Source organism: Perca fluviatilis, chromosome 19 (genome assembly GCF_010015445.1).
Source record: "Perca fluviatilis chromosome 19, GENO_Pfluv_1.0, whole genome shotgun sequence".
Classification (NCBI taxonomy): Eukaryota; Metazoa; Chordata; class Actinopteri; order Perciformes; family Percidae; genus Perca; species Perca fluviatilis.
The window spans coordinates 18,117,026-18,235,675 of record NC_053130.1 but is presented as its reverse complement, the minus strand read 5'-3'; the positions used below and the strand labels follow the sequence as shown (position 1 = coordinate 18,235,675).

At 40.9% G+C, this 118,650-nt stretch overlaps 6 protein-coding genes across 15 annotated transcripts in view; 3 read left to right on the top strand and 3 right to left on the bottom strand.

Moving 5' to 3' along the window:
* Positions 1–48,957, top strand: part of slit1a (slit homolog 1a (Drosophila)) — an 86,620-nt gene extending 37,663 nt beyond the window's left edge. The window contains exons 5-37 of one of the 4 annotated variants that reach the window (XM_039783210.1): positions 11,668–11,739; positions 12,666–12,737; positions 13,937–14,008; positions 14,786–14,949; positions 19,215–19,362; positions 23,503–23,574; positions 26,217–26,288; positions 26,392–26,463; positions 26,729–26,872; positions 28,554–28,717; positions 29,746–29,769; positions 32,700–32,844; positions 32,969–33,043; positions 33,139–33,282; positions 33,397–33,540; positions 33,634–33,800; positions 34,572–34,707; positions 36,575–36,643; positions 36,726–36,797; positions 36,910–36,981; positions 40,827–40,898; positions 42,042–42,205; positions 42,309–42,433; positions 42,541–42,638; positions 42,736–42,875; positions 43,238–43,331; positions 43,453–43,590; positions 43,678–43,906; positions 44,605–44,735; positions 44,852–45,045; positions 45,960–46,248; positions 46,617–46,828; positions 47,420–48,957. In XM_039783210.1, the coding sequence (XP_039639144.1) occupies positions 11,668–11,739; positions 12,666–12,737; positions 13,937–14,008; positions 14,786–14,949; positions 19,215–19,362; positions 23,503–23,574; positions 26,217–26,288; positions 26,392–26,463; positions 26,729–26,872; positions 28,554–28,717; positions 29,746–29,769; positions 32,700–32,844; positions 32,969–33,043; positions 33,139–33,282; positions 33,397–33,540; positions 33,634–33,800; positions 34,572–34,707; positions 36,575–36,643; positions 36,726–36,797; positions 36,910–36,981; positions 40,827–40,898; positions 42,042–42,205; positions 42,309–42,433; positions 42,541–42,638; positions 42,736–42,875; positions 43,238–43,331; positions 43,453–43,590; positions 43,678–43,906; positions 44,605–44,735; positions 44,852–45,045; positions 45,960–46,248; positions 46,617–46,828; positions 47,420–47,658 (4,225 nt within the window). In that variant the 3' untranslated portion in view covers positions 47,659–48,957. The remainder of the gene's footprint in view (positions 1–11,667; positions 11,740–12,665; positions 12,738–13,936; positions 14,009–14,785; positions 14,950–19,214; positions 19,363–23,502; positions 23,575–26,216; positions 26,289–26,391; positions 26,464–26,728; positions 26,873–28,553; positions 28,718–29,745; positions 29,770–32,699; positions 32,845–32,968; positions 33,044–33,138; positions 33,283–33,396; positions 33,541–33,633; positions 33,801–34,571; positions 34,708–36,574; positions 36,644–36,725; positions 36,798–36,909; positions 36,982–40,826; positions 40,899–42,041; positions 42,206–42,308; positions 42,434–42,540; positions 42,639–42,735; positions 42,876–43,237; positions 43,332–43,452; positions 43,591–43,677; positions 43,907–44,604; positions 44,736–44,851; positions 45,046–45,959; positions 46,249–46,616; positions 46,829–47,419) is intronic. The other 3 variants (XM_039783212.1, XM_039783213.1, XM_039783211.1) reach the window with 3 other exon arrangements.
* Positions 48,958–57,569: 8,612 nt separating this feature from the next.
* wu:fc17b08 (ligand-dependent corepressor) lies at positions 57,570–84,945 on the bottom strand. Of its 2 annotated transcripts, none has more exons than XM_039783609.1 (7): positions 84,825–84,945; positions 74,628–74,693; positions 73,575–73,654; positions 73,152–73,284; positions 72,488–72,808; positions 72,282–72,381; positions 57,570–64,096 (listed from the first exon to the last, which is right to left on the bottom strand). In XM_039783609.1, the coding sequence occupies exons 1-7, from the start codon at positions 84,919–84,921 to the stop codon at positions 59,410–59,412; spliced, it is 5,484 nt and encodes a 1,827-aa protein (XP_039639543.1). In that variant the 5' UTR covers positions 84,922–84,945; the 3' UTR covers positions 57,570–59,409. The 2 variants fall into 2 exon arrangements, with proteins under 2 accessions (XP_039639543.1, XP_039639544.1); XM_039783610.1 differs by lacking the exon at positions 57,570–64,096 and adding an exon at positions 64,294–69,442.
* A 2,107-nt stretch (positions 84,946–87,052) lies between these two features.
* morn4 (MORN repeat containing 4) lies at positions 87,053–92,734 on the top strand. 4 transcript variants are annotated; one of them, XM_039784654.1, is made up of 5 exons: positions 87,053–87,162; positions 87,527–87,632; positions 88,297–88,370; positions 89,836–90,141; positions 90,239–92,734. In XM_039784654.1, exons 3-5 carry the CDS (start codon positions 88,304–88,306, stop codon positions 90,385–90,387), a joined length of 522 nt encoding a protein of 173 aa, XP_039640588.1. In that variant the 5' UTR covers positions 87,053–87,162; positions 87,527–87,632; positions 88,297–88,303; the 3' UTR covers positions 90,388–92,734. The 4 variants fall into 4 exon arrangements, with proteins under 4 accessions (XP_039640588.1, XP_039640589.1, XP_039640587.1 ...); XM_039784655.1 differs by having other exon boundaries at positions 87,512–87,632; XM_039784652.1 differs by lacking the exon at positions 87,053–87,162 and having other exon boundaries at positions 87,512–87,632; positions 89,836–89,950; positions 90,032–90,141.
* LOC120548475 (ankyrin repeat domain-containing protein 2) lies at positions 92,004–98,883 on the bottom strand. The gene is given in 8 exon segments (XM_039784741.1): positions 92,004–92,016; positions 95,817–95,871; positions 95,953–96,055; positions 97,875–97,904; positions 97,907–97,975; positions 98,114–98,212; positions 98,303–98,406; positions 98,764–98,883. Coding segments are annotated over 7 exon segments (468 nt in total). The 5' UTR covers positions 98,402–98,406; positions 98,764–98,883.
* A 4,413-nt stretch (positions 98,884–103,296) lies between these two features.
* Positions 103,297–107,127, top strand: st3gal7 (ST3 beta-galactoside alpha-2,3-sialyltransferase 7). Of its 2 annotated transcripts, XM_039784260.1 has the most exons (8): positions 103,311–103,641; positions 103,875–104,040; positions 104,119–104,245; positions 104,331–104,668; positions 105,527–105,713; positions 105,848–105,988; positions 106,332–106,481; positions 106,581–107,127. In XM_039784260.1, the coding sequence occupies exons 2-8, from the start codon at positions 103,892–103,894 to the stop codon at positions 106,683–106,685; spliced, it is 1,197 nt and encodes a 398-aa protein (XP_039640194.1). In that variant the 5' UTR covers positions 103,311–103,641; positions 103,875–103,891; the 3' UTR covers positions 106,686–107,127. The 2 variants fall into 2 exon arrangements, with proteins under 2 accessions (XP_039640192.1, XP_039640194.1); XM_039784258.1 differs by having other exon boundaries at positions 103,297–103,641; positions 103,875–104,245.
* hps1 (HPS1 biogenesis of lysosomal organelles complex 3 subunit 1) lies at positions 107,057–116,975 on the bottom strand. Of its 2 annotated transcripts, XM_039784256.1 has the most exons (18): positions 116,656–116,975; positions 114,113–114,261; positions 113,873–114,007; positions 113,210–113,352; positions 113,016–113,124; positions 111,980–112,140; positions 111,742–111,844; positions 111,550–111,634; positions 111,383–111,441; positions 111,097–111,264; positions 110,734–110,913; positions 109,605–109,681; positions 109,371–109,508; positions 109,129–109,194; positions 108,839–108,983; positions 107,963–108,076; positions 107,769–107,851; positions 107,057–107,685 (listed from the first exon to the last, which is right to left on the bottom strand). In XM_039784256.1, exons 2-18 carry the CDS (start codon positions 114,227–114,229, stop codon positions 107,523–107,525), a joined length of 2,046 nt encoding a protein of 681 aa, XP_039640190.1. In that variant the 5' UTR covers positions 114,230–114,261; positions 116,656–116,975; the 3' UTR covers positions 107,057–107,522. The 2 variants fall into 2 exon arrangements, with proteins under 2 accessions (XP_039640190.1, XP_039640191.1); XM_039784257.1 differs by lacking the exons at positions 107,057–107,685; positions 107,769–107,851; positions 107,963–108,076 and having other exon boundaries at positions 108,934–108,993; positions 109,111–109,194.
* Positions 116,976–118,650: the final 1,675 nt, after the last annotated feature.

The following is a 118,650-nucleotide window of genomic DNA, read 5'->3' as shown; positions in this document are numbered from 1 at the left end:
ATTAGGCGCTGATAGAAAGAGAAAAAGTTGCAGAAAATGAAAGCCCAGGGGCTTTGATTCACTTTTACTGCATTGTTTTTTACTTAAAGTCCCAGTTTACTCAATGAAACTGTAGCTGCTATAGCCCACACAAAAGTCAGCATCAGTACAAAAGGGCATCAAAACAAAAAGTTGCATTCATTAAATAAAATGACCTGAAAGAAAACAGACCACATATGTGGATGTGTACATTATTGCAACCAAAGATTAATCATTGAAAAAGACACATTTATTCTAAGCATACTGATATAATTTAAGATAAACATCAACAAGAAAGACAGCATTAAACATAAAAATAAACCATTTAAAAAAGAAAACAAATGGATTCATTCTATATGTTTTAAAGTTTGTGTGTTGTTGGTCTGTAACCACTGACACCAGAGTGAGTATAGCCGTTTGCCTTCCTGACAGCCTCATTTAATATTCATGAGAAGATTTCCATAGTCTCAGAGACCTTGTAGTTATTTATTCATCGCTTCATGAATGTCTTTACTGACCCCTGACATGTAAACACACCTGTCACAGCCTCACAGGAAGGAAACGTTGCCTCCTCAAACCTGTTCACACATACACACACACACACACACACACACACACACACACACACACACACACACAAAGTCCCTAAATACTCATGAGCACACAGGATAAATAAAAAAATCTAAGGCCAACTCTTTAATTATCATCCAGGTTTTTTTCTATCCACTGTACATGTTCCTAGCTGAAAAAAATGTAGCAATGTTAATTTCCAAACAAAACAAGCAGTTTGAAAATGTCAGCTTAAGCTGTGAAACATGTTAAATAACATGTTTTGTAATCAATTAATCATTCATTGATAATGAAAATAGTTACTGGGGTCCCCAAAGTCACTTAAAAACTGGAAACATGGTAACATTGCTATTGATGATTACAAGGCAATAGTATCAAGGCAAACTTTCCTATCATTCTTCTATATCCCCAAGTAAATGAAAGAATGTGAAAAGTTTCTTCAGGCAGTATAAATAAAGCACAATATAGCCTGATAGTGTATGACATATTCAGACAGTGTTGCGGTAGTGCTGTCAACAGGTCGACACTTGGCTGTGAATCAATTCCTACACCAAAAGAAACCATGGCAAGGCTTCTGTATAGGCTACAGTGACACAGAAGTCTAATTCCACCTTCTGTTTGTCACAAAGTGGTGTGTGCAGCAGCTGCTCTTGTCTCCGGCTAACCAGTACTCACCTATATTGTGCAATTTGTGTAGCACTGAGTGCAGAGATACGGGGACGAGATGCCTGAATTATTGCTGATTACATTGCTATCTTGCTGCATTAAGATAACATGTGTGTGTGTGTGGGAGCGAAAGCACTATATGTATGTGCGAGCATGCCTCGGAGGGTGTGTTTGTGTGCATGTGAGTGTGTCCTGTTAAAGATAAGGTGATACATGCCCGGGATGAATTGTTGTCTTGACGTCAGCCACAATGCACCTGCCTCATACATCATGGTAAGCAGGGTAACCGAGGGAAGGGCCTGCAGCCTTTATTTCTCCATCACTTCACCTCTCTCTTCTGTGCTGTGGGACAACTAAATATCCCACTCAGTGCAATGTGACCTTATTTTACCCACAGCAAAATGATGCATATACTGTATGTACTCTGTACTGTCTATTCATGTCAATGCACATCCAGAAAATGTAAAAGGAAAACTACAGAGAAACTGGTTAAAAGTTTAGAGAAGTAATTGTATATCCAACTTTAACAAGATGAGTTAAAGGGAAATCAGACATGTTTTCCTTCCAATGAGTTCCCTGTATTTAGAGTAGATGTCCTTGACTGTGTATTTCTAGGCAGGTACCTTTGGGCTGTTTTTGCGTTTAGCTTTCAGAGGGATTTGGACAGAGAGTAGGCACGATAGAAAGGTAGCTACTCTGCTCACCTTCCCTCTGGCTTCCCTCTCCTCTCCACTGATACTTTCCATGTGTGACAGCGACTGTAAAAGCTTGAAGTAATGACCCGGAGGTTTCACTCTAGATTACAGTGAGTCTAGAGAATATAAGAGGCCGTGTACGAGTTCCTCAGAGAGAGGAAGGCAGAGGAAATAAGAGGATGATCGATGCAGGGGTGCATTTTGGTCAGCAGTCATCAAATCTCCCTATGTTTCATGTTTTTTTGTTTTTTTACTCTCTTTTTCCCTCTGTTTCTCATTGCAACTCTGCACCTCTACGAACTGCATGGACTCAATTAAGTGTCTTGAAGTGTGTTCAGTTTACATGTTGATTGAAATAGCTCCTGACTATGTGTGTCTTTGTGACAGTCCTGTGATCTGGTATCAGCCGCCTGTGGTTAGGTGTGGTGGATCTGTCATCCTAGCGGCTCAATAACACTGACCTCAGACCAGCTCTTCCAGGAAAAGCTGCCATCCGATCTTCAGGATCAGTTTTCCACTTTCTAGGTAGCCAGCCGTTCACAAAGAGGCATCTTTAACTACTTTAGTAAGACCACACAGTGTGCATGTGTGTGCTAGAGTTTGAGCAGCCACACATATTGGCTTTGTTGTCTTTCTAAATGGCTGTCTCCTTCCTTTTTACTCCTGTCCCAACTCAGTGTAAAACATCAGTCCAATCCAGCAAAATGATTTCCAGGCTATTCTCAGAGATGGAGATCATTATTTCTGGCTTGCTGTGTGCCTGCTGGCTAATGTAGGGATAGGTAATGGCAGTGATAATGGACCTGTTGAGAGGTATGTTTGCCCTCACCCTCCCTCTTTTCATCTCTGTTCTTCTCACACTTTTATTCTATTGTCCAGCAGGTAGACAGCATGATGGATGGACGGGGTTTGGCTGTGTCCCTGTGCAAATCGGCGCTATGGTACACCCCGCCGTCAGTTGATGAAGCGCCTGTAAGCGTTTGTCATGATCGATGCCACTCAGCCCTACTCCATCACTCAGCTTGACTGCCAGTGAAAGGCTTGGACACACTCAGAAACACAAGTAGACATAATGGTAGGGGGAAATTAGGGTGAATCGAGAGCTGGGAGAAAGGATAGATTTTCTCCATATTTTTTCGCCATGTTAACTCTTTCATTTGCTTCACGGGTGGCAGCAAAGCAAACAGCCGAAATGCTTGCGCTCATATGGGATTTTTAAGCCTACAAACACAGATAGACATCATGAATCACTTACAGTGAAAGAAGAGATGTGGGCAACAGTTAAACTAGCTATGTCTTGATTCTCTCTGTGTGTGTGTGTGTGTGTGTGCGTGCGTGCGTGCGTGTGTGTGTGTGTGTGTGTGTGTGTGTCAGCCCTCATGTGGGCTTGATAAGTTCCACTGACATTGTGTTTTCTCTTGGTGGTCGTTGAGTGTTCCAGTCTGGGAGCGCTGTGTGTTTCTCATTGGTTGGTGAGCTGTAGATGATTAGAGTGGAGTCCATCCATGAAATCCCCTTTAGGTCCCATAGAAAAGAGACAGCGTGGATATGTCTATAATGTGTGTGTGTGTGTGTGTGTGTGTGTGTGTGTGTGTGTGTGTGTGTGTGTGTGTGTGTGTGTGTGTGTGTGTGTGTGTGTGTGTGTGTGTGTGTTTGTATGAGAGCGAGAGAAAAGGAAGAGAGGCAGAGGGTGTTATGCTAGCTGTATTTTTCAACATCAGAATAAATCACAAACCCTCTCCATATGCGTCCACACGGCCTCCTTTTTCCTCTTTCAGCACATATAGAAGTGTAAAACATTAGAGGGTTAAATATATAAATGAGGGCTCTGCTGTGACAGTCCGTGTGGCCCGTTGGAAATGAGATAATGCTGCTCTCTGACTTATTTCCTGAAGTACATATGAATAAATAAAGAAAGCGACACAGCAGAGGAAAGAGAGACTATATTTGAGTGACATGCAGCTACTCATTCATTTTCCCTGGCTGTTTATACTAGTTTTTGTGCACTTGTGTTGACATTAGCTTTCAAAAGAAAAAAACATCTACAGAGAAGAAGATGCTATTGAATTATGCTGCATTTGGTATTAGTGCAGTGTTTGTTTTTCATTAGGATTCTTTGTAGAGCCTATATTTAGGCCTAGAAGGGATACAGAGAGACATTCTCTCTTTGGTGTTTGTGTAAGAGTATTCCTAAAGCAGCCTGTTTATTCCTCCCTTTATAAAAGCAGCAGTTTCTCCTTCCCCGCTTATCAAGTCCTCCTCCCACTGTGCTCTATCCAGCTCTCATCTCTGCCACAAAGGGACTAGAGAAACACCTTACACACTCTGCATGTCCTATATCTGTGCCTCTGTGCATGATAATTTGTGTGAACATGAATGAAGGATTTTATTTTTAAGACTGTATTTTGACCTTTGGATGATAACGGTAATCATGATGATGATGATGATAGTGGTGGTGATGGTGTCTGGCTCCCTTGTCCAGATTGCTGCATGGAGGTACAAATCATTCAGGGTAGAAAGGAGAGAGAGAAAGTGAAGGAAGACACAGCTAGGAGTCATGTTTATCATTTATTTGAGCGAGAAAGAAAAGCATAATGTGAAGGTGTGGAGAGAGAAGGATGAGAAGGGGCATGAGGGTGAGAAGGAAGGCGCAGATACTCTTGACCGCACATAGAAACACTCAGTCACTCTCTCCGGGCCACACACACACACACACACACACATACATGCCTGTGTTTTGGCAAGCACCCAAAGGCCCTGCAGCCTCAATCCATACTCCTTCTCACCTCATTCTCTTTATGTTATCCCCCACTCTTAACACCTTCCCTCTTTTTTCATCTGCCTGACACTGCGAGTTCCTTGTCTTCTACTGTTCTCTGAACCTCGACCAAAGATAGGTCTACACATAAATGCAGCCTGTTAACATAGCTAGTTTTTTTTTCCCTTTCGAGTGGGCCTTTATGACTCAAGACCTTTTTAAAGCTCAGACATGGCCTTAATCAAGGAATAACATCTAGGTTCTGACTCCTTTTTTCTGCCATGCTTTCTTATGGGTTGTTGCAGCCTCCCCTCGATTGGCTGCATCAGCTGTACCTCCTCCAGTGACAGGGCTAATGGCTCCATTTCTACTCTAGGTCCGATCATTAACTAACCACTTCCTTACCTGCTCCTACCTACTGGTATCACATCACTGAGCAGTCTTGAGTTTAGATTATAGTCAAGCCAAGTGTCTTTTAGTCAAGTCACATGTGTTAAAAGGTAACTCCAGTTTTTTTAATGACATGACATTTGAACATTTTGCTTTCAAATGTTGGTTAAAACAATGTTTGTTTGTTTTTTTTACGTAGATGAGGCCTAATTTCGTCTAATTAATTAAATATTCAAGGTTCATGAGTATGCAAAGCCTGCCTGTTGCTGTCTTCTTTATTTATTTATTTTATTGTTCTGGGATTTTATAAAGCCAAAGTCTTAAGTCAAATCAAGTCTTTTGAGAGTCCCAGTCAAAACCTATAAACTTGTTCATTTCAAGTCTGACTCGACTCCAAGTCTCAAGTCTAAACTGTTCAGTGTTTTCTCTTTCCTTAGCACATTTTAATTTCAGGAGCACTGCTGCTTACTGTACCATAAAAGAGTACTAATATGAGCCATTGCTCTGACACAGATTAAGACAAAATGTGGATGTGGACAGACACAAACAATTTGTGCATGTTTGGTTTGTTTATTTGAATGTATTGCTCCTTATGCTCCATCTGTTGATATATTTCCAGGTTCAGCCACTTCATTCTGAAAGCCCAATGTTTATGTGTGTGGTTGTTTATGTGTGTGTCTACTTGTGGGTTTAACTGTGCAGGGAGGAAGAAAGTAGTTAGCAGTTAGTGGCAGCACACTGCCATTCTTTTAACAGCCCTCACACACCTCATTAACTCTCTTAATGAGTAAGTAATCAGACACGTTCCCCTTCTGTCTTTCTGTCTTTTTCTCCGTCTTTTAATGGAAGAATGAAATTAAGAGCATTTGGCAGGAATAAACATTTTCTTATCATGCAATCGAGTCAAGGAATCAAGAAAACAAACACTGTTTTAAATACACACACTAAAATAAATGCACTTAACGCTGGTACATATACAAGCACCATACAGGCGCCTCTTTTCAGGATCAGCAGTTATTTATCAGTATGAAATCAAATCAGGCACACATGGAGCTGAGATCAAGCCTTTTTCACTGGATATGATTCTACTCTTTCAAGACATTGATAAAATGTTTTCTTAGCTTGACTGTATAATGATCTCTAAATGTGTAAACGTACAATATAATCAGAGATGGACTGAAGAGACAGAGGAATGAAATAGGGGTGAGAAGCTGTGAAAGCAGTAACAGTACAACTTGGACTACTGAGGATAAAGTGTAATTTACATGTTGAGAGATTTCTATCCAGCACTTTGAGGTAATTATCTTTGCTTTTGAAATGCAAAAACGCTATAAAATCATTCAAAAAATCATCCAAAATCATCTCTCAAAATTATCTCTCTTAAGTATTCTACATTCACCAGCAGTTGTATGCTATATCCTGCAGAAATACCATTATTTTGAAAATACTGTTTTCCCACTTCATGCAGTTTACATTTTTGAATTAACATTTATTCACTTTACTCACATGAGTATTTTGAAGAACAAATCTGCCTTAGTTTAGCTAGAGAGAGGAAAAAGTTGACTAATACCAGAGTTAGTTTACCAGAAAAGTGCAAAGAAAGACAAAGAGAAGGAGAAAGAAAGTGGTAACAGAGAACGCTAAGTGTGAAGGGGGTCCATGAAGGAGAGACTTTCACATAAATCCTTAAATGGTATTTCCCCTCAGAGAAACCTCTAAAACCAAGATGTCAGAACTTCAGAACATCCCGTCTAATTTATGATCCACTGTGTCAACCACTGTTGTCAACTAACTATGGAGGCAGAGGTTATGAAATCTTTAGGACAAGAAAGAGGCAATTGTTAGTGTTCGCATGTAGGCATGTGTGCGCCTGTGTCCATAATCGTGTTTTCATGTATTCATTAGAAGTTGTATATTACTTATCCACAGAGTACCAAACTGTGGAGCCTGAAGCCCTGAGGGTTTTAACCAGAAAAAGCTGTCTGCTCTAAAGGTGGCTGAGCCATTGCAGCATTCCTAGAAACTCCTTTTGCTGTCAGAAATAAAAGATTAAATAATTAAAAGTGTCATTATCATAGGCGTCTAAAAAACATCTCTTTACGCTGCTTTTTTGATTGGTGGGATTAACATCTCATCGTTTGGGCAGCCACAGTAGGTATTTGTGTCATTCAGAAGAGAGTTGTGTACAGTATTAGTGCAGTGTAGCCTACTGAGATAGAGATCAGAGGTTAATGATGTGAATCAGACAGGAAACAGACATTACCTTCAACATGCGGCTAATCTCCAGACCAGGCGCCTTGAGCTATGTCTGATAACATTGCTAATTATCCCAGATATAGACTGCAGGGCTTCTTGTAAATAGGCATATCAGTAGCTGAGTTTATTGTCAGAGCACTTTACACCAACTAAACGATACCATTGTTTGTACAAGTGAAACCTTAAAAATCCTGACCGCAGCGTTTTAGGGGGCTGTAGTTCACACAGCAAGTACACACCTGAAAACATGTGTGTTACCTCATCATTAGGGCTACAATGGGAATGAACTGTGAGCAACGTCACCTAAAGAGAGCCAGGCTACATTTATGAACTAACTGCCCGCTTCGAGGTATGTAGTGCATTAAGGTAAATCTATACCAGGTCTAAGCAATTTGAACACTGACTTTGCCACACTCTCGCTTACTCAGGCATTGGTTCACACACCTGTAATGAAAAAGGACTGGTGGGCATGCTGTGTGCAGGAAATAAGGAAACAAAAAAGTTGCAGGTCTGACATTATTACAGCACTCTGTGATATGCCTGGGGGCCTGGACTGGGGCTGGAGGCTGCAGCCATGCCTTGGGATAGTCTTCATAGCATTGTAATGAGTAAATGGAAAGAGTCTGAGCAGTGGAGAGTGTGGCATGGCTCTGAAGGTTTTCATGAATCCCTTTACCCTTAACAGAGCTGTGCAAGTGGAGTGGTTAGGACCTGTGCCCCTGCTTCTGATACTTCACTGTGTCTGCTCTCTGCTCCTGCAGTACTTCACAATCTGATGACCCTGAGGTTAGTTAAGCCTGAAGCAACATTCAACTCACATTTTAGAAAGTGTGTGTTGGCCTGACAATGATTTAATGGAGAAACAGAAGACAATAAGTAAGTAAAGTGTTATTTCTCAATGCCAGTTTGGTTGTTGACTATGTTTGGGCTGCTTCTCAAGTGATGCACTCTGGTGGTATTTGCTGAAGGGCTGTAACATTAGATTTACTGGCATGACTTAGTGATGGAGACCATGGTGGCCAATATCCCTCTTTGCGGTGACTGTTCTCACATAATCGTGTCTGTTTTGAAGGGTTCAGTGCTTCCCTGGAAATCTGCTTCCAAACTAATCAGAAATGTAAAATATCTCAGAGCCAACGCAGTCGGGGCTGAGCTTAGAAAATACCAGTGAGGGGCAACCACAGACTATGTAAAATACAGCATGGTCTCCCACAGAAATGTCCTGTTTGCCGTTTTAAGAATGTGTAAATGCAGAAATGTAGCGTTGCTAAATTTAATATTGCTCTGGCTCCCGTAGGAGTTGAATGCGTCGATAAATCCTTATAGGACACAGAAGACTACAGACTCCAAACCATGACCACTGTGATTATTCTGTTATATGTGACAGAGGAGAGAAAGAAGCAGGCAGAGGGAGAAAGGCAATATAAGTAAATGAGAGAAAAGCAGACTTTCTGGCACGATAGATCGCATCATTTAGGGTTGTCATGGGGCTTTTTTTGGGCACACATTGTCCCAGAACAGACCTACAGTTAGAAAGCGACCTCCCACGACCTCAGCATCTAATCCAATCAAACAGCACCATAAGTGGGAGCATATAGATCACTCCAGCCAATCGTGTTATAGCGTGCTAATTGGATTATGGGGATTTTAGTGTGCGGATTCCACCCGAAGCTTTCATTTTTACTACTTACACACATGGCATTGTATTCATATTGTCAGAGCCTTCCTGCCTCGTCTTGCTTTCCAGCTTCTCATGTCTGTTGCCATCTCTCTGTCTTTCGTCCTCTCCTTGCACTAGCCTCTGGCACTCCAACAATGCTGTCCCATCACAGCAATCTGTGATCATTTCTTATTGTAACCCGGGAGCGAACACACACATTCAGACACACACAGAAAACACATACCGCGCTCTTCTCATATGTCCAGGGGGAGAAGTCATTAACAGTGTGTCTGCAGTAGGGCACTACGACATCGCCGTGTGTTTGTTGCAGGAAGGTGAGAGAATTAATTAGCCATCAGATAGAGTGCAGGGCCAGGTAGACCAAAAGCATTCCTCTCGCAATGAGCCGCCTTGATAAGAGGCACCAATATAGCCCGGGTGCCAGACTGACTCAGCTTTCAACTCTGCACTTAGGCTGTTTTGCCAAGAGAACAACAAAGGAGCTGGAGGGAACACAACTGTTCTGGCTCCCATGCTTGCTACTTAGGAGACATGAAGGTGGTTTGATGTTTGGGACATGATTCTGCAATATATGGCAGACTGACAGAATAGATAGATTATTGTTGTGTAATTGCCTAAATTGCCTGCTAACTGTGTTACCTGAATATCTATGTGAAAGCAGATGCCTAGCAGATCTGCAGAGGAAATAAAACTCCATAAAACCACAGATGATAAAATTAGATGGAATATTTATGTTCTCTTTGAACACAAGCCAGCTACGACGTGTGTTTTTCATTTGCACATCTGTATATGCACGTCGCATTTTTTTGTAAGTTGAGAATAATAGCCGGATAAAGCTGTTGTCTGTACTGTTGAAATGTGATGCAGTAAAGATAATTAGACAGCTTCTTTGTTAGTTTATCCAAGGTATAAAGGTGATCATTTTATGGCCATTCCCATGTAGTGTCATGTCATGATAAATACACAGCCATTTCCTAATGGAGTGAAACTGTAAAGATGGGGCAAGACCCAACAAGTCACAATCAGCTGCAAACATACAGCTTGATCTTTATAGGACTTTTACTGTGCGCATGCATTCACATCCATAAGAAATATTGAACTATGCATGTTCATGCGAAATGCCTAATTTTATTTTGGTAAAAGTTCAACAGTTGCCTTGGATTTCATATATTAAAACAACAAAAAATCAAACACACAAATTCCATTCATTTATTTGGCCTGCAGAGCGCTGTTTTAATTTCTGCTGCACCATAAAGGCACAACCAGCCATTCATTAGATAGATTGCACAACACAACCACTGTGGTGTGTTTTGCTCCGCTCTTTTGTATCCCGTTTAAACAGTGTATGTGTAATATTCATTCCGTGGAAAATTCTGGAAAGGATGACCCAACGGGGACATTAGACGATGTGTTGCGGGAGTCTTGGCCACTCATTTAAGTTGTTTTATATTGTGATATGTTATAATGTTTGGATTGTGTGTGTGCGCTGTATACAAAACAAAAGAGTAGAAGTCATCAGTCTCATGCAGAACAGTTGTGCTGTGTAGTTTTATAGATTGTGGTGTTGTGCTTGAGTCTCTCTATGAGCAACCATAAGTACTCTGTTTACGTCTGTCAGAGCTATGGGAGCCCTCTGTGTGTGTGTGTGTGTGTGTGTGTGTGTGTGTGTGTGTGTGTGTGTGTGTGTGTGTGTGTGTGTGTGTGTGTGTGTGTGTGTGTGTGTGTGTGTGTGTGTGTGTGTGTGTGTGTGTGTGTGTGTGTGTTTGTTTCAAGACAGGCCTCTCTGGCAGGGCCCTACAGTTTCCCTGTGTAGTGTGTGTAAAAGAGGGGCAGAGCCTTTCTGAATGAGGTTAGCTCACCATTTAAACGACAGACAAAAGACTGCTAATTAAAACTATGGCTACTTGTGTTTCACTCACTCTCCTACCCTTCTTTCCTCTTTGACCCTCCCCTCTCTTACTTTCCACACACATGCAATTTTCAAATGCCTAATTTGTACCCACCGTTAGGAGCTGGACACACACACACACACACACACACACACACACACACACACACACATAGTCTCTACTCACAATAGTAAAAGGTAATGCTCTTTGTGCCACATCGTCCTAATGAATCCACCCCACAGGATCAGCGAGGACCCCTCATTGGTCGCTGCCCTGCTGCCTGTTTGTTCGGTCTGTGTGCCGGCAGTGAGTTGGGCACCTCACACCAGAGCGCGGTCAAGGCACAGAGAACAAATTATAGCATGAATGAACACTGAATAATACAGCCATTATAAAATAATCACTCCATTGTGAGTAGAGCTCTCCATGCAGTACCACACCTCAGGGTTTTGGCACTCATTGGATAGAAAAAAGAAATTGCCTTTAGCTTTCTGTTCTGCACCGATGAGTATGGTAAAAGAGGGAGTGACACTGAATAGAGTGTGAATTCTGCTGGTTGAAAAGCATGCTTTAAACACTGGAAGTCAAACATTTACAGAGGAAATTGTGTTAATATTGTTTCCCAAAAAAGTTGTATTGCACTTTTTTTTAAAGAGCACACACCCTGTTCAACCAAACCAACCAAACCAATTCATATTCAAGGGAAAGTTATGTGTAACTTATGCCGACTTATTGTCTCCACAGAGATCTGAGTGAGAACTTCATCCAGTCCATCCCCAGAAAAGCATTTAGAGGAGCTACAGACATCAAAAACCTGTGAGTACCTCACCCCTTCCAGCATGGATGGATGTACTTAGCGCTGCAACTAACGATTATTTTCATTATTTATTGATTGGTCTGTAGAATAAAAAAAAAAGCCCATCATAAGTTCCCAGAGCCCATGATGTCTTAAAATGTATTGTTTTGACTGACAGTCCAAAAGACAGTTTATAGAAGTCTAAGACAATCTGAAAATATTCACATTGGAAAAGCTAGAATAAGTGATTTTTAACTTAATTGATTAATTGGCTTTTAGCTTGTGATGTTCTGCTAGTTGAAATCAGCTATACTAAGTCAGTAAAGAGTGAATCAGGATTGTCCCGAGCGGAAAAAATCACACTAAAAGCTACTGTAAGTGAACAGCAGATGAGTGTGCTCCATTCAGTATAATTCCATCATGTTAACATATTTTTTTTCTTTATGTGGCTCAGTTAATGGCCCTCGCTAAGAGTAAAACATTATGTGCAAATTGGTGTGTGTGTGTGTGTGTGTGTGTGTGTGTGTGTGTGTGTGTGTGTGTGTGTGTGTGTGTGTGTGTGTGTGTGTGTGTGTGTGTGTGTGTGTGCATGTTCAGTGGATTGACTCTGATTGAGTAGACTAACTACCTCACACACACAAGCACCTCCCCAAAGATGGCTTGTAGCAACTGTGATTTACACCGTCACCAGATGACATGCACATCCACACATGGACACATAGATTTATGAGGCGTATCGACACAGATAAACAATCAGTGAAGTCCTCCTTTGCTTCACTTCTTGGGGGTTACATGAGCTGCGATGACTAAAGCATGTATTGATTTACCATAGTCCATCAGTGTACTACTTACTGTATCAATGATTACAACTACTCTACAGGGAGACAGACAGATTGTGTATGTGTCTTGTGTAACAAAGCTTCTCTTTCTCCCATGTGCTCTGCAGCCAGCTAGATAAAAACCACATCAGCTGCATTGAGGATGGAGCCTTCAGAGCTCTCAGAGGCTTGGAAGTGCTGTAAGTATTTCAAGTGATGCTGTTCATCCAGTCCCATATTGTATCATTCCAATAAAGCACTTAGTTAAATGAAGACATTATTTTGCCCTGCTGATAATCATAACCAATATATACACATTGCAGACTTTTAATTAGTCCGGCCTAGGTATGCCAAAATACCCCCAGTGGGCCTAATGAGGGGGCCTGCATCAAGCTCCATTAACTCATTGTTCCACACAGTTAACAGCAGCGTTCCCCTCCATCACATTAACACCACCCCCAACCCTGCCCCCGCCCCCTCCACCCCCACTCCCACCTACTCCTCCACCTCCATCCTCCACCCTACCCAGCCCTGGGCAGGCCATCTGACAAGGGAGTTCCAACCATCTTGATCAAAAATCCCATTCATGTGAGCATTCCACTCTGGGCGCAGTGGTGACCATGTTATGCAGTTTTTAAACATTCAATTAATCATCCCTTGTCAAAAATCATAATCACAGGCCTCTGTTAGAGCTCTCCACCTGAAACAATGTAGACTTAGAAGTGCAGGCCAGGGGACAAAGGCACATTGACAGCCTTTTTATTTTTATGGTGATAGACTGTGTTGTGCATGTGTGTTTGTGGGTTTTTTAGGGGGTGGGGAGACAAAAAAACAAACATTAAAGGCTGCTTTCATGGCGTGGATGGATTGCTGTAATGATAGGTTTGTCATAATGGTGTAAGACGGGTTGGGGGGGATTGTTTTGGTGGGGTCTGTATCTATAGGTTTTATGGGGGAGGAGGACAGGTTGTGTTAAAAGGGGGAGCAGCTTGAAATATGGTCGAGGGTTATTAGGCTGATTGAAATGACCTGATTCTCTCGCTGCAGCTGATGCCTTCACCGATGGTTCAGTGGTGTGTGCATGTGTGTGTATTGTATATTTCTCAAACTACAAGTTGGGGCGCTTGTGATCTTGCTTGTATGTGCATGCATGTGTGTATATTTGCATGCACGACTGTATGTGTGCGTGGGAGGCGTGAGGGCTTCCCATCTGCGTGGAATGAGGTGTTATATTCCCAGTGGGATGCGACAAAGAGAGACAGAGAAAAGAGACAGAGAGAGGGGTGGATTTAAAATGATGGAACGGAAGAGGACGGCCGCAACAAAACTGTTTTTGAAGTATAGATGTAAAAATTCCTCCTCTGTGCTGACGATGCGACTTTGTTCACTCTTTTCACAGAACGCTGAACAACAACAACATCAGCAGCATCCCCGTCTCCAGCTTCAACCACATGCCCAAGCTACGAACCTTGTAAGTCACACCTGTCCCACCACAATGCTCTCTACCTCCCTGGAGGTCAAATAAAACTATATTCCACATGCATGCAGTCACAGAGAAAGTGCTGAAGTCCCATATAATCTTTATGGGAGTAGATGCGTTCTGTCATTCCAGGGAGTGTTGGGGAGCAGCCATAACCACAGAGCACCACAGAAGGGTGTGTAGCAGTGCCAGGGGCCATTATCCCCTCTATCTAAACACACACAACAACTGGCCCAGATAAATGAATATAGCCCCAGAAGCCTATTGTGCATTGTATGTGATTACTAAATCTGAAATTATGTACAAATTAAAACAATTATGCCTGCTAAAACTCTCAGAGCCGTGACTCCACTGCTCTTGTGGTGGCTTTTTGGGCTTCCTCACTCCTGGTGGGGTTATATTAAATGGCTTTTCTGTTTATGTGTGCACTATGTGTCTGTGCACACGGGTTTGCAAGTTAGCATACATGCTCCACCGCACCACAGAACAGAGTTATTCTGGACAGGCACAGCATTCCAAGGAATGCCGTGTTTGGAGTATTGGGTTTAGAAAAATCCTCTTTAGTGTTCTTCCTTTTTTCGAATGTGCCATTTACAATCATCCACGTAGCGTATCATTTAGTGTGTTTTGCCACAGGGATTGGATGTGATGAGTTCTCGAAAAAAGAATACACTTTTAATGCTATTTGTGTCCTCAGCTGGTGGTATTTTAGATAGCAAATAATGTATACATATTGTAATGCATCCAATTGTTTCTCTCTTTTAACAGCCGTCTCCACTCCAACAATCTGAACTGTGACTGTCACCTGGCATGGTTGGCCCAGTGGCTCAGACAAAGGCCTACAATTGGTCTATTCACCCAGTGCACTGCCCCTTCTGAGCTCAGAGGACTAAATGTGGCAGAGGTACAGAAACACGAATTCAGCTGCTCAGGTAAGACTTGTGGAGTTACTTACACTAAACTTTAGACAAGAGATACCACAAGAACATTGCATTTTATATTGTGTATAGGGAAAGGGCGAAGCGTTTTACAGCATCTCAAAAAAAGGGAGGAAAGGGCATCTTTTTGTGGGTACTTTGATCAAATCATTTATGCCCAAAACTCCCTGTTCTACCTCCCTCCACTCACTTACTGTATTTTTGTGTCAGTTTATTCACCTGGCAGCCACCTGACAGCTCCTCTGCCCCCAGGCAACCTCACGGCTCTCCTTTGGCCCTTTCATGTGTCTCCAGCTTTCAGGAGCTGGGAGGAAAATGCCATGACATATATAAAACACACAGCTGGAGCAAAAGCTGCCCCACTGACAGTAGTATCCCTTTCCTCAGTCGTCATTATTCATGGCCTCTCACCTCCTCACACAAGGATTATTTGGCTTTTAACTTGCTTTTTCTCCCTTGCTGTGTGTGTGTGGGGGTGAGAGAGAGAGAGAGAGAGAGAGAGAGAGAGAGAGAGAGAGAGAGAGAGAGAGAGAGAGAGAGAGAGAGCAAGCATGTGCAATGTGTGATGGGGTTATCATATCAGGACAATGGAAAAACAGTATGAGAACCTCCACTCCCCACAAGGCCATCTCACTTTCAACACCAGCTGCGAGGGGTGTTCGTGTATGTTTGTGTGTGTTTGTGGGTTTGTCCCCCTCTCTTTCTCTCTCTCTTTCTCTCCATGGGATGTGATTTTTATGCAGCCATACGGCGTGACAGCACAGATCATTAACTATTCATTGCCCAGGGAAAGAGACTCAAAGCGTGGGAGTGTAACGATTCCAGATAGGTAAGGGGAGCCATGGGTGTCAGGGAAACTTTGGGGTCTGGTAGGACACAGATACAGAAAGTTGAGGTTGACCTGATATTAGCTTCCTTAACATGTAAGAGTTTGTAAAGAAAACTGAAGTAGATTGATTGGTTCGCTGTGACTCTCAATAGTGAATGGTCATTCTCTTTAGGCAAGACAAACAATAAGATGAAACAAAATCTATTGATGTGTATTTCTGCCTTTCTGTGCATAAATACACGTTCATGCATTTACACACACAAAAACATACTCCCAGTTTCTTTCGTAGAGTGGAAGAGTGACCAGAAGTTGAACTCCCAGTGAAGGACTCATTAGGGACTGGCTTGCTGGCACACACATACACACACATATACTTGTGTACGTAGTCTGTGCTGTGACCAGGCCAGGCCACCTGCCGGGGATTTGGGGCGGGGTGGCGCTCAGTTGGAAGAGAGGAAGAGGGAAAAAGAGAGGCATGTTGTTGTTGTGAGAGGCAGGAGAAGGAAAATGGGGTACAGTGCGTAGTTGTTGCAAATTATGATGATATTCTGCAGCGCTCTCAGTATTTTGACTCAACGACTATCACTCCCAGTATTTGGCAGGGACACCTCACAATATTGTAAATTTTAGAAATGAGCAGAGTAACATAGTTACTGCTTCACTTTGAGGAATAATGTATTTTTCCAGGCAGTCTTTTCTCATTGATCTAAAAAATCCAATTAAAGTTTAAGAATCCAACACCTAATCCAATCTATGGCTCATTATTTTTTTATTTTTTTTCCCATATATTTTATTAGATACAGCATTCAAACAGTACAACATAGTAAAACATAAGTCTCCATTTTGTGTTTTCAGAATGAGCAGTTCTTCAAAACAAACGTCCTTTCGTTGTTTCAGTTCATTATTTTTAAAGCAATCTTTACTTAATGATTAAAAAATAGCCAAACATATATTAATATATTACAAATATGAATCTGTGTAAAAATTGGATTTTCAAAATAACATCTGCAGAGCAAACACTTTTAATTTTTAATTTAATTTTTTATTACTTAGAGGTTTCTATAACCAGAGGCGGTTTCTGAGCTTTTCTCACAACATAATGATCCTGTTTAGTTTAAACAGGTGAACAGCAGGAAACAAACAATATTACTGCAAGAAGACTTTAAATCTGGGTGAAGATCTGTATCTCGTTGAAATAATAAGTGAAAATGATGGGCCAAAGCTTTTTTTATTCTAATTACTCATAATCCTCTGACTCTTTTTTAGATTAGAGAAACTTTAGTTTTTGTCTCAATTGCCTCCACTGTTATTTTATTGAGCAAAACATTTATACCTAAACCCTCTTTATAATTTACAGGCGAAGTAACTAAAAGTTAGAAGCAGCTTTGAGGGTTATATGACATAAAATTAATGACTATTGCTCTGAATTACTGCTTCCAGGGAATAATAAATGAAGTAAAAATATTGTGTTTGAAATGAGCAGTGAGTAATGAATTGCTTCAAGGTGTGGAATAAAATACAACTCCTCTAGTGGGAAACAGGGAAGAAATGAGTGTATAAAGAGGGACAAAAGTGAGAGAGCTGGTGAACCCAACTGTTGTGCGGCAGGGGATTTGAGGAAAGAGACAAATGGGGAGAAGCCAGTGATAACATTTTGAAATGATGAGAGAAATGAGGTGGAGTGAGGTAAAATATAAAGACTTGCGAGCAAATGGACAGGAGGTAATGGTTTGCGGTGACAGTCATTGGCAGAGGTACGGGAGTGGAGAGGCTGAAAATGAGGATGCTAAGAGGAGTGAGAGAGAGCCAAAAGAGCAGCTGGAGGAGGGGAGAGTGATAGAAAGGTGGAAGCAAATAAAACAAGGGAAATGGGATGGGAATAGAGTGGTAGAGATGGTGGATGGGAAAGAGATAATGGGGAAAACAGCAGCAGGAGGAACAGGGGACGAGCGTACATCAAACAGCTTCACCTCAAGTATACCTGTCAGAGAGCTGTCATTGTTAAGGCCGCTCCAGCTGTGCTCTGCACTCTCCCTGATCCCAGGCCTGTCAAATATGCCATGTTAGATCAGAAGGGAGTTCTTCTCTGCCCTATACCTGATCCCAGATCTGTCAAAGCTTTGCCATTCCAGATCACAGGGCCTCAGATCACGTAGGTTGAGCGACTGTGCGAGTGTTGATTCATGTTCTTGATGCTATTTGTTGTGTTTACCTGATCTGTCAAGGCATCTCGTCCCTTCAGGTAATTGATTTTGATTGGCCGGATACATGAAGTCTGACCTTAAACATTACTTATTGGTTTATGGTCCAAGAGCTAGAGCCAGTAATTTCATGGTAAAGCATAATGTTTGGCAGCGATCTTTCTTTCTGTTTTAGGGAGTGCAGTTTTGATCACTGTGCTTTCTCTTTCACTGACTTCCATCATCACTCACTCTGTCTTCCTCTCCCTGAATCTCTATCTCCACTTCACTCTCTCTCTCTCGCCAACATTTTCCACACAAGCTGAGTGATAGATAGGAAGGTAATCAAATATTCATGGTTTGAAACTCGGATTAGTAATGCTGTGTAAATGAGGCCATTTAAAAGTCTGTTTTATTCATTTTATCTGGGTTAGGCTCACACATCCACACACACACACACACACACACACACACACATACCAAACATTTCATACTGGCAGTGCAAGCGCCCGATCTTCACCATATCGTTGCGGTGCTGCAGTTATTTGAACAGGTATCTAGAGACAGCGTGATGGGTTGTGTGCTCTGTATGTAAATTTAAAAGTTGAAGTGTTTTAGAACAAATGGAAGTGAAGAGGAGGGGGGTTGTATAGCTGAATGTGCAGAATGGCATCAATTCCACCCAGAGATTGCAGACACGGGAGGAAAATTTGCAGAGAGATCAATGGTTGTTATTGGGAGGCCTTCAATCACCGCTCCAACTCTATTATTTATGTCTTTATTCTCCTCTCAATATACTGTGGCACTCCTTTGATAGATAACCTAGTTTCTCAAGGATGTACAGCTTTACAATAAAGTCAAGAGTAGGATGTTTTATTTCTTTTTCTCAATGTCACAACATCCCTGGGAATGTGTGTTCATTTGCAATTCACTTTATAAAGCACAAAGGGTTGATGACATGAACAGCTGCGGAAGAGTTTGAGCTCCACATGAGTGCAGGAGCTGCTCCATGTCAGCGCACAAATCTTCCGGCTAACAATCTCACCCTGTAATCCTGCTGAGAGTCGTGTTGCTCTCATTGAAACCAACCATATCCACATATGCTCACACCTGTATGAGCTGCATATTCCTCTTTTCTCAATCACATTTTCCTCCTGTATGAGCTGCATATTCCTCTTTTCTCAATCACATTTTCCTCCTGTTTCACTACTTATGTAGTTTTTTTTCTTCTTCTCTCTGTTTCGCTTCAGGTCACCAGGACTCTTCCAGCCCTCAGCCGTGCAGCATCGGCGGAGGCTCTTGCCCCGCCATGTGTACCTGCAGTAACAACATCGTGGATTGTAGAGGGAAAGGTCTCACCGCCATCCCAGCCAACCTGCCTGACACCATGGCTGAGATGTAAGCACAATACATGTTAACTGCAATAAGTAGTGTCACCACAGGTTAAAATATATATATATATATATATATATATATATATATATATATATATATATATATATATATATATATATAAATATAATATATATTAAAATATGTTTTTAAGGGCAATTTATTTATTTTTTTAAATGATAGATTTGCAGATAAGTTTAGATGCAAAAGTTATGCATTTTTTTCACAAATCAACATTTGCTATCAATCATGTACAGCTCAGTGTCGATCTGATACAGCAGATGACCATGAGAACTACTTGGATCTGTCAATTTGAGACAGTTTCAATGTTTCAGCACAGTCAGTGCAATCTGAGCAGCAGACCTACAGCTGCATTGTTCTTTGTAGCATGGCACTGAAGGGCATTTGTTTGTGTGTGCGCATTAAAGATGTGTATGTGTTTCCATTTGTATCTGTCTGTGTGTGCTCATGCTGGGTTCTAACAGGGCTGAGAGGATTTAAACATGCATGTTTTATGTACATATGCTGTTCTAGCTTGCTTTTCTCACCATGCATCATCTGACAGGGAGACATCCATCCATTTATGTACACTGATACACATGCAGACTTAGTGCAGACTTAAAACTGAGGCTGCATGCTCTTATCGGCTCAGATGGCTGTGAACCGCATGCGAGCGTTTTGCTATCATCCTTCCCTTAGTTTATCAGTCCTCCAACATCTGTCTGGGAATTAACTGTTTACAGCCCACATGCTATCAGTCTACCGTAATTCCCAGGAATGCACAGCTAGACTTTTCAAGGTAGTGCTTTTACTCTCTTTATCAGGGGTTTAATGCCTCCGGCAGAAGTCGGCATGAAATGGTACAGCCACACCGTGATTTATGCGCAGTGAGAAAAAGGGAGGATGAAGAGAGAAAGCCAGCGTTCGCATTGCATGTTCTTCCAAGGAGCATGTGTGTAGTTAGGAGGACACAGCAAGTTTCTAGGTCTCCTCCTCCCAATGGGGTCTGTTTATAAATACCCAGTTATATGGAAGTCACAGATCCCATGTTCCCCAACAACCCTGACCCATTTTTAGTGCAGTGGTGTGCTCAATTTCCTAATTTGGACATGAACTTCTGTGTGTTCTTATCTAATTGAATGACCACCCAAGAAATATTGAGGCATTTTAAATCATTTAAAAGTTTTCACACATGCTGCATATTGACGTTGCAGATGTAAATAATTCAGCCTCACCCTTGCCTCTCAGTTTTTGCCGTGTGGGTTAGACCTCTTCGCCATGCCCTCCAGTTGTAATGTTCCACAAGTGGAGTATCTTGTAGAGACTGATTTGATCTATGAGCCCAATAACCAGCAAGCAGCACTAATGGTAGAACAGGGACATGGCTGAAAGATAGCTCTACCATGCACAGGTTTTATAGACAGTAGATTCTCTCTGCAGAGCAGATGAGTAAAGACATTTTAAAAGTCTCCCTGCCCTTCACAACTAATTGGTGTTTAACGGCATCCTGCTAATAAACTCTACTACAGTATGTTCTGATTCATCGTTTACAAGACCAGAGTGAAACACTGCTTTACATCATGGGCATTCCTCTTGTCCTGCCCATCAGAGCCTTACCTTACAGGTTTTATTCCCACAACACTCATTCCTTTACTCTTTCTCCTTCTTTCTTAATTTTTTTCTCCACATCTCCGTCTTTCCTGGCTTACCAAAGCACCACAGACAGGCTTTAGGAGAGATCAGCGGTGTAGGAATAAAAAGGGATTGGGGGCTCCACTCAGTAATTTGGTGCAGCAGGTTTGATCTGTGCTTGAAGTTCATTATAAAACCAGTTTCAGTTACAGCAAGGCGGGCTGCTGGGTATCAAGGCCAGCCTAATGCCTTGTTAATGAGGCACTCGGAAACTCACATACACACACAAACACACACATGCTGCTCTCATTATGTTCAAATCGGAGAACTGCAACCTCCCTGCCCTGCTCTCCCCTAATGAATGCCAGTGTTGTGTTTACAGCTTTTGGGATGTGAGCTGGTTTCTGTACTCCTCTCTTGTGAGACCAGGCCCAGTTAGCCTAAACACTACCACAACAGATTATTATGCACCATGGTCTCTGTCTGCAATGACTGAACTCTGCCATAAAAATCCCCCCCGCCTTTTATCCGCTGCTGCGGTCCTGCCATCCATTTCTGAATCACGCACGCACTGGGTGAATACCCAAAGGCCTAATGTGTTTCCCCTTAATGAAAACCATGCTCAGACCCTAATGAAAAGGATGAGGACCATTGATTGGGCTGACACAAACACCACCTCACAGACACAAATGTTGTGCCTGACAAATTGGATTGGAACCATTGATTGTCCGTCCGAAGGCGACTCTGAGAGATTGTTTCTTTTTTCTCTTCTGATTGGACGAAGGAGCTCCTTTGTTGATTGGAGGGATTAAGTTGCTTGCACATATCGATCTGTGAGGAGCCACAAACGAGAGTGCTAAAAAGTTGTCAGACAGCATTGTGTGCCCTTGTCTGGCTCAGAAGGTTTTGTCATATGCTGACACACACCGGAGTACCACAGCATGTAGATGCTGAAACACATGCAAACAGCATGTAGAGTGCCAGACTGGTTTGGACCAGTCAGACAGACTGGTTGATGAGAGAAGGCGCTAAAGCCACTTGGCCCAGCACTCAGCCGCATGGTGAGGGCAAAGGAACCACAGCGCTGTCACTCTGCTGTAAATCCACGGACACATTGGGACAGGCAGACAAAAACAGACATAAAGAGCATGGACACCGCAGGAATCTGTGGTCTGGAATCACTGCTATCCTAAGAATGTCAATTACGCTCCTATATCGCTCCTACCCACTTCTTTAAAGGGAAAAGATTCCTGATTGAAAAATCTGGAAACTCAACTACTGTTAGGTGGCTGTGGCGAATGTCTAACAAAACATTTACCCCCCCATGAATAGACATAAACATAGCAGAAGGCCTAAGAGGCATGTAATAAATCTGACATGTCTCTAATAGAATAATTAAATCATGTGGAAATGGCCCTGAGTCAAGAAGTCACATACTTAAGATAGTGATGGTTAAATATATCAACAATGTTCTGTTTGCCAAGGAGTTTTGCAGATCTTTAAATATTTCTCATTTTCCTGTGGTGACAAATAGCATTTTAATGATCTTTAGATTCCGTCACAGCCACTGGACTACCACACCTTGCACAGGCCCATGCCTCCTCTTATACAGCCAGTTCCTCTGCTGGGAGGCAGTATGGTAGGACAATCAGACAGGCCCACAGCTGGCTCCCTCCGGGCCCGGCTAAGCCCTGTTAAGGACAGTTTTAAAAGCTGTGAAGTGACCTGCAGATAAACAGCCCTCTGCCAGATACACCAGGGAATTGGTCTGGGACTGAGCTGGGTCCTAAGTAGCAGTCGGCCTGAAACACACAGGCATGCATGCCCACACTAATGGGCTTTAGTGATGTCTGGTTCCCCAAGACCATCTGAGACTCATTAGAGTTTGTGACTGCTCTGTTCTAAATAACCAATTGTATGTTTGTCTGTGTGTTCACTTCATTCTTTAGTTTTAGTTATATATTTTTATAATGAGACATTTTTCTTGTCAACGTTTTTGCTTCAGCAGCTCTTAGGCTCACTGGAAAAAGTAAACTAAAAGAAGTCATATTTCACCGCACTGCAAAGGTTTCAGTGGACACTTTGCAGACGCCCAGAGGATAAAGACACATTTTACAAGAACAAGTGAGATCATTATTGATTTCAGGATCTCATATGAGAACATAAGTGCTGGAAATTGTAAATGTTATACCAAGAAGAAATATTACTTTTGGTTGAAGGCCTTAACACCCTCACACAAACCCAAAACGGAACCTTTTCCCCTCCAGTCCTTTTTCACAGCACTTTAGTATTCAGACTGTTTATTGGTTCTGAGGATGTTATGACTCCAACATGCCTGGACCTATTACAGCTGGGGTATAGATCTCCGCTAATATAATCAGGCCAATCACCATAGGTCAGAGGTAATGGGAGGATTACTCAAATATGTTGCCACGGAGAAGTCTATTGTTTAGTTAACTGATGGTATCTCCATCTCCTCTTCTCTTTTCTCCTCTGTTCTCCTCTTTTCTCCAGACGTCTGGAGCAGAATGGGATTAAGTCTGTTCCTCCTGGAGCCTTCTCTCCCTACAAGAAACTGCGTAGGATGTAAGTACAGCAGTACACTCACCTCAGGGCTAAATAATACAGATGAGAACAAGGAGTTGAGGGCTGGAAAAAGAAGCGACATTTGGCAGTCTTCTCATTCCACTCCTAAAGAGCATGAAGTATTTATTTTGTCTGTGCCTAAAGAACATATTCTTGTTCTCAGACTTGGGGTGGCATGGAAAGCAAGCACTCAGATGCTACATGAGCATAATAACAGTTCTCATCTTTCATTGCTGCACACTGGTATTCCCCTGGCTAGTGTTGTGTCCAGTCTGTGTGTGTGTGTGTGTGTGTGTGTGTGTGTGTGTGTGTGTGTGTGTGTGTGTGTGTGTGTGTGTGTGTGTGTGTGTGTGTGTGTGTGTGTGTGTGTGTGTGTGTGTGTGTGTGTGTGTTGTGCCTGCGTGGGCAAACTGTAAACTGCGGCTGGGATGAGGGCTGAGGCTTCACTCTCTCAGGGAGTGAACAGTGACTGGATGGTAGCTGAGACTGTGTGGTTTTGCTGTCCGGTCACCCAACCAGTACACACCAGTCAGCCAAACCCATAACTCCAACACCACCAGGCCTGACCGACGTAGCAGCAGAAACGAAGGAAACGGAAGGGCAGGGAGTTTCTCTGCTCTTCTTAAAGGATTCCTCACTGTTTTATCATCGAAACAGTTTAAAGTTCAAATGAGGTGAATACAGAGCAGCTGACAGACTGGAGCAACTGCTGTCTAATTGTAGCTCCAAATCTCAAGCGAAATTAATATTTATTTATACAACAATTGTGTGGATCAACTCGGTCAGGTTTCTGATCGAGTAAAGAAAACCTTTAAACTGAATGTGTTACAGTAAGTTTGAAACATTACAGAAAAAGGCTTATTTCTTTTTAATAAATATGATATACACTTCTGTTTTTATAGATTATATAGAAACCAAAAGGAAATAGATGTTTTCATATGTAATACATGTACAAACCAGATTAAATAAACTGTACTCTGCATTGGGCAGCTGCTATCTCATTGTAGAGCCCTTGACTCTAATCTCACAGGAAATAATAATTTTTTTTAACATAAATAAATTAAGTAAATGGAAACTGTCCAAGTTTAACCCCCTCCCCAAACTGAGCCAGAAACAGAAAAATAGTGGTTTGCAATATTATTATTTTCATTAGATATGATACAAACTGTTGTGGTTTTCATAAGACGTGTACAAACCAGATTAAATGGCAGTGACAATGTGTTGCTCTCTTCCATCTGGTCTTCCAAACAGACATGACCTGCTACTGTTGTTGCTGCTGCTGATTCTGCATTTAGCAACAACAATGCATGGCCGCATGTCTGTGTTGACCCTCAGTGCCTCTGTTGATTCAGCTGGCTTTGTGCCCTCACTGGCCCAGCCTGTCCAACACCCTCAATATACACTGTGTGTAGACAGCATCGATACATCATAATGAATATGTTCACTCTCCTGGGTCAGGCTCTGCAGATGTTCATATATATGTTTTATATTTAGTGGTGTGTGTTTCTGATTTACTATGTATGGAAAATTCTTTTATATAACATAGGAAAGTTAAAATAAGGTATAGGCTTCTGCGCATGTGTGTAACACGTGTGTGTATTTGTTTGTTTATTTGTAGAGGTATGTGTGCAATGCCTTTCCTGACGCTGCCTGTCCTTCTCTCCCAGTAAATGCCAACCACACACATTCTCTTTCACCTTGTCCCAGTTTGGCTGACCTACACATGAACCGCTCCTTAAGACAGGGAAGCAGTACCCGCCGTCACACACCGACACATGCATAAACACACCAGTGTCTGAGTTTACAGACACACACCAGTGCAGATGTTGGCTCCTTCGCCATGTTTTCATTTCCAGGAAACCTTAGTCCTTTGCAAGAAGACAAATGGTTACTTATTTAACTCTTACCCCCAAATGAGAAGATATCTCTCTTCTTCACCACATGATGATTTTCCTTCAAAGGTATCCAGTCGACTGGAGTTCAGTCCACATACTCCATTAACTCTCTCTCTCTCTCTCTCTCTCTCTCTCTCTCTCTCTCTCTCTCTCTTTCTCTCTCTCTCTCTCTTTCTCTGTCTCTCTCTCCATTTGTCTTTCTCTCTTTCTGCCCCACTGTTCCTCATTTACTGTTGCATTTACTTACACACACACACACCCACAGACACATAAACACATAGACACACAGGCTTAGTGGTTATCCTGTGGGGAGAGGCCTGTGGATCCTATTAACAACAGCTATGTTCAGAGGCAGTCTACTGTATTTCGCTTTGGATTTCGGCCCTGCACCCCATTTTTACTCACAAACACTCACCATGATACAACACAGTGCCTCTGGATAGGCCACAAATAATACAAGCAAATGTTTTGATTGGCTACAAGACTCTAGCCCGCTCCATTTCATCAAATCCCTTGAAGGGACGCACCATCAAATATGGGAAAGAGCTGGAACTCATCTTTATCCAGCTCACACTACATTTGCTACATTTGCAACTGCTTGCCATCAACATGCAGAGGCCCTTACATCCACCCCACCTTCCTATGAGGGTGACACCCTGGTGACAGTGGGGTCATACCTCCCACAAGAAAATGACTTTTTCCCAAAACCTAAATTTCCTAATTCTCTGGTCTTCTTCTTCAACACAGAGACCTTAGCAACAACCAGATCTCAGAGATAGCTCCTGATGCCTTCCAGGGCCTGCGCTCCCTCAACTCCCTGTAAGTGGCCCCGAGCCGAGTTTGTGCGTGTGCATGTGCATAAATATCCACCCTGTTGTCATTTCCCGTGTCTTAAGCAAGTGTCTGTTGTTGTCTTTCCTAGCGTGCTGTATGGAAATAAGATCACCGACCTGCCCAAGGGGGTGTTTGACGGCCTCTACGCCCTGCAACTGTTGTAAGCAGAACACACACACATGCACACAGCCACTCTGCTGATACACTGCAGACATATACTGAATACCAGGCATCCTTTACTCCCACTCAGTCAAGGAGTCATAACCTTCAAATTAACTTTGTACCTGTGCATATTTTTTTAGATGGAATGCATAATGAATTAATGCATAAAGAAACTCTGACAAGCTGCTTCCCTCCCTCTTTTCCTTCTTCCCTCCTTCTTCCTTCCTCCCTCTTTGTTTCCCCCTTCTTCCCCCTTCTCTCAGGTTGCTGAATGCCAATAAGATTCACTGCGTTCGTGCCAACGCCTTTCAGGACCTGCAGAATCTCTCGCTGCTATCGCTCTACGACAACAAGATCCAAACCCTTGCCAAGGGCACCTTCACTTCACTACGAGCTATACAGACCCTGTGAGTCAAACACGCACATATGAACATGCTGCTGCACACGCTCCGACACATACTGATCCGTCACCATAAAACATGAGCCAACACAGGAGTTGTTTACTCGCAGGTCTGTGTAATAACACAGGAATGGAATCATGAGGTGGAGAGAAGAGTAAATCTATCATCTTCACAAACACGCGAACACACACAGCTTCTGCGGCCAGATCGAGATCAAAAACAGCACACACCACACCCTCTCTTTCCACCACCGTTACCCAGACAGCACCAATTCGGTTAAATGAATGTCTCCTTTTTTGTTTTGTTCCGATAAACAAGGCAAACCACACACTGTTATCAATACAGACCCCACACTGTGGCGTCTATCATGTCTGAAACAAACCGCATGACATTTTCATACATGTATACAAATACAAGACATTAAGACACCTGTTGAAGATGATGGATAGCGCTGCCCCTTGGCTCACCACACACACACACACACACACACACACACACACATAGGCATCAGGGGCACATGGTTTAAGGGTCTCAGTCTTTTGCCTGCATTCTGGAAAAGGGGTAAAAATAAATGCCTTCCCCCAGTTTCTGGTCATCTAAATTGACTACATAATTTGGATGACAGCACACACTCTTTAAAATTAAGTAATGTTTTAGAAATGTTGATTCATTTTTATGGTCATTTTTGGATGCTGTAGTTTGTGGTCCTTTGTATTGCATTATACTGAGTGGTGTTTCTAATCTTATGTCAACCCCATTTATTGACCACACATTGGAAACATCTTTCTGTATGACACAATATAGACCATATCAACAACGTTTCATTTCGGGGATTGTTCAGGTGCCGTCAGAAATTCCCCCGGAGGTCCCTCATTTCGGCCAGATGTCCATCACCTTCCGTGTTCTTTGTGTTGGCATTTTAAACTCCAGTGGATTTATGAGGACTATGGTTAACTGCTCCTCAGATCTCTGCAGGGTAAATCGAGACAGCTAGCTAAACTACCTGTCCAATCTGAGTTTTCTGTTGCACGACTTAAACAACCTTTGAACGTACACCAAAACAAGTTCCTTCCCATTTGCAGAGGCACCATTGCTCTGTCCGGCGCCTAGTGCCGCCCATGACGATTGTGATTGGTTTAAAGAAATGCCAATAAACCAGAGCACGTTTTTTTCCCATCCCGGAATGCTGTGTGGACTAGCCAGATCCTCCTCCGCAGCACTGTGGAGGAAGGTCTGGCATTGCGAGACTAGACGCAATATGATTCATCAGTAGCACAAACTACTGCCTCCAAAATGTTCATGAAGTTAACTGAGTGCATCACAATGTATCAAATCTATGCAGAAATCACATAAAAAAATAATTATATGTATTAAATATTAAATATATATGATGCATTATACGGGACCAAACTTGTAGAACTTCAGTAACTATTTTTTTGGAGTACAGTTTGCCCATAATCATTAATTTGGACATTCAAACATTTTACAGCATTAAAGAAGTTACAGACAGACATGATAAGATCATGTCATTATGATTTGGTTTAACATAAAGTCAATACACTATGATTTAAATGCATTTTAAATAAAGCATTTTTATTGTTATGTTTCTAGGGTTCCAGATGAGAGTCTGTAGTAAGTCTGACCTGTTCCCCTTCTTTCCAATCCCCCCTCCCTCTCTGTTCTCCAGTCACCTGGCCCAGAACCCTTTTATTTGTGATTGTAATCTGAAGTGGCTGGCAGACTACCTGCGCTCCAACCCCATCGAGACCAGCGGCGCCCGCTGTGCCAGCCCTCGCCGACTCGCAAACAAACGTATTGGACAGATCAAGAGCAAGAAGTTCCGCTGCTCCGGTAGGCTGGTGGCTCTGTGTCACTGTTTCCCTCTTATTTCTCTCTGGGGCTTTCTATCTCTCAGGCAGGCTTTGTTGTTTTTATTCCACTTGTCTCTCACTGCTCTACTCTTACTTTCTCTCTTTCTCTCCGCTGGGAGTGGCTATCTCTGCGTTGTTCCCTCTACCTCATACCTCATTTAATGAGTGATCATTCCTGGCAAAAGGTTTTATTCGGCCTATCATTTGCTGTGCCGGGGCTCCTCAATCAATATCTCCCCAGATGAACCTGGGGCCAAGGAGAGAAGGATCATTCGCTGTTTCTCCATTTCCCCTCCATATTACCACATTGTTAGTCTAGTTTCACATTCAAACCGCAGTGAGCTGAGATCACCAGTTAAGGCTGGTATAAGGGCTAGAGTTTCTGTACGTGCCCACCATTCCTCTGCCCTCTGCCAATCTCAGCCTCCATCTCCCCTTGCCCGCTCATCACTCTCTGCCTGCCAGGCTCTGGTTTCCTTCACACCCCCTCATCCCCTCATTCCTCTGCATTGCTGTAGCTGGGACTCACCATCCCCACTCCCTCCACCCTCTGCCCACTATTGTGTTTATGCACTGTGCTACGCTGTCTGGCACTCTGCACTGCTGAGGTTTCACACTTCTTTATAGCCTCATTTGTTTGGCTAGACCTGCTGAAGAAGCGAGTCCAAGCGTTTTTTTTCTCTTTCTTTTCTCTTTTCCATTTTTTGTCTTTTTCCTTCTTTTCTTTCTTTTTTCTTTCTTTCTCACTGTCTCCCTCTTACTCTCTCAGTCACTCGTCCTTAGCAACAGCCAAATATTTACCACCTTTTAACATCATTACTAGTTCCTACACATTTGCCATACATAGAGACAGCACTAGGCTTCTCTGTTTAAGTGTCATATACGTTGAGTCATGTGTCGTCATATATAAGCTTTATATATGACTGTTCTGAGGCATAGCGACACCACAGCTATGCAGGCCAGACTGGTCTCACTGACATCCGTCCCTCTTTCTTTTCTCCATCACAGCCAAAGAGCAGTACTTCATCCCAGGTGAGTGCTTGTAAATGTTCACACCTATCATTGTCTTCCTCTTTTCTTTAATTGTCTACCTGCAGCCATGTAGCAGCACCATTTTTCCATTACGCTTCATTTAAGGAAAAATCTCCCACAGGTTAAAGGATAATTGCAGTTTATTACACCTTGGGTCTTATTTTCATAGTTTTGCCATCATTTCTTTCGGTGATAATTACATTTTATTTACCAAGTTAATTGCTGAGGGCTGGTACCATGGCACCGTTGCTAAAACATAAGTCAGACTGGGAAATAAACAGTTTATACAAACTTATGTGGAAGAGAAAACAAAAAAGAGGCAAAATTATTATCCAAACTGCCTCTTGTTTACTGCTATCACAGTATACAAACAGATTTTGTAGTTCAACTTTGACCTACCATACATGCGGTAGTAATGTCCACACAGTTTTCCTGCTCAATGAGGGATTATTACCAACAGTTACATTGCTCTCACTTTTGGTTTTACCTCCATAAGTTTTTGAAATAATGGCCAAAACTATGAAAGACCCAAGTTGTAATGAACTGGAATCAACTTTGAATGTGGATGATGGTAGGATTTACAGAGGAAATGATCTGCACAGAAGAAACTTTGGGTATGGAAAGATCAGTTGAAATGTGTGTACTGGTGGGAGTGGCTCTTTAGGTATTTATACATATGAGAGCAGCTAATTGGGCCTATGAGTGACTGGACCAATGTGTGCATCTTAATGGGATATACGCGTGAGAGCGTCTGTTTCTCCTCAGCTCTGTTTTCCTAACAGTCTCAGCAGATAGAGTCCAAAGGAAGTGGGTCTTTGCTTTGGCATGAGCACAGACAGTCACTCACCAAGAGGGGCAGAAAAGGAGGGAGGGAGAGAAGGACAGAAGGGGAAGGAAAGTGTGTCCTTTCTATCAGTAAAAGCTAAAGAAAATAAAGCCCACCAGAGGACCCAGATTCCTATCAGCGGATGTTTCCGGACCTCTTAACAAGAGCACTTCCAAGAAAATAACTAGGAGGAGCAGTGATGTGTGTCGAACTCTGTGTGTGTGTGTGTGTGTGTGTGTGTGTGTGTGTGTGTGTGTGTGTGTGTGTGTGTGTGTGTGTGTGTGTGTGTGTGTGTGTGTGTGTGTGTGTGTGTGTGCGTGTGCACACGCGTGCGTGTGTGTAAATTAATGTGTCTTTGTGTGCTGAGCTGAGATAAAGCTCTACACTGGCTTAGAGAACAAATGGGAGTACTATGTAAGCAGAAGTAAGATCAAAGCCAAATGTGATTAATGAGAATTTCTCCCTCCCTGAATGATAACAATAAAAGCCTCCACGATACGCACACATGCACTCAACACACAAAATCCCCGACAGTACGGGAATTCCATAATAAATTGATAATGAGAACCAAGCTGCAAGGAATTATGAGAACTTCAACTCCGGCGATGAGTCATTTTGCGCCTCAGAGAAGGAAAAACCTCATCCCTCTTCTATGTGTTTTCTCCAGTTTCGTTTAAATCTGCTGACAGTAAAAGTGTCCCCACCACGCGCTTGTGACGATGACGATGACTCAGGCTCACGAATCTCCCCCGGCTCCTCTACATCCTCAAGATCAAAGCACTGTGCTGTACTTTCATTGCTTCCCCTGTAGCAGGAAATGCCTTTTCCTGTTGTCTGGCCTAGCGAGGGAAAGTTCCTTAATGACCTGCATTACTGTGTCTATCTGCATTTTCCACTGAGCCACTCTAAGAAGTGACACAGCTTCAGAAAAAGTCATTGCAGGGGCAGCCAGAGGAAGTAATTTCTGTTCATGCAAATAAACTCTTCAACCGTATTCTAATAAAGTCAACGATGAGGGTTTGGGTTAAGGTTCTGGTTTCAAATGTCGCTCCATTTATTTAGACAGATTTTTGATACTCAACCGTAGGATTTTTGTCCTGGTTGTTTGAGGTTTTCCTGCTCAGGATTGTGGTCTGGTTGCCCTACGGCGTCCTGCTGACGTCATCTCCAAACCTCAGGCAGAGAGGTGCACCAATGTGAGCATGTGAAAAAGCGAGCGGGACACAAAACCATATCCTAACAGAAAACGCTGGGCTGTTCCATCTAAATGGAACATATGCACACACATAAGCTCTACACGCACATATATACACAGACACGGAGACACAATACACACACTCACAGACACACACACACACACACACACACACTGTTCTAAGTGGCTCCCAGCGCTGCTCCATTATTGAGCAGCCATGATGTAACTAGCAGCACGCTTTTTGGCACGTAATGTCTATTCATAGACAGAGGAGGTGCAGGAAAATGTCCCACACTCCCCATGCTGCCTCATTCTTGCTCTTCCTCCATCAGGACAGACGTCTCTCTGCACCTCCGCCACTCACCTTTTATTTCTCTCTCATCTGTCTCCTTTCACTTTTCTCATCCTTTTCTTCCTTGCATGCATTTATGTCTGTCATGCCCTCCTTTTTCTATTTCCACGCTCTCCTCTCCTTTTCCTTCACCTGTCTACGCACGCTTCCTGTGCTCTCTCTTGGGTGCTCTGCTTCATTAAAGCTGGCAGTCCAAATCCTCTTTGGCATCCCTATCTCAATCTACCCTTCTATAGTTCTTTTCACCCCACTGCTCCCACTCTATCACCTCTCTAAAATGACTCACCCTCCTCCCCGCCCTTCCATCCCCTCGGCCTCACCCGTTCGTCTCTCTCCTGTGAATGGTAGGAGAGCTGCAGGATGTTCTTGAACGTGCCTAAGGTTAAAGATTTGTTAGGGAAGCTGCCTTTTAGGTCACAACAGGACAAACTACTGACATTCAGTTGTGGAGGGAGAGGATGCGTGACTAAGAACATCATGGGAAAGTGAGACACATATATATTGTTATAGGGAAGCGCTGATGTCATTTTGTGTGTTTTCATTTTTCTCCTGTTCAGGCACAGAGGACACCCGTCTGAATAATGCCTGTAACAGTGATCCAGTTTGTCCTCCCAAGTGCCGCTGTGAGTCAAACGTAGTGGACTGCTCCAACCTAAAGCTCACCAAGATCCCTGAGCATATCCCTTCATCCACCTATGAACTGTAAGGAATCAGGAAAAAGTCTATTGTACACTGCTAACAGGAAAAGATATGAGACAGAATTGAGCCGAGATAGCATGAAAAGAAATGAGAATTAAGTTGTCTATTTCAACTTTTTTCTTTGTAGCCGCCTTAACAACAATGAGATCACCGCTCTGGAGGCAACTGGAGTGTTTAAAAACCTTTCCCAGCTGAAGAAAATGTAAGTAAAACTTTTATATTACTTTTTAGCTTTAACTATCAACAGTCATTCTCTAAATAGTAATTTACTTCTCTGACATGCTTTTCCGCCCACAGTAACCTCAGCAACAACAAGATCACAGAGATTGAAGATGGGTCATTTGAAGGTGCATCATCCGTCAATGAGCTTCACCTCACAGCCAATCAGATTGACTCGGTCCGAAGTGGCATGTTCCGTGGCCTTGAGGGACTGCGCATGCTGTGAGTGCTGCACAAACACATACAATTACACACTCAGGCACGTTGATATTTCTGAAATGTAAGATAATATTTCAGATTCTTTAGGCTAAGGTGTTTAATTTCTTTTCTTTATAGGATGCTGAGGAACAATAAGATTAGCTGCGTCCACAATGACAGTTTTACAGGGCTGCACAATGTCCGCCTGCTGTCTCTGTATGACAACCAGCTGACCACAATCACTCCTGGAGCCTTCGACACTCTGCAGACTCTCTCCACCCTGTGAGACCCTGGCATACACACAAGCTTAGCTTTAATTGTGCATTTTAATGTTACAATGCTTTTACAATCTCTCTTACGCTCACTTTCTCCCAGTAACCTTTTGGCCAACTCCTTCAACTGTGACTGCCGGTTGGCCTGGCTCGGCGATTGGCTGAGGAGTAGGAAGATTGTGACCGGTAATCCTCGCTGCCAGCGTCCTGCCTTTCTGAAGGAGATCCCTCTGCAGGATGTGGCTCTGCCTGACTTCCGCTGTGAGGAGGGTAGGTGGTGCCAAGACACACAACCAACTGCCTGCCATGATTTGAGTCTCATTCTGTTTGTCCTTATTTAGACCATCTCTGAACTTTTGTTGCAGCTTCTCCATTTTAAATGAAGTAATCTGGCTCTTTGAAAGAAGATACACATCTCCAATATAGCAGATGACCTCCACTATGTGTGAAACTTATCTGTCTGGGTCTGACTGATGAAGATTTTAACGTTGCACTCTGCTCCACAATACATTATGAACAAGAGCTGCTTAAAGTGTCTGAGATCATCTTAAATAATGACCGCTATTGTGCGACTCTTTTGTTTACGGAATAGATTGCTACTCAGCAGTTCCTAAGCTGCTGGTCGATGCCGGGCTGAGTGGAGCTATTGAGCTGTTTGCCTTATTGACCAGTCAGCCTATTTGCACCTGAATGAATGTTAGACTTGTCTTTTGGCTTCAGGCAGCTTCCACTCTTTGCTCTTGCTGGTCGATATTACATTAGTGAGGCTCCTCTCTCTCTGTCTTATTTTACTTTCACAATTGTCACTTCCTCTTTTTTCATTGTCTTAATGCCTCACCATCAGCTTGAATGATTGTGCTGTTTTGGCACTGTCTTGCCTTTAGGTTCCCTTTGTCTTTCTACTCTTTCTACTGTTTTTTTTGCCAGGGACGACAGCTATTCTTTTGGCTGTCCTCCATGTCTTCCCTAGCCTCTTGGTCATTACTCCTTTCTATTCCTCTCTGGTATCTGACTCCCTCTATCTCCTTGGTTTTTTCCCAGGCCAAGAAGAGGTGTCAAGCTGTGTGCCCAGACCCCAGTGTCCCAGTGAATGTACTTGCCTGGAGACTGTGGTGCGCTGCAGTAACAAGCACCTCCACACGCTGCCCAAAGGCATTCCCAGAAACGTGACTGAACTGTGAGTTCCTTGGAATTAATTATTCTAATTGCATGTGTATCTTATCAGTTTGAGTTCCAGGTATTATTCTTTCTTTGTCTGGTATTGATGGAGGCAGGTCTGGAAAGGAATCCAAAGGAGATGATATACTGTAAGGTAGAAAGGAGCTTAGGAGGTATAAAAGAGATGAGAGTTAGTGAAAACAGTGGTGGCAAAGAAAACAGATCTCATCATTTGAAGAATGGGAAAGGAGTCAATAAACCCTGCAGTTATTCTCTCAGACATTCTTCTTCAGTGTTCCCTGCAGCCCTCAGGGCTAGCACTGATGTCACTCTCACACTCAGAGCCAAGGATCAGTTTGTGTGTGTGTGTGTGTGTGTGTGTGTGTGTGTGTGTGTGTGTGTGTGTGTGTGTGTGTGTGTGTGTGTGTGTGTGTGTGTGTGTGTGTGTGTGTGTGTGTGTGTGTGTGTGTGTGTGTATGTGTGGTGTGTATGTGTGTGTGTGTGTGTGCGCATATTTGTGGGAGGGCCAAAAGCCTGTCCACAGGAGCATAGGGGAGCAAGAGGACATTTTAATGAGCAGTTTTCAATGGAAAGGGGAGGGAATGGAATAGGTCTGGAACTTTCCAATACTGCTTCAAGTGGTTCAGACTAAGACACACACACATAAACACACACACACACTCGCTGTGAAAGCCTTAAGGCCGGTCATTGTCCCAGCAGGTGTGACCAGGTGTGCCCCTCTGTTCTGGGCTTTCATCTAGTCATCTGGAGAGTTTGCTACTCCATCATTATCCTAAGTGTCCTCTGCACCGTCATTACCTATCATTACTTCTGAACCTAAGGGCCCCCCTAACTAAAAAGCAACCCCCCCCCAGCCCTTCCCGCATAGAGTACAGTCAACAACAATAGCAGGAAAAAGCCCCTGCAGCTCCACTCAGAGGGACTAGGACTCTAAATCTTTCATTTATCAGGGTGACAGCCCTCTGGTAGTACTTTGTGTTGGCAGTCAACAGGGTGGTTGCATCCCTGTAGGCATGATGTCAACTGTGGTGGAGTATGTTAACACACACTCAAGCGTTTGTACCTCTGTCACTTCAAAAAGTGGTGTGCTGCTGGGTCACATTCAGGAAATACTGCTAAATAGAAAATTCACAAAAACGTCACTGAATGTAATAAGTCTGCCGTCTTTCCCAGCTATTCTGTCCCAGTATTAAATATAACCCAATATGTGTCTGGAATCAGAATACTTATACAGGAGGCTTAGCCTTACTTCCAGACATGAGACACAATGTTAATTAAAAACATCTGAAAAAAAGTAATTGAAAGACAAAACAATCTGCTGTTTGGTGTGACATTAGATCAAATTGAAAAAAACATGTTCTGTGTAAAAAGTGTGATGTCCTGCAATAACTACCTAACCAGTTCACAAGGTGTAACTAATCTGCTCACAAAAAGCAGAATAAAATGTCCAAATGTAGAATTAAATCAACTTTTAACACCAGTTTATATATAATATAAGATAAGGCACCCTCCGTTACTATAATTCAATGCTGCCTTGATAGAGTTTGGCAACCCCTCAATAAGTACTTTTCATCTTGAAATTAGAGGACAATTTAACTTTTTAGAATGTGAGTGAAAGAATATATATTGACTTTTCTAGACTCATTTTAGACTTTTAGTTCTCCCTTTTATTATTTTTTCTTTTTCTATCTTATAACAATGTCGACATTGTAGCTGTTTTGGAGCTCTATCATACAGTCTTTCTCAGCAGCAATCTCAGATTTATTGTGAAAATATAATATTTTCAGGATTTATATCATATTTTGGTCTGAATGGATCATTTTCTGCCACTGACTCTTTACTTAACTGTGTGTCATTTTGTTCAGGTACCTGGATGGAAACCAGTTCAGTGTTGTACCAAAGGAACTGTCTACCTTCAAATACCTACAGCTGGTGTAAGTACTTGTCTGTCTGCCTCCTCTGTCTCATTGTGCAGATCAATATAGTAAGCATATGCCTTTTAAATTTTACTTGCAGAGACCTGAGCAACAACAAGATCAACTCCCTGACCAACTCATCCTTCGCTAACATGAGCCAACTTACCACTCTGTAAGTCCTGACCAGCCTCAGCCAAGAGCTAGTATTTCATTCCGGTGCTGACAGTAGGATGGAAACAGATGGATTTTACATACATGCATATGTAATTATTTTTACATTGCAGAATCCTGAGCTACAACTCCCTGCGTTGTATCCCCAAAATGGCCTTCAGTGGACTTCACTCTCTCAGACTGCTGTGAGTTTATTTTAATATTTTAAACGCATGCAGACATATGTGTGTGTTCATTTTAATGTATCGGACTAGGGTTAAGATTAGGTTAAAATCCTATTTTTAATACATTATGTATCTTGCTATTAGAGAGATTTGATGCAAATCAAATGTTTGAACTGTTTCTTTGTTGTCACATAGCCAATGCTTAGAACAGCATCTTCATTTGAGGCAGTTGAAGTTATTTTGAAAGACAAGTACTGAAACAAGATAAGACTCACTTTCAGACTAAATGAGTTATTAAGGAGGATATTTTTGCAGCTTGCACTGACTACAGAGGCGGTGCAGCAGATGCTGAGAATCTTTGATTGACTCCAGTGCACTGAAACACAGTCTAAACGCTTATGACAGCTTATGAACCCCCCACCCCACACACACACACACACACACACACACACATACACACAACCTCCGACCTAGTTTCTCTGTTTAAATGGCAGCCATATTGGCAGTGGCAGTGTTGTTCCAGCTTCTTCTCCTGCACACACCTCATCTTCAGGCATCTTCCCAGTCTGCCTGTTCACCTCTAAACGCCCCAAGCTCATCACCGCCTCACCGTCAGGGCCAAACACGAGTCCCCAAAACCTACTGTACAAAATCACTTTGACACTGATTACCAGCGAATGTTTTGCCCCGCTAACCGTAATGGTTTTGACTCTGCCTCCGGGCTTTTGTGAAGTTATGAAGTCTTTGATTGTGCACTCTCAGTGACCATGGGCTCCCCGTGGTTGAATCGGTCTGCTAAATAACTGAGATGTAGAATGTAAATACGTTCGACAGATAAATGACGAAACCAAAACCAATCTTTGGACCTGCATCCAAAGATACAGCAGCTGGATGCCTCACACTTTAACTCAAATGAACAGTTTAGTTCTGCGAAGGAGAAACAGAGACCAGGCCCAGCAGCACTCCTTATGAGATTATGTATGCGTGTGTGTGTGTTGTGTGTGTGTGTGTGTGTGTGTGTGTGTGTGTGTGTACACACGCCTGTATGCATAGCTTATATGTTTGTCATCTACTGGCTGGGTGCCCGTTAGTATGTGTGTGGGAGTAGACTTATCGGCCTTCCATGTGTGCTCATAGCAGGCACACTTTTTACTACTGACAACAAAGCTTCAACAAAGCCTCTTTTAACGGCGGGATTCGACTAAAGTCCCAATCATTACGAGGCACAAAGCGTAAGAGCCCTTTTAGCGTGGAATGAGAGTGAAACTCGGTCATCATTAGCTGATGACTCCTTGCTAGCCCGGGCGCGTCGCTTTGATCTCTAATGAAGCTGCGTCCGTTACTTCTGCTCTTACTCACTCACGCCACCTTTACTTTTAAAATATTGCAAGTGTGCTAGACGCCATGTGAGGCGCTCCCCCCAACACCACACGCCCCACACACACCACACAGGCTTAGAACTATATACAAGCTCAGAAACACACACACATACGCACAGACTGTCTGGACTACCTTATTGTCTCAGTCAGAAGGGAGTCCAAATGAAGCAGAAAACTTTGATGTCTTTACTGCTGGGGTGATCAATCATAAGCCTCCCATTAAATGCCAATTGGTGCCATGGCTTTTTTTTTTTTTTTTACTAAGCAAGGCTGCGTGGGTGCAACAAAACTGAAGCGACAATGAGCTCCATTTAATAGTTTAAACGAGTTAAAAGTTCAGAGTTGGAAGCTTCATAGAAAACCACAGTGAGATGCCAAAGCCGGCTACGAACGGGACACACTCACACACACTGAGGTGCAAAAGCCTTTATACAGCTGCACCTTTGGCTTTACAGAGCAGTAAAGAGGAGAAGAATCATTAACGCTCAGGGCTTCAAACAGACCAGGGGTCTGAGCCTGGCATAGGCGTGGTGTGGTTTGGTGCAAGTGTACATATGTGTGTGTGTGTGTGTGTGTGTGTGTGTGTGTGTGTGTGTGTGTGTGTGTGTGTGTGTGTGTGTGTGTGTGTGTGTGTGTGTGTGTGTGTGTGTGATTCTTGTGGTTTGAGCTGCAGATTAATAAGCTGCTAATTGGCCTGCTGGGTATTAGGTGTGAGGTGAGTGAGCTGAGACAGGGCTAGGGCGTGGCTCACCAAGACCTGGGTGGGAAGCTGTGAGAAAAGAAAGTGATATAAACAGAGGGTGATAAATGAAAAGAACAGAAAAGAAAGTAAAAGCCTGCAACAAATGACACCAACCAGACATATTCTCAAACTGCACTTGCATCTGTTAGTTGCATTGCTGTGGGTAAATGCCTGTATCACATGATAAAAATGTAGCTCAGGACTCACAGAATCACAAAAATATTATTAACTGGTTGCAGGTAAACAAGCCTGTTTGAGCATTTTGAACATGTTCAGTTGGACAGCCTGTGCAAAGAACTTCTTTTTAGTCATAAACCATCATTTTGCCTGTCCAGAAACATAAAATGCAATTCCATTCTAAGAATTGTGCCAGGCTAGAGATATGTTGACATAGGTAAGATGGAGTGATGTAATGATATACAGCTGTAGAAAAGAAAAGTAAAAAAGACACAGAGACAGACAGAGAGAATGTTAGCAGGAGAGCGGATCAGGTTTCTTCCTGGAGACTCCCTGGCTCCTTTCTCCCATGAGATCTCTGCCGAGCTGGCACGCTGCTGCTGGCTTCATGCCCTCAGTATCCTAACTCCGACTACCACAACCCAACTACTCACTCTACACTAATAAGCATTCTCCCCTGCACACAGGCCAATTAAGTTGTTGTCTCAGATGGTAACATTGTATATTTTCCCTTTCATACTTGAGCACGGCTATGCATCCTTACATTGACCAGCTTTGCTCTCTGTATCCTTTTCCCTGGCTCGTCCTCAGTTTAGTGGTAATTCACAGATCAAACAAAGAAGGAAGTAAGGTTTCAAAGACTGTTTATACATCTGTTCTCATCATGCAGGCATACAGAGCAGACGTGTCATGTATTGGGGCTGCAGACTGAGCTGTGGTAACATTAGCATGCGGTCAGCTGAGGGTTGGAGGTGGTAATGACCCTGCAGATTACAGCAGCCATCAGTCATCTAGCCATTAAGCCATGTTGGCTTGTCACCCTAGATAGTCAGAGAACATCAAGGAAAATAACAGTATATACAATATAGTGTAAATGGACAAAAACATTAATATACATGCATGTTCCCAAATATGCAAGCACATAAATATACCTGTCAATCTGCACACACACAATTACACTAATGTTTTTCAATGTCCTGCATATGGTACAGAGGGAGGGGGGAGTTGGCCCTGCCAGCCAGACGCACATAGAAACTTGACACCAGTCTTTTACAGACTTCACAGCCTCACATCTTTGCATGCTGCACAAGGCTCAACCAGAAATACATACCCAATACTACAACCCAACCCAACACTAAAATAAATAAGTATATTATGTAGGACTGTAACATTTATTTATTATGCCAGTTATTCTTGATTCATCCTATTTTTCAAAAAAAATCTCAGAAAATTGTGTATAATGCCGATCACATTCTCTACCATGACATTTTCCCGAGATGACATTTTCAAATAGCTTGTTTTGTTTGAGTAAAGATATTCATTATTCGATCATAGAAGACTAAGAAAATCAGCAAATCTTCACATTTGAGAAGCTGTAATGAGCTAATGTTTTTTGCTTTAAATGTGACTCAAGTGATTAATTGATCATCAAAATAGTTTAATTTCTGTCAATCAACGAATCATCAAATCCTTTCAGCTCTTATAGTACAATGGAAAGCACATTTTTTTCCTATAACGAAACATGTTCATAAATTTGTTCTTTTTTTCTTTCTCCATCGCCCCCTCAGGTCCCTCCATGGCAATGAAATCTCAGAGCTTCCTGATGGCATCTTCAACGATGTGGCCTCACTTTCCCACTTGTAAGTAGTAACACCCACACACAACTGTATGGCCCAATGGCAGCCTATGTGGTACTGTCTGCACTTACCACTGAGTTTGTGAAGTCTACATACAGACACACGTACACACACACACACACACACACACACACACACACACACACACACACACACACACACACACTTTCAGGCACAGAGGAGGTCTGGTCAGACAGACGTGGTGCGTGGCTCACAGTGGCCTGTCTGTAGTCCTCTTTGGTGGGCTTCGCATGAGCCAAGCCCTCCCTTAATCAGCCGCAATCCTGTGGTTAAAGCAACACACAGACCCCTGTACTGTCTCATCTCCCTGTGACATCTCTGAAACACACACACACACACACACACAGATGGTCTGTGGATTTTAGTGTTTGTTTATTTACGTCTGTAATTTTGAGTGTGGTGTGTAGCTGCTGTGTGGTTGTGCATGTACTCGTGGACATGGGTAACACTACACAGAAGTATCTTTGCAGTGTGCCCTCTGCCATTCAGCCTAGATATTCACATCATCCCTTGACAGTCACTGATCAATAGAACTATCAGTGTCAGAGTTGGAGAGGAAGAAGGGAGGATAGAGATAACTAAACTAAGTCAAGGCTGCATGAAAACTGGGCAAAGGGAGGGTTGGAGGGCAGCCATTGATCCACAGTCACAGTCAAGTTGCTCTCATGTTAGCAGATGTCAGGTGTCAGCTATTGGCCCGGTCTGAAAGATGAGCCTGTGTTCCACCGTAATGGAACAGCATCGATTCAGGAGTGTTTGTGCATCCAGCGGGAGGACAGAGCGGCATTGATTCACGACCACCATGACAGAAGTGGTTAAGAGTGCCTTCTGTTCGCACCTTTGCCTATAATTGAGAAGTTTTCCTCCAGATGATGTATGGCACAAATTGGCATTGGACATTAAACTTTAAATCTGCTTTATTATTTAAGATGCAGTGTTTTATTTGTATAGTACACAAAGTTGAGTTAGATTGTTTTACGTAAGGGCGTAGAGACACCTGCTGTCGATAGAGTGTATTACAGTGACAGACAGAATTGCTTACTGAACTAAATGAGGCTGAAAAGTATAACACAGCCATCCTACATTATCAAACCATTGAAACATTTATTTCCTTTGCTTTATAAGGGCAATTGGTGCCAACCCCTTGCACTGTGACTGTCACATGCGCTGGCTATCTGACTGGGTGAAGACTAGCTACAAAGAGCCTGGCATCGCTCGTTGTGCTGGACCGCAGGGCATGGAGGGCAAACTGCTTCTCACCACACCTGCTAAGAAGTTTGAATGTACAGGTGAGTTATAGAGTTGGACACTGAAATATAATGTAAGCAGCAGCACTATTATTTACCAGGTATCTACATGCAATTCATTGTTATCGGTCTGGCATTTTCTCAGGTGATGTGGACACTACAGTGCTGGCCAAGTGTAACCCCTGTCTGTCCAGTCCCTGTCTGAACCAAGGCATCTGTCACAGCGACATGGTGGAGATCTACAGGTGTAGCTGCCCTCCAGGATTTAAGGTCAGAGCTTTACAATGCTACCAACTGTGAATATCCTCGATGTGTTGCAGGTCTTGAAGTATGCATAATTTACAGCAAAAAAATGAAGAACATTATCTCTGTCTCAGGGCAAGAACTGTGAGACTGCTCTGAATGCTTGTGTGAGTAACCCATGTGCCAATGGAGGAACCTGCCAAGTGAATGAGGATGAGGAGGGAGAATACAGGTGAGGAAGGAGAGCTTTGAAATCAGTGCAACAAAGGAATGAAATTGTATTTATCCCACAAGGAACTTGACATAACAAGTGTGTACGTTTTTCACAGTTGCACATGTCCACTGGGCTTTGAGGGCCCCACTTGCCAAACTAACATTGAAGACTGCGAGGACAACAACTGTGAGAACGGAGCAACCTGCCTCGATGGTGTCAACAACTACACTTGTTTTTGTCCCCCCTACTACACAGGTTAGTGCATGCATTTTAGTATGACTAAAGAAGCAACTCTATTGGAACAAAAAATCCCCTTGTACAAAAAAGCAACATATTTACTATCTAGAGAAATGTGGTATGAAACAAAACATTTCTTGAAATCTAAAGCTCAAAAAAATTAAGAAATTCAAGATAAATATCCCTAAATGCAAATAGTGCTTGTCTTGATTATATATCTGGGATAAAAAAATAAATACAAATTAAATACATCATGCTGTAAAAATAAATTACTGTACTGGACTATTACTGACTTTCTTGTTTTGTTGTTTTTAGCAGGATGGTTCATGTTTTGTGTTGGATAACAGTTCATACTTTTGTAAATACTTGTTTCTATGTAGGGGAGATGTGCGAAGAAATGGAGGATGTGTGCGCCCCAGGACGGAGCCCCTGCCAATATCAGTCTACCTGCCTCATCACCTCCGCTGGACCAAAGTAAGTGTTTCCTGCCAGCAACATCAGATACAGCAAAAAATAATGACGCCATATATTGAAAAGTAGACAAGGACGTAGCTTTGTCTTTTGATTCAATTTGATTGAGTATTTTGTTTTGCAGGTGTGTGTGCTCTCCTGGTTATGTTGGTGATGACTGCAGTTTAGACTATAATGACTGTGAGGAGCATCGTTGTCAGAATGGAGCTCAGTGTGTGGATGAGCTAAATGGATACTCTTGCGTCTGTCCTGAAGGATACAAGTGAGAAGAGCACACATTTTATTTTATTTTGGCTAAATAGTTTAATCTGCTTCACTAACATCATCCTTCCTCTCTTTCCGTGTATAGTGGTCAGTTGTGTGAGGTTCCCCCATCTGCACTATCCCTGTGCGAGCTGGCCGACTGCCAGAACAACGCCCCATGTGTGGAGCGAGGCGGGCGTGCTCTCTGCCAGTGTCCTCCAGAGTTTGGGGGGCCACGGTGCGAGAAGCTGGTCAGCGTCAACTTCATTGACAGAGACTCCTACCTGCTGCTCTCTGACCTCAAGAACTGGCCACAAGCTAACATCACCTTACAGGTATCCACAGAGTGTGTTTAATGTGTAAACATTACTATGATTTCTGTGCTGATGCTGCCTTTGTGATAGCCTGGCTCTGCCCTCCTACGTACTTCCGCTCAATTTTCATTTTCCTTCAGTACGCTGTCTGGGTTTGCGGTATATTCGTGTGTTTTCTCCGGCCAAATCTTTACTGGTCCAATCAGCGAACAGAGGGAGTGGCTGAGAATGATGATATTGAGGTCGTGTGCTAGTTTGAGTTGTAGTTCCGTAATGGTGGCGGAGAAAGATGCGAGCGAAGCCATTCTGTCCTTTGTGGCAACGCTGCCGAATATCCAGAAGTTAAAGCCCGAGCAAGAACAATCTTTGCTGAGTTTTGTTGGTGGCCATGATGTTGTTCCTCCCCACGGGGTTCGGGAAAAGTTCAATTTTCCAGCCTGCTCCGTTAGTGGGGAAGGAGTTAGCTAAGGCGAACGTTAGCGTTGCTAAGCTGACATCACAACCAAGTTAGTGATTGGTTATGGCAGATCCAGAGTGGCTCTGGGCAGATCCAATAGTTTTAAACTTCAACAGAGTACCCGCCTTCAAGGAAGTTAACACTTGTCATTGGAGAGTGGCCAGACTCTCTGTACAAATTAAATGTACGAGAGTCTGGTAGGACCAGGCTACCTTTGTGAAACCTGAATAATTCAAACAATGCAAACATTTTCCCTCCATAGGTGTCAACAGCTGAGGATAATGGTATCCTGCTGTACAATGGAGACAATGATCATATTGCAGTGGAGCTCTACCAAGGTCATGTCAAGGTCAGCTATGACCCCGGCAGCCAACCAGGACATGCCATCTACAGGTCAGTGGCCTTTGAAAGGCTGATGTTTACTGTCACTGAATCAGCTGATTCATGATGAAAAGTTGGCATTTGTATTTTTTATCAAGTCTTATGTCCAATCTGTGTTCCTTTGCCAGTACTGAGACTATCAACGATGGCCAGTTCCACACAGTGGAGCTAGTGACCTTTGACCAGATGGTGAACCTGTCCATTGACGGGGGCCTCCCTACCACAATGGACAGCTTTGGGGCGGTGCGGCCCCTCAACGGGGAGGCTCCACTATACGTGGGGGGTAGGGGCCCTCTCCAGAACACACCTCCCTCCTCTGCAGGCACTCTTAACTACTACACTACTGTCAATCACCACCCCTCCCCCCTTGCTTCGTCACCACCGCAACCAACCCCTCCCCTCAACCAAGCAACCCTTCAACCCTGTCCTACCTCCACCCAAACCAAACCATATCCTCCACTCACACCATCCCCACCTTTAGTCATGGCTGTGTCTGCTAGGGGCCACACATTAATTTACAATAGATAAATATGCATATATCTCACAATCAACATATAAAACATGACTAACAAAAATGACCTTACCTATAGTGAACATACAAAACACCACTGTATAGTCCAATACATCTGTTGTCATTAAAGCACATTTCTTACAGTGTGTCAAGTACGCCCTCTAGCGATTACCATAAGAACTACCAGACACAGTCTTAACTTCAGATTTGTTTTGTATTTGCATGGATTTGTTTGCATTTTGTGCAATATGTGATTTAGCCACTCTTGACATTCACAAATGACACATTCAAAATGTAGCTGATTAATACCAAAAGAAAGCCGTTCTCACATTTGTTGCCATCCCAGCCCCAGTGTCGGGGTTGACATGACAGTTTGCTCAAGAGTGGCTCAGAATTTATTTTTTTCTTTGTTTCCGTGCTGTGTTGTGTTGTGCTGTACTGTTCTTAATTCATACAACACTACAGGGACATTTTCCCATACCCCTTTGCCTTTTGCTGTCATCTGTTTCAAGGATGATGTGTCTTATGGTGCAAATGCAAAATATCTATCTATTAGACATAGTCTAATATATTAATTTGGCAGATTGTATATGCACTGTTGGGACATACATGTTTGAAAATACTTTCCTCCATTACACTCATACCAGCCCCTGTGTTAGCTGTCTGTTTGTGATCCAGAATGTGCATCTTCACACCTTTTAATTCTTTTCTCTCTCCTCCTCCAGGCATGCCAGTGGGTGTACACTCAGGTGCTTTCCGTCTCTGGCAGCTCCAGAACGGTTCCAGTTTCCATGGCTGTATCCAGAACCTGTACATCAACAATGAGCTCCAGGACTTCACCAAGACCCAGATGAAGCCTGGCGTGGTACCGGGCTGCGAGCCCTGCAAGAAGATCTACTGTGTTCATGGCATCTGCCAGCCTGATGGGGTCCAGGGACCAGTGTGCCACTGCCAGCCAGGCTGGAGCGGGCCGCAATGTGACCAGCCTGCTACCAACCCCTGCCAGGGCAGCAAGTATGTTAGCAAAAGGGATATCTTTCATATTTCACAGTAAACATCTAATTGCCCAGTCTTCCCACACAATAGGCAGTGGGGAAAGAAGTAATCCAATCATTTTTTTTAAGTAAAAGTGCCAGTACAATAACATAATGTAAATAAAATGTTTCCCTCTGAAATGTAGTGGAGTAGAAATCACGTACCCCTGTAAAGTACAAGCCCTCAAAATGGTACTCAAGTACAGTACTTGAGTAAATGTATAGGTATTTTTCACCACTTTTTCACCTTTTTCAATGCTGCAAATCTATAATACTGCTCTTAAACATCAACTTCATTGAATTATTCACTGAGCAGGAAATTTGATCAAGGTTATTGTGTCTTACTAGGTGTGTCCATGGAAAGTGCATCCCGCTGGACACTCAGTCGTATCGCTGCGAGTGTGCGGAGGGTTACCGTGGTGCCCTGTGTAACCAACATGGGGAGCTGTTCAACCCCTGCCGTCGCCTGTCCTGCAAACACGGCCGCTGCCAGATCTCAGACACAGGAGATGCCTACTGTCACTGTGAAAGTGGCTACACTGGGGAACTTTGTGACGCAGGTTGGTTTGCCCTATGTCAGTCTGTAATTCTAACCGTCAATTAAGGCCCCTAAAAAGTAGGTATTTAACGCTATTTCCAAGGTGTTGCATTTTGTTTTTATTTTTTGTGGCATACTATACTAGAACATATTTTATGGAATACTATACTATGTCTTTTAATATGGATTAGTATACTATGACTTGTTATATGACATTGTTTATGATATACTATAGTATGACTTTTTATTTCAATGTTTTTCTGACATACTATACTATGACTTTTTATGACATTTTTATGACATAGTAGTACTTAAGAGACTTTATTTTGTAGCACACTATGACTTTTTGTGTGAAATACTATATATTTAAACCTTGTTAAGGCATACTATACTATGACATGTTTTATGACACATATTAAAGTGTCGCTGATGTAATCGGTTAGATAGATCGGTAAGTGGTGATGAGGTCCTAAAATTTATGAAAAGGGTCTTAAAAAGGTTTTAAAATGTATTAAATGTAACTTAAGGATTCCTGCATATACCCTGATTGAGTAGTTATGATTAATAATTGCCATTCATAATTAATAACTAATGTCTGTGGGCATTTTTCCAGAGTCTGAATGCAGAGGGGAACCTGTGCGAGACTTCTACCAGGTACAGCGAGGCTACGCCATCTGCCAGACGACACGCATGGTCTCTTGGGTGGAGTGCACCGGGGCTTGCGACACGGGGGCTTGCTGCGCCAGCCAGCGAATGAAACGCCGGAAATACACCTTTGAATGCAGTGATGGAACCTCCTTCAGCGAGGAAGTGGAAAAGACCATCAAGTGCGGCTGCATGGGCTGCATGTAGCACCATTCACTCACATTTCCTGCTGCTGCCGCCAAGCAGAAGATAGAAAGAAAGGAAGGAAGGAAGAGAGAGGACTGGAGGAAAGCAAGGGAAAGAAAGAAAGAGAGAGAGTATAAAGAATATATATAAAACCTCTATCTAAATATTATGGACAACAATGTTTGTAAAATAGGACATTTCCTCCCCTTTCAAGGGTGTGTGACCTACAGTAACACAGAGAAACCAACATCATAAGCAACAATGTAGAAGTGACAACAACGGCAACAGAACCATTGTATCTGCAACATTGTTTCAAGGGGTCCAGAGATTTCAAAGGTGTTGCATTCAGAGTGAGGCATCCCTCCAACCCAAATAACCCAGTGTGAATTCCCCATCCATCTGTAAGGCCTCTGACAGCCTAGCCACCATCTACCATCTTTACTTCGTGGAGGCAGTGAGGACAGTGGGGTCCAGCCTGGCTATGAATGGCAGAAGAAAGGCAGATAAAGACAAAAAGAGAGAAACAGAGGGATGAGAAGAGAGCTGGACCTTTTGACTTGGCAAAGCTATCTTGAGTTGAGCTTGGCTGGGTTACCTGGACTGGGCTGGATATGGTTTGGGTTAAAGTTGTTGTTGTTTGGTGTAGCAATTTCTCTGCCAGGATCCAGTCATCTATCCACACATGCACATGTAGAAGTGAACAAAGAAAGGTTAGAGTGGCACATAATCCAGTGCGGATGTCGAGGCTTCGAGGCCAGGTGGTCTGGCGTCACAGTTGTTTGCTGTGAGGTACCGTAATGTAGAAAGTCCATACAAATAGAGACTGCACTGAGTAGCAGCACTGAAAACGACAGTCGTACACCTCTTTGCAGTACATGATCACACACGCATGGCATACATACATTTACACAGTCTTAACACTTGTAAAAGTGAGAGAGCTTGTGTGGCGCAACTATCTATTCTGTTCATACAGCAAACCAATCTGATGCTGGAAGTGCCCAGTGATTATCAGTCCCCCAGCATGCATTGCCTCAGGGTCAGGATGATTTGCATAATCCCACCCCCTTTGAGCAGGAGGCTCTTTAGCCCTGCTCCTCTTGATGCCTGCAGTATTAAACTAGTGCAAACTGTTGCATGTGTGGAGAAGAGTTTGCCAACAAATATGTAGAGCTTCTTAATATCATTATAAATGTTATTACAAAACAAAAGGTTGCAGAATCATCTTCTGATTTTTGTTTTGTTGTGTCTAATTTCCCATATTGATTTGTTTTTATTTTTGTTACATTTCGTCTCATGAGGTGACCTAACTCCTTTAGCCCCTCCCCAACAACTCTTTATATAGAAATGCCTAACAGATTCTAATATATATATATTTGTATTTCATTTTGGTATAGTATTTTTCTATGTTAAAGAGTAAGTCTGTTTCTGGAAGCTTTGGGACTAGTGGAAAGGCATTTAGTTGGTTCCCTAGGTGTTTTTATTTGTTGATCTTACTTGCTCCAACAAGGTAATTAATTACATTTATTGGCCAAATATACAGCAGCTGGTTGACCTTGTTGTATAGAGGCAGTATTGATCTAGAATTATGTTTAATATTGTATATGTTGTCTTCCATGTGAATATTACATCTAATTCATGAGAGTCTGTGCTTGTTTTTATTTATTTTATCTAAAGGCGTTTTCCTGTAGAAAGTGAAAGACAAATATTGCTGACTTTCAAATATTTTCAAAAATTTCAAAAAGATGAAAAAAGGTAAAATAATGAAAAAAATAGCATAAAAATCTGTAAGGTATTTGTAACCACTTAATAGCGAGTTACAACAGTGTTTTCCTCCTCTCTGGCTCAGACATTCCTCATTTGCTGCAGGGGCTGGAGAGGTCAGAGCTGGGATTAAAATATGTCCCTCACAAATTTACCTTGTAATTACCATACCACACTTAAAGGCTTCTGATTGTTTTCATGTTCATTTTGTTGAAGTGTTGGGTTGTATTTCTATCATTTTAATTTGAGAGATGTTTGCCATGGAGGTGTTTTTTAGTTCAACAGAGTTAAAGTAGTCAAGCTCAACTGATCATAAGCTGCTGTCAAGCCAGAATAAATAGGATGAAGTTGCTTCTGTGGATAATGATAATTTTAAGGTATATCATCCCAGATCTGTCTGAATAGGCAACTGTGTGAAGCATTACATGCCTACTACTGACAGATCACAAATGAGAAAGGTCTGGACATTTCAATGTCTGTCAGTTCTGACTGGCTTTCCACAAAAAAAGAAGAAGAAATGGTGCCAATTACAGTAAACACAACAGTCATACCTGAATGTATAAATGTGTATAGATAAATATGACCTATGCTTATTCATGAAGTGGTAACTTTTAGCTGTTATTTAGTTTCCAATGTAAGATAGAGAAATCACATACTGTTCAATAAGTGACAGTCCATCATGATGGCTTAAGGCATTGTTCTCCCTGCAGATTGGGATTGTGTTCATCCATTTTGCTGATCTAAATGTTAAAAGTCTTTTATAGTGTGAAAGGCTGCAGAGCCAGATCTCTTGGTTGGTACAATGCACACAAAGCTCCTATTCATATTGCTACCCATGTTAACTTTGTTTTACATGCTGTTGATGTGATCCCAGTGGTGTACAATAACATTAAAAGAAGATCTCAATAAGGATACTGATGAACAGTCACTGTTAACTCTTAAGCTGTGTGCCTCGTATAGGTGCATATTTAGTCAAATGTGGCTTTCTTTCATGTCTCTGCACTGATCTGTACTGGACTGGTGCATTCAACTTCCTGGTAGACATCTTAGTGGTGCTTGTGCTATATTGAGATGTAATTCCGTTATCTGGTCACATGGCCAGAAACACAGATTTTCCATCCTTTGAACTATATACATAAATATGTTACTGTAAACGACACAATGTCTCTGTTGTATTGAACTGGTGCAAAAACGTAAGAAATATCCCTCATTGGGTTCTGTTTATTTGTGTTTTTTTGTTACAGGATTGATGGTGGGAATAAACGGAAAAACTCCCAATAATGCTGAATGTATGTAGTGCCACCGACAAAATGTTTACCAAACCTCCACTCTTTTTCATTAATTAAACTTAAATGTGTGTGCTTTTACGACTGTGTTGTCTTTTTTTCTATTGTCTTCTTTGTTATTTGATAAAACTTAAAACCTAACATTTTTAAGTCACATATCTCACAGATGAGAAATCCTTAAAGTGCACAGAGAAAATGGAAATATGGGCGAACTCCATCATGTGATATGATCAAAAGCTCCAAAAGAGCTACTATATAGCCTAAATTGATAAAGGCTCTCAAAAACATTTAGTGCATCCCCATAAATATAGTCTGTTATACTATGTCATAAGAAATGTCATAGTACAGTATGTCACAAAAAATGCCATCATATTCAATAAAAGATTTCATGGAAGGATGTCATAAAAAGTCAAAGTATACTGTCATAAAAATGTCATAAAAAAGTCATAGTATAGTATGTCATAAAAAGTCATAGTATTGTATGTCTTAAAAAACATCATAGTATAGGAGGTCATGAAAAAGTCGTAGTATACTGTCATAAAAAACGTCATACATTTTTTTTTTAAGTTATAAAAAAAACATCATAGTATAGTATGTCATAAAAACATAATAGCATAGTATGTCTTAAAAAGTCATAGTATAATATGGCATAGTAAACATCATAAAAAGTAATATAGTATGTCATAAAAAAGTCATTGTATAGTTCATCATAAAAAGTCATAGCATAGTATGTCAAAAAAAGTCATAGTATTGTATGTCATAAAAAACATAATAGTATAGAATGTCATAAAAAAGTCATAGTAAAGTAAGTTATAAAAACGTCATACTATAGTATGTCATAAAAAACCTTAGTATAATATGTAAAAAAGTCATAGTATATTATGTCATAAAAAGTCATAATATAGCATGTCATAAAAAGTCAAAGTATACTGTCATAAAAATGTCATTAAAAACGTCATAGTATAGTATGTCATAAAAAGTCATAGTATGCTATGTCATAAAAATATTAATGTATAGTATAAACGTCTTAAAACGCTGTACATTATTTTCATTAAAAATGTCACAGATAGTATCAAAAAAAAATTAATATATATGTGATAAAAACGTCATAGTATAGTATGTCATTAAAACTTTATAGTATAGTATGTGATAAAAACATCATAGTATAGTATGTCATTAAAAAGTCATGGTATAGTATGTCATAAAAGTCATGGTATAATATCCTATAAACAGTCATTGTACAGTATTTCATAAATATTCTTAGCATAGTATGTCATAAAAACCTCATAAAAAGTAATATTGTATGCCAAAAAAGTCATAGTATAGTATGTCAAAAACAAGTCATAGTATATTTTGTCATACAAATGTCATTGTATAGTATTTCATAAATATTCTTAGCAAGGTATGTCATTAAAACATCATAAAAAGTAATATAGTATGCCAAAAAAGTCATAGTATAGTATGCCATAAAAAACATAATGTAATAAAAATTTCATAGTATAGTATGTCATAAAAAACGTCATTAAAATGTCATAGTATAGTATGTCATAAGAAACGTAACAGTATAGTATGTCATAAAAAATGTCACAGTATAGTAAGTTATAAAAAATATGTAATACAGTTTTTTTCAATTGCTTAAGCACAATTTTGAAAACAGGGACAGTCTTTTTCAAAACACTACACACAATTAGCACAACCACACACACAATTAGCACCTCAGACCCTTGAATGAAACACTCTTGCAAAAACTACACACTAATTTATAAAAAACATATTTTGTTACCATATGAAACACACACGTTTCATTTGACTTAATAATGTTTGAACCAGATACACACTGCTGTTGCTAACCAAAACACTTTTAGCAATTCTACTTCTCAGTGATTAGAGTGCTGTAAATGAACTACACAGAGAAAGTGAAAATATACCACACACTACACAAGACCAATGCTGCAGACTGAGGAAAATATAATTAAAATATTTCTCTACATGCCCAATTACCCAAAACGTTCAACAGTGGGAATCACAACAGGATGGCAAACATATTCGCATTCTGACAAAAAATTTTCACATCAAAGGCGATATATCCTCATTGGCAAGACAACCGCCTTGAATGTCGAATTCATCCTTGCACAGCTGCGGCGTCGACTTGAATGAGGGGTACCTGAGCCTGGGGCCGGAGATCGTAAACCCTTGCGTGAATATGGGCCCCCTTCCTCCTTGTCGTTCTCGACCCTCAATCCTCAAATGTCACAGAGAGGGGTATCAAAAGTGCTGATATGGTACATACAATGAGCAGCTGATTACTGTAACTGTAGACAGATTTTATTTTACCTGTTTCCTTGTTGAAATGTCCTCATGACATATACCACGGTATATCTACTAAGATTTGGCTGAACTCTTAGTCCAGCCTCCCTCAGCGTCAATCCATGGTTCACAACATGGTCCGATAGTGTTGCGCGACTTTCATTTGATAAATTTGGTCCTCTTCTTCTTTGAGCATATTCTCCGGCTTCAGGTCTTCCTCTACCTCCACCTTGGCCTCTACCTCTGGCTGGGCCTCTTCCTCTTCCTCTACCTCCTTTTCCTCCTCTGTGGATTCTCCCTCTCACTCTCAGTCTTCTTCTTCTGACTCCTTCCATGTTGGTTGAAAGCAGGTGAACTTACCTGCTGCATTTTATATAGTGCTTAAACCTGATTGGTGTGTCTACAATTAAGCAATCATGTGTTTTCATACCTGGTGGCTGTGTTTAACCAATTGATTCATGGGTGTGTTCATTTGAAAGCCTTTGCTTTGAAATTGCAAGGAAATGACATCATGATAAATTTCTGTGTCAAATGCATACAAGTGTGTTTAGTGTTTTGCAAATCACTGTGTGTGATGTTTTGCAAAAAGTGTGAAGCTGACAATGTGCTTACAGTTAATTTTAGTGTGTAAGCAATTGCAAAAAACTGTAAAAGGTCATAGTATAGTATGTCATAAAAAAGTCACGGCATAATATACTATAAAAAGTCATTGTACAGTATTTCATAAAAAACATCATAGCATAGTATGTCATAAAAACGTCATAAAAAGTAAAAAAGTATGTCAAAAAAGTCATAGTATAGTATGTAATACAAAAAACATCATAGTATATTATGCCATAAAAAGTCATAGTATAGTATGTCATAAAAAACATCATAGCATAGTATGTCATAAAAAGTCATAGTATAATATGTCATAAAAACGTCATAAAAACGTCATAAAGTAAGTCAAAAACATCATAGTATAGTATGTAATACAAAAAACATCATAGTATATTATGCCATAAAAAGTCATAGTATAGTATGTCATAAAAAGTCATAGTATAGTATGTCATAAAAAGTCATAGTATACTATGTCATAAAAATGTCATAGTATAGAATGTCATAAAAAAAGTCATATTATTGTATGTCATAACAAATAGTATGTAATAAAAAATGTCATAGTATAGTACGTCTTAAAAAAAGTCAAGGTATAGTATAAAAAACATCATAGTATAGTATGTCATAAACAGTTATAGTATAGTATGTCATAAAAAAGTCATAAAAGTCATTGGGCCCTATTTTAACGATCTAAGAGCATGGCGTGAAGCGCCTGGTGCAGGTGCATTTAGGGCGTGTCCAAATCCACTTTTGCTAGTTTGACGGTGGAAAAAAGGCTCTGTGCGCCGGGTGCATGGTTCATGAGGGTTGTACTTAGTGTCTTTATTAATTCATACTAGTGCAGTGCCCATTGAAAATGTGTCTGTTTGGAATGAGCCGATTGCTTGGCCTGTGGTATTGCTGCTTGTAGAATTCATCAAAACCAAATTGTACCCCAAAATTACTTATTACAGAAGGACCCCAAACCACTTCATATGCAACTCCCCTGCACACCCTACTACTAACTTACTGATTTACCTGACAGAGAACGTTGCAGATTCAGAATGTAATCACAAAATATCACAATGAAAATGTGGAGTAACCAGACATTAGCCTCATGAACTGATGGCAGTGCGCTACCCACCCGGCCCGATATGAGAGCTAATCAGCACATATCTGAGTTCATCAACCACCAGAACTGAACTGTGTGTGTGTGGAGAGAAAGAGTTCATTTCCATAAGGTTTAGTGGCTTGACCGTTAACGGTGAAGTAGGGGATTTGATTCGCAGGAGTATTTTGGCGACTGTAATGTTGTTAGTTAGCAGTATAACCCGGGGTGAGTCTGATGAAAAGTGCTGTGTCTGTCCGGTTCAGCTGTGAGATTTTCTCGCATTGCACAGCGCCGTGAAGGAATAATCTCAGAGATTACTTTATATTCTGCCTCTGGTTAGAAGTGGTGAATGTAGGCTACGGCTCACAGCTCCTGAATACTATATAGTGGCTTTTGTTTGATATTTAGTGTTAGCAAATGGCTTTTTGTTGAGTTTCCTCTTAGCGAAAAAATAGACACGGAATGCACGTGGCGTCTGCATGTGGCGTGCAGGTTACCTTCCCATTAAACACGGCCCCAAACACGGACAACGATGTGACTCAAAAACAGTGTCTGGTAGCCTGCCTATGAGTAGCATCACGCTCTGTCTGCCACTTGTTGTCTGTAGCTGGTTGTGCTTTGCATGAGTGCGATTCTAAAACGTCCTTAAATTCGGGAATTGTCGTTTGTTTATTCAAAGTGTTTGTAGCACTACTTTGGAGTTTTTACTTTTATAAAACAAAAGGTTTGTTACCAGACATTAAGTGTATGTTGTGCCAAATTGGGGTGTTCAAATGCCACTTGTTGGTGTAGCGTAGTTGCTCCTACATTGGTTTAAAGTTGGTCAATGTGTTGGTGATAATAGGGCCATAGGCTAGCATACACTTTTTTGGATACGCACCTGTGAAGGCGAGGTCTTGCAGTCTTAGACTTCCAGTGAGGATTTGCTCTATTTCTCTCCATGGGACTGTAGATGAGGGGTCCATCCACACTCTGAGGGCCCGTAGGTGAAAGGCTCTGTGGTACACTTTAAGGTTAGGCAGGGCCAGGCCTCCCGTGTTTTTGGTACGTTGCAGGGTAGAGTGAGTATTTTAGCCTAGATTGTTTATTATTCCAAATATACTGCCAAATTATGGTATCAAGTTGTATATCAGAACATGTATTGGTGGGGTTAAGGGGATCATTGTACTTAAGAAATTCACACGAGGAACTATGTTCATTTTAACCACAGCAATCCTGGACCGTAGCAATGCTGGCAGCGCAGACCAATTGGCCAGATCACTTTGAACACTACTTAGTATAGATTCATAGTTGTCCTGGACAACTCGCTGTAGCGATGCGTGAATGGTGATGCCCAAATATGTAATTTTGCTGTTGGTATTGTGTCACTAATAGCTGATGTCACCAGGTTAGATTTATTCCAATAGATTTTATAGCCAGAGATTGAGTCAAATTCGTTAAGATATTCAAACTTTGGACTGCTTTCTTTAATAACTACATAACACAATACTTGTACTTTCAGTACTTGAGTAGTACATTTTAAAATAAACTACTTGCAATACTTAATATAATAATTTTCCAGGGCGACCGTAGAGAATATCAACATGTCTGGTGTACATAGCAAATAAATGTCCACAAATCTGCTCAGGAATCAGAAATAAATATGCTCCTTATAACTCCAGAACTTGCCTTTTTAAGTTTTCTTCAGTATCAAAGTACTCCAGTGACTCGGTCTGTACATCCATAGGTAAAACAGGAAGCCACAAAGTGTCAATGAACATTCAATGCCTTGAGTGAAAAACACCCCCCTCAACTGAGCTGTCTCTTATTCTAACAGCTCAGTGGCTACAAATAACACATGTATATGTCTCAATAGGGCTCTGCATGCTGAGGTTACTAGTAAAACAGTAGTACTGCTTTATTTTGAGACTGAATGAAGGTCCATTTAAAACAAAGACAAAAAAAGACATACAACACAATCAAAGGAAGACTACAGGTACAAATTCAAAAAGACAGCTATACCAGTGTTCCCACATAGGTGACTGGTATCGCATAGCACTGACCCTAGGATCAGACAGTTGTGAACAACCCTTGCCTCCAAAATGTTGTTAACATCTACAGGGGCTAGCTCAGTTCAGACGCTCTCATGAACTGGACCCATTCACAGAGCACAGACTCCGTCCATCTTTACAAAATAAGAAAAGTGAATGGGGTTTTGAAAGTGGTTAAAGGGGATTTATTTCTGTGCTGTACTTCCAGCTTTGGTTGGATATAGAGTTTTTGCATTATGCCATTAAGGAGAGTATTTTTTAATCACTAATTTCTTAATGTCATGGTTTTGGTGAGAAGTGAGAAGTCATACATTCACCCTCTGTTTTCTACAAGGCCTGAGGTGACGGAGACGAACTGCTTACCAATCTGTCCCACAGTGGGAGCTTCCTGTGGTGCTCAGGACTCTCACCCATGAGCCATATGGCAGGTTATGGCAGGTCCCCACCATGTGAAATGCCCTGGCTACCATGAAGGCATTTCACAAAGCTGAAAAACTGCCTTGCCATGAAGGCATAGTCCACAGGGAGCACTGGTGCCTCAACTGAATGAACAGCGGTAAATATTTGCATGGCAGGGAATGCTTCAAATTACAAACCGACAATTCAACAAGCAGTACCTCTTTCACGCAGTGATTGGCCAGGTGTGTGAAGGTGAGACAGTTGGCAGGGTTGGAACTTAAAAGCATTTTGCTCTGCCTACGATTGTGTTCATTCAGTACGGGTAAAAGCACTTTTGCACTTAAATGCACAACCTAGTTAATTTTAAGCATGCAGAGCCCTTGCCACTTTGTTAACTTCCTTCAGCTTTGTCTGGTTAAATAAAATTAAAAACACCAGTATAAATGAGTCAAGAAACAAAGATAAAATTCCAACAACTTTATATCAACTCCAGCAAAAATACAAAGTTCTTAACATAAAGATGCATCATTCTTGGATTACCACAAATAAAGCAGTTATTTCTTTCTAATATACAAAATCAAAATCTTTAAATAGCAACTGTAAAGAATAAACATGTTCAAGTCTGATATTTGGTGGGCTGTTTTAGCTAAATGCATTAGCCTACGTGGAGTTCTTAAATAACAATAAAAAACATGACGGACATGTTTTGCATTTGCAGATGATATACCCTCTAGAGTAATGAACATAATAAAAAATAACACTGTGCTAAAAATGACAATTGACAATACACCAATGTAAGTTACTACTGTGGAAGTTAAGAAACTTCCCATTATGAGAACATCTGCCTGACAATAATAAAACAAAAACATAAAACTGCAACATACAACTCAGAAGTGTGACTAGACTACCCCAAAAATGTCATATCCAACTTGCATGTAATCACGGAAGGAATTCATCACCCTGCAATGTGCCATTAATGCTAAAGAGGCCATGAACTTAATTCATATTAACCAACAAAATATACATACTTTTTAGGTATTTGTAATTAGGAAATATTGTTAGCAAAATTATACACAAACCAGTATTCCAACGTCATCTCAGATGGGTGGATACAAAGTCTTGATTTTCAAAGCTCAGGGGCATAAATATTGTTCAGGGTTTCAGTTCTAGTAAGGCAACAGCTGTAATGCACAAGTTGCTAAAACTGGCTCCACATTAACAAGACTAAACACATGCAGAAGCTGGTAAAATACTCAAAGTGAAGTCCCCATTATGAGCAGATAACAATGGGTGTAATGGTCACAGTGATGGAAACTGACCCAAAACATAAAAAATACAAACATTTGTCATGACACATACAGAGCAGACCTGCCTGTTTTAACAATTCAGATTTGTATATATTTTAACATCTAATACAGCCATAGTAAGAACAATATTAAGTTAATGCTCTGGGAAAATGGGAATATAAAAATCAGGTTAGAGTAAATCAGAATGTCTGAATGCCTCAGACAACGTAAGAATTTAGAAATGATGCACGAGGCACGAACTGTGTGGAACGGAAACTATTTGCACACACTCTGAAGCAATAAATGTTGACTGCCTCTCCAGGGATTGGAAGTTGGTATAACTAAAGTACAGGAGTTTTCACATTTAGCAACACATTGTATTACTTTACACTTCATAAATAAGGCACTGGGTCACAACAGTCACATATTCACAATGTTGTGATTGGAAGACAGGCTGGAGATACAAACTGCCTAAGGTAAGGTAAGAATCTTATTCAAAACCTGATCTCCCTTCTCACAGCAAGCTCTCTGAACAGTAAATGCAGCGCATGCTATCATCTAAAACAATTGGATACAAAATCGCAAAAAAAAAAAAGCAAAACAGGATGGTGAGTGAATTTAATGTCACCTTGATTACCGCATCAAAGTTTGATGTTTGTTATCCCAACTTTTAAAATGAGGTTTGACAGGATATTATCTCCAGCCGTGTCGTAGAGCGCTGAAACAGAAAGCCAAACAGCAATTACGTCTGCAAGACATCATGTAGGACTTGTCTGTAGTCCCTAAACACAGAGCAAATGCTCGCCATCACATCTGTATTTTCACACTGAAGCTTTACAAAAGCATGACTTTCAAAATGTGTTCCTTCTTCACATATGTTCCTACTGAAAAAGGCGTCCCCTGAAGAGTTTGGTAAAAATAGAAAATAGATACTTCTGGTCCTTCTGAATATATTCCAGATAAAAGAAAATGACAAAATCCTCTTAATAAAGATGATCTTCCTGTGCAGGTGGATTTCATTTCGAGAGTGATGTCCTAGTGCGCTTAGCTGGGGTCTCTAAAAGCTCCTGAGCTCTCTTAGTTGCCGATTTTGTCCCACTTCGTGGCAACAAGTCCGTCTGCCTTCTCTTTGCAGGGGACTTTAAAGCCCCTCTTCTTATCATCGTGGGTCCCTCAGCTTTTCTGACTGGTTTAGGAGATGCATTTTGTGTTTTAATGGACTTTGTTGCCTTCTTCGAGGCATGACTGGGGCTCCCACTCGAAGGGACTGCCGCCTCCATTTTTCTCTGGGATCTAGTTAGTACCTGGTCAGGTGAAGTCGGAGCCTTGACATCCATGCTCTGCTGCGGGGTGTCAACAGCGCACTCTGTAGCTTTAATTTCAGCCAAAGTACTCTGTGACGATTCCTTTTTTTGGATATTTGCAGCGTTCACTTTACACACAGTGGGTTTTTCTACCTCTACTTTCTCTGCTTCAATTAGTTTTTTATTGTCGACCTTGCTTTTAGATGCATCGACAGAGTTATGTTCAGATATTTTAGGAGACCCTAGTCGTTGAGAACATCTCTTGGGCAAATCTTTTCTAGTTGCATCTCTTGAAGCTCTACTACTGCTCTGAGCCTTGACTGCCCTCTGTTGAACTGGATACTTTGTAGTTTTTTTACCAGCCAATGTTTTCCTTCTTTCTATTTTTGCTGCAAATGCTTTCATTTGTTTACCGACAGGTAAGGGCGATTTCTGTGCCTTCGGGGATGGTTTCATAATGGACTTGGCAGTGGATTTTTTTGTGGCTAGTCTATTTATGTTGGTTTTTAAGGTTTTTGAGGCCTCTTTGAGTCTAACATTGGTTTGCTGAACCTGCATCTTCTCTCGGATATTAGAGTATTTCCTCAAGATCCTTGCACTAGCTGGATTCTTTGATTTACCAGAAGATTTCTGGGATTCATTTATCTCTCCACGGGCTTTGGCAGAGGAGTGTGACTTAGTCAAAGTCTGAGTAGTACTGGGAAGGTCTCTTTTCTCTTTCCCTCTGACTGCATTTGCCTCCTGCTCCAGTGCTTTAGCAATCAGTTTCTGACTCTTGGCGTTGCTCTTTACAGGAGAGGCGATGGCAAACTTTTTCAAATGTTTCTTTAAGCGCTCTGCCTGTAGGCTTGGAAATACCCCCTGAGAGGTCCCTGAAGCACTAGATGAGCTGTGAAAGCACAGCTGAGTTTCTGACGGAAGACGTGTATTCACCTTCTTGACAATGACAAGGGACTTTGTTTCTGTTGTTTCAAGGAACCAGCGACAAATACTGGTGAGATTAAAACCTTTCATGAAGAGCATTTGGACTGGTGAGTATTTCTGGTGCTCTGAGGACTTAGATTTTCTTGCCCTGCGTTTACTTTTCCATATAGCTGCCTGCCTGTCTGCTTTGTTTTTGTATTTTGTTGCTGGCTGACCCTCTTTGTCCATTTGCACCCAGCCTTTTTGCATTTTATCATACTTAATGTTCAGGTTTGTAATTAGGTGTTGGTTTTCTTCTCCAGTCAGAGTCTCGAAGAATTTGTTAGTTTGTTTTGGGGGTTCAGGTCTTGGTGTTATGACAGGGATGGCTGAGCTGTGGGGCAAGACAGACACTGGAAGGGGCTTCACCTGAGCTTTGGTTACTTTTTCTGGCATTATTCTGATTGGGGAAACTATGTCACTCTGTCTTCCAGCTCCAGTAAGAACACTTGTAGAGGGTACAGCCAATCTTTGTGACCTCAAAGCCAATTTCTTGTTGTCCACTGGTGATGAATGAGTAGCAGACTGGTGGGACATTTCAGCCTTACTGCTCTCACTCCTTAAGGGCATTCTTGTGGGTTTGCCTGATATGGAAGAACAGCTATCGTCTCCACTTGCAGAACGGTCTTCTAAAGATGCTACATTTGGCTTTTGTGGAAAAGAAACATCACTTGCTTCAGCCTCCTTTCGGAGAACCCGCTTACTTCTTAATGGCATAATCTGTGCTTGCATTTCAGTCTTTACAGGACTTTCATTTTCTAATGGACTTGATACCTCGCCGCTAAGCTGCGGTTTGTCATTCTTAATATCGTCTACTACAGCCTTTGTAGACCGTAGTTTCTGTTTGGCCTGCAATCCATTTTCTACTTCGTTTTTTTGTATTTCTTCAGAGGTTGTCCCTAATTGCTGAGTGTTTTCAATGTTTAATTCTACAGTTGTCTCTGGTGCTGTGTTCTGTTTGGACTGTTCAGAGGATTCAGAGGAAGAGGACCTGATTGGAGGAGAAGAAGTAGGAGGAAGTGAAGGAGGAAGGTAGAGGTGCTCTGTAAATGAAAGAGCATGGGATGCAGTAGATTTTGGAGATGAAATGGAAGAGACAGCATTTGATTTGGGTGGCGATACTGGAGTTCCAGCTGGCCTCTGGCTGGCTGATCTAAGTTGCCGCTGATCGGCGAGGACAGGCAAACTATCCTGATCTCTCGGACCTTTTTTTTGTTTCCGGATTTGTTTGGTCCTTGAGGGAAATTTAGAGGTTGGGCTTGATGGTGTGGCCGAGGATGGTTCTTTCACCTGCTGAATCGCAGCAGTAGTCTCAATCGATTTTACAGCTATGTCTGTTTCAGGTAGAGGTTTCTCCAAATTCTTGTTTTCAACAGTTGAATCAACAGAAGTCTTTTTGGGGACATTCTGACTAGATTTCACTGGGGTTTTATTAAGTGATGTGGTACTGTTCCTTGATCTACGACGCAGACTTCTGTCAGAGGCCGATATCGGTCTACCGTTAACAAAACCCACTACCACCCCTTCGGTTTTTCTTAACCGCTTTGGCAGCAAAACTACAGAACCTCTTTTTCTACGCCAAGGGGGTAATTCCTTCAAGAGCGCATCAAGTGACTTTGAGGACACGTCATCGTCATTTTCACCTTCAGTCTCTAAAGGCATAACACCGTCAACTGCTTCAGGTTTTTTAATTTCTGTGTTTCTGTGCTCCTCTGCCGAACCAGTGGTGTTGGACTTTTCTGTCACTTCAGAGTTGTCATAGTGCATCTGTGTCTCTGGTTGAAGTTCCTGACGTTGCTCCTCTTGTATTTCCTCCCTTTTATTTTCCTCTTTTTCTTCCTCAATTTGATCCACCGGTGACGGGGCACTATTTTGCTGAAGAACAGGCTCGCTGTTGTGCAGTTGATCTGATAAAAGCTGGGGCTCATCTTCTTCTATGGTTGTATCCTCCAATGGTTCTACTACAGTTTCTGTGACTATCTGCTCAGTACTTTCCTGCACGTTTCCTTGAGGCTCAGGCTCGTTATCTTTTTCTGCTTCAAATGGAGCCTGTGTAACACTTTCTTCACTTCCTGTTGTGCCTAAATCGGCAGGTGTGTTCTGTTCTATTGCTGTGTTAATATCCGTTTCTTTGTTTTCTGTTGGGGACCTTATCGGAGATGAAGGAGCAGACTGCCCCTTGCTCTGACACTGATCTGTCTGACTTGTTTCAACTATAACATTCATTTCACTGGCTGCTACCTCCACCATATCTCCTGTTCCTGGTATCACACTCTCATCTGATTCTTGTGTGGACATTTGTTGATTCATTGTCTCCCTGCATGCTCCAGCAAACAGCATATCCACAGGTGGTACACCTTCAGGCTTTGAAAGTATTTGTTTTGGGGTGACCAATGTGATCAGCTCTGGAATTGGATTCGGACAGTTGCCCCTCCCAGCTAATGTACGGACCGTTTTTAACTCCCATATTTCATCTGAATACGTATGTCCTCTGGTGCTTTTTCTGGCATTGCGACGTGGGAGCATGCTGCACTGCTGCTCCTTAAAACACTCTGTAATTGGTTTGTCAATAAAAACAATGTCACAGTGACCAAGATCAGGGTCAACTATTTCTCTACAAGCAGAGTCCCTAATCCGATGATCAGAGGATGACCTGATAGTCTTCCTTGCGGTCCGCGGAGAGTCTGAAGGAATGGTCATGTGAACTGAAAACAGGTTTGCTGGTTTATCTTTGGCATGCCCGAGAGTCTCTCTCTGCCTAGCTTGATGTGTGTGACTAGTCGGATTGTGTCTTTTCACAAAGGAGTTGAGTCTAGCACTATGACTCTCTGTTCTGTTGGATGAATTTGAGTTACCCTGTCTTTCCTCCAAAGTGTCAGAGTGAGATGAAAGAGAAGCGTTGAGCACACATGACAACTTCTTACCGGCAGCAACGTTGCTGGTCATGATTTTCATCTTAAGAGGGGCATGATCACCATGACGGTTGTTCTCTGCATCCACTGGATTAGGGGTGGGAGTGACCAAAGCTTGGTTACTCTCTGACCCAGGGCTGCAAAGATCCAAAGCAGGGCCTGCAGATGTTTTCAGTGACACTGCATTCTCTGGAACGTTTTTCATTGCACAGCTGCTTGGGAAAGAATGGGACACATCCTGGACTTCTGACTTGGGAGTGGATTCACTGGGAAACCTTAGCTCAGAGCATGACACAGGTGTGACTGGGCTGGATTTTGCAGTGGAGCAAGCAGGTCTTTGGATCCCAGAATTACAGGCTTGCTGTGTATTGGAAGATGCCAGTGCTTTGACCTCCGTCTGTAGAAAACCTATGGCATCTACAATCTGTCTCTGATGGTGGGGACAGAGTTTGGCTATGAACTGTTCCAGCGTGGAGGTGGACTGTAGGTCTCTTGCCTTTGCAATAGGCAACTCTGTAGACTCACTGAGGAGAAAAAAGAACAAATTGATGTAATTGCACATCAAGAAGAAGCAACACTGGTTCATACTATTGATTGGTATGTGATTATAACACTTACGCAAAATAACATGTCCCTTCATCACTACGTGTCCCTAATAAAGTTGTCAAAAAGTGGTGGAGCTAAATGTTTGAGTGAAATAATTTACAATTGTATAACGATGTTTATCATTGCATATTTATTAGAAGAATAGGTGATTTTAAAAGTGAAACCTTCATCCAGTGAACTTGACCAATTACATTGTTAGCGCTATTACATTTTTCTTCTTTGCACAGTTGTGCCTTTTGTTACAATTTACATCAAGAAAATCCTACACATGCACAATACATTTAGTAATGGTGGCCCACTTAATTAAAACAAGTCAAACACATGTTTATCACTTGAAAGAGCAAATATATTAGGGGAAAATATAGAGTACATCATTTTTGTCAAGTTTTCATTTATTTAATAACTAGCGCAAAGGGTGACATTTAGATACAAGTGCTCAACAAAATTGACTAGTAAAAGAAAAATCAAGTGTGACTGAACATATGCTAAGTTAGTTATTTTCATACCTGTGAGGTTTTGTTTGTGCCAATTAAAATCTTAAATAATCAGTCAACTGGGGAAAGGGGGGGGGGGCATGTTCCTATATTTCTGGCAAAATTTTCTTTCAGTGAGGTAGGTCTATTACAAATCCTCCGAGACCTTTGGAGCATTTATACCATCACATATACATTATATATGTTATAACTCTGAAAAGGTTATTTTCTTTCTAAAACAAAAAGCCCAAAACAAGCCCTTCCCAAGCTACACTGTGGTCTTATAACAAGAAAATGAACAGACAATGAAACCACATCTGGATTCCTGAGGTAACATGTCACAAGGCTATGCAGAGTAGTGAAAAAGAGAAACAGCTTTGCCCACAGCATGTGCAGCTGAGCAAGAGGTGTTGGCAACTGCAAGGTGAACATAGTATGTAGTCAGAAAATGCTATGTTGAGCATTGTCTAATATTTGTTTAAAACAGATAGTTACAAACTAACATTTGTATACAACTGTAAATGCTGATTTGCCAAATACCATGCTACTGTTTTTATTTTGACGAAGTAAAGCTGAAATCTTTAACATTTCATATTTTGTCACCTTTGAGCTAGATCAAAGATGTCGGGATATCTAGTTCTAAGCTTGCTATGTAGCCTCTACTCAGTGCTAGTTTCCTGCTATATAGAAAAGTGACAAAGTGAATTTGGATTTTTACTATTATTTTGATGAATTGTCAAACAGACAATTTCTGAAATCTTCAGAAATGCAGTTTTAGAATGTTACACTAAGTAGGTTTTTAAATTAAATATTTGCCGTTTGAGGCACTGAACTGTAAAGAAACATGTTAATGAATTACCCATTGGTCAACATCTTACCTGCACTGAGGTTATATTGACATTCATTGTGTAAAAAAGTATAAAAATAATAAAACAGTGTAAAGATGTACTATGTTGTTTTTTTGGCTTCAAACACAAAATGATTTGTACAGCATGCCAAAACATCTCAAATGGAACCTTTAGAGATTAGAAAATAAATTTAAGAGATTAAAAAAATAACATTTGCTGGAACCAGACCAATTTTCTGCTAGGCTCATTAACTAACTTAACATCCCTGCTTGCAAGTTCTAAGGAGTAAAGTGTAGTACCTGAATAACGAGTGGTAAGCGTTTTATCCCTGAGGGTTTCGCTATCTGTTTCACTAAGCATTGCAGTAAAGAACTCAAACAAAGTACATGCCTTTTTCTTCCTGATGAATAAAATAACAAATCTAACAAGCAAAAGCAAACCAAACTCATTTCCACAATATTTCACAAGCACACAAACATGGATGAGTTCACTCATCCACAATGTTCATATACTGCACATTAGGGATATAAATAATCTGGCAATCACAAACTACTATATTTTGTCATACATCTTCAGTGAACCATTAACCAGATTCTGGTTAAATGGTTTAAGGATATTTCAAGTTCACAGTTAATCTATTTGATACATTGTTGACTTGACGGTAAACACACCAACACTCCAGTATTTTCAATAAAACATCCTTAGAGATAAACTTCACCATACACAACTAACTTGACATATATGATTTAGTCCAATCATGCAAAATATAACTAGTGTCATTCCTGAATACATTGTTGAAGTTAAATTAAACATCCAACATCTGTACGTTATTTTTTATGACAGCGATACTCTTAGTCGTTTTAGACTTTTCTCATACATTATATTTAACAAGCAAAAGACACCCAACTTGTGTCAGAATAAGTTGGGACAATCTTAAATGTTATCCCTTCACATCTATTATGCAAGACAGTTAAATGTACCTTTTAAGCATCAACTTAGGTCTATAAATATTATGTGTATAACTTTGTTTGATTAAAGCCATTTACATTCATGGTTACTTAAGTGATAATAAAATTAATTAATAAATATAGATTAATAAATACTGCATTAACAAAAAAAAAACTCCAAAAATATCAATTTGAGTAGGTACGTAAGGGGATGTAAACACTTCCTCCACTTGGGAAAACAAATGTTTCTCCTAAGAAGAAGGTCGTCAAAAATGCTTTTGTCACAACTGTCCAAACAACATCCCCACCCCAAAAAGAAAAAAATAGAGACAAAGAAAATATTAAATAGATTATCAGGGTGCAATGAACTACAAGGATACACTCAAATATTTACATACGGTTGAACTTTGATAGATTTTCTACTGTTAATTAACTAACTTGACAGTTAGTATGACAGCTCTTTGTGTAAACTATTCACCTTCACTCAAATGAACTTTACAATAAACTGTGTTGTGTACATGAGAAATTGCTACATAAAACAGCTACGATAACAGTAGACTGTGATATCGGTTTTCCAGTTGAGGTAGTCGACCATTAGATTTGCTACAATAGACAATGAGGAGCGCAAAGAAATGTTTTGCCTGTCAATAAACCCAAAGCGCTTGTATATCTAATATATTAATTCAAATGCATGTAATACTCTAAATGAGAGAGTAAAGTGTGGTTTTTGAGTGATGCTGGAGGATTGTCAATGCAAGAATAATTGAATGAATGAATGTGAATCAGTGACTAGATTTCACTTAATCATATCAATCATAAATGTATACTTGAAGCCACTGCATTTTGTTTTTTCAACCGAGTCAAAGTTATTCATACATTTTGTGAATATGTATACAAATTATATGCAATTTAGAGTGGTTAATTAGTTGCAAATAGAGTTAGAGGTAAAGTGAGAGGAAATGCAAACTGCATATAAAAACTAAAGAATACCTGCATTTAGAGCAAGTTGCGAAGGAATACAAAGAAAACTACAACAGAAAAACAAAACAAACAGAAGCCCAACAAGTTAGTTAGTAAGTTTACCATCTAACAAAATTGTACTATTGTTACAGTGCTATTAACAAGTGTTTCCCTGAACTATGTTACAGCTGAACCAACTCTCACTTGAAAAGGTTTACAATCTAGGCAATTGTATGTAATATATGCCTGCAAATATATTATCTTTGTTAAATGCTTGTAGTGAAGGAATAATTTGTTTTTATCAAAAAATCCACGATCGTCAACATTATTTACACCTAAAATCCTGCAATTTGCAAAAAACAATAACCAATATTTGCAATAGCTGTGCATCAACCTGATGAAAGAATAATGGGCCATGATCCCATATTCTGGAATGTCCTGAGGTATTAGTGATAATGCACAATGAGGTGTCCATTTCAATCATAGACGTGCATTTGCAAAACAGTGACAGAGACCTTCCCGGTCATCCCTAAGGGCCTACATACACAGTAGAATTGACTACATATTCACTTTGAACATATGACCAAGTACTCTGAACAGTACTGAGAGAAGACACCGAGGGGCGCCACTTCCTTAGACATGATTCAATTGTAAAGAACACATGTATAGAGCTAGGAATGATTATACATAACATAACCAAAAAAATAAACTGAAATTAATTAACAATAAACTGTAGTATATCAGAATTCTTAAATTGAAAGTATGCCTTCCAGGCACAATATGTAAGGCAAGAAGACACTGAGTGTTTTAGATATATGGCCATAACATTTGTATGCATTGCTAACCAAAGCAAGGGGTAAAATTACATAAGTTAATAATAAATATGGGTATTTTGATTTAAGTGTTACACACAGCTATTAAGGTTTTATGGAAAAACAAGTCAGCTACTACCACTGTCTAGCAAATGCAACATCGGTCTGGTTAAAGAGTACATCACTAATGATACTTTACAGTTCTATCACTCATTTGATGAGAGGCTTCCATCATGGAAATCATTTCTGTTCTCTTCAGATGCACTCTCTCTTTTCTCAGAAACAATGTGCTGGGAGTTTTGGAGTTCTTTCCTCTCTGGGGACCGTGAAACACCCTGTTCCTCTACCTTTATCAGCTTCAGTTTTTTTTTGGGGGGATGTTTCAAGGTTCCCAGTCGCTCCTTAACTTTGTATTCCAGGGTGCTGTGTGGAATGCCATAGATCGTTTGGGCTTTAGACACACTCATTTTCCCACCCATCACCATCTCAATAGCCTCTTCAAGCAGGTCAGTGTTGTACTGTCGATATCGCCCACGTTTCTTCCTTGGCTGCTTGTTACCTGGGTCTGACTCTGAATCCAGAGGATAACTTCTCTGCAAGGCTTTGCGGTCAGTGTCGTAAGGCCATTCCTTCTCTGAACCTGAGCTACTAAAACCTCCACTGCTCTTTTTCTGGCTCTGCCTCGGGAGAATGGAACAAAGTGCCTTTCCCATACCGTTCTCACAAGCTGATCTTGAATACACGTTGGACAGGGAATCCCAAGACGGGTCCGTTGCTGTTGCTAAAACTCGCACCTGGGGAATCTTGAGGTCGAAAGATGATGACTGAGAAGGGGAGAGGCTGTGGTCCCTGCAGGCCTCGTGAAGGTTTACTTTGTCATAGGCAAGTGGCTTTGTCCAAAGTCCAGCAGCTTCCAACAACTTGGGTATGTCTTTAAGGTGCTCACTAGCCTCACGGTTGGTTTTGAGTTTGAGGAGGGCCCCAAAATGACTTTTAAAATTCCAGGTAGCAGATCCATTTTTGAAAAGGTCAGTAGGTCCAGAGCTGTGGCTGAGAGGTGACTCTGGGTCGCTCTCAAGATCGGGCTCCTCTTTGATGTGCAGCGAGTATGCAAGAGATGAGGACGGCTTATAACGGGTGGAGTGGCCAATATTCTCCCTCATCCTTCCATCCTGTAGGCTCCTCATAAACAGCCCGACTTGCCCGTCCGTTCTCAAGGATCGCCTGATTGGATGGAAGGAAATTGGGTGTAAGCAGAGCTTGCACAGTGCCTTTTTTTCTCTTTTCTAAAAGGAGGATGGGTTGGGGAGGGGAGGATGATGGCCACTCCTTTATTATATGACCTTGCTTTGGTAACATCACTATCTTCTAAAATAACTGACTGTGTGGTTGTGTGTGTGACTTTTAAGAACAAAAAAGGCTCAAGTTTGACAATTTTTTATTTGCTTGCTGTGATGATTGTTAACAAAATGTGCAACAAAATAAGAAACAAAAAGGAAAAGAAAGGGCAAATGAACAATAAAAACAAAAGCAAAGAAAATGGCATTTATTGGAGTACATTAAAGGTCTTGACTCAAAAAGCATAGCCAGAAGGAGGCATTATTTGTCATTGCAGTAAGGCAGCTTGGCACGTAGCCATTAAGCAGGGCACACTAACTAAGTCATACAAAATGACTAGTGCAAATAAAGCTCTTGACATTTTGTGTGTGACGTTACCACTGAACAAGCACAGAAATAAAAGAGTAAGCCAGCAGAGGGTTGTGTGTATCAAAGTCAAAACCTGACTAACTGAAGTGTGATCATATGAAGAAAAAGTTATCTGGTAATTAGATCAAAAAAAATTATTATATTTACTTTGTCCTCCAAATGCAAAATTGAATTAACCAAGGACAGTGTGCATGTTGTATATCATATTCATAAAATCAGATGAAAATCAGAGCCATCTTTATTCTGCTAGGAATGATCTGCAAGGATGATCTCTTTAATATCATATCAGCTCTCAAAGCAGCAGAAGGGGAGCATGCAATGCCACTAGTGCTTAATTAATCCATATAAAAATGTAATTATAGGCACATTCAAGTACAGATAGCTATAACAGTATCAAGAGAATTTGCTCTCAAGAAAAACAACAAAACTACATTACAATACAATCCTATTTAGATTGTCTCAAGTGTTTGATTAAATTAAGAATGAAATAAAATCACAATTTGTCTACAAAGAATGCAATTTCAAATTTGAAATACAGCCCTCTGATTTAGATGAATGACATGAGAAAATGTTTATTTTTTAATACTATCAGTGACTATAATCTGCTGAAAAAGTTGGCGTCATGTTTATCTGAAGCATGCAATATTAAAACTACTTGTGTTACCAGCACAGTAATAGATGTACAGGCAATACTTATTTTGAACATTAAAACAACTGAATACAAGCTTTCCTTGGGAGAGAAACATGGTGTGCAAATAGGTATTTGTATGTATATGTATGTACAGTACAGGCCAAAAGTTTGGACACACCTTCTCATTCAATGGGTTTCTTTATTTTCATGACTATTTACATTGTAGATTCTAACTGAAGGCATCAAAAGTATGAATGAACACATATGGAATTATGTACTTAACAAAAAAGTGTGAAATAACTGAAAACATGTCTTATATTTTAGATTCTTCATAATAGCCACCCTTTGTTTTTTTTGATAACTCTGCAAACCCTTGATGTTCTCTCAATGAGCTTCATGAGGTAGTCACCTGAAATGGTTTTCACTTCACAGGTGTGCTTTGTCAGGGTTAATTAGTGGATTTTTTCCCCTTATTAATAAAAAAGCAAAGGGTGGCTACTTTAAAGAATCTAAAATATAAGACATGTTTTCAGTTATTTCACACTTTTTTGTTAAGTACATAATTCCATATGTGTTCATTCTAGTATTGATGCCTTCAGTGAGAATCTACAATGTAAATAGTCATGAAAAAAAAAAAAAAAAAGACAAACGTTGAATGAGAAGGGGCGAAGCTGTACTATATATCTATATTTATGTATGTATGTATGTATGTATGTATGTATGTATGTATGTATGTATGTATGTATGTATGTATGTATGTGTATTTGTGTGTATGCGTATGTATGCATGTGTGTATATGTATGTATGGGTACATACTGTATGCATATATGTATTTTTTAGTTTTGTTCGAAATAAAAATAAATGAAATTAAATGAAATGAAAAACCCCTCTACTAGTACTACATCATTGAGAATCAATGTAGTAAATAATCATCATCAGGCCAGTAAATTATCATCATCAGGCCAGCCGGTGCCAGACAAAAGGCTCTTTTCACAGCAGTCATTTTGACATGTCATTGCACTGCAACCACAGGTGTAATAATTAATCAATCAGTTATGGCCCCGTTCCATTTAGGTGGGTTATGACACACAAAACATAACGGGGCCACAATTACTTTGATTAATTTCACCTGTGTTTCTCCTGTATGACATGTCAAAATGACTGCTGTGAAAAGGACCTATGATGAACATGAACAAGGCCGAGCTAACAGAATCCTTTTAAACCACAAACTAAGATGCTGCCCTTTCAGTCCTTAGCTGGCGATACCAGTGACCGGTTAGACAAAAATTGAGGACCAGGCAGCTGCATTAACTTGAAGTCTGCAAGGTCATTTATTTTGAATGGCAGCATAAAACAAAATGCATCCATAAGGATGCACTGGAGTGAGGTTTTAAAGCAGAATCCAGCAGCAGAACCACATAGAAGATTTCACTCTGTTGCAATTGGTAATACCCTTTCCCATGTTTCTTTGTGGCAAAAAACCCTTCTGTCAGCACAACCCTGTTTGATACTGTTCATTTTTATTAAGCCACCAACTATCTGCGAGATGTTCAATTTCAGAACTCAAATTACAGGCCTCAGCTAATGCCCATGCATTGATGCCACTACATGTAAGCGTTCATTCCAAATTCATGTTATGAGTCATCCTAAACTACAATGAAACATATCATCAAAACATTACTTCTTAAGTACTGGAGACTAAAGAAACAAATAAACGTATCTTACCCTTTAAGCGTGGATGTGGCTGGAGAAAGGCAGGGACTACGGACAGGCAGGCTGCTGCTACTATAGCGGTTCTTTTTAATAGATAAGTCAAGAACTCCATCTGTTACAAAAAAGGCAGGAAAAAAGTTCAGACTGGCCTATCACCAATGCACTAGCTGAGTCATGAATAAGCCTCCCTGTTACAGTTGTGTTTAAGTTCACACTACCTTGTTCACTAGGCAAAGCCAGAGGCCTCTTGATGGTGAGGTCAAGTGGAGCATCCTGGTCAGCCATGAGGAGCTTGCTGAGGACTGGGTTCTGGTTGTGTGCAGGCCCAGCTAGGGGGGCAGCAGGGCTGGCAGAAGGAGGAGCCCCTAAGAGCAATGGTGGGGTCGGTAGGCTTTGGTCAGAGCAAGGCTGGGAATCAGAGCCACTGTCCTGAGGGGAGCTGGTTTTTGAGGTATATTCGGCAGCAAACTGCCGGATCATTCTCTGAAGGATCTCTCGGGCCACTACTGGAATGTGTGGGTCCGAGAAATTTGGTGCATCTGAAAGGAATTAAATATGGAGGTAAAAACTGTTAAGTGTGCATTCATTTACTGAGCTATAAGTGGTTGTTGGTAAACATTCACAACCACATTGTACGAATATTTTAAGAACAAAAGCAGGCTTGGTACCCAGCCTGTAAAACAACTCCAAAGAAAATAGATGCTAAAGTAATTTTCCGTAGACCATAGAAGCTGTAGTTGTAGCAATTTTATTTCATGTGTATTTATAATTAACAATTAAAGCTTACCAAGTGACGGTGTACGCCATCTTGTCTGCAGGCAGGTTCTTTTGTACCAAGCACATTAGTGACATAATGCAAAATACTGAGACATAAAGACTCACCTTTTCTACAGAGGACTGCATTGAGAAATTCCTCGGCTTGTTTCTCTAGTTTGCTGATTGTGGTCTGATCTTTAACCAGGAGAGGTTTAGGTGTATCTTCAAGCCCTCCGTTGCTTAAGCCAATTAAGTGTTCCTGTCAGAAGACAAAACTGTTAAGTCAATGGTCTTCAGACTTAAACATGATACATATATACTGAACAATACATAGGAAGATTTTTTTTTTTTTTTATTAAGTTCAGACTGATTTCTCCTCACTTTAGGTAATCAGGTGCCCTGACAGATTATAGAGCATAGGCATATTTAATGCACTCCTAACATTTATCCATTGTCCACTTCTAGTTTTTCATCCTACATCCAAATGAAATTGTGAAAGACAGCACCAAAAATGTAAAGAAAGAAATAGAAAAAAACAATAATTCTTACCTTTACTTTGTCTCGCCTCAAACAGCAGAATAGACAATTTTCATCAAATGACCAGTCAGACACTGCTGTAGGCTCGAAGTCTATGGACAAAAAACAGGTGACAGGCAATGAAATACATTCGTGTGAAAAAATCCTATATTCTTGTGTATTCTTAGCCACCTTAAAGCTCAATACAAACCAGTACCTCAACAGACAGAAGAACTGAGGGAGGATTTGGCACACGGCTATAGTAAGAGCTTTTAATGAGGTGCAGCAACAAATGTTTTGACATAGAGCATCAAAATCTAATTGTCCATCGAAATCTGACAGTTTTTTGTTGCTCTCAAAGTACATACACAGACAAGGTGAACAAGGTAAACAAACATTTGACTACTATGTACAGATGTTTGTATATAATTAAAAAAAAGTGAATATACACATATGTACATACATACATACAAACAAACAGCTCTATGAGGATTGTAAACAGTTCTTTTTTAAACCTACAGTGTCCTATATTCAGTATGGAATATTCTTCAGAGAACAACTCAATGACGAGACTAAAATGTATGAATTAAATGAATAAGTGGGCCATAGGTCTAATCAAAGTGTTTTGATTATTTTGAATGAGAGTGACCAAATCAGGAGCAGACTGATTCAGTTAAACTTCATTTTTAAGTTAGCCTTCGTCCACAACTGCTATTGTAGAAAGTTTACAAGACTTTGACAGTCCTCTCACTGCAAATGTGATGAAAACCTAAATAATGGCCACTATTGTCTCACTAACATCATGCATTGTAAATAAATGTCTGTAGAACACTGTAGACTTTTACCCTGGCCCCACGCCATCTAAAACAACAATTTAATAGGAAGACAAGGCATCTTCTCTTCTGTAGCCAGAGAGGCTGTCTTGTAGAGTGAATGTAGAGGGGTACCAGATGGTACAATGCAGCAGCATTGTCATAATGTGCAGACAACAGATTATGCTTGAAACAAATTTCTCATTCATGTCATGCATACACTTGTAAGATCATGGCCACTATTATAATAATTAAAATGGTCTGAGATTCTTACCCTTAAATAATTTTAGGTCTTCTACCAGCTCTGGACCAAACAGACCTTCGAGAATGCTCTCAAAACCTGAGGAAAGACATGACATTCAATAAAACTGAGCATATACATTTTGACGTAGCATTGGTTAAGATTTGCTCCTAATTAAGGCTTTGTGCAGAAACCAACAGCAGCAGAACAGCGACTTAAAATCAATCACTGTTTAAGACAACCTTATCTGCCCAAGGGCCCAAATGAATTTGTTGTACTCCAGGAAAAAACAGCAAGAGCCTGGTCTACTGTACATCACCCTGCTTGTCTTTGCCTTTCCATTTCATCTTGACAACCCCAGCAACCCTCTGCTTCTATTAAAACACATATGTTTCAGTTTTCACCCCAGGTTTTTACTTTAACAGTAAATACATGCACTCCATCCTCCTGTTGCCAAGCAACTAAAGCACCTACAGTGTTGGGAGTGACTGCATGCTGTAACATTAAAAAGAAACAGTCAGAAACAAGACTGTATAGGATACTTTGACACCATCACATAGCAATGTTGCGGATTGGGAATCTGACCAAAGCAAAATCTTCGCAGTCCACTAATGGGTTTACAGTTAAGCAACTTACAAAGTGCTTCCAAAACATCCTATATCACATATATAGGCTAAGGAAACATTGTATATGCATTACTGATGAGATGGTGGTATCCTACAGTCCCAGCTGTTTGAAAGATGCATAGGACTTTGCTTGACAGTGCATTAACACAATACGCAATGTCTGCTTACTGCTGCAGGGTCAGTGGAACCAATCCAAAACCACTACATGCATTAAATTAAGCACTAAAGAGGTCAGAGGTAACATCTGCACACAAAAACCATAACCGACGGTTGTTAAACATCTATGTAAAACAAGTATTTATAGCATTGAATAGTAATATTAAAATGAACATCACAAGTTAAATTAGCCACGTGTTCAATTAGTCATCTAAAACATAATAATAAAGGCCTACTTACACTATGTCTTTACAGATAACGAGAAGAAATGATCAGCCCTTACCGTCCACTCTCTTCCTAAACTCACAGTGAATTCAATAAAAGCTGTCATCTGTTAAAATGCCCTCACTCTGCTTCCCTACAAATTCCCACCCACTTTTCAACAGCCAAACATAAAGAGGGGGGGGGGGGGCGAAGTGGTGAAACACAGCCTTGCTCATAGCTGCAACGTGAGTCTGTTTCTGGGTTAGTGCACAGGACTTCAGCTGTAACTATCTAATCCTATTTCTGAAATATTTTAGAGGCAGGGGGAGAGAAGTAGGTCATCTACTTTCGTTTGACAGAGCAGCACCATGACATCAAACTACTCTTCAGGAATTCAGTTTAGGGCATTTAAAAATGTGTCATAGTTTAAACCATGAGTTTGAGGCAATATTAACACATTCCAACCTACTGGCAATGTATAGTGTGGTGTAGTGACTAATAAAAAAGAACCTCTTCACACAAAACAAAACCAGCTGTTAAAATGCACATCAACCCCTCACTGTATTGAGTGCCCTACACTTAACAGTTTCCATATGTTATGTAATTTGGGATGCAGAAATAACAGTAATGTTCAGCTTTCAGGTGTATTTCCTGTTTAAAGGAACATTCACCAATTAATTCACTGAAGAGGGAATTAGGCCACCAATGAGCTGGTACCACACATATCTGCTTCGGTGTGTCAGCCCCCAGATACAATAACAAGCACAGGGTATAGAGGTACAAAGTGATAATGAGAAAAAGAAAAAATAAGACCTGTATTATTTGCCACCAGGCTTAACACCTAAAGGACTATCAAGGACTAATAAAAATGACAGTAGTCTGTTATCCAGAACTGTTAGTGCATACTATTATATAGTTTATTTTATTTTACAAGTACAACAGTAGGAAAGAGTTACCCATTCATGTCAATCATCTTGATGTGTGGAGAATGGTGATTCAAGACCATTTTTCTATTTCCAACCCTTGTTGGCTTGTTTTTTTTATTTACTCCAAATGTACTGTGGCTTGCCTCCGCGCAATTTATAGCTGAGTGAAGGGGAGGCTTAATTGTCACAGAGGTATGCTGAAATGAAAAATGAAATAACATAACTAAAGTCTTTGCTGGAATGAAAAAATAATCAACTTTGTTCTGGGGATGAGAGCAGCAACTTTTTAGCTACAAACTAAAAATGATTACTCAAAATACATTTCCGCTTTTAACCATCAAATAGGGAATAAGAAGAAGAAATGAAGTGGACATCGCTAAAAGTTTATTTGGTTAATAATAGTGTCCAATGCGGCTGCAATGCACAATAATTTTCAGTACCAATTAATATACATCTCATATATACATTTTTGAGTTATTGTTTTGTCAACAACAGTGGAGCATTAAACTACTTCGTAAGACAAACATCAAAACCAAACACAAAGAGGAGAACAACAAGCAATTTTGACGAAACTGTGTGCAACTATGTTTGGCATCGTGACTTCAGAAACGACTTAAGTTAAGCATCAGCCAAACCTTAACCATAAAAGTTTCTAGGAGGTCTTTTCATGGAGCTTATGTAGGCTTACAGTGACCAAGTCTGCCGCAAGCCTTGATTGTGCTCCAGGACGAATGCAGAGAGCGGGCGCAAGCATGCTTTCATACATGCTACAATTTGGGGTATGCATACACAGACACGTTCCTCACACACATACTAGAAAAGATGATGACATTTGACTGAGCAACATGATTAAGTCAAAAAAAACCAAAACAGCCTGTGCGACCACTTAACAAGAATAGGACAATGAATGGGGAACAGGGGTGTCGGACTGGGGGGGAAAAGGGGACTGAGTACCCAGGGCCCTCATGTGAGGAGTGCCCAAAAAGATGCAAGAATGAATAGCTGTGGATTAGGGGTGGGCGATATGGACAAAAAATAATATCTCGATATTTTTGGCGATTTTGATGATAACGATAATTAGACGATATCCTTTAAAAATGTGTTTTTAAAAGTCAGAGTTACTTAATCACTGATGATAATAATGTTGAATGAAAACCGTTCTTATTTATTTTCTTTAAAATGTAGTATTCAAGTAAAAACAATTCAAAGACATACAAAATACTAATACTGTACTAATATCAATTGAACTAGTGTAGGAACATTGAACTCTGAGTACACATTCAGTTGTACACCTCTGCTGTAATGTAAATTGTGCAGCATACAAGCAAGATTAAATCATAATAATAAACAAAGGGCTCTGTTCTGTAACATATTGCACACAACCATGTCCTTATTGGAAGCAGTCCTGAAGATGATAGGGCAGTGTCAGGCCAGGTTCTGATAGTCCTACTTGGTTGTACCGGGGATTTATGCTGGGATCAGGAATAGTTTGCAGTTTGTTCACTATGGTTAGCAGTGAGCCAAACTTGTGCTAACATTAGCATCAGGGGCTATGTGGACGGCAGTGTGCTGTTTTCGTCGTAAATAAAATGGTCTGTATATTACCGACAGGGCTTCCAGGTCAGGTGAGCAGTGCTGGGCAACGATCCTGCTGTAGGTACGCCATTCATTATGCACAAAAATGCAGTCCTCCGCCTGTGGTCTTGCCGGAGTTCTGGTCTCGATCCTAGCTAGCTAGGTAGCTAGCTCGGCGTTAGGGCTGCACAAATAATCGAATTTTAATCACAATCACGATTTTGGCTTCCCACGATCAAATTTGCGTGATCGAGCGATATTTAAAATGAGTCATTCCGTTCATAGAACGCTCCTTATCAAAGTTTTTGCAAAGCCAATCTAGCGCTCCATAAACCACTGTCTGATCACATGCCTCCGTGAGCCAATCAGAATTGTTCCCTGCACCGCGCAGCTTAGTTTTTAGACGTAGACAGTCATAGAGGACAAAATATCGTGAGATAAATTCCACAACAGGTAGCAGTCGGTCATCATAAGCCGGTCACAATGTTTACCAGTTTACCAGTAAACGCAACATTTTGTCCCGTCTGTTTTGTTTTTCATACAACAGCAGTGACCAGTGCTAGTTTGTGTCTTTTAGCTCATATCTTTAGCAGCAGACTGTTTGACGTCCCGCTGTTGGAATCCTGTCACACTACACCGTTTAGCTGTCAGCATTTTAGCCGGGTTTAATCCAGTTACTACTGTGGCTAACGGTAGGCTAACGTTACCTGCTGTGTAACGTGTTATTAGTTTTTACTAGCGTGACATGCAGCGATGTTTATGTTGCCTCTAACGTGGGTTTTGGAGCATCAGAGCGCAACGCAGACATCTCGTAACGGCTGTGTTGCACATTTGCACATCGTTAACACAACAATGACAATATTATCGTATACGATATATATCTCCCACCCCTACTATGGATGCGGGGAGGAGCATAGAAAATGCCTTTCTACAGGGCCCAGAATTTTGTGCTACGCCCCTGATGGGGAATACAGTGCAGTGCACGAAACAAGCATCCATTTTACTTTCCTGCCAGTAGGACATGCCCAGTCGGCACGGTTGTAGCGTGGACAGTTGGTGCGGTCACAAAATAACCTTAATGCTCTTAACTTTTACACAGAGAGGATTCCTCCAAATAATGTAGAAATGCTATAGGGTGGTCATGTGGACTTTTGTCTAGATTGTTCAACTAATTTCTGAGGAATCTTGTATTTTCAGCCGTAAATGACCCAATACTGCAGTATGCATGAACCCCATCGGCAGTTCCTATAAGGAAGACGTCAGAGTCCCAAAAACTCCAGAGTTTTATCATATTCAGAGTGCTTTCTCAGGAGCAAAATACTAGGTCTACATCATAGTTGCAGAGTTTATCCAAATTAATCCAAAACAAAAGGGATTCAACTAGGAAAATGCCATGTACTGCTAAGTGTAAAAACAAAATCTTAAACAGCAAGCTATGCAACATTGTCTATGGACAAAATTAATGGACACCAGAGGTAATGGGTTCTGCTACCCTAGTTTGGTAGCTCCCCACATGTCCACTTACAAGTTACCTGACGAACCACAAAAATTCTCTCTTCTGGCAATGAATAGCCTGTATCCCTAGTAGGAAGACAATGTGTGTACATTTCAAAAACACTTGTATACAGTAGGTATTAGGGACTTCATCATCAGTTCCTTCTATGTCTATTATTCGGAAAACCAACTACTCCAATTTTAATTCTGAACTTACTAATGCTATGATTTACTGATCACAAAAAAACATAAATGTCAATAAAATACTAACAATTAGCATGGTACTGCAGTGCTCTTTCCAGTGGATGACCCACCCTTCCCTCTGCCGCTCTAGTGATAAGGTTGTACAGTGCTGCATCAACCCCCACTCAGCCCATCCCCCACTGTAACTACTGTACACATACTATCTCAGGAGTGACCATGAGCTCGCAGAACAGGAGCTTCACTAAGCTCAAATCAGTGTGCATCCAAAATAAACCTTGCTAAATCTACCATCTCTTGCTACAGCCTTTGAAAAATACTAGACAGACTGATCATTCATAAATTATTGTATCTTTAAAAAAAAATGCATTATGTTTTGAAAATCTTACCAATGTTCAGATTGTGAGGCTCAGAGTGTAATTTTGCATGAGGCGGGTCACTGATATCCCTGAGCAATGCTCTATAAAGATGTAAGATGGGGCTGGGGGCTGCGGATGAGTGCAGAGATGATAAAATTGCACAAATTAGTCGAGCTACAGTACATGACTATTTTCATCCCAAGTCAGCCCATCATAGAGCCCAAGCCTAATGCCTAACCATCTAAAAAGCATTTACTATTACATACTATGCTGTCCACAAAAAAGTAACTAACTGTAGGTCAACAGACAAGTTAAGACATTACATGGGCATGAGCAAAGAAGTGCTTGAAATGTCATTTGGCTACACATTGGGTTCATTTTCAAGCAATATACGGTAGTTGGATCAGGCTATACAGTGGGCAATGATGTGGCAGCTTTGAGCAACATCTACAGAGGGGGGAAAACATGGCTTGAATATTTAACAAGACAGGATGCAAGCTGACAGTCAAATGGTGTAATGCTGCACAAAACATAAATTTGTATAACAAATATGAGACCACCATGATTTTAGGCAAATATGAAAAAGGGTGCAAGCTCACACACAGAGACACACACACTTAATGACAGTGCATTCCATAAAAGATCATTAAAGCTAGTGGTCATGTTTTGCAAAATGTCAAACCTTAGCCAGCTCTTTTTTCAAATATGGAAAATGTAGGCCAAAAGCTCATCAGAGAGGACATGCTGGAACAGAAAATAGGCCATGCTCAAGTTTAAATAATAAACAAGACAATCTGCCTGATGTCAATATTTGCCTGTTATTTGTTTGCGCACATCCTTAATCCCACTAACCCACATGTCCAATGCAAGCATGAATAACTGGCATTCCTGGCATTTTCAAATATCAGCTGGTGCTGTTCTAGTCCAAATTTCCCCAAATACAGACAGAACACACATTTTCAGCCACACAGTTTTCATCTGGGGGCTGATGGACCATGAACACATGTATGGGCAAACATACAGACAATTGTTGCTGCTGTTCTATGGGACAATTGCCCTTGTCTCTGCCCTGCAGTTTTACTGCTCACATTAAATACACAAAGACAAAATGTCCATTTCAGCATCAGTAGGGTGGTGGTGGCGTGCAACCCTCTCCACCAAAAAGCCAAACAAAAGTATGCCCTTGTTGTCATGGACAGAATATGCCATTCTGCAGCAAGCAAACTGATGCTGTTGTCATGTATGCTGCTGCTTTACAATTATAACCCAAAAACAAAAGGACATTTGTCAATCATAAAGGGGGGAACTGGCTAACTGAGCAGTCCTGGGTCTGGAGCTAGTGACTAGTCAGAAAGCTATTATTCTCTCTCCATTTTCATTTCAATGAGGAGCACACAGCCCACCTAGTATTGTAGCCTCTTCGCTGGAATATGTTTGTACTGGATCAGTCCACACATATCTCTAGCCTAGTCATTATTAAAACTGATGGTGAGCACTAAGAATACTATGTCAAATAGGTGGTGTCAACTTCCAACAACCAACTGTGCAGCTAAATAGCCATAATATTACAACAAATAATGAAAAGGTGATGTGCATTCAAATATAATGCCTATAACATAAATAATTCTGGACCTAAACTTTGGTTAGACTGGTCTATGACTGACAAACGCAAGACAGTTTTAGGTGGTCAGTGCAAATTGTTTTACTGCACTTGTTCTTTCTAATTATATAGTCAGAATCTACATTGCAACAAATAAATCAAGAGTCAAACATGTTTAACATGTAACACACCACAAAAAGACATTACTGGTAGATTTAGTGTTACTGCTTTCCGAAACATCACATATCTACTACCTTAATTCATGTCAAGAAATGTGTGCACAGAGTGAGCCTTGTACATACATTACACATTTCAGTAAGACCAACACATAGCGGCCACTTTAAGTGAGATGGATTTAATGTGACATTTTGAGATCAGCAGCGTCAGAAGTAGCGTTTCGGGTGTTTAAAATTATTTTTTTAATCCTGAAGTTGAAATGCTTTTTAAAAGTTTTCACAAGGAAAGCCACAACATACAATTTGTAAAATATATTGCATGAAATATCACAGAGACCCTCACTAAAAACATGGATCGATTTGTACATTTTTGTCCTCATGATTCAAGTTAGTTTCATGTCCTTCCCAAACCAGGCAGTCCTGTGTAACATGGAAATGGTCCCTTAATGAAGCATGCTGTGCTGTTTTCCTTAATGAATCATTACAGGAAATTATTTGTACATATTTCCCTATAAGATTGATAAAAGTGTATATGAATTATGAATAATCCAGTAAAAAAAAAAACAACGACATAGGAGCTGATTTGATTTCAACATTAGGGTCACCAAGCAACTCTGCTCCTCATTTGTGTAGTCAATCTGTGTTGGATAGTGCAGAGTGTCCACACTGGCTGTTGCTATGTTACCGAGTCAAAAGAAGGAGGTTGGCAAGGCATGGATTTAAAAATGGCCTTCTGTCAAATGGTGTAAAACTACTATTAATGTAAGCAACCTGTCAATATGTGTGGAACAGAATAATTAGATGGTGGATTGTAAACGTATCACAGAGAACTTCATATTGTTCATGGACCAATATGTTTTATTAATCAAGTGTTTCAGAAAAAAAAAAAAAAAACATAGTCAACAACTGAAATGTCTACTATCCTAGCAGCAATGTTAAATGGTTTTACTTTGCCTGATGCAGAGCAACAGCAGTTAAAAACCAAATACTTTAAACCTACACATTCAATGCTTAAGCCGACCATACATGCAGACCAATCATTGGTAAACAAGAGAGTGAAACCATTACTTTGTAGAGTCAGGGGATTGCGCCTAGAATGCATCACCTGGGAACAATGTTTGCTGTACCAAATTTTATGCCAATCCATCAAGAAGGTTGTGAAAACATTTTACTAAAAGACAAGCTGCTGGTGGTGCTAGAGGAAGATATTTCAGTCTGGTCCAAAGTAGTGGACCAACAATGTATGTATTAAGAACTGAATACAGCGTTTGAGGCGCAGCCCTGTTCATTCCTATGAGAGTTGCTCAATGGTACATGAAGCCTAGCCTAGAAATCTAGACGCACCCTAGCAGCAGCAAATGTAATTTGCAGCCAGGGGGTCTAGCAACTCTCCGTTGGCTTGCGAGCTGGAAAAACCAAACTCTGGCCGGGCCAATTACATTGTGTATAGAGTCGGTAGGCGGGCTTATGGCTGCTGCTGCTGCTGGGAACAGTGGTCTTTCGAATCAGCTTTGGCCGCGACTCTGGAAGACTTGGAGTTAAGCTTTTCTTTGACAAAAGAACGGCACTTAAGTAATTCTTAAAAAAGGAAGCAAAAGTTGAATCTATCAACTAGCTTTGCTACCTTCTTCATTGCTCTTCTTGGTTGCAGTGCTATCATATTGCGTGCAGAGAGAATTTGAAAGAAAACAGTTTATCCCACCCCTCGGATTGAGCCCTGTCAATGGCGAGTTCCCAGACCCAAAACCTTGATGTGGGTCTGGCTTGTCAGGCTACATGAAGCCATCATTGAGCCAAAAATTACCCGGACGATAGGCGCTGCTCCCGCATTGTGCGGCCCATAGAGCAATAGAGACCTTCACTGGCCGAGCCGGCTACTTCCAGTTTAGCTACTTCCACAACGCTAACTTGAATAATGTAACAGTGCAGCTTGTCTACACTGTCCAAATGTTATTGGATCGAATGGATCACAGTAAAACGAGTCATTTTGCTCAAAAAAAATGTATCAACTGATTTACAGAAGTCTCTCTCGCCATGTAAGTCTAAGGGAAAGTCTTTTCGGGCCAGAGGGCATCATGTGATGGGTTGGGAGTTGTAATTCCACTATTTTGCCACTATATTTAATATGCTTCAAAGCCCAGCACACTTCCTGGGGGCCGGGGACCAACCGAGAGACAGACCAAAAAGTCTTCCTGCCCAAGCCCTTATTTAAGGTTATGTCCTGTTCTGCTAGCTCCTACTAAGGATATAGCTTTAGCTATACTACTACAACATTATAGTTTAGCTTCAACTTCCACCCTCTAACATAGATAATAAAAGAGCTTTAAACCAACAATGCCTTTATAATTATTTGTGTAAAGGTGCCTGAAACCAACTAACATTATAGAAGTGTATTAGCATAACTTCCCAGCAGTGGGGTCTCAGCCACTTCCTCAATGCAGTTATGTGCGCCCGTAGGAGGTGATTGAGAAAAGCAAGTTAAACATCCACAACTGTTGTAGCCCTCCCCCATCCAGAATACAGTATCACCATCACACACGGGAACGCGCATTTACCAAACGGGGTCTTTTAGCCGACGCAACGCATAGAGACACTCCCTTTAAAACAAGCACGGTGCCCTTTAAACAAACTAACGTTACGACAGAAACGTTAGCTAGATAACTAAAGTATACAGTTTGGATATACAAAACAATAAAAACAGCAAGGAAACCCAAGGAGTAGTGCAACATTGCCATAAACTGCATACATTTAAGTAACTGCACGGGCTGGTTTCCGTGAGAAGGAAACAGTTGAGGACAAAAAGTCGCTCGGAGATGAGTCCGGTAATAGATGGTTATTTACATCGGTAACGGTCAAACAGAGTTGAAATTCGACCAGTAAAATTGTACGCTGTGTAACCGGCATTATCCTTACCTACACAGCGAATGAGTTTGTGTCGCCAAGAGTCAAGTTCCTGCCGAAAGCCGCGCCTGTCGATAGAGCATTGCTGCCTTTTACACTGACTCGCCATTTTCTATCGTTCTTGTCTAGCGGGCACGAGCACTGGAAGAGGAAGCGCTCTGCTATGTGAACGCGCGCGTCTCTGTGTCGAATAGGAAATCAGTCCAGAGGGAGACTTCAGTCACACCGAGTAACCCAAATAGTGTAATTAACAAAGTAACACACTAAATATATTCAAATGAATAAATAATATAATGCATTTAGCCCACAAAGAAAACAACAGTGTTACTTCCCCTTAAAAAGGAAGATTAATGTGGGGGTTAGGTTAAAGCAGGCTACTGCTGGGGCCCTAGACTCTTGGGGGCTCCAAGGCCCTGGGTTTACTATGTGGAAAATAGAGTGTAGAAATTTGAATAATTGAATAAAATAAACTGAAATAGTTAAGCATCAAGGCAGCATTAAACCACTGCTTTCTGCATAACTCGAGAGTTGTTAGGCCCACAACTTTGGTCCAGACTGAAATATATCAACAACTGCTTTGCATTGTTCCCAGAGGATGATAACAATTTTGGTGATTAGCTGTCTTTTCCTAATGCACCAGCAGATTAAAGTTGTCACTTATCCTGTGAAATATCTCAACTTCTAGAGGATGGGTTGGCAGTGGCACAACATTTAGTACAGACATGTATGGTAGCAACATGTCCACAGATAGAAGATGGATAGTAGGCTACTACTGTGCTACTAGAAGTGCTAAAAACAGTATATTCAAACAGCTTTCATTACTGTTGATGGTTGGAGCAGCCATGTTGGATTGTGATGTTGGGGTTGGTGAAGTTCTCCCGACTTTCCAGATGGGAAATCCAAATTCAGGGGGCGTTCAAGCTAACATCTCCGTCGGGGAACTTGGAAATTCTGACTTCCCAGTTCAACTAAAATGCAGGATAACACGCTTAACTAAGATGGTGAACATAAACACTATAGGCTACTGCTCTTTACTCTTAAGTCTTATATTAAAGTAGTGTTTAATCTGTTTATAACCAAAATAAATTTGGAAACAAGGAGGGTTGTTGATGCCCAGATCTAATTTTTGCCCCAGGGCCCCCTAGCAGGTTAATCTGGCCTGGCTTTACCTGCATCATAAAATGATGGCGCTAGTTTACTTGAAGTAGGCCTATGCCTAATTCCTAATTTGCGATCTAGATGGTGCTTTAATTGGTTTTTCATGAACAGGAACAATCTATATAGTAGCTTTTCAGAGATCGGTATTTAAACAGTAGAATAAATTCTCTCCTGGCAAGTATCCTATTTAAGACATGTTTGGACTTAAGCTAAAATGCAATTGAAAGGGATAATGCCTATGTAGTTAGTTACCCCATAAGAAACATTAGCTGAATCCCTTCACCATGATGAATAATGGTGTTTTCTGGACTAGGCTCATAATAATAGTAAATAATATAATTTGTTATCATTTGTATTATTATTGTTGTTATTAGTAATAATAGTAGTTGGCCTACTACAATCTTTATTTATAGTTCACTCTGTAACCTACTTTAAATGCAGTCTATGGCGTAGGCCTACATAGGCTATTACACTGTAGGCTACAGCCAATTCAACTACAGTGCTGAGTGCTTCAACAAGCTTCAGCAAAATGCCCAACAGCCTTTTATAAATATGTCTGCCACAGTCTCTAAGCTGTAGCATACTAGACCAATCAGAGAAAGTTTTCAATGAAAGCCGACAACATTTATGCAATGAAGCTCGGCGGTAAAGGCTGCAATGGTGCTGTTGTAATGCTGCCTTGAAGTGCTGTCAGAATTATTGTAATCCTGAGCTGAGCCGCGATAATCGTCTGCACGAACACGACAACAAAAGTAAACACGGCTTGTAAAGAGAGAATCGGTTCTTATAAAAGTTGCCTCGTTGAGTCTTTATCTAAGTGTAAGCAAGTCAAAGTATGCGATGTGATGTTTTAATTGTATTATAGGCCATAGGAAGACATTTGGCAATTCCCATGTAACGTTAGCTGCTTTAACAAGCTATAACCGCTCCTTTCAATTTCTAAAATAAAACAACGGCTACTAAGATGCTTTTACTGCATATTTTCTTATTCTGCGAATAAGTTTACGCACTTGAAGCATAGCCTACTGTATGTGAATGTCATTTAAGACGCTTGATCTCGGATGTAGTCTGAGTTTACGAGGAGCACCTGAATGCGGCATACGTTTCTCAGCCGGTGTTTTCATATTATTTACGCCCCTCCGCTCTTGTATGGTGGTTTCCATGCTTCAGAGACAACAAACGTAGCGTACAGGTAAATGATAGCGTTAATAGTTTTTTTCGCTTTTCGTTAATAGTTGTGTTCCCATAGGTTACAGTCGATTTGCATAGGCTTGTCATCACACGCGATAGCCTATTTAGCAACATGTAAGGCTGCACTGATTGAAACAATTTTGGCAGCCCAAATTGAATATGTACAATACCGTTGGAGTGTTTCAGTCCTGGTGTGAGCTGATGAATTATTTATTCAATGACGACCTCATGGGTAAAATTACACCTGGCTGCCATTATGTAACACAGTGTCATTTGTTTTAAACAATAGTTTGAAATGGTCACCATGCGATAAGCTTTATTTATTTAATAGCTATTAGTCACGTTTTCAGTCTATTCCTATACAGAAGGCGTTTCGCTCCCATGTGTGCTTTTAAACTGGGCTCAAACCAGCATCACCACCACCACCAACATAACACTGGACATTACACAGACTTCTTGGGTTGACAGCAGGTAACTCGTATATCCTATCCTTTGATCCGACCCACACTACGGGAACATGCACTTACACCAAGGCTTTTCCTCACAACAATTCTGACAATAATTTCCACCCTATTTAAAATTCTGAAGACAGATAAATAATGCTCAAACTAATTTATTCATGGTGTTTGCCTGTAACTAAAGACATAAGCAACACCAGCCACACAAGGCTGTATGGTACTGAGCCTAATACACGGTTTTCTATTTCTTCCCTCATTTAACTGTTTAAAGGTAATGCCAAATTATAGTAGGCCTATGTTTGGGAAGCTTGCAATTGCTGCTTTCGTTACCATGGACACCCAGCTGGACTTGAAAATTACATAAGCAAAAGATCAACAACTGTAACAATATGTGCTAAAGAGATAGCTATTCCCTCTGCTTCGTGGACGGAGGGGCTATTTATCCCATTTGGGAAAATATTCTTTTCGCTTGCTTCCCTCCACAGTAAAGTCAGTGGTCATGGTCAGCTAAAGAAACGCCTCTCACAGATGGAAGAGACTCACAGATGTGATGCCCCCCTCACTCTGAAAATCTTTCAAAGCAGAATGTTTTTCCTTTAAATGTAAATAGCTGGTCACCAATATAGATGTGTTCTTTAGCTCTGTCGCCAATAAGTGTGTTTGTGTGTTGAAAACAGGGGTGACATGACTCTGACCAGAGGATCTTTCACATATGCCAGTGGGGAAGAGTACCACGGCGAGTGGAAAGAAGGCAAGACAGTCCTGCTTCTCTGTTTTTAAATAAAGTTTGTGTGCAAGCTTCACCAACGTAACTACAGAGATGAGACAAGCTTTCACTTGCACCATCTGTACTGTGCATCTAGTCCTCATAATGGCTCTCTCTCATGCAGACATGCAAGTAAATTGTGACCATATTTAATAAAGCTATTATTACTGAAGAGAATGACAAATACAAATGTCATAAAATAGTATTGTTGAATAGCCTTGTGGGACATCTTTTGGCATTAGGTAAGGTAACAGTAGCACACTGTGCCCCAGCATGGGCTTGATGCTCATTAAATCATAATGTGTTAAATTATGGAAGCTAGCAGAAACAAATACAAGTACCAGTCAATATATTAGGTTTTCTGTTCATGAATCTGCATGGCTGTGTGCATAGTATACTAAAAGAAGCTAGCAGAAACAAATACATATACCAGTCAATATATTACGTTTTATGTTCATTAATCTGCATGGATGTGTGCATAGTATACTAAAATGTTAAATCTTTCTGTCAAATTTTCACCTGTGGCAAAGATTACGAAGATTCTTGCACTGCTTTAACTCTCTCTCTCTCACACACACACAAACAGTGATGTTAGTGACATGCAAGCACAAGCTGTTTAATCAAATCCCAATTAGCTAGAATTGGCAACCCATGACGAACATAGCCAGATTTAACAGCTCTGGTTTTGTCAAATCTTCTGGATTAGACTTTGGACCTGTTTGGGGAATCTTATGTCAGCTGCTGCCGAAAAAACAAAACAAATCAATTGCAATACTAGGAGGAACATCTAGGGTTTTTTATTCTGTCTTGGCATAGGATTTGTGATGATTGCCAACTGCTTTTAGGTCATCGCAAACACTGTTCACACCATTTAACTGATGTATTCCTTCACCCTTCAGAGACAACAACGTGTAGGTGTGTGCCCTCTGACATGATTATAAGCTTCTGTAGTGGATCATAGGCTACCGGGAGGGGAATGCAAGTACATTCCTTGACTGTTTTCACAGACTGGATCCTAAAGTGGAAATCCCTGCTAAAAAATCTGTTGGATTAGAGTGCTGTAATTCCCACCACACAGGAGGCAGATGGGACTCCTAATTCAGTAGTAAACCTTTAGCTGACAGAGAGGGGGGAGGATACCTAAATCCCAGCACGTACTGACTCTTGACATAGTAGTGGCTCTCCAATACCAAGTGAATATAAAACCCTGAGCCGCATTGCAAGTTCAAATGTCATGCATGTCAGTTGGTCATCTCTTACAGCATGTTTATGCACTATTACGAAAGAGTAATCCATAAGAGGCTAAGTGGTTAGATGAGGCATGATGACACCCATGTAGCTAAAATGTGAATCGACAAATGGCATCAAGGTCATTTGCCTTGACAGGATTTCTTGTGCTTCCATCATCTGTTTAAAGTTTGAGCCATTACTCTGATGTGCAACTTTGCAGGTCAGAGGCATGGTGTTGGCCAGCTCAAGTTTCAGGATGGAACTTGCTACTCTGGCCAGTTTGAGAATGGACTCTTCCATGGCTCCGGTGTACTGCTCTTTACAGATGGATCTAGGTGTGTGAGCCAAAAAGAAAGAAAGTTTTATCCTCAATCCAAAGTTTCAAATGACACCGTGCTCTCTTTTCACCGTATCAGGTACGAAGGAGAATTTGCACATGGAAAGTTTCAAGGCGTGGGAGTCTTCATTCGATACGATGGCATGAAGTTTGAAGGAGAATTCAAAGATGGACGTGTTGAGGGATACGGTAAGTCTGTTGTTTCACCACTGGAACAGTTTGTCCATCAGGATGTCAGTATTATCTCTCTGTGGTTGTTTATAATGTCCTATGTCTGTGCCTTCAGGGCTATTGACATTCCCAGATGGAGCTCATGGTGTCCCACGAAACGAGGGTTTGTTTCAAAGCCACAAGCTGCAGAAGAGAGAGAAGTGTCCAGGAGTGGTGCAGCGTGCGCAGGCTTCAGCCTCCAACGCTCGCAGTCTGGCACTTTGACTGTCATGGACCCTGGAGGAGACACGGTCTAGCACCTTTCAGAAGGGCCTCAGGGATGTGTTCTCGTATACTCTTCTCCAGCTCTTCTCTCTGTCTTTTTTCTCTTTTTCCACCATTACTCTCTTTATTTCTTTTTCTGCATCTTCCTTGCTTAGCCTTCACAGTGGCTTGGAATGCACATGCAATTTGGCCAAACAGTGGCCTTCTGTATAACTGACTTGAAATGCACAACACCATGAAGCACACCTTTAACTTCACATGTCTTGTAAACATCAAATGCTGCTGGTTTCCCCTTGTTCTAATTATTGTACCCATAAACAGTGTCTTAGTGTTGTTGTTTTTTTTAGAAAAGTTAGCTTTCATATATCAAACAACGGAATATCTTCTTACCATGTTATTGCACATCTGGTACTTTAAAGTGCTTTTTTTCTCCTGCATTAGGAGTAGGTGTGAAGTTAGTCTCTATGTTGAAGACTTTAGCCACTAATTAGATCAATTCACCTTAAAATAAATGCTGCAATCCATTACAACAGAGTGGTACTTAAAGGTACCCTATGGAGTTTTTGACCTCTGGTACTGCAAGCTCGGAAACGTGGATCTAAACAATGCACAATTAAAAAAAAAAAATGTACATGTTTTATGAGGAGGGAAATGCATTCAATATGTTAGTCAGCCCTTAAAGATACACAATGCAATTTTGTTTTTTACAAAAACACTACAGGGACCTTTCAAATGTTCTCTTAGTTAACAGTGCTGCTGCAAACTTTATCTTTGCATGCATTTTGTCACTGATATTTCTCCTTTGAGAAGATCCGTATTCACGTCACGTTTGCCTTAAATGACATTTTGGTAAAAGAGTGTAGTTTCAGGGTGTCCCTCTGAAAATGAGATGACACACAGTTCCCTCTCCTTATATGCCATAAGGTTTCTGTCTATCATCCTAATAAATTTGAAGGCTGTTTGAAGATCGCCTTCACTCTAAGGGACACATAGCTAAGCTGGTGCTGAGTCTGAGCTCTCATCACTCTCAAGTCCAGCAGCTCTGCTAACTTTAATAAACCCCCCTCCCAGTGGAAATCATGGGGAGAGGAGATTTAACTCCGCTGGATAATTCTCTCATGTTTTCCCCGAACAACCTGAAAGACTTTAATGAGTCACCAGTGTGGACATCCTTAAAGTTGTTAAACTAATCCTAATTAGATGCATTGAATTAGGGAAATAGATCTTAATTGAGGCAGCTGAATGAAGTGATTTATTACAAAAGATATATATTTAAGAATATGTAATTATATGTGTTTTCCTGTGAGGTGTATACATATATATTGTCAGTGCTTGTTTTTGTTCTGACCTTTCAAAAAAAGAAATGAAAATTGTGTTACTGTTAAGTTATGTAAGACAGTGTAGTTAAGTATTTTGAGGAATTTATTAACCACTATAGCCAATCAAAGCTATTATGTGATTACAAATTAATTCAGTGCACTTGAACAGTTAATAGGCCTTACAGAGCATGTGTAGATATGGCTTGTCTAGGGTGGCTAATGTAGAAATTCAACCAAACACAATCAAATGATATTACAGGTAAGAAAGCCTGGAACATTCAACAGAAGTTACATGTGTCATTTCTTACAGCTGGACAATAAAGACGGATCAATAAGGACACATTCATCTGGGGCTTTAGTGCGCAAGAAAAACAAAAGCACCGAAGATTAAGCAGGAATCTTATATGTGATTCTGTTGTAAATCTGTTGGATTATTGCAGTTACTGACTCATTGTTATATTCTATGAGAAAAAAAAAATCAATACTCAATAACATGAACCTATACTGTTGCTTCCTTTGAATATCCCCTTTTGGTAAAGCAGTGTACAGCAAAGTACAATCAGAAAGATTGAAGGCAACATTAGAAAAGCAGACCAGTGCATGCACCAGTACCACTATCTCCAAGCACACAATGACACTTTAATGTTGGCTGTATGTGCAAAGTGTAATAACCTGTATTTCAGATCATGTAATTGTATTATTTTCTTTCTGCTATTTCGGAGACTGCTCAAACATTCTTCGCCGGCACATGCCTGCCTGAGTGGAATTGAATTCACACAAATTCAACATACTGTATATTTCCAACTGGAAACAAATGGTGCTTTAAAAGAAAATGTGCCTGTCCAGACTTTCACCCATCCTGGAAAATATCATTGCCATTGTTACCTTTTTTTAGTAACAATATAATGTTGCTTTAAGTGCTCTTAGATAAAACTACTGCACAGTATCCCCTCATTATCCTAGAATAGGTCTGAGTATGTATCGCCTAGGTGGTAATCTGTTTAATAAAGCCTTGTGTTGAGAAAAAACATGCTTTTCATTGCGCTTGGACCCAGTATCATGACAAAGAAGTTCATTTTTAGACGAGTATTTCTGATGTTGTAACACAAAGGCTTTAGATGTGCCACATTTGCATCCGTAGGGAAGAAGTTTAACCATTTCATAGATAAACAGGTTCCTCTGGTTTTTGGCAGCACTAAGCAGAAGGCTCCAGTTTTCCCATCCCCCTTCTCATTCTACACCACTCCAGCCCTCAGCAACAGCACAGCAGCATACTGGTTGTAGCTCACATGGAATTGAAAACAACAAAACTAAAGCTGTAAAACATATAGGAGTCCAAAAGATTTAATCTTTCTGATCGATGACCCATATAACATTGACAATATGCCGTAATATTTCGGTTGGGGTCAGGTTGACAACATAAATGGCGACACTGTCTGTCACATAGTTTGTATAACCTTGTATTGTACATGGTAGATGTCTCCACTAACGTCCCTGACAGTTACACAGCCTTGCTTCTAACAGGAAATACTGTGTGTGGCTGATAATGTATCTGACATGTTGTCTACAATAAACACATTGATTTTTAACAGAAGACAGTAAGTGCATGCTTTTCAAAACAGCATTTACATTTACATTATCAATAATGCCATAGTAGCAGAATATTTGTTGAACAAAATGTGCTCACAAGTTGAATGGCTGTATGACTAACTGTACATAAACAACTACATTGCAAGCAGTGGAGCAAGCTGTTGTTATCCCCCAGCGTGAATGACCAACCTTCCCCAGGAACATATGAGCCACTGATGATAGAAGGAAAAAATGTCCCCTGAGCTCCCCTTGAATCCCTGACTTTAGCAGGGGCATAACGCCCATTTCTGCTACCATCAGCTGACGTCTCAAACACAGTGCTACTGTGTGCTCTGGCCTTGTCTGCTGCCTCGTTAAAACAAGGACCTCTTGATGTATATTCAAACGCAGCTTCTGCACAGCACTATCTATTAATAATATTAAACTTCCAAAGGCATCACAAATCAGATATGAAACATCCATGAGTGCTCCTCAGACCATAAAGCTCTTTAGAAGTCAACATCAAAAGCCAAAGCTTGAAAAAAAAAAAAAGATTTGCGAAATTCAGCTTTGTCTTCTCATTGGTATGTTTTTGTCTCCTTTTTAAGATAAGCAGATCATTTTGAATCTGTCACATCCAAGCTGACATATAGTGTCAAGAGTTCAGAGTAATCTCAGAGGTTTAACCTCCATGCCCTGGAAAGGATTTTGTTAGTGAGCACATATAATGCATATACTCAAGTATGATGTACACAGACCTACAGTGGACTAACAGAATGTATTTTGAACCTGACACAGATAGTTATAGAAAGGGATGTAATTAAGAATATACTGTATGAGTAGATGTACAGCTTCTGAACTATTTACTCCTCTCTCGAGGTGTTTTCGGGTCCCACCTCCCTTCGCAGGGTATCCATGATGTCAAACTGCCATTGTTTTACCTGCTGCACTGCAGTCACTCCCATAACATAACATAGTTCATACTGTCAGTTTGTTAGCGAGGGGTCATATTGTATGTACAGTGTTGAGATATGAGCCACAGCATGTTATATGCAATCAATAAGTAATCTTTAAAATAAATAGTTTGACATTTTGGGAAATAACGTTTATTTGCTTTCTCGTCGAGGGTTGAATGAGATGATCGATACCACTCTCATGTCTAAGTCTACGTTACATGTGAGGCTACAGGCAGCAGCTTATCTTTCTTTTTTATTATTAACATTTCTTGGGTCAGCCTAGCATAAAGACTGAAAACACAGGGTTCTAACACAATCTACCTACCAGCACCTCAAAAGCTCACTAATCAACATTTTATATCTTATTTATTTAATCTGTCAATGAACTCAAGTTTTAAAATGGACCAGTTGCCACCAACTAGCAGCGTCTTGAGGATGTGGAGGGCCAATAAATAGTCCGGCACACATCCCCTCGTAAAACAGCAAATTGACGTTTTTATACTTTGGTTCTTATTTGAATTAGAAAATTACATATAACATGTTAACTACTGAGCTTTAAGTATTTACCCCTGTTTCCAGTCTTTGTGCTGTGCTAAGCTAACCTAACTTGCTGCAGCATCATATTTAACGTACAGATATGAGCATGATATTGAAAAACTCTCTGGGAAAAAAAGGTAATTTATGTAAGCGTATTCCCCAATATGTCAAACTATTTCTTTAAAATCATCTTTGAGTAACCCAGACATGCACAACAGGTAGATTTATTTTTGTGTCAGCCCCTGCAACTATGAGCAGCTTCACTGACTACGTTTACAAGCTGTCAATTTTCGGGTTATGGTCGGGTTAAGGTCACTATTCGGGTTTCTGAAACATTCGGAATAACCCGTTTACATGCGTGAGCAGAGAGAGTTACTCCTGTATACATGGCATTTGTAATCAAATGGCAATATCCCGACGTAAACGGCGACGCACGGTTAGCGTCTGGACGTAGCCTACGGACAACCTTAAGACGCAATAACTTTTCGGTCACCTTCTTATAAATCTCACTATCTCGGTACTTTCTGCCGTAAACAAAAGACATTATATTCATGGTTTTCACCACACTAATAAAGAAATTGGTTTCCTCCTCGCTCCAAAAGTGTGGTGCTGTGCTGCGTCTCGCCATGTTTACTAGCTACTTCTTGTTTACTTCCGGTATACTGCGCGCAGGTTTTCTGCATTGACATATATATATATATATATATATATATATATATATATAACTATATTATTATAGTATATAATTATTATTATAACTATGTTTTCTGGCGCATACAAGAAGTTCCTCTACTCAAAAGACCAAGATTCCTTGCGAATAGAACATGCGCAGAACACAAATCAATGTTCCTTTTGATGGGGATATGCCGATACGCGTTTACATGACCAAAATTTCGGGTTAGAAAAGGGGTAACCCAGGTAGCATATTCGGGTTTTTAAAAACCGGAATATGAGCATATTCGGGTTTTTGCCGGTGTTTACATGGCCGTGCGCGACCGGGTTATTGCTAATATTCCGGTTTTGAACGGGTTATTGGCTGCATGTAAACGTAGTCAATATATTGTATCTGTTGAGACGCACAGCATCATGCAGGGCTGTGTCCCCTTCCTGGGAGTACCAGCCCAAAAATGTATTCACGGCAGAAAGTATTATAGAGATGATGAAACACACGGTTGAGCTGCTGCCTATCCTATCCCTGGAGTTGATTTTGGCACCACAGGACAGCAGGTACTCCACAATGGCCTTGTGGAGTGTTCTTGTGGCCACATGCAGAGGAGTGCTGTACAACTGCAATGTGGACACTGATATACACTGTGACTGTGAGAAACACATACAGGAATAACTGTATATCAGTATAACACCTACAGTATGTAGGGTGATATCAGGTAAAATGGGCCATCAGGTAAAATGGGCCATTTAAGGTTTGGGGGTTCCAGCCCCTCTGGAATTTAGAGCCAATGACTGCAAAGGATTTCAAACTGTTGTCATAACTGTACTTGACAAGTGACAGGTGATTTGATTGGTTCATGGTTGCTATGGTGGGCAGGGCAATAATTAAAATCAAGACTGCACCAGAAAGCTGCATGGTGAGTAGCCTGGCATACCAAATCTAACTTAACTATTATAAGGATGATAAATCTGTAAATAAAAAAAAACATGCCCATAAAAACTATGCATAATATCTGTCTTGATGGCATCAATCAGAAATAATGTTGTTAGTTTGGTATATGAACATATTTTTTGAAAAAGTGATGTTTTTCTTGGTGGCCCAATTTACCTTAACCCACTGAGGTAAAATGGGCCACATGGTTTCAGCTAAAATGGGCCATCATTTGTCACTCACAAACACACATACACACGTGTTAGAGTGTGTGTGTGTGTGTGTGTGTGTGTGTGTGTGTGTGTGTGTGTGTGTAAGGGTGTGTTTGTGTGTGTATGTGTATGTGTACATGGACACACACACACACACCATGACCCCACCCAACAGTAATAATGGTAGTATTTTATTTACAGTGAGTATGGCAAACGAGAAGGAAGCGAGAGGAGAGGAGAGAGGGAGAAGGAAAGAGAGAGGAAGTGAGAGAAGGAAGGATGACAGAGGAGACAAGCAGAGGAGACAGGAAGTGAGAGAACAGGTGAGGAGAAAGGAATGCAGAGGAAATGAGAGGAGACAGAACTAGAGAAAAGAGAGGAGGAGCAAGGACCAGAGAGGAAAGGATACAAAGATAAAACAGGGAGGGAAAGGAAGGCCAAACAACTACAATCCGTGGAAAGAGGAGAGGATGAAGGGGGCCTTAGATGAATACAGGGAGGGAGTCAAGAAAGGAATTACAGTGAGTGTGCACTTCTTATCACGAGCATGGGGTGTGCCGCGATCCACACTGCAAAGACGCATCAGTGGAAAGGTGACTGGCAGTGAACATGTGTCAGGGCGAAGCCCTACCTTCCAGAGGAGGCGGAAAGGGAGCTTGCTGCCACCCTCAAGACATTGGCGCGGAGGGGGTTTCCCTTCACAAAATGTGATGTCCAGCAAGTGGTCTTTGATTTCGCAGCCAAGAACAACATATCTGGTTTCTCCAAGCAGGGAGGTCCGGATATTACTGGTTTCAGAACTTGTCTAAAGCGCAACCCAGAGCTTGGTTCACTGATCTATGCTGTTCCAAAATGGATTTTTTTTAATTGCACATTTGAATATGTGGGTTTGCACCCAAAATGTTTTTTGAATGGCACATATGCATGTTTGTTTGTTTAATGCAGTTTAAATGTTATGTGGCTGTATAAGCAACTGTGTTTTAAAATTAAAATTGATGATAAAAGCTGCTGGCCCATTTTACCTGAAACTGCTCATGCAAAAAATGTTGGCAGAGCTGATGTTTCAAGAACTGTAGGGCCTAAATAATTATATTTTATTAAATAATTTCAACACAAAATTATCAAAAACAGTCATTATTAATCATAAAAACACATGTAAAAGGCATATATGGTATTGTATTATTGTCCCAAACGATTTACCAAAAAGTGGCCCAATTTAGCTGATATCACCCTACGCAAATACACAAGTATAAGTCCCGGTGTGAATTCAGACACAAATAAAATGCCCATTGACCTTATCTCTAACATTCAGGTCAGCCCTGATCAGCCCTTAAGGGCTTTGACAACATTCAGGCTTCCCCCTCTGCAGGCCCAGTGAATGGCACTGGAGCCCAGCTGAAACAGTAGGATGGCCACATTCTATTAATAGTGCTCACTTCAGGCCACTAGAGGCTGGAGCTTTAGTCAGTGAAGATAATCTCATCCAATCTCATCATCATCTTTACAAACAAGCCATGCGCCTGTACGTCTTACTTGGTCTTCAAAGTTGATATTGGCTCCTTTTTCTAAAAGCATTTGGACAACTGCAGTGTGTCCTTCTAGAGAGGCACGGTGTAACGCTGTCCTCTTCAACTGGAATGTTTAAATATTTTATAAGTAGAAATGACAATTGTAGTATGTTGTAAATGTATCTGGTTTACTTCCACAGCAGGGAGAGCATACCTCATCGTGGACATTAGGGTTCCCACCATCATCCAGATACACGTCTATTACAGTCAGTTTGCCTTGACTTGCTGCATTCATGACTTCTGCAGTATCCATAGGCCCTATGTGTAACACACACACACAAAGCAAGACAAAGGGACAGTATAGAGACACATTGTAGCTGTAGTTGTAGCTCACCACTGGGATTTCCACAGACACCCTGGGCGAGTATGTTTTATTGAGCTTCTTTTTCCTTTTGCACAGCTCTATGATATTCTCTCCTCCACTCAAGTCATGTAATTGAATGGCATCAGTAACAGTAAGTATTATATAAAATCTGCTGTGTTGGGGAAATAAATCTCCCTATTGGTGAGTGCCTAATGATAATCATTCTAGGAGCCATACATAATGTAAAATACTGTGATAATCATGTAAAATCTTTACAAATGCCACTTTGTAAACATTAGTATTTCTCTTACCTGATCTTTCTTTTCAATTGCTGTTTTATGGTCCATTACATTGGCTGCCCACTGCACAACCTCTTCCATCTCTGTTTGATACAAAGATACAGAAAAGATAAAATAGTCAAAAAAGTAATTTTGAACAGGTGAAACTTTTTTAACTTGAACTAATAATCTGGAGTAAAATCTGGCGGACTGTGTGTCACTTTATACAGAAGAGCTGCAAGCCCAGTGGCTTCCTGGCTGGAATGCCGGGTTCATGGTGGGACACTGTGTCACACCATCAAGGTGAGGTGAGGTGTGTGTGCACTTTGGTGTGTGTATGCCTGTATGTTTGTGTTACAATCTCTCTCATACACACTCACGCACTCACTCACTCACACATTATTAATTTTATACATGTTGCCTCTGGGTCAGATTATTCGCAATTTTAACATTTCTTATCATTTTTATGCAGATGACATACAGCTCCATTTTACTTTTAGGCAAAATGAGACATTCAAACTTACTAGGCTCCTAGATTGCATAGACGCCATAAACCACTGGATGGCTGAAAGTTTCTTGCAGCTGAACACAGATAAGACCGAGGTTTTAATCATAGCGCCAGACAGTGCTATTCCTCTGATCAAGCAGAACATTGGGCCTTTGTCATCTGCGGTCCGGCCCAGTCTAAGGAACCTTGGGGTGGCATTTGACAAATCCCTATCTTTTGAAACTCACATCAAATCATTGACCAAATCCTGTTTTTTTCACTTACGCAATATTAGCAAATTAAGGGCTGTGGTCTCTCAGTCAGATCTAGAGATGCTCATCCATGCCTTAATTTCCTCCCGTATTGACTATTGCAATTCACTTTTCTCCTCACTCAATAAATCTGTCCTTCACCGCCTGCAATCCGTTCAAAACGCTGCTGCTAGGCTTCTTACTAGATCAAACAGGCGCACCCATATCACCCCTCTACTCTACTCCCTTCACTGGCTTCCTGTAACCTACAGCAGTAGTTCCCAATCTGGGGTCCAGGGACCCCTCAGGGGGGCGGCAAAGATCACAGGGGGGGCGCAAGTCTTTATCTGGTTTGAGGTTAAAAAAAAAAAATATTTGCACATGTTAAACAAATTATGATAATACACTAGAATATATAATGTATACAAAAGTCTGTATGAAAACTATATATTTTTGTTCTCGCTTAAAATTGTAGGCAGGCTACTTAGTAGGCCAAACCTCCGGGACCTCTTAACCTGTGGTCCTTGCTGTCATCAGGTCAGCTGCTAGCTGCTATCATCCTCGTCTTTCCTGCCGCCACGGCATCACTATTTTATGAATGTAACATGGCGGAGAAACGTAAAAGTGCTGATAACTCCTCTGTATCAAAAAAGAAAGTAAGGCTCTATCTCAAGAGTTACCTCAACTTTGGATTCGGGCTCAACTTTTCTTTTCTAGATATGAGTAGGGGGGGCGCCAAGGAAAAAAGGTTGGGAACCACTGACCTACAGGATCCAATTAAACATTTTCACCATAACCTATAGGGCTCTACATGGTCAGGCCCCTGATTATCTTGCCAACATAATTCACTTATACACACCCTCCCAGTCTCTCAGGTCTGTCAATCAAAATCTGCTATCCATGCCACGTACTCGTCTGAAGACATGTGGGGATAGAGCCTTTGAGGTCTTAGCAAACTATAGACCTATATCTAACCTTCCCTTTCTATCCAAGATCCTTGAGAAGGTAGTTGCTAATCAGTTATGTGATTTTCTACATAGCAATAGTTTATTTGATGACTTTCAATCAGGATTTAGAAAGAATCATAGCACAGAGACGGCACTGGTGAAAATTACTAACGACTTTCTAACTGCTGCAGACAAAGGACTTGTCTCCATTCTTGTTTTACTAGATCTTAGTGCTGCATTTGACACTATTGACCATACCATCCTGTTACAGAGACTGGAACACTTAGTTGGCATTAAAGGAATCGCACTAAGCTGGTTTAAGTCCTATTTCTCTGAGCGATCCCAATTTGTTAACATTAACGATAAACCCTCCAAGCACGTTAAGTTAGCCATGGCGTTCCTCAAGGCTCAGTGCTTGGACCAATTCTATTTTCCTTATATATGCTTCCTCTAGGTAATATTATTAAGAAACACTCAATTAACTATAACTGTTACGCAGACGACACCCAATTGTATCTGTCAATTAAGCCAGATGAAAGTGGTCAGCTAGCTAAACTTCAAGCGTGTATTAAAGATATAAAATCCTGGATGACCCACAATTTCCTGATGTTAAACTCAAACAAAACTGAAGTTATTGTGATTGGACCAACGCACCTCCGAACTTCATTATCTAAAGATATAGCTATTCGGGATGGTATTGCCCTGGCCTCCAGCACTACTGTCAGAAATTTAGGAGTTATTTTCAATCAGGATATATCCTTCAATGCCCACTTAAAACAAACCTCAAGAACAGCCTTTGTCCATCTTCGTAACATTGCCAAAATTAGGAATATACTGTCTCAAAACGATGCTGAAAAACTAGTCCATGCATTCGTTACTTCCAGGCTAGACTACTGTAATTCCTTACTATCAGGTTGCTCAAATAAGTCCCTTAAGACTCTCCAGCTGATCCAGAATGCTGCAGCACGTGTTCTGACGAGAACTAAGAGAAGAGATCATATTTCTCCTGTATTAGCTTCTCTACATTGGCTTCCTGTGAAATCTAGGATCGAATTTAAAATCCTCCTCCTGACCTACAAAGCTCTAAATGGTCAAGCACCATCATACCTAGAACAGCTCTTAGTACCTTATTGTCCTAGTAGAGCACTACGCTCCCAGAATGCAGAGCTACTTGTGGTTCCTAGAGTCTCTGAAAGTAGACTGGGGGCCAGAGCCTTCAACTATCAGGCTCCGCTCCTGTGGAACCAGCTCCCAATTTGGGTTTGAGGGGCAGACACTGTCACCACATTTAAGAGTAAACTGAAAACCCTCCTCTTTGATAAAGCTTATAGTTAGGGAGTGAGGAGTTGCAGCGTCCGCCTAACCCGGCCCATCTGCTCCTCTTCGTAGTCATCAGTTTTATTTATTATATAATCAATAATATAGCGAGAGTAGAGGGAGGCAGGCCAGTACAGCCCGATCCGGCTGGGGAGAGTTCTAGCCCGACCAGGCACCTCTCTTTAACCTGCCTCTCTTAGTTATGCTATTATAATTCTAGACTGCCGGGGAATTTCCTTCCTTCCTATGACACACTGAGCTGCTCTCTCATCTCTGTTTCCACTTGTTTCCTTTTGTATGCATCCTGTCCCAGAAATGCTTGTTACTAACCTAGCTCTGGGGAGTTTACTCCCCGGAGTCCTTATGTTTCTTCTTCTTTCTTCTTGCTGAGTCCTGCTGCGTCCTGCTGCGTCCGCCGCATCCACCCATGCTCTGCAGCGCCACGTTACATCCCGCAACGCCCTGCTGTGATGTTCATATGCACAGAGTAGTCAGGATCCGGTATTGGAGACTGCACTACTCAGTATGACACGATGTGCCCTGCTATGACATGAACTTCCACGATGACCTTCGAAGTCACTGTTCCATTATCTTTAATGTGACTATTATTTGCCACTGTTCATCACACCCCCAACCGGCCCCGTCAGACACCGCCTACCAAGAGTCTGGGTCTGCTGAGGTTTCTTCCTAAAAGGGAGTTTTTCCTTGCCACTGTCGCAATAGCCACTGCTAATGCTTGCTCTTGTGGGAATTACTGTAATTGTTGGGGTTTGGGAATTTATAGTGTGTGAATTTATAGACACTTTACAGATAGAGTGTGGTCTAGACCTACTCTATCTGTAAAGTGTCTCGAGATAACTCTGTTATGATTTGATACTATAAATAAAATTGAATTGAATTGAATGCTCTACCAACCAGCATTAGGTTTGCTGAGAATGTGGACTGTTTTAAGGGACAAGTGAAGACTCACTTGTTCAGGCTAGCTTTTTGTTAGCCTATGTCTTTTATTTATTGATAATTGTATCTGTTGTATTTGTATTTTATTCTATTGACTATTTTTACCATGTTGACCATTGTCTATGCACATTGTAAAGCACTTTGTGACCTTGTCTGTGAAAAGCGCTGTATAAATAAAATGTAGTTACTTACTTACTCACACTCACACTCTCTCACACTCACACACACACACACACACACACACACACACACACACACACACACACACACACACACACACAGTGTGTGTACGGCAGATGTGAAAAATAATTACATAAGTACATCCAACTCTTCAGGCATGTCAGGCCCGGGTTAAAGATGAGGGTACATTAATTCCACAAGCTCCTGGTTTTACTCACTCCTGTTGCTGCAACAGTGCGTACCTCTCTTCACTCATAAACACACAGTTTTGGGGGATTATTTTATTTATAAAGGTTCCATTACTGCCAAGTGATACCTTGTAAATACCAGTTTGATAGCACACCAACAATTAATCACTGTCCAGCCCCAGCTTTAGTATTTTGTTTAGGTAAATGAGACTGAACACACATACAGTATATCAAACAATTATTGTGTTAGTGTATCAAACCATTAAGTTGTCATCCAGTGTGACTGTATCATGTTTCTCTCACACTCAATGGCTTTTCTGGACACTTCCCCCTTTTCTTGCTGACATTTCACATAGATTTTTATTGGCTGGGGCAATATTGGTCACACACACGTTCATTCACAACCTGCCAATGTGTGCTGAGTGACATGTTAATGGTTAACTGGTGTTTTTGAGGGAAGTGGCAGAGTTCAGTGGAGTAGGCAGCAGCAGCCATTTTAGCTGCACAGGACACTGTTTTCCCCTCAAGCATGGAGCACAGACGAGCTGACAGCTAACCATCATCGTCAACTTAACCATTTGGCTGTGAGTTATATTGCTCATTGATGTTCCTCTTGATGATTTAGTCTGTAGACACAATTTAAAATAGACAGTGTTGAAAATAGGTAACATGGTACTCTAAGCTCTATAAATACTGTCATCTTGTTATTAATAAAATGTGTCTTTACTATAGAGAGAAGCAATGTTAGTTCATGGCATTTTTGTTATAAAATGATTGAGTTTATAATCACTACTGTGGGTTTAAAAATGTGTTTCAGGTGGAAGCACAGGTGCCATGGTGACGCTGACTCCCTTGAGTGTCGAGGACCCAGACGATGGTTCCCCACTGCTGCCTGAGGCTGCGGAGGCTGCAACACCAATGCCTGTCTTTCACAGACAGAGAGTGATCACAAAGACTGACTCGATGGAATTTTTCCTCACCAGGCACGTTTCTGCAGGTACTGTATTTATTTATTGGCTCTATTATTTAATGGTATGGTCTTTTTTTTCTCTGCTGTTTAGGAGTGAGAACCTTGCCTTCAGTCTGGTGCTGCTGATCGGATGCTACTCGGCTATTCTTATTCCTGCATATCTCCCCTTGGATAAAGAGGCAACTTTCAGTGATGACAACCAACTTCCCAAAGATCTGGTACGGATACACATCTTAGTGATCATTTTGGATAATTTGATTCACTCTTACCAAACCTCTCTCTATGTTTTCCCCTTTTCTTCAGGTCTTACTAAATCGGTCAGCCTCCCTGCTGTCAGGCCCCTGTCAGCCTCGCTGGTGTCTGGACCACCTCAAGACCCTTTCTTGTTCTGCAGGCCTACTAGACATACCTGTGTTTGTGCAGAAGGACAGGCCTGTGTCCTGGGATCTGTCCCCTCCACTGGGGCTCCAGGGCAGCGAAGATCATCTGGCCCTGGCTCTTGCAGCTCTGCCTCAGCCTGGCTTGCCTCAATCACTGAGGAGTGAAGGCAGCTGCAGGCGATGTGTGGTGGTGGGCAATGGAGGGGTTCTTCATGGGAGCCATCTCGGATCAGATATAGATCAGTATGACATCATTATCAGGTATGTACACCATCGTCAGACTGACACAAGTGTTACGACCCCACCTCTGCAGTGCAGGGGAGGTTCCTCCTACAGAAAAGAGGAGGGTCGTTAGTGATTGGAGCCACCTGGGCTCAGTGTATTTAAGCTGTTGCTAATTTTCAATTCAATTTTATTTATAGTATCAAATCATAACATAAGTTATCTCGAGACACTTTACAGATAGAGTAGGTCTAGACCACACTCTATAATTTACAAAGCCCCAACAATTCCAACAATTCCAGTAATTCCCTCAAGAGCAAGCAGTGCGACAGTGGCGAGGAAAAACTCCCTCTTGGGAAGAAACCTCGGACAGACCCAGGCTCTTGGTAGGCGGTGTCTGACGAGCCGGTTGGGGGTGTGAAACCCCCAACCGGCTAACCCCTCTGTTTTCTCTCTCTGCTCCTCCAGGTATGATCTGGTTTTGTTTGTTCCTTTATAGTTTTACTTAGTTTCCACTCAGTCATTTACACACATACAGATTCACTCACCCATGCACTTTACAGACACCTTACATTATGACATTATCACACCGAATTCCTTTTTCTTTGTTTAAAGTTAATAGTTTTTGATTTACAATAAAGTATCTTTTGTGATTGGCCTATACCGATTGTTGGTGTCCCCTCATTTTTTGCCACAGGCCATGAGCCGGTTTGTGACACAAGTGGAAGGATATATTTCTAGTGTGATAGACTGTAGTGGCCATTTTTAACCCGTGCTGATGGACTTTTCCCACAGCAGCTACAATTTGAACGAGGTTAAGGAATAAGACTTGAAGAAAAAAAAACTATCAGCAAAACACAATCAATTTCATACATACATTTTCATCTGTGTTACCAGGCTAAATAATGCTCCAGTGCCTGGCTTTGAAAAAGATGCTGGTTCCCGCACAACCATCCGCCTGATTTATCCAGAGGCAGCACCTCACACCGCAGAAGAGTATAAAAAGACCACCATGGTTGTTTTGGTGGTCTTTAAGAGCCTGGACCTGGACTGGCTCACTTCTGTCATCACCAAACAGCCTCTGGTAAGCTTACATCACAGGAACCATTGCACACAGATATGGTGTATTACATAAGCCATGAGCGTCGCAGCAAGTCATGCAGCAACACCAATATCACACCATCATGCTCGACATATCCTGTGTGGTGTTTTTAATAGAGCTTCTGGTCCAAAATGTGGTTCTGGAGGGAGGTGGTGGATGATATTCCCCTGACACCAGAGAGCTTCAGGATCCTCCATCCGGAGATTATTCACAAGACAGGACAAGTTCTACAGAAATATGCTCTGAAACAGGGAAACGTGAGTTCTAAAATGCTTTGCTCATGCTTTGTTGTATGCTTTCATACAAGACTGCATGCAAACAGGAATCCAAGAACAATCGCACAACTGGGTGGTCTAACCTGTCCTGAATAACATATGGATATGTCTGGCTCAGACGTGTATTGACTTTGCTATAAGCCTAGGAATTAAGGGAGTAAAAAATGAGCAAACACAACCTTCAGTTCAAGAGGCTAACAGGCTCATTCTATTAACCATTGCCCTTTATAATGGGTACTTCTCATAGAGCAAAAATAATGCTGAGTAGTTGGTGCTCATACTGGTTGAAAAAATAGATCAAAGAGCATTTTCTCTCCTCAAGTAGATGGTGCCAACACTAGGTGCAAGTGCAGTGGTGATGGCTTTGCAACTTTGTGACCATGTGAGCCTGGCAGGGTTTGGGTACGACACGCAGCACCCAGGTGCCAGACTTCACTACTATGAGACCATACGCATGGACGCAATGAAGGCTCAAGTAAGTTTTGATTACCAAACAGTGATACGCATTTTTAAGGGTCACAAGCCTCATTTTTTGATTTAATATGTATGGCTCATTTTTATTATCATCATCCAGGTGGTGCATGATATAAGTGCTGAGAAACTCTTCCTGAGGGACCTGGTGGCTGCAGGAGCTGTGACTGACCTCACAGGAGCTCTGAGTCAGCAGTGCAGAGGCTGATAATGTACTGAACTCTACATGCACTCCTTTTTACTGTCAGCCTGTGTGGAGTCCTCCGTCACCGTGCCCTGCTGGAAGAATCCTACACAGCCAAGACTGACTTTTAAAATGCTCACAATCCCCAGGGTTGACTGACGAGTGAGCAAATTAAAAGGTTAGACAAGCTCATGTTTGGTGAGACTAACCTTAGTATAAGTTGTTTAAATTCAATGAACTTATAACATCACCAGCTATTATATATCATATGAATGAATAATTGTGCCATCACACATGGGAACACATTCAGCAAATGACTGGGTTTTGTAAAATTAACGTAATGGTCAACGGTTCAAATAGTGCCATTTCAATTCTGCTTACAATGACTCAAACAATTGAAAGTGAGACTACTGATATTTATTGTCTCCAAAATATAATGTATATTAAAAAGGGAGCCATACAGTAATTGCATGTTTCATTCATACAAGTTAGGACACTAGCAGTAGTAAAGGCAACAATGGGCAGTATCTGAATTTATAAAAATTGATCAGCTGCAAATATTACAAAGTGAAAACAATACAGTATTACTAATAAATAGGAAACCGATCATAAATGAGTATTCAAAAATATGAGTGATATTGTCAATATGCTTCATACAAGACACATAAGTGCATTAGTGCACAACGGCGTTCTATTGTGCCAATCATAAACATAATACACAATGAAAATGATGGAAACATGAAACGCAGGCACTGGTCACAGTGTTTGTGTGTATATATATATAAAAAAAATTTCAGTTCTTGGCAATAGAACAAACAAGTACCTTGGCTACTGTGACTCAGTTCAAGTGTGTGGGTGTGTCTACAGCAGTGGGTTGCGCGACGGCTCCCACAGTTTGCTTGCCAGCTGTCTGCAGTGCTGGAGGATGATCTCAGTGGGGATGACCCCCAGGTGAACTGTCAGCAGCTCGTAACACTTCACCACCTCACCCTGGTGATTCTTGCTGTAGTACCGCAGCAGCTTCCTGCAGGACACATTACTCTTTATACTCAGCAGAACTCCCTTTTGAAATAATCACATCTCCTTCTGTCATGCGCTGTTGTTTACCTGTAGTAGTCCCAGGCAAGCATCCCAATGGGCGCAGATTCATCAGGTAGGATGGGTATGTCCCCTGCCTCTAACTTGTAGCCCTGATTGATCAAATATACAATTTATATGATGCGATTTTACTTTGACAGTATTCCAGGGTGCTAAATAGATTTTTGTGTTATTACTGGATAAAATATGACATGCCAACTTACAGTTTCATTTTCAAACCAGAGGAAGTAGCAGAAGTAGAAGTCTCCATCGCGCAATGTGACAGTGGAGTAACCCTTCTGGAGATAGCGCCGTGTTGTGCTGACCAGGCTCCACACCTTCAGGATGGATGAGTAAAGAGAAAAATTAATTTAAGTAAAAGATGAGCATAACTATCAATGTAGTGAGCATCCTAAGGAATACTTCAAATCATTGGGAAATCTGCTTATTTGCAGAGAGTTCTCGGTTATCTGTACAGTAAAAATGAAACTGGAGACAGTTAGCTTAGCACAAACACTGAAAAGCTCACTAATATATTGTATGTAGTTTGTTTATTCTGTACAAAACCAAAGTGTAAAAACATGAATTTACAGAGGTTATGTGCAGCAATATTTCTTGGCCTTGAGTAGTAACTTCCTCCAGAGTCTCCACAGGCAACAGTTTTCCCCATTTCCATGCTTATGCTAAGCTAAGCTAATTGACTGCTGGCTACTGCTACATATTGAGAGTGATATTGATCTTCTTATAAACTCTTGGAAAGAAAAGGAATAAGCACATTTTCTTTTTTCGCAAACTATTCCTTTGAGCAAATACATTTTACAACACATTTAGTCTTGTATTTGGTTACATTCCATAACTTTTGTGATATATTTTACAAATCTACAGATAGCATTATGTTGTAACCTAACCAATCACATCTGGAGTATTGAATTATTTAAAGCTTTAGTGCATATCATTTTGATATTTATGAACGTCTGTTACATTCAAGCCATTGCCAAAGGAGTTGCTACAAAGCTTACGTAAATGACTTGACAAGATGAACAGTTTCTGGTGTTTTAAGACTAACTAGTTTTAAGACGTGCACTTGTAGTATGCTTGACCTTGCTTTTGATGAACTGAGCCACTGGTCCCTTCCCCAGCTCAGACGTGTTGCGCTCAGTGATGTTGAGCGACGGCGCAATCATTTGGCCGGTGGATCGATCCACGCAGATAAAATGGATGAGGCCTGGGAAATCCTCCAGGTAAGTGAGATTAACTGGGTCAAGATATATACACTTAGGATAACAGTGAGTTATATTTCAAAGAATTTTCTACGTGTATGCATGTTGTTAAAATATGCATGCACTTCCAGAAACATTATAAATTCACACACAGTGTGCTGACAGGATATGACACCATGGTGATATTCCTCTTGCTTTTCACCAACAGGAAGTCCTTCCAGTCCATCAGTTTCTCTCTGGGAGAAACAGAGGGTAAAAAGAGTAGAACAGAAAGACAGTGACAAAGAATTAGAGGGAGAGAAAGAAGATAGACATGAACAATGTAGGATGTGGTTATGTGTGTTCTAAAAACTCATTCAGATTTGAAGACCAAACAACAATAGTAGTGCAAAGAGATGTTCGGCTGACATACTGCATCATGGTCTGGGCCCGTTCCTGCAGACTAGGAGAGAGACGTTGAGGAATGTTGGCTTGTCCAGATTCAATGAGAAAACATTGTCGGTATATTCCACACAGCTGGGTCTTCATATTCTTACACCATGGGATAAGACTAATAAAAAAAACATCAATGTAATAATCATTCAAAGAATTGTCCAACAGATGTGCTATGACGCATTTTGGCCAGCAGGGGGCCGCAGCAGCTTACTCTCTGTTGAACCCAGGCCCTCCTCTGGAAAAGGCTCTGTTCTTGAACTCTGTCCAGACGTTTTGTAACTGTGCAGACTGTATAGATAATAAGAGAACAAAAGCAGATTGTATCTGTCCAGGTGCAAAAACTGAAAATATTTTTCATATTAAATCACACTTCTTTTTATTATATGTGAGGAACTGACCATTTTAGCAAAAGTAACTTTTTTCTGTTCTGTGTTTTTACTGGATCTTCAGTTGATTCATTCAAATTTAGATGTTGGTAACAAAACAAATCTTCCAACAGAAGATAATTTTGTTTTATAATTTAGGAAGGTACTCAGTATGTGCCAAGAGAAAATAGGCACAGTTTGGACAATGTTAAGTGTAGTTTTTTACAGCACATAGAGGAACTAAATTGGTCTTATACTATAAAAATGTAGCCTAGATGCCAGCCAAACTTAGCCTTGCCCACAACATTTGAGGTTGGGAAGTTCGGTCTGTTCTTGATCCGTTGTGGAGCAACTATGCTCGAACCAGAGCTGTTCGGACCCATCAAATTGACAGGGCGGGCTTTATACGATGATGGACAGATAATCAACAGTAACGTAATCAACCACGTCACCAAAGACCGCTTGGGTTGAATTTGTTTACAACAAAGATGGCTGCCATCGCATCTGTTATAGAAGATATCGACAGCGCATTCATTTTAAAAGAGGAACAGAGAACCGCGATCACGTATGTATACACATTGCCACACACCCGTCCGCAAGATACGGAAACCGCCGTCTCTGCCTTTGCTCTGTCGAAGCCTGCCTTTGACTCTCCGTTGCTCTGATTGGTTGTAGGTCTATCCAGTTGAGTGCAGAGGCATTTTCTTTCCAGTTCGGTTGAAACACGCCACATAATCACAGCCCAATGGAGCAGTATCAGACTCAAGTAAAAATATATAAATGGTTTCATTGTTTGTGAATGATACTGTTTTTTTTTTAACTAGAATTTAAAGTAAATTATTCCTAGTTGTTGTGTGCTACAATAAGGATTTCCACTTGAAATTATTTTAGGATGTTATTTTACATCTTAATTTAAAAGCAGACAATTGTTGGATACACAAAATGTTGGTATTTAGCACACATAAAAACATTTACCTGTATCTCACTAGGCCCCAGGGCTTTAATGAATTTATCCAGTTTGCTCCGTACGTCATGTATAGTCGGCTGGCCTCTAGTAGCAGCAGAACCTTCTTGGCCTTCACTTAAACGCTTTTCCAGCTTGGCAAAGGCTTCCAAAAACATATACACTGACATGGCCACTGCACTGGTGGGAATCTGACAGAGACAAAAATAGATGCTTAAGTGGTTCAACATGGGAGCAAAGATGTTCTAGATGCTGTGAACACTGCATAAAACTGTAGTTAGAAATAATAAGTCCAGATAAGTGTGTCACCAGTGTGCCCCCTACTGGTCACAAAACCACAACATGTAAAGACTGACTGTGTGGTGTCCACAAACCTTAGTTAGCATCACAAGGCTAATGCCCGGCCACAGTGGCAGACAGTACATGGAGTGAGGCATCATGGGATACAGCCCATCTTTGTGTGAGACCTCTAAGAAGACTCTGCGAGGGGTTGAAGGGGCAGGTGGGGGAACTTCCAGAGCCTGCAAGCTGTCCTCTGCCATCTGAAGACATTATTATAATATCCTGTTTTGAGGTCTCATTCAAACCAAACAAATCGGTTTATTTTGCATTGAATATTAGAAATCAGAATTAGAAATACACACTGAGATATGCTCTCACCTGGACATCTGGGTCCACAAACTCAAACACAGGAGTACTTCCTCTCACTGGCTTGTCTGCTGCTGACACACAAATGAAGACAACATACAACATACTGTTGTTGTTATAATGTATTTGGGGAAACAACTGACTAAATATGAATACACAGACTCTACTGCACAACCCACCTGAACTGCTTGAGTCCCTGTCTGTAGGGGAGGGCTCTGGTGTGTAAAAACTGTCAGGACCAGAACCGGATGTACTCTCAACATCCTTCAGACAAACACGTAACATGCACAAAAACAGACAATAGGCAATCCGAAACAAGGTGAGCAACATCTTGTGGTTGTGCTGTGTGAGCGGCTGTCAGCATTTTATACCTCAGGATGTGGATCATCCGGGTCTATGTTGCTAGGATACATATTCTGTGCCATGATGATGAGAGTCAGGAGGTCTGAGGTGGAGAGCGAGCTTGCATTGCGGCTAGAAGGAGCAAAGAGACGACATACTGTAAAATGAAATCTTCAATTAATCAAAATGAAGCCTCTTCACTGACTTAGAAGCTATAAATAAGAAATAGTACAAGTAGATGTGAAAGGTCTATGGACACATCTGTACCTGGAGTAGAAGGCAAGCAGTTTGGTGTGAATCAGGATGAAGGCGTGCAGCACCTCCTCTCCTGCTCTCTCTACACTGCCATTGAGCTGCTGAACTAAACGGCGCTCTAGGAACTCGATGCACTGCTCACACAGCGTGGGGTGGATCAGCCTCTCCACTGCCTGAGAGAGATAATAACAATGTTAACCATTGCTTCCATCCTAGCTGAAGCACTGAAAGGAGACATATTTGTCCTTAAACATGTTAATGACGTGTCTCTAATGAGAAAAAGGACTGAAGGATAACTGAATAAAAGAAAAATCAATAAATAAAAAAATATACACATTACTACATTTTTGGGATAACAACCTAAATGTTAAGTTGTAACTGGTTCACTGTACAGCTAAGTAGACAGCTGTACAGACATGGCGTAAACCATGAGTTTGTCATTCCTACCTAGCATCTAATATTTTGTGGAGAAAACAATGTATAGGGAGCAGACACAATAATATTAACACCCAATTAAAAAGGGACTTTCTAGCTGTTTCTGCCATCTAGTGGTTAAAGTTTTTACATCCTAAATCTGATGGGGCAATGCACCAAAAATAGTCAGGGCTTCACTAATAAATAATGTTACTCAAAAAACAAAAACAAAAAAAAGATAATTAAAATGTCTGTTTAACAATACACCATAACGGTGAGGTTGATGGAGACAAAGACACAAACATATTGTTGAGCAAGAAAGGAAAAGACACTAACACTGAAAACATGAATAATAATTAAATATACCACAGACACATCATAACACATACACAATCATATGTGCATTATCATAACACTGACAGCTCAATAATGTCTCTGGCTTTGCTTTATTGCATACAGGAATCCTGAGGGGACAAAGATATGAGCTTGAATCTGTATCAAGGTAGCAGAAATCTACACTTTGCTGTAAAGCTGTGGCTTGTCCCCATATATATCAACAATCTGGTGAGGGAAACATTTGCAGCATAAATCTAGATTTTAAAACGGACTTTATAAAAGTAGCAATGCACTGCACCTCCACTAAGAAGCTCTGGTCGTTCTCTCGGAGCTGGCTGTATGTCTCCAGCAGGCTCTGGAGATGCTTCCACAGCCTCGCCCTTTGCTCCGTGTCCTGAGGACGCAGTCTGGTGACAAACATATCTCATATATCAACTAGATGCTGTGTTAAATCTGTCCAGTATCAAGAGGAAACACAACATAATGTCTTACTCTCTCCTGAGGAGGTTACTGCTGAGGGTGACCATGCCAAACATGACCTCAATCATCTTTTTCATCACATAGATCTTCCTCCTCAGATCACCCTCTCCCTCCTCCCCGTCTCCATTCACAGCAATGTAGAGACACTCATCGAACTGAGGAGGATACAAAATGACCTAATTAGCTTGCAGAGCCCCGTGAATAAAAAGTCAAATTAACTAAAGATGGTTGTATTAAACTGTTCTCTCTGGAATAAATATTTGCAGAAGAAAGACCTAGTAAAAGGCTGCTGACACTGAATGGACCTGAAAAATGTCACGTATATCATGTGCTGCAGGAGGACAAAGCCGGTTTGATTCCTTAACAAGACTCACATGACTCTCTCGGCTGTAAGAGAGGCACAGTGCTGTTACTGTTGGCAAAGTTCAAGAACGCAGGAATCTGGGCGCCCGGATTGCTCAGTTGGTAGAGCGGGCGCCCATATATAGAGGTTTACTCCTCGACGCAGCGGGAATCTGCTTTACACATGAAGGGATTTCAAAATAACATCAAAATATGTACTGTATAAGAACAAAATCTTATTCTTTTTATTTTTATTGGACATGGGTGGTTAAACTAATGTGGGGATTGGTGAAGGGGCTAAAACAAGCTTTTATTTTGGAAGGCAGGCGCTACCTGGTGTAGGACGTAGATATGGTTGTTTTCTGTGGTGAAGGAGGTGTAGCTGTCACTCAGCCTGTCCACCATGGTGCTGCAGGAGATAATGATGGGAGCAAACAGAGTGCTGATGCTGTCCTCGAAGGCTGGAAGCTGACCATCACGACAGAGAAAGGAAAAAATAAGTTATATAAGTAGCTACAGGAAGCCAGTTAAAAAGTGCACGCACAGTTATTTGTTGATCGTCTTCCTCCTTACCCCGTGGCCCTCCTCTTGGGACGCCCCATACTGCTCCTGGACATTCTGCTGAAATTCTGCGTCAGTCCACTGGAAGAGGACCTCAGCGCTCTCACTGGCTATCAGCAAACACTTCATCTGGACCACAGACGCACTCCTGTCCTTCTTCGCTGTAGGGGTGGGAATCACCAGAGGCCTCACGATACGATATCATCATGATACTTGTGTCACGATACGATATTATTGCGATTTTAAACATATTTCAATTTATGTCCCCAAAAGGAAACTTTGTCAACATCTGTTTTATCTAAAAAGATAAATCTCTGTTTGTTCATCTCACTTCAATTTTGCTGCAAAATGGGATAGACAAACTGTGACAAACACATATATAATAATAGATTGATACTTGGCAACTATGTATCGATACAGTATTCCCACGGAAAATATCGCGATACTATGCTGTATCGATTCTTTCCCCCACTCCTACTTCGCTTTGGTGTCCTATTTACTCTAACCACTCCATATGCATCATGCTACAATGAAAAAGGTAAAACGTATTGAGGCAAAATATATAAAATAGAGTCTGGAACATTATTTTCACACAGGCCTAGTTACAAATATATTAGCTACTGGTGGAACTGAAAGCATGGGGGAAACTTTTTCCCCACACTTCATTGCCTTTTGACCTAGAATAAACAGTATCCAAGAGCTGATATTTTATCAATGACAACCTCTGGTGAGAGCATAGATGAAAAAAGGTCAGAGACAAAAATGCCAACTGCAAGGGATAACAGGACGCTGTCATTCAAAGCAGATATAAGAGTCCACTGTACTCCCATTCACTGACGCTGATTTTCAATTGCACCTCAAGAGTTATATTCTCATTTTTCTCAAGAAAAGGGCTTTAAATGATTTATACGTGTTGTTTGGTACTGGGTCATCTTTGGAGAGCTAATGAGATTAGCCTTGATTTGATGATGAATGGGTGGCTGAGCTTTGTAAACTTGTTGCCCTCTGAAATCAGCTTACTCAAAATACAGACAAAAACCCTCAAAGACTAAATACCCGTATACTAAATCTACAATCCTTTAAATATAGTATAACGTATGTTGCACTTCTTTTTAATAACTCTTTGTAAGGTATTGGACTTTATTTACATCACAGAAAGACCCATTTGCAAATTAAATAATGATCATTAGGAAATATTGAGATTGCAACACTTCCTTAATATTGCTAACCATCAAAGTTGTGCACACAGCCTGACGAACCTTTAAGAATGCATTTGATCATGTTAACGTGATGTGAGGGGGCATGCTGTGAATTTTTTTTAAATTGAACCCAGTATTGATTACCTGATATCTGCTGTATATACTATATTGATTATACATGTACAGTCTGACATGACATGAAGATTTTCCCACAATCACATATGTAGGCCTAACTTTATGCAATGGTGGAATGTATCCAAGTAGGCTACATTTACTCAAGTACTGTACTTGGGTACAATTTTGAGGTACTTGTATGTCACTTGAGATTTGCGCATACAAAACATATGTAGAGCTTATGAAATGTTCTTCTCATAAATCAAACTACCGAACAGTATTACACGTTTAGCTAAGATAATTGCAAACTATTTTGATGAAGTGCTCATATTATGCTTTTTCCCTTTCCTTTATTGTGTTATATTGTGTACGTTATAGGTTTACAAATTGAAAAAGCCCAAAGTCCACCCCAAAGGAACTTACCATCTTCCAGGGAAAACACTGTTCACAAACTTCTCCAAACAGCTCTATTGTAGTCCAGCCTTTACTTCCGTGACAAACGTGCATCACTTTGTAACACGTTATAACGCTCATCTAGCTGCTAGAGTGGCACGCCCTCATACTCTGCTTCTCACTGGCTAGAAGTGCTTACCTAGCTACTGCGCATGTGCAACTCCCAACAAAGCTGGTACAGAAGTAAGATGCCTCACTCTGTAGCTAAAACAGACAGCTCAACACACAGGGTGAAAAGAGGAGCTGCAGCAATGTGCAGTACAACAAAAATATGGTGCTTTTGGAAGAAAAAAAATATATATAATTGAAGTCATTTTTCTTGAAAAAACAAACAAATCATGGTTCTATATTCACAAATGTGAGGATTTTCTGCTTTTACTTTTAATCATTTAGAATTTTGAACAACTATTTGGACAGAACAAGCATTGTGAAGGTGTCACCTTGGGCTCTGAGAACTTGTGTGGTAGCCTACTTTTACGTAAAAGTAAAGGTAAAGAATAAAGAATAAGTAAAGAATCTGAATAATCCCTCCACCACTGACTTAACTGTGGAGACAGATAGGTCTTTGAAATGACTACCACGGACTATAAGAGCCCGTATGTAGGTCACAGGGTTTATTTCAGCTGAAGCTCAACAATTGAATATTCATTGTTTATCATCTGAAGCTCCCGGGTCCATATTCACAGCCTGAAGTTACTTCCCCATACAAACTCTTAACTTCATTGATGCACGCGGACTGTCCATGTAGAGAACAAATGCACAGTTATTATAGTTCATGTCACAACTCACTCTGTGTTTCCTGCGACGGATGATCCCAGCATCTCAGTCCAGTGTCTCTCTTGTCCAAAACGTCCGCTGTCCTCAGCTCGCGGCTGCTGTCTCAGCCCTGAGCCTGCTTCCTCCTACAACACCGCTGCTGAGTCATACGTGACATCACCAGCAGGAAGTTTGCGCTGATCTGAAAACAGAGATATCAAGCGAAGCTATCGAGGAGCTGTCCTTTTTAAGACTGCTCTGAGTTTGTAGTAAATGTGGAGCTTCTTCTCAATGAGTTGCCTTCCTCGAGGGGCCTGGTGATCAGCGAAGCAGGAAACAATCACGTGCTGGTGCCTGAAGTGGGTCACGTGACGTGACTGAGAGGCTGTTTGGTATTTGTGGAATGCAGCTTAACGGGTGGGATTGACATTATAAAGAAATCCTTTGGTAAAATTAGTTTGGAACACAAAATACAGCAAAATCTGGAAACGCCACTACTGAAAAAAAAATTACATTTATTACTATAGATACAGTGGAACAATATGAACATCACAATAATACAAATAGAGGCCTGTGGGCTGGATATTGTTCACATAAACATTGTGTTTAATGAAATTTCAAAAAATTTCCTACAACATACATGGACCTGAATACATTAAAAAGTCCCAGCACTCAGCTCATAAATGTATACATAGATGGTTTTAAGGTAATCCCATGGTATATTATTATTATATAGAGATAAGACCTTAACAATACCCTATAAACTCGTGGGTACAATCCCACCCCACTCAAAAAAATACATTTAGTCAGGCCTTCTTTTCTTTCCGAGCATCACATTAATGGAATTCGAGTCCCCATCATATTATTCATTTAAGTGTAATGTTAAGAAATGGCTTATTGAGAACCAACAATGTCAACACTGTACTCATACTGTACCTGTATCATTTGGATTGTGTCCGCTCATGTTGTTTAATGATATGCTCAAAACTAGCCTTTCAGCTAACTTGGGGACATTTACATTTGTTTGAATGTTGATTAATGTGCATTATCCCTTTTTCAAATAAATTATTATTAAGGGAGCAACTTGTAGCAGACATACATTACATATATTCTGCATGTACACAAATACGCACTCACCAAACACCAGGCTGTTTCTCAGAGAATGTTTTGATGGCTACAGCAAATCTGTGTTGTATCACAATATTCAGCACAGATTGTATGTTTTGCTTTTGAGCGGAGCAAAGTAACATCAATATTTATGTTTTATTAACCTTGCTTGGGTCAAAATGGTCCAAAATGCCAAGAGAGTTCTACGTTGTGGGCCAAAGTCTAATCTAATCCATCAGTTTTCTGGGGATCCAGCATTCATGGAAGTCTTATTTAAGCTGACTCCTGTATATACTGAGTAAACATCATGAAATCCTCAGTGTATGCTAACAGGGCAAGGGGGCCTTGCATGTCTCAAAATGGATCACTGAGTGTAAACAGTGTTAGGCAGGCCTGGGTAACAGTTACCTCCACTAAGGAGGCACTGTCACGCAGAAGTGGCCAGACACGGCGCAGTCCACCTAAATCACAACACAATTAGATTTTGTCAGAGGAAGTGACGCTCAGCAGTTGTTATCACTAGGTACAGGTTTATATGAACCAAAGTTTGCCAAACAAAACCATTTCTATGGATTGGTTTGATAAGATCCTGGTCTAAATGTCAGGAAGTTCACTAAGGCCTCATTGATCGATATTGCCCTGGTCAGTTATTACTTACAGGTCAGATACTCAATTTACTCAACAAACATACTTTGGATTTTAGTAAGCTGTAGTTTCAAACTAAGTATTAAATTATTTTTTGCCCTGGCACAAATGAAATTTTTCATGTATGTATCAAACACGTAGCTGATCTAAGAACATTTTAAAGTAACATTGACAACCGATTTCAAGCAATTTTCTTGAGAAAGTGCAGCCCAATCCATGTTCTTTCTGTACATTAGCATGCCGGCTCTCTCGCTCTTGGTTTTTCCAGGTTTTCTA

Excerpts from the sequence above, each read along its gene's own strand:
- hps1 (XM_039784256.1), bottom strand. The coding sequence starts at position 114,229 with ATGAAGTGTTTGCTGATAGCCAGTGAGAGCGCTGAGGTCCTCTTCCAG. Across the intron at positions 109,682-110,733 it reads TGGGGCCTAGTGAGATACAG|TCTGCACAGTTACAAAACGT; the intron begins GTAAATGTTTTT and ends TTATCTATACAG. Across the intron at positions 109,195-109,370 it reads CGGGCCCAGACCATGATGCA|AGAGAAACTGATGGACTGGA; the intron begins GTATGTCAGCCG and ends TGTTTCTCCCAG.
- wu:fc17b08 (XM_039783609.1), bottom strand. The coding sequence starts at position 84,921 with ATGGCGAGTCAGTGTAAAAGGCAGCAATGCTCTATCGACAGGCGCGGC. Across the intron at positions 73,285-73,574 it reads TGAGGCGAGACAAAGTAAAG|GAACACTTAATTGGCTTAAG; the intron begins GTAAGAATTATT and ends GTCTTCTGACAG. Across the intron at positions 64,097-72,281 it reads GCCACATCCACGCTTAAAGG|TGAGTCTACAGAGTTGCCTA; the intron begins GTAAGATACGTT and ends TTTTCTCCTCAG.
- morn4 (XM_039784653.1), top strand. The coding sequence starts at position 87,062 with ATGCGGCATACGTTTCTCAGCCGGTGTTTTCATATTATTTACGCCCCT. Across the intron at positions 87,163-88,296 it reads ACAACAAACGTAGCGTACAG|GGGTGACATGACTCTGACCA; the intron begins GTAAATGATAGC and ends TGTTGAAAACAG. Across the intron at positions 90,142-90,238 it reads TGGACGTGTTGAGGGATACG|GGCTATTGACATTCCCAGAT; the intron begins GTAAGTCTGTTG and ends CTGTGCCTTCAG.
- st3gal7 (XM_039784258.1), top strand. The coding sequence starts at position 103,892 with ATGGTGACGCTGACTCCCTTGAGTGTCGAGGACCCAGACGATGGTTCC. Across the intron at positions 104,669-105,526 it reads CAGTATGACATCATTATCAG|GCTAAATAATGCTCCAGTGC; the intron begins GTATGTACACCA and ends CTGTGTTACCAG. Across the intron at positions 105,714-105,847 it reads TCATCACCAAACAGCCTCTG|AGCTTCTGGTCCAAAATGTG; the intron begins GTAAGCTTACAT and ends TGTTTTTAATAG.